We start from the raw sequence: 144,179 nt of genomic DNA on the forward strand, positions 1-144,179 counted from the left end.
TCAATCATTTTATCAATTTATTTTTCTCATACTCAACCATGGTTCCTGTAGGGTTGAAGGTTCCTTCTGCAAAATACCCACATTTTCTGAGTAATTTCGTTGATTTGTAGTTTCGAAATCTTACTAACGATGCATTCACAGTAAACTTGACATCCGTCGAATTTTCAAAATGTTTTTGAATATATCGTTTCATTAAACCAAAAATTACCTCGATGGGATTCAACATAGGACAATACGGTGGAAGAAAAACTATTAATATACCCAACGACCGAAAATATCGAACTATATTAGCGTCTAAATGAATTTTGGCGAATGTTTTCCTGGGAAAGTATTTACTTTTCCACTTAATGCAAATCTCCTACATGCTTCGAAGAAAATTTTCCGAGTAAGAGTTCCATCTGTGCAACTCGCTTCCAACATCCCATCTTGCCCATGAAAGCATAGTAATGAAACTCGTGGTCTTCTCCTGAATTCACCTTTCTCGTCAATCGGCTGTCCTTTAGGACCATACCCCATGTTTCGAAACAGTTCTCGGTTATCAATACTCACTTCATCGATAAACACCAGCGCCACGGAAGCAAGTCCCACGGAAATGATTTTAGTTCTTGTTCGAAATCAGCCACCGCACTCATTCGAATTTGGATTGCTCGTCGTTCTAGGACCTTACGTGTGAATCCTATGCTTTTCAAAATACGACTGATGGTTGCTATGCTGATATGTTGATTGAAAGTTTGTTTGTATATATTCTGAGCTTCATCCAAATATAGGGTGGGTTTATTATAATATAAATTTTTTATCCATTCCTTCGCCTCCTCGCCGAACTTTGTGACACCTTCCCTGGAAACTTCCGATAAACATCCATTCTCTTCATATTCATTGATCCAATTTGCAAATGTGCTGTGATGTTTTCCGTAAAGATTAGCAAGATTAATTTTAGATAATCCTTGATGATAGTATCCATAAAGACAATGATATTTGGAATTTATGGGTGCTTGTTTCTTCAAAACTTCGTGCTTTATTCGGAGCATTATCAGATGACTCGAAATGGACTCGTTGAAACTTAGCCTCGTTGTTTACATAAGAAAATAATTTAAATATGCCGCAAAAATATTTATTAAACTTTTATTAACACGAACACAACACAATTTGATCGGCTCTAAAAAAGTTAAAATATGTTCTACTTTCCATTCAGCAGGTCGCGAACGGGTTAAAAAATTTTTACACTGTCACTTCAAGACCATTTGATTTCTGACCAACAAAGTAAATTATTTGTCATGAAGTCAGTCCGAACTCTCACAGACGACATAGACAGGGTTATGTTTCCATTCTTTCGCTATTTTGCTTCGATTCCGTCGCGTGCTAATCTCCGGTGAAAAGCACAATATTGCGCATTAAACAAAACTACACGCCCCTCATTATGCATATGTGTAGCATACTTACTTAATTTTGACATTTCAATATTAATTCTTCAAAAGGGCTAATAAGATTTTTGTAAACAAACTTATTTCGCTCATTATTCCGCTTCCGAGTTGAATTTCATGAAAGATACATGACTTTTCACCCTTGGTCAGTGGCGGATCCAGGGGGAGGATCCTAGGGGTCTGGACCCCCTCCGAAATTTTTTAACTTGAGAAATTTTAAAATAGTTTCTATTTTAAATTCGTTTTAAATTCCAAATCATTCCAAACCAGATTCGACCACCAAAACTGATTTTAATTATTATTAAAATCATATTGAGGGTATTACATATTACGTATTGTAAAATGAACACTTGAAAATTAAAATTTCGAGCCCCCTCCGAAATTTTTTTCTGGATCCGCTCCTGTCCTTGGTAGAATCAATTTCAAATATTTTCTGTGTTGAAATTATAGCAAATTGTGAGAAATAAAAAAAACAAAAGTTTGTTTACAAATTTTATTAATCCTATTCAAAAGTTGAAATGAAGACGCGGCATTCGCTAAAAGCCAACGTGAGTAATTATTTTTTTTATCCTATATGAATTGAACTGGCAAAAGAAACATTTTGAATCTCTTGACAAGACGACCTTAGTTGATATTCTATCCGTACAGAGTTTGATATGGATAGAGTTCAACCAGATTCGATTAGATAAGATTTAATTCCTTCTCCGTCAAAAGCAGCTGCTGTTGGAGCTGGTAGAAAATAATATTCAATTGTTTTCCATTTCCCGGGACAAATCTATCGAATGCTATGTTTCCACCGGCTAGTATGCATTCTCCTGTAGCTAATTATTTCTTTCTCTCTTTCTCAAAACATGCTTTTTTATCCGTCTTGGAGCATGCGAAAACAACAAAATAGCAAACTTGAGCACCCTCTCGAACGATGCTCGCCACACCACCGCCCGGAGAAACAAACTAAGACCGACCGACTGAAACTCAGAGCGGCATGTTTTCGGTTGGGGTCTCCCCCAGACTGGTCTCCGAACTGGGAGGCCGGCAGACGGTGGCGCGTGGGGCTTATTAATCTATATAAGTAGGGTGGAAAGAACGGCTGGCTCGATTATTTACATGTCTCCGGTGAAAAGTGATAGACGTCTGTCTGTGGGCTAAGTGACTGACTGACTGATTTCAAACGATCGTGTTAAGCATTGTTTTTCACACCGTTTTTTTTCTTCGACACACCAAGATCAGCTAGATTACTTGCGAATGTGGTTCACTCCACAGGAGATCTTACAGTCAGTGCATTTGATGTGGTTTATTGGTTTTGCTGGAGGAAAACAGTGTTACTAGTGAAGGAAAATAGTGCGATAATAACGAAAGCGGTGGACGCAGTTACAAAATGAAGTTTTTATTTCTGGTAATTGATTGGTTTACTTTTCTACGTTGAATCGAAAACACTAATAAACGAAACAAGAACAGTGGCAGATTGGCAAATTTGCGTTGATGTAATAGCTAAGTGATGGACTGAAAATTGGTAATGTGCAACCGAAATGTGGGGTACACACGAAGAATGTTGAGTAATAAGTGATAATTAGAAATCGATGGTATCGAACCGATATATGTTGTGTTTTTGCATTCAAGTTATGGATGCAGCAGTTTTGTATTTAAATTCCACTTAGCTAAGTTTAATAATTAGGTATTAGAAGGCGCAGGTGGTTTAGTGGAAAGGGTTACTGATATACACCTCAGTGGCTCTTGGTTCTATACCAGCCAAGGTCATTGGGATTTTCTGAGGTAAACCATTTTTGGTTACGTCTTCCTTCGGAAGGGAAGTAATGCCGTTTATTGGCCTGTATCTAAGGTCCAGATGGTAGATTTCGTCGCTCTGGCATCGGTAAACATTCAGTGCGGACAGTGGCCGACGGAAAATAAATATGAATGAAAATCTCGATACTTGTAGCGGATTAGTGACTTATGTACGGTATGATGCTGTTACAATCGTACGAACAGTTTTTCAATAATTCACTCACTGTGTCAAATTCGCTTACAATTGTTTACAAACTGTCTGACTATGAATTTAATGCACGTTATCATGTCCAGACGCAATATATTTTGTATAACGAGTGGTTGTGTCATGTTCAAAATACACATATTTTGGATCCTTCTATCTCAGCCACGCGAAGTTCGATGATCAACAAATATTTATCAGATAACTTGAACTGAAATTTTTACTGGTACGTGGTTGTAGATTTTCTTAATGTACCAGCGATTTACTACCAAACTCATATAATACAACCATGTTATTAAATAAATGTTACATAAGCGGTCTCGCTATTGTGCACAATTGGGCCATTAAGTCATATGCTGTTTTTGGTCTTATCCGATACAGCTGACGTTGAAGATACGTAGTCAGTAACTAGTGCTAGTTTGGGTACTAGTTTAAATACATCATCTAACTGGGCACTTTTTTGGTGCTAGTTACTGAGGAGATGAATTTGAAACAAAAACACTAAACTTAATTTCAGTTAGGTCTTATCTAACTGTATGTGCCCTTAATGCGCAAATTGGTTTAATCTAATTTTCCCTTTTGGGAATTAATATTGCATAACACCAGGTGTTTGGTTCCCTGGCCAAAAGACAAGAATTCGTTTTCGCTTTCTCGTCAGGGATGCCATTATGCCAGATTTATCTGGCACAGTCAGAGTTTTTTGCAACTTCCAGACAAAAAGACAAACCTCTCATTCTGCCAGATTTTTAAATTATAGAAGTGTTTGCACACATATTTTGATAATTTGGGGCATACTTTCCCAAATTTATCAAAAATCTATAGATACATTTCGACGACTTTGAGGTCGCTGTTAAGTGACAGATTTTGCCAGACAATTTTGGTTGATCTGCCAGATATTCTTTAAAAAATAGTGGCAACCCTGTTTCTCGTCAGCAAACCAGAGCTTCTGCATTTGCTTCCCGGAGTATCACTCGGGACAAGCCAGTTGCTTTAGGCGTTCACATACATCATGTGAACTGGTTGGATTTTTTGTGTTTAACAGTACTGATTTGGGTACTAGTATAGATACATCGTTCAACTAGACACCCAGTTGCTGCTTGTTACTGACGAGATGTATTCGAAACACAAAAACCAAACTTAATTTGAAAATATGTGTAAACTAGCACATGCACAGCCGAAATATAGCCTTATCGCTTGCTCTGTATACGTATATAAAGCTGATATAAGGCATGCTTCAAGGATCTTTAAAGCATGTATGCTTTGCATGTGCATTTAGTGCCACTATATAGCAACTATAAATCCGATATAATGCTGTTATAATGCTATTGGTTTATTGTTTATGCAACTTCTCTTGAAGATTATATTCGGCATATTTCATTTCATTCGAACATATGTAATTTAGCCTAGGCCTTGCTGCTTCGAGACTTACTAAAGTTATGTTTAATTTTGCCGGTCGAGACTTACTACAGTTAATTTTCATAAACCATTATTCATATCGTGTGAGAACGAAATCCTGATAAGGATATCAATTACAATGCATTAGAAAGGAGTCACTTACTGTTCCCAGTAAATTTATATTTTTCCTTTTTGTTCATCATACCGAAAAGGAAACATAAAACATCGTTGCAAAACCATATTGCGGGAAATGACAGTCAATTCAAGCTTTCTAGTAGCATTCTAGTACATTTGTGCACTGCTGCTATATAATAGCATTAGTAATTCACAAACGAGCTGTCACTATATTTCGCCTTTTCTGGCATAATAATGGTATTATATTAGGATATATAGATTAGCGGCTCTTTAAGACAGCTTAATGTAATGCAGATATTAGTCTACGTTATAATGCTTATAGGTTACTTGGGTAATGTGTTTGAAAATCTTCACCACCTTTACGCTTCCAGTCGACGTATAATATTCCTGTCCAAAACGCTCTTTCAAGTCTGCCTCAACATGGGTTTCGCCATCCTGTACCACACAATCAAACTTCGTCAGGATCTTAATGTACAGCTTCCGTGATCGTTCCTCGACAAACTTGTTTTGCTTATCGCAGCAGATTGAGAGCCACCACCTTCTTGTAATTCAATACTCTGGCTAGTTTTTAGCTCAATGCATAGTTGTTGACGACAGCGACACTCCCAGCTTACTTGCGACACTCCGACTTTCGGTTTCTTTTGAATTCAGTCTTCCTGGCTGTCGAAAATCGCTTCCCGAACACTTTTGTAACATCAGTGACAATTAATTTAGCCACATTTGACAAGTTCGTCAAATTGGTGTGCGAGTAGTTCGGATTTTCGTGATGCGTGAGCACACGTTTGCTTTGTTTCTTCTCTTGCTCCGATGCGATTTTCACAACTGAAAAGCAAATAACAAAATCAAACAGTACACATATGTTTACAATGATGGATGTGCAGGTCTTTCTAATGAACGATGAAAAAAGTGCGTCAAGTTGAAGTTGACCGATTTTGACCGATTTCACCCCCATTTGCTAGTACACGTGGTGTCCCACAGGGAAGTAACTTAAGCCCACTACTGTTTGTTATGTTTTCAACGACTTGGCTGTTGACCTGAAGGGATATTGGTGGTCCATTCTGTGAAAGATTGCATTCAGTTGTAGGCGTTGCTCGAAATGTTTGCCGACTAGTGTCAACAGAATAGGTTAGTTGTCAGTATTTCTGCAATGGGCTCTTATCGTTCCAAGAAACTGATGAAATTCGACTACCTTATCAATAATGCTGTTCTGAATGGGAATCGGAATAGGGGACATAGTTGTCTAATCGTCATCTTGGCTTCTTCTCAAAAACTTGGTTATCTGGACGATATGTGACATTACATGAAACCTAAAAGTCTAGCAGATTCAAAAAAGGTTCATTCTACTTGACTTCAGGACTTCAGTAATATATCGTGGTGTGATCCTTTAAATCCTTCAGCGTATATCGATGGACGTCGGAACTCTTGAAACGAAGGCGTCAGACTCAGCAAACAACCTTTGTCATTATCGTAGTCTGATTTCCGTGTATCAAGCAGTACATTAAGCAGCTAACTTCCCTATAATCAAAATTTCATTGACCTCTTTACGTTTATCTAACAACGAATGAGCAGAATCTGATCCAAAACCTGTCTAACGGTTTGTATGGCGTGTAAGATTTGTCTTAACTTCTCTGATAGGATCAAAATATGTGTATTTAAAACGGTTAAAGAAAATTGAAATTCAGACGCCTTGTTAGCAACGAATAGAATATGCGTACAGATTACGCGAATAAACAATTTTATTGACAATGTGCAAAGTGCTCTAAACCGTCGATATTATTTGCAAATATGCACAATTCACACGAAGTTTGCTATAGGCACTGAACGGAACGACCCATAACAGTAAACAATCCAGCTTTGTCATGCATCGCAATGTTATCTTCTCAATACACTGGTCTCAATGTACTGTACTGATATTGCAGCGTTGTCAAATTCACATAGCTAGCTACGAATATTAGAACCTGCAAATATTCAGCCGACCTATATTAAAAATTGAAAAGATTTTGGATTTTGATTGGGGCTCGTTATTGACGGTTCTTCCAGAGATAAACATGGAAATTTGAATTTTCCAAGCATGTTGTTGAATAAAAAAATATTTCTCATAATGAGAGTACCCCCTTAAGAAAAGTTAAGGTGCGAACCGATTTATAGATGTAATCAAGTTAGAAACTTAGCTGAAGACAAGTAATCACAAAAATATCAACGAGATCCGGAAAATACTTTTTTTCGCCATTTTTGGGTTAACCCTCTGGAAGTCGTGCAAATGGCTAACTGAATGAGCAGCCGCTGGTGCGCTAAGACGATTTCGCTAGATTTTCAGAGCAGCGTGCACCCAGTGACTTCCGGAAGGTTAAGGACCACGGTGCGGCGTCTCACCCGAATTGACCTTCTATTTTACAATGTTCGTGGCAAATTAGAAATTTTTTGACGCAGGACTACGTCTTCGTTTTCGATATGAGGGGGGCACTTTCCTAATTCTACAAAAATGGTCTGTAATGAAAAGTCGTCCAATTTTAAATGCATATAATTCAGGCATGTCACGATAAATTTTAAATTTTTTTCGCATATTTCCCTGAAATACATACTTCCAAGAATAGATTCTAATAGATAAACCCAAAGATTTTTGATATCATGGCATTAAAAATTTAAATAATGTACAACTTAGTCCAAATATCGCGCATTTACACACAGAAGATAGCGCTTTCCAAGTCCGGCACAACAGATTTGTGTACCTAGCGCGCTACGCTTCTATGAATGACTTCGTCACCGACTATTTAAAGAACGGATTTGGCCGAACAAGCTCAGTTGCCTGTTGAAGGCGGAGCAGATCACGGCCAGCAGGGGCGGATCCAAAAAAAAATTTCGGAGGGGTCCGAAATTTTGATTTTGATATGTTCATTGTACAATACTTAATATAATAATAACCATCTTTAATTAAAGTCAGTTTTGGTGGTCGAATCTGGTTTGGAATAATTTTGAGTTCAGAATGAATTAAAATAGAAACTATTTTAAGATTTCTCAACCAGTTAAAATTTTTCGGGGGGTCCGGACCCCCAGGATCCGCCACTGACAGCCAGTGTAGCTGAGTTAGAAGTCCGTTACACTGGCATGAAGGTACGCTACCCAGTACCGTCCAAAACGCGACTGAGCTTGTCCGTTCAAACAGTATGTTTCTTTTGTGTTGTGCTCGTTTCCAGCACACGTTTATGTACAATCTCGAACACAATAATTCGTACACAAAATCGCTTGTACATCCGAATTCCATTTGCAAACCCGGTTAACATAGTGTCGTGACACTAGTCTCTTTCACTCTACGCTCAGCGTTGACTCATTGTGCTTTGTGCGCTTGGGTTCAATGTTTGAGCCGAATGGAGGAGAGTGAAGACAACTGTCATGATTATCTAAACGAACAGAGATATTCCAAACGAACAAACGACCTGTCAAAATGCATGAATTTGTCCCGTTTGGAATGATACTGACAAATAATAATTGTTCCAATTTTGACAGTGTCGTTACTCTCCTTACATGCACTCAGGGTATATCTAATTTGTTAGCAGGGTTACCATATTCATAGATTTTTCTGTAATATCATAGATTTTTTTTCACAATTTTTGATCACAGATTCTTTGGCAGATTTTTGACTTTTGATAAAAATTTCACAGATTTTCACAGATTTTTGGTAAGATTGTGATTTTTCACAGATTTTGCGGAAATTTATCACCGATTTTTTTCCTGTTTTAGTTATCACAGTTGGCAAAAGGATATTTTTGACTGAAACACATAAATTCATTGATTCGTTTCCACTCCACGTGGTTCATTTCCACTCAGCCTATCGTATTTTGATTCTGTTAATAGGTACATACTACAAAGCATATTTATGAATGAATACACTGCCACCCGAAAAACCGTTGCAAAAACGCATATATAAAATTGTTTTCGATTCTTGTATATTTACAGTTTCGATATATGATTAACCGTTATGTGTCCAACAATAAAACACCTTTAAGGTTGGACAGAGAATGCACAAAACTCGCAAACGAAAAAAGCAGTTTTTTTCCACACCGTATGTCAGATCTTCATAAAAATCAATCAGCGTATGTAGAATGCTGTTACAGTACTGCTGATTGATTTTTATGAAGATCTGACATACGGTGTGGAAAAAAACTGCTTTTTTCGTTTGCGAATTTTACAATTTCTCTGTCCAACCTTAACAGGCCGACAAGGGTACCCCCGGGTACCCACAAATTGAAATGCTTATAACTTTGGCTTTCTTTATCCGATTTGGACACTTTTACATGTTTTGAATTCAGGAGCTCGTCCACTTTTTGATTGAACGGGATGAATGGATCTGGTTCTTGGTAATCCGGATTTTTCGGAGTGATGTTCCAGTACTAGGGTATGCTTTGTAAATTATGTGCTAGCAATATTACTATAAAAACCCTTCAAATTGTCTCGGAAGTTTTTTTTGTTTCGATTATACAGGTTTTAACCTTAAGGTCATTCGCCTCCTCGGGTTACAAAAATCTTTTATGAAAAATTTCTAACCCTATGTGCGGGGTCGGGACTCGAACCCAGGTTGCGCTGCGTACAAGGCAATCGATTTACCAACTACGCTACACCCACCGCCACTCTCGGAAATCTGTTATTTATTGTTACGGGACCACAACAACAATTTAACCCACGGGAACCTGGTCCGGAATGTCCATTCCGGGGTCAAATCACCAAATGGTTCCAAAACCAAGAGATACAGCCTACTGAAGCAATTCCAAGAATTTTGATACACACATTGCCAGTATTCCATTTAAATTCACAAATAGTATACCAGCACTGGAACATGTTTCCGGAAATCCGGATTCCCGGGAACCGTTTGAAGTAACCCGATTCATTTTTACCTGGTTTAAAAGTGGATGAGTTTCTGAATCCAAAACCCGAAAAGTGTCAAAATCGGTTGGAAATCGCATTAGTTATGGGCATTTTAGTTTTTTGGGTACCCGGGTACCCTAGTCGGCCTGTTTCGTAGTAAAAAAAATAGGAACCCCTCCTCACTCCCCCTTACTATATTAGCAATAATATTTACCCAAAAGCTTGACTTAGTGAAGTTCTAAGATGTCACAAAGTTTCAATTTCCAGCTATGGATATAACATTGGAATTTCATGAATCGAAAGCTGAAAAGGTACCCAGGTACCGCGTCGGACACATAACGGTTAAACCCACTGCATTCGCTACATTTATATGCGTACTTCAGGAAAGTTACAATAATGGCAAAATTTTACTAGAAAGCTTGATCTATACATGCAATGTCAGTCTTCCCAAATGAACATCGAACACCATGTTCGCTCTAGTTCTGTGCTCATCCTACACCATCATTTCGTATGCAAACTCGAACGCGCTAATGCGTACCAAAACACGAGCACATGTTCGTCTGCACAACCGAACCTCATGTACGTACACGGTGTTCGTACACACAGGTTCTTGATACTAGTTTTCTCTTTCTCTCACCCATAATCACTAGCATTAACTCATTCTGTTTTGTGTGTGCCTTTCTGATGTACGCACACGGTGTTTAAACCTAAGTTTGCACATCGTTCGCTTGGGTTCGGCGTTCGATGCGAACCTGTACACAAACGCGTGCACGAAATTTTGTACGCGGGTGCAAACTTGTCGATGTTCATGGGAGTCTTGCAATGTGGTTATATTGTCTAAAATTTGATTTTTCTTCGCCGGTCCGGGATTTTTACCACACACAATCGAAAAGTTTTTACAATTTTTAAAAGCTAATCTTGTGCTATAAAGATTTAGTTCCAGATATTAGTTCGGTCACGGTTTTCTGTCTTCTTTCTTCAGATCTTCTTAAATAAGTTTGATCGGGTTCGATCACCTACTACAAATGAAATGACCTGATAACCATTAAGTTTGGTTCAATGTGTAACATTCGATGTTGATTGGTTGTGCTTAAACTATACGTAAGAAATATATTTGATTTATTATTACTCTAAATGTGCTAAGAAAATAAATATTTTACATTAAGTATGTAGTCCTATACTATACTATACTACGTATACGTCTACAGTTCGTGCAACCCCATAGGGCTGCCCCTTGTAGTTTTTTTTCTAGCAATAAGAAATAAATAAATTTGAATTATTATAAACTTCCTACAAACAGGGTTGCCACATTAAAATCTGTAATTTTTCGTGAAAAATTTGAAAATCTGCATCGCGGGAAAAAAAATTCTGTATCGAAAATCTGTATTCAAAAATTAACTAGAAACTTCCCACAAAATAATATTTGGCAATGAAAAATTAATTAATCTTTGTCTGGAGAACAAATGATATCAAAATTTGGCACTTTTGTTCCACGGCTTAGTGGTTTCTTAAGATATGAACTGTACTGCCTTTTAAGTGTTATTCGAAATTCTGATAGGCTGGGTATCAACACTGAAAATCTGTAAAATCTGTATTTAAGCCAAAAATCTGTAATCTGTATATACAGAATCTTGGTCGTAAAATATCTAGAAAAATCTGTATATGTGGTAACCCTGCCTACAAAGCTATACATTCAATACAGAGAGTTTCCATGATTTTTTCCAGTTATTCGGAACATTGGAGCATGTCCATATTTTCCGTGTTTACTGCATTCTAACTGTATTTTGTGATTCAAATTTAATTTTATAAAAATTAAAATGTTAATCGTAAATGACTGAGTATGCAATTTATCTTTTCCCAAAGGGAAAAATTACTGAGTGCCAATAAGAACGCAATTGATGATTGTCATAGACAAACAAAAGTTGCTACTTGCTCTGTTACGTTTATTTGACATGTCACAAGGCGTCAACATAACGTTGCTGTTGTGCTATCTTATGACAAATGCCATTTTGGAGTAAACTAAGTTAGATATGTCATGTTACAGAATTTTAAAATCTTTACTATGTGGCGTTTCAAAATGTTTGAATTCTGCTGGGTTACTGAGATATAGCGAAACACGATTATGACAAGCGCCATTTTCTCAAGTGATCGAGTTGTGCTATCTTGTGACAACAAAAAAACAGAAAACAATCCTAGTTTGTTGGCTTGCTATCCAGCTTTTTACGTGCCATAATGGCGGTCTAAATTGTTCAGTTCGCAGTACGTTTAATTGCCATTTTTTGACAATAATCGTTTACGCCAGCTTGACAGAAACGCCCAGTTGAAGATGTCGGGCGTTCATTGAATAAACATCCAACGCATTGGACTAACGTAAAATAACTTAATCTCACTGGGCGGTTGACGTAAACAATTATTGTCAAACAGGGCCATTAAACGTATTACGAACTGAACAATTTAGACCGCCATTATGACACGTAAAAAACTGGATAAGCCAAAACCTAACTTTGCAAAGTTTGCCGAAATATAATGACGGATTATGCAAGAATATTTTTTTTCATCTAGTCGCCTGTCAAGTATAACATTGTTTTAATTATATAGTCTCTAAATTGTTAATGAGACCAACTTTCTTTTCTTATTTTTCTCGGATGAAGGAGGAAAATTGTGAAAACTTTGTGTTTCAATACCATCATTTTGTAACCTAATATTGCTGATACCGCATGTAAAAGTATAGCATTGGGTATAGTGATCTATAACGCATAATTTTACGAATCAGCTATGATTCTTTTTTATATGAAATCTTTTGAGCACATTTGTGACACATCATACATCAATACACACTTATGAATTATGACATGTATACCAGCGACGTAGGTTTACATTTTAAGCAAAACTGTCAATATAGTCAACCGATCTTCGCATAAATCGAGAGATTACTATAGAAAAGATAGATGCATCGATTGCCTTCTCCGAAAAGCTTCTAGCATTCAAAAATTTCATGATAATCAATCTCAAACTTTAAAAATCGTTTTTCTCGAAAAGTGCTAGATGGCGCTTGTCATAAGATATCACAGAAAAAAATATTTTGTGATTTTAAGTTTATTTTCATGCACATGCACGTGAATATAAATGTAAAATTAAGTTCCACCACAAATACACACGACTTGTCGTGCTTTCTTCAACGAATTTTATTATAATTTTACAAGTGGATTGAAAATTACAGTTTCTTTAAACGGAAAACCAATGCACTTTAATAAGTTTTACACTAATACTGCTGTAAAATGAATGACATGTAATGTTTCACGAATGAAAATGTAAAATTGCATGCTGTTTGATGCTCCAATTGATTTTAACGTAATTTTCAATCAAATTTTTGATTCAGTCTTTGTATGTTTACGTTCGTATTGATTTACACGTCGTTTAAATTTCATTATTTTTTGGTGTGATGAGCACTATTGCTTGTGGCATTGAAATCTGGATTCTAACTGCTGTGCGCACAACATTCTGCTAATAAATTCTTCTCATAGACTGGTTAGTTCGACTGGTCCGTCTATGAAAGTACCATCTCTATCACTTATAGTACATCCCAGTTAAGCTCAGCCGGAAATGAACCGGAATTCTGGCTGGTTCCAGTTCGTACACGGGCTCCAGTGACACAACCGATTCTAGTTAGAATCGGTTGTGTCACTGGAGCCCGTGTACGAACTAGAACCAGCCAGAATTCCAATTCAATTCCGGCTGAGCTTTACTGGGATGTGTTTTGACCAGCGATGCCAGATGTGAAGACATGTCTTCATTTTGAAGACATTTGAAAGGCTGTGAAGGTTTTTTCATTTAGAAGACAAATTTGTTTCGGTTGTCTGACCGATTTCTGGCAGAATTCTGGCTCAAAATCTAAAACCGATTCAGAATCCTGGTTGGTGAAGACCAATGAATACATTTTTTTTCGTGAAATGTGAAGACATTTGAAAAATATGTCTAGTATCCCTGGTTTTGACAGCTCGCTGTTTATCGAGCTTCAACCCAGTCAAAAAGGGCAAGTTGCTGGCTAACGGGGGGCTATTATAGCACATTTGGCTATTCTGCAGAGTCCCTTATATCCGGCATTGCGAATCGTTTAGCTCTGGAGTAGGGAAGAGGAAATGTCTTCGGACTGGTTGGATGACCGACCTCATATGCTCTATTTACATGAACTTCAATATAGTTTAATGCGATGGAGTTAATGATTTTTTGTATGTTTTTTCGTTACTGGGGCCTACAGGGAAATTGTCGTTCTTGTGGAGAATCGTTGTTTTAACTTGCCATTTCTCTTCCGTTCATGGTCAGGAGAGTTTGAAAAACGCTAATTCCGAAACAATCTGTGAAACGTAATATTTGTATATATTTCATCTGTTTCTACAAGAATGCTCTGAACTGAATATTTTTATACGATGCCTTCAAAAAGTTACTTTAGTTCATTATTCCGTAATTAAAGGATTTGTAGTTTAGATGATTTCGCTCCTTAACTTTTTGTTTGTTGCACATTGTAATATTATTTCATGTCATAATTATTGTTCTCTTTCCGCCCCATCTTCTAGCTGGCGCTATGCCTGTTTAGTGCCATTCTGCGCTCCCACGCGCTACCGCTGACAGTCAGCAAACCGAAGGCACTGACCACGAGCCGGGAGGATCGTTCAATTGGGGCCGTCACAACCGCCACACCGCCGAAAGATGCCAACAAGGGCCAATACCTGATTCGTGTCGTTCCCCAGGAGCAGGATGAGTTCGAAAAGTTGCTGGATTTTTTCGCAGTTGGGGGGATCGATTCGCCCGCCGAGTCAGCAGAATCTCCCCAAAAGAACTCATACGGCTCCTATGAACCCCGACAAGATGATCTGACGGAACCGCTGTTGCCTCCGCCGGTGGAGCAGAACGAGCCGAACTACTACGCTGAGAAACCAAAGAAAACCAAAAGCAAAAAGTACCTTCCCAACCAGAAGTTGGTAAACATTAAAAACACGGAAAACATCGAAAAGATCGAGAACGAAAAATCCAGACTGAATAGCGCTCAGGGAGAGATCGATGAGGAATACTTTTTGGAAGGACTCGACCTGGATAAACTACTGGCGTCGGCATGGCTGACGCAAGCTGATGCTGACGCGGAAGCAAAGGGGACATCGAAGGAACTGAAGCAGGCAGATTTGAATCTTGGAGAATTCATCCCCAGCCAACAGCGACGAATGGACGAGAACACCAGGAGGTTGCCGAATGAAAATGAAGGTGCCCGAGTTGATTTTCAGCTGCACGGTCATAAAGGACCGGCTAGCTATGCGTATGGATATGACACGGGTAAAGGGTAATGGTGGATTGATTTGTGATTACTAATGGCACGTTTTTGGTACTTGGTAGCAAGGGAGTATTGTGTGTTATAGTTCAGTGAAATGATTTACGATAAATGAGATGTTCGTTTTTCTTTCTCTTCAATTTTTCCACAGGAAGAATCGGCAGTTTCACGTAGAAGAGCGCGATGAACATGGACGCGTGCAAGGGAGTTACGGATACGTTATGAAAAATGGAAAGTTCCGAACCGTCGCGTACAGTTCGTCGCCTGAGAAAGGCTTCCGGATCGAGAACTGAGAGTGTGCAATTTTCTAGTTATTTATTGTTATTGTATTGTACAAATTTTAATAAAAATACACATTTTAAAAGAACAAGTACGCGTTTCTACTTACATTTTACCGGAAGACTGCAGTACTGTTTTTCAACGTCATCTAACAGTCCAGAAGCTCCGAAACGAAACAGTTCTGGCTCCAACCAATCATCGCCCAAAGTTTCCTGAATCATGATCATCCACGCAACGGCGTCTTTCACTGTTCGCACGCCTCCGGCAGGCTTGAGCCCGATTTTCTTCCCGGTTAATCTGTAGAATTCTTGAATGGCACGAATCATTACCAGCCCTACTGGCAGGGTGGCGTTGACTGCCTCCTTTCCGGTGGAGGTTTTGATGAAATCTGATCCAGCCATCATTGCTACCATCGACGCTTTGAAGACCTATCGGATAAACGTTAAGATTATTAGAATTATATACTTTCGATTAGTGTTAAACCAAGCAAAGCGCTTACATTGACCATAGTACCACACTCGCCAATTCCCAGAATAGTCTTCAAGTGAGCCTTATCCCCGCAAGCATGCCGCATTTGGACGATCTCATTGTACAGCTGTTCCCAGTTATTATTCAGGACCAGACTTCGGTCGACCACGATGTCGATTTCGGTAGCACCCTGCTCAATGGCGTACTGGATTTCCTGCAGACGAGAATGCAGCGGATATTGACCAGAGGGAAATCCGGTGGCAACTAGGATATAGAATGAAAAGTATTAAATAATAGTCTAGAGGTATGTTGTTCTGATTTTTCAATAAGCTGTACTTGTCATATTGCGAGAACATCTGATGCAAATACAGGTATATAAAAGCTAGAGTTGGCGCGCTGTTAAGGGGAGATTCTCATTTAAATGATCAAAAAGTAAACAAAATTTGGAATTTTTTGTGGACCAATGAAACAATATAGAAGGAAACAGTTTGGGACCATCCATAAATGACGTAGCATTTTTTGAGTAATTTTTAACACCCCCCTCTCGCATCGTAGCATTTCGTCACAAACCTCTAAATACCACCCCTGGTAATTACGTATCTTGACCGTAACTCTCCCCCCTGTCACGGCAATTTTTTTTTAAATAAAAAACGATGTTATTCTCCTTTAAAAAAGCTACGTAGCCTGACATGACCCCCTACCCCCCCCCCCGTCGTCACACATCATCACAAAATGCAAAACTCCCCCTCTCTCCTATAATGCTACGTCATTTATGGATGATCCCTTTAACGATTCAATAAGCTTACGGCATTTTCGTTTTTGACAGTGCACTACACCGGTGTAGTCGGTGCTACACTCATTCAAACTTGGATGTAATCAGTCTATCTCTTTCTTTGCACTACACCGGTGTAGCACCAAGTAAAAACGAAAACGCTATTAGATTTTCGTCTTCATTTACGTGTTTTTAAAGACGAAGAAAAAAGGCGCCAGTGTTGACGTGCACGTGGAATTACAAAACTGCGTACAGCCTGCTGCCTCAGGATCGACCTGAAACACAAAACTAATAATAAGGCTCTTAAGTAAACTAAACTTATTGGAAGAATGGCCTTAGATCAAGTAAAAAACTTTAAAATTGACGTAATGGTAAGATCTGAAACGTTGAGATCGATTTTTGAGCCCTTTTTCCACTTTAAGGTTTCACTAAAAATAAGGAAAACAAGGAATTTGTAGATTTTAGAGGTCATTTCTCTAATGAAAAACGTTTTCTTTTGAGAGGTCAAAACATAAGTCCTTAAAATGAACCGTTTTCAAATGAGATTTCACGCAGTTTTGAAAAATCATGTTTTGAGATAAACGCGTTTAAATTATTGAGAACACTTTTGATGAATTATTCGTGGTAGAATGCAAATATTGTGTCAAGATTACATAGAATTATGGGTTTTGGACATCCACAGAAAAAAATATTTTGTAATTTTAAGTTTATTTTCATGCACATATTTGGAGCATGAATATAAATGTAAAATTAAGTTCCACCAAAAATCCACACGACTTGTCGTGCTTTCTTCAACGAATTTTATTATAATTCTACACGTGAATTGAAAATTACAGTTTCTTCAAACGGAAAACCAACGCACTTCAATGTATTTTTTACACGCTTATTGCTGTAAAATGAATGACATATAATATTACACGAATGAAAGTGAAAAATTGTATGCTTTTTAATGATCTAATTGAGTGCATTGATTTTAACGTAATTTTCAATCAAAGTTTTGATTCAATCTTTGTATGTTTACATTCGTATTGATTTACATGTCGTTTAAATTTCATTATTTTTGCGTGTGTCATTGATTACGAATTTGAAGTGAGTTTTTCGAAATTCAAAATGACCGATCCAATATGGCGGATCCCCACTACAAAAATGAGTGGTATTTCAGTCAAAATCGAGAAACAAAGGTTTTGTGGTTTATAAACACAAAATGAACCAAAAACAAAAAAAAAGTCAATTCCAATATGGCGGACTACAATGTGACTTTAACAATTTCAACTAAATTTTTTCGTTTTTCACCGTTTCTGTGGTTGTTTGATAACTCACTTTTTTATTTTAATTATAGAGGTTTTAACCTTAGGTTCATTCGCCTCTTTTCGGGTGCGGGTTTGGGAATCGAACCCAGGTGAGCAGGGTTTTGTCTCTGCCTGGCTCCCAACTATTAGCGAATTAGCTAAGAACTTAGCCGCCTTATGGCCCCTCTTGTCATCACTAATAAGTTTCGATGGCTAATATGTCGAACAGTCTTGAGAATACCGTCATTATACAATAGAACGGCAGGAGTCTTATCCCAAAATTAGACACATTCAAACAACTTCTGCACGGTCCGATTATATTTTTATGACTTCAACATAATTCGACTAGATAGGGACGACCATCATGGCGGAGTACTTTTGGGAACCCGAAAATGCTACTCCTTCTACGGGTTGAGACCGCAAGGCTGAAAATTATAAGGCTAATCTAAAAGGCTGAAAAAGGTAAAATTTCAAAAGGCAACTTTTCACGAAGCAGAATTTCATAAGGCAAACTTTTTGGAAGGCGAAATTTCAAAAGACAAACTGATATCAGCATTTCGAAGCGAAATTTGTCCACATCGATCGGATTCGAATTGTGGTTATGACGTCTTTGGTGTAGGACTGTATGGTTGTTGCTTCAAAAAACAGTAACCATCCTACCATGGCAATTGATTTCGTGCTCTCTATGCGCACACTCCCAATAATATTTTTTTTTTCAAAAAGAAACCCTGTAATTTATTTGCTGAAAATAACTCAAATAACAGGTGTTTTTAGAAGAACGCCTAACGGAGACTCTCAGTTATTTATAAATTATAGAATCCATTTACCATTAGTTTACCATAGTTGAGTATATATTGAATAGCAAAAATCCAATGAGAAGGTAGTTATAATTTTGGAGCGAAAAGTTTATAAAAGTGTCAAAAAATTGTTGTAGCAGATGTCTGAGAAATACCTACAGACATTGAAAATTGATTCAATTATCAATTAAATGATGTAACGCTGCTGAAGATCAGTGGTTGGATGGGGCGGCCTCTCGTAAGCAAACCTGTGATTTTCGCGTATATCCGGTTAACACAAGCATTGGCACGAGCTGGCAGAGAAGAGGTGTTAGATGTAACTCTCTGCTCTGACGGCATTCCGCATGAGTTGGCAAGCTGGCTCGTACCAAACGAGCTCGAACTGTCGTTATCTGATCATAAGTATATCGTCTTTGATCATTTAAACGTCTCACAAGATATCGTCACATATCGTAATCCCAAGTCTACGAACTGGGACCACTACCAAAAACGGCTTGGCGCCTAGGTTTCACGGGTATCTTTCGACGATTGAATCTTAAAGTGACTTGGATGAGGTCGTGGATAAAACAAGCTCACTCATAGTAGCAGCATAGCAAGAGACTTGTCCGCTTCGAGTTATGCGTGCTTCTAGAGGAACACCTTGGTGGAATACCGAACTTGGTGGACTCAAAAAATTATGTAGAAGAGCTTGGAACCGCAGACGCAGGGGCGGGTTGGAGGTATTTAAGTTGGCTCGCAAAGCAAAGTCCTCTGAGCGAAGTGGTTAGAAAAGCCTCTGCAGTAGATTGAATAAGTTACTTTCGAAATCGAAACACTTTCATGTCAGTTGAATTAGAACTGTTAATGGTGAATACTCGGCTGACGAAGATGTAATACTCAACTGTCTGTTTGACACACACTTTCCAAGCTGTACGGAGCCATCACTGACGAATGCCTCTGAGTTCTTTTTTTTTTTAAAGCAACACGAGGTCATAGAGTATCTTCATATATCACGAACTGGATACACGCAGTGCTTAGCAACCGACATCTGTGCTCATCGTTAAAACAAGTAGAGATAAGGAAACTGAGTGTATGCGGATGTCCTCAAGGTGGTGTGCTGTCACCACTTCTATCGAACCTTATAACTTGTTGAGGAAACTTGGGTTTCCGACGTATGGTTTCGCCGATGATTATCATATAATGGTCTTCGGTATTTGCATTAACATACTTTGGGTTGTGTCGCGGTTCGCTCTTGGTGCGATAAATTAGCAGTTGAGATATTCTAGGATATTCCAAAGTACCGAATGAACATAGGCACATAAGTCTCAGAAAAGTTTTACTAAACGCAGCTAAGTAAATTGATAAGCTAGATGTACCGAAATCCTTCTCTAAGGGATGCCAGTAATACTGACGTATATGCTGTTATCCGTAACGCGTATGGTAAGTACAATCCCGACGAAGAGATGACTGTGAGATTTCCCTGGGCGCCCAAAAGAAAGTTGGCGGTCTCTTATCCATTTTGTCGTCGAGCGAGAAAGTCCTGATTGGCAGAAGTAGTCGCCAAAGAAGTTGCGAAGTTGTGCGCGGTGTTACGGTGTGAAAGTTGATACAAGTGAAGTTTTCCTGCTTTGAATCTTGCGTATATAAGTGAAATAACGCGAATTTTCGATCGCGCTCCGCGAATGGCCAAGTGACTAGAGGCGATCTAGAGGGCAGAAAGGCTTACGGAACAGCCATTTGTCCAAACCGCGGAGAAGATTGATTGTGCGTCGTTTGCGAGACGGAGGATAGTGCATTTGGTAAGTCTTTTTACTTCTGCTGTTTTTTTGAGATTATCTCTGAGCTGTGCCTATTGGAAACGGTATTGCGAATTCCGGCGAATATTTCCACTGCGGTTCCGCCGCGTTTCTTTTAAAGTTGCTACACCGACACCATTTTGTGCGAGTCTCCATTGAACCTCCCCTGGGAAGCGAGTCCGGGTAAAAAACGCTATCGGCATATCCACTGCCATACAGTGGATGGCGCAAAAGTGTCGATAGTTTAAAGTCTGCATTTTGCAGCATAATTGGGTTGCTTCCGGAGGCTCAAATGTTGGTTGGTTGCGGCAATAATCATTTTCCGCTGTAGCTTTCATAACGCTGGGTATCCGTGAGAGACGCAAAAACGGTAGAGTTGTTGAGCAGTGGTGTCTATGATGTTGGACTATCGGTTCATCCAAATAAAACATCAATGGTGCTTCTAACACAACAAAAGATTGCAACCGGAGCTCGTCCGCTGCAGTTCTTTGACTCTGAAATTTTTATCACAGATCAAATTAAGGACGTTGGGGCAATTCTTGACTCGAAATTAAATTGGTCAGCTCATATCAATTTAGAATATAGAGAGCCTGTCTTAGCCCTCAAAAAGGGAAGCTAAAATTGTGACTTTGAGAAGAATAGCTCGTATGACCCAATGAAATCAAAAGCCTCTATTTTGTCGTTTTATCAGTGAGAGAATCGAAAGCCCAAAAACACTCGACCTTTCTATTTTAAATTACAAGTCCATTGAAACTAGAGACCTGTCACTAGCCGGGCCTATGAGACCTTTTGCCTTTTTGAGGGTTAAGGGTAAAAGAATCCATTTTTGCTTTGACAGCCAGGCTGCCCAGAAAGCAATTAGAAATCGAAATAAGCAATCGCATGTCGAACTAAAATTGAAGAACATTGCACTTAAAATGGGTTCCGGTCATTCCGGTATTACCGTAAATGAATGGGCGGACGAATTGGTTAGAACGTGCGCTGCGACTGACTTCGTTGGTTCAGAACCACTTCTACCACTGTCGATGAGTCGGATAAAGCACAAGATTCGTTTTTGGGATGCATCCGAACATGCCAAACATTGGCGTAGCTTACAAACTTACGTTGCGTTCAAACAAAAACTTTTCGGCCGGATGTAAGTCCGAGAATTTATTGTATTTTTCCAAGCACAATTGCACAGTTTTAGTTAGGGCATTGATTGCACATTCCTACTATTCAGCGTGCTGAGTAATATTCGTGCGATCTTTGTGGATCCGATAACGGAACTTCATGCCATTTGCCATGTAACTGCCCTGCAGTAATGCAATTGAGTACCCGGATTTTTGGTTCTCCATACATAAACGAACCTATGTACTGAGGGTTCTATCACATTCACCCGAATATCATTCGCCCGAATGTCATTTACCCGAATGACGAATTAATCATTTATTCCCCGAATGCCATAAACCCGAATAAACCACTTGCCCGAATACCGCATTCACTCAAACATAATGTAAAATCTAATCCATGCTGCAAGATTATTTTCTATTGTTTCAATTCCAACAAAGGGAAAAGAAAATAACAATACTATTGTTCAGCAAGCAAGCATGCTTCTATAGTCATTCTCTCAGCTTTTGTTTCTTTGATCAGTTCATAAAATGTCGGATATTGAATCGAATTGAATTTTGAGGGCTTTACAAACGAAAAATTGCATAAAAAACTGTTCCGGTGTCTTTGGAACAACATTCGTTCGTAGCATTAACAGCAATAGCCGCTTGCCAGAAACATAAGAGTTTATTTCTTCTACAGCCTCATAAATTCAATTTTCTCAATTTACATTTCGATGTTTTTCGGGTGTATGGAATTCGGGCGAATGTCTTTCGGGTGTACATGGCTTTCGGGCGAATGTCATTCAGGCAAATGCGATAAAATCGTACAGAGAGCTTAAATTCAAGGATATGCTATTGTCCCTAACCCGGTGTGATAAAGGGCTATGGAGTTTTTTTTAGGAAGTTCTGAGAACCATGTCGATTACAGAGAAAATACATAAGTATTTTCGCAGTATCGACGATCAATCGTTGGAATTTGTGGCGAATGAAAGGGTTCTTAACTCAACTATGGCTTCCGAAAAAGTCACGGCGAAGTTTACAAATCTCAATCGGTTTAAGCCATATTTGAAAGACCTGGATCTGGATATATCTGCTCATCGAGAAGTGACTCTTATTGTATATGTTTTCTTTGTCGTTATTTTCCTTATCCCTAACTTTACCATTTCCCCAATCCTTAGGGGAGACCGGGGCTGGTTGGCCGACTTTTGCTTTCGGAATTTCTGTACTCATTCTGGTTAGACTTTTAGAAAACCGGTTTGCGCTGTCATGAAGATACAACCCTTGAGCACATATGCAATTTTTTTCATTCATGAAAAAATAGGGAAAAAGTTATTAGCAAACAAATGCGGAAAAATAGGCCAACCAACCCCAGGGTAGGTTGGCCGAGTTTGGTAACATAATTTAAATACGTTAAATGTATCAGTGAAAAACTTTTAATTAAAAAGAACATAGTTTTATCGTATATAGGTGAGGAAAATAAAATCCACTTTTCATTTTTTAGTCTTTTTAACCTTTTTGGACTTAGTTTTGGCAGCTTTAGTGAACTCGCTGATTTTTTTTCTCCACCAGCGCACGCTTACGTTTGATTTCATTTTTCTGCTCCTCCAATACTGCTTTTATTGGGGAATCGGCCAAAATTTGAGGCGATCGGCGTTTACGACCTTGCCACTTCTTCGAATCAGATCGTGCACTCGCCTTGGGAAGAGGTCTGACGTCTTCAGAGAGGCTTACATCTGCAGCAGATTCTATGCTAATTGACGAGTTTTGTTCGGGGTTGGGTCGATCTGTGACAAATCCTGCCAGAAACTCCTCAAGGGGCTACGCCAAAGACTCTGAAACCAGCTTAGCATTTAATTCATTAAATATCGGAATCAACTTTTTTATAAACAATTGCCGACTTTTAATGATTCGAATCTCTTATTTGTATTTGATAATAATTTTAAAGCATTTTATTACTTATTTCTCGTGTATATTTTTCCTTATAATTATCAATATAAGCATAATATAAAATTTTGCTTTGGAAAAGGTTAGAATTTCACAAATATCAAAGTTCATATTACCCTACACTAAATTTACAACTCGGCCAACCAGCCCCTTACAGAACTCGGCCAAGTTACCCCAATGTATATTTTCGAGAACAATCACGATTTACACAAACAAATATAAGGTTACACTGGTAACCGTTATACCATTTTGTTGGGTTTTGAATACCCTTTTCAACAGTACCAAGTTATTGGAAATTGGATGTAAATTGATTCGCGTTACACATATTATTTATCAGAAACAGAAATTTACTCACCAGTGCCAAACGTGCTCCTGTACAAACGACACCACCAAAACACCTGAAATTACGTCGGTATATTGGCGACTTAATACCCCAACAAAATCACTATAGATGTCGCTATTGCGCCTAATAACCAAAATATGAGCCTTTTATGATTAATAATAAAATCCACTTGTTTTGAAGTCATGCTGCTTCTTTAGTTAATAACTTTTCTCAACGAATTTTCATAAACTTGCAATGTTCCTCGAATGTGTTCAGTAGATGAATATCTTTAGAAATAAATAATGTTCTGATCATTTGATTCATGAGGTGATTTTTTATGAATTTATTTTCAATGTTAACCAATTTTCCATACCAACTTCCATATAAACTTTGAATTTTTTGGAGGGTCCGTACACACAACCGATCAGTACCAAAATTTGCACAATTACTAAGGACCATAAAAAGAATCAGTAGAGCCTGGTGGAACTAAAAGTCAAAAATTGAACCAGTCTAATGTACACGCAGCATTAAAAGTAGGATTAAAATCTTCACACTTACAAGTCCCTATTTCTTTAGAAGTTTTTAATCTTCAAATTCTACTTAAACAATTCATATGGCGAAGGAGTTTCCGTGTTTTACAATTAACCTTTAAATGCATACGGTTACCATTTGGCATTGCGAATTCTGTGATCTCTCAACTCAACATGAGGTAAATATCGTATCCATAACGAAAAATAAGTACCAATAAAAATGAGTTTCATGCATTTAAGGGGTAAATATAATTCTAATAGATTTAAAGAAGTTTTGCAAAGCATGATCTGTCAATAATGTCACTGGTGTCGTACAGTCGTGATCCGTTGGTCGCCCAGTTTTAAACTGGGACGTTTTTTAGTTGCACCCGCGCTGATTGGACTATTGTCCAACTAAAAAGCATCATGTCAAATTAACTTTGACAATCAATCTGATAATAATTAGAGATGCGAATAGATGTAACTACTAACGTCTCCTTTGGAGAATTTTTGATATTTGTCAGTTGGTCCAACTACTTACACTACTTTTACAGTAAACGGCAAGTTACGGCGGGTAGCCTAGAACAAAGCTTCAATAGCCTACCGATCGCTAGCATCTAGTTTAACCCGTCTAGCTGCCTTTTCGTTTACTGCGTAGCGAATCGAATTCGCGAAACACGACTGTTTATGCAACCGTTATTGCTTGTATTGTGCTTTGCAGGATAATCGCTCGATATGCGATTATATGAAAGCTCAATATGAGATAGGCGCGTGACAGCCGCCTATATAAATTTATAGGCAGCTTTTTCCTTGTAGCTTTCGAAAAGCACACAGCTGGCAGAAAAATAAAGCTCCACTGAAATCTGCTTGCGGAGCAACTGCGGCTATATTTGATGCGCCTTTCAGACGCCCGCAATGTGAGATTTTATTATAAGCGCGACAATAGAACTAAAAACTGGATTCTAGCCGCACTGCGCACTTACCATTCTTGTTTTAGATTCTTCCCATAGATTTGTTAGTTCGACGGGTCTGTCTATGAAAGTGCCATCTCTATCACATGAAATACATGTTTTGATTTGACAGCTCGCAGTTTTTATATCACGCGCACTTTGAAGGTGCGCAGTACAGGTTAGTGGGAAGTGCGCAATATTTGGCCTGTGTTAAGGCAAACCGAACTGAGCACCATAATTTTTTTCTGGTATATTTCATCCCAAATTTCAATTTTTGATGAGTAATCGTAAATATAGAAAGTTCAGAGATACTCATTTGCTTTCGATTACTATTTGAGTTCTCAAAAATAAATTGACGTGGATGTTTGTAGAGCTACATTGCAAGAGATAGCATTTTTAGCCAGGTATCTCCAAATGGCGCTTAGTCCCCTTTGGCTTAACGCAGGTCATATATTCCTTTGATACATCAGCCGTTTTATGAAGAAAATCAATTCAGTTTCCTGCACGGAAAGATCATCAATGAGATTTTCAACCTGAATATCTGATGATTTTAGAATTCGGTAGTTTTTCGACTGTTAAAATTTAACAAAACCAATCAACTGTAATGCTCCACCTAAATTTTTGTTTTGCGTCAGCATCTTTCACTCACCAGCAGCAATTTGAATCTGGTCCAGCTTCCCTAGCGCTTTCAGTGACTCGTACGCATCTGCGACACGGCTGGGGTACACACAAACAGCGGCCGTATGTATCTTACCGTACAGTTTCGGGTTCGTCATACGCTCGGGAAAGGGATAAGCGGCACGAAAACACAACCGCTCAACATTTGCCCGGGTGTCATCGCCGCTGAGCGTCGTCAGATCGGTTAGGCTCAGTGCTTTCAGCGTCCAGCTTAGGAATTGGGCCGGCGTTTGCTGTTTGATAAGCGATGATGTTAGAAGGTCAACCGATTGCTCCACGCTGCGTAGATTGACGTAGACCTTTTCGAGCGGTGTGGAATCTGCGGAACGAGGCGGGATTGTTTGTTGTTGTAAACTATTGTATCATGACTGCCAATGTTACCGAACGGTATTTCCTTATTTACAATCATATTGTCAAACTGTTGAGGTAGATAGAAAATATTCGATGGAATGCTTCGTTATAAATCACTGTATCGCACGTTACTTTCACTTTTAGCTGTGCTGATAACAAATCCTGATAATCACTATATTCCAAGAGCGAGTTTTGTTGACAATCCAATGTCAAAATCGAAATGATTATAGATTTTGTTTTCGATGTTCGATACTACGAGTGCGATGTTTTCTGAAATGTTTCAATTATCGGAATATTTCAAACAGCCCCTTGTCAAGGATGGCATCTCTGTACAGCCAATAGCCATCATCACTGCCATTAACCTTTACAGTACCAAGCTAAATTTTTTCCGAAAATTTCACTTTAATTTTGCTCTAATTTTGTCAATTTTGGAGCGATTTCGATGAAACCGGTCTTAAAAGATCTGGAATTTACTCCAGTTTCTGCGTACCGACTAACGTTGAAATCCGTTGACCGATTCCGGAATTATTCCGAATTCCCGTGGGGTATATCCGGTATCCCAGTGGAGTGACGGACGAGTTTTGAAGAAACATCTCATAAATTTAAGCAAGATTTGTTTGAATAGTGCTTCATATGACTATGTTCCATTGATCCTTCACAAAGGACATGAATTAGACTAATCTTGGCCACCGAAATACTGTTCCGGATTAACCTAAGAAAATATATATACATCATTACGTGCGAAATGATCAAGGCACGTGAAATCGACCTTCACGGATTTGAACCAATTTTGGAGGAATTGTTCATCTAGGGCCAATATATCAAAATCCAAATTTTTGTGCCAATTGAACAACCCCTCGGGCCATGCACACACCCCCCGTTTGAACAAATTGGTAAAAAATTGATTTTCTTTTGATTATATCTTCGGTTCCTTTTATTCTAAAATCAAACCGCAAGTTGCTTTTTGAAGAAAATCGCTCAAGGAGTCTAGAAAAAATATTAGCTTTTAGCGGCAGTGCTGCCAACTATGCGATTTTTTCAGTTAAATGTTCTTTCTTAAATTTTAAATTTTTCTCGCAACATATATGTTTCCATTTTGAAAATTTCAATTTCATTGTGCTTGAAAATTTTAATTCTATTATGTGTTCCGTTTTGAAGCGAAACAACTTCAATTTCTAATATAAAATCGCAAGCGCACAACGACAAAAATCCAACTATTGTAAACTGAGCTCATAGATAATTTATCGTGAAGTGCACGAGAAATAACAACTACGTTTTTGTTTTGCCTCTAGCAGATCAGGGGCAGATAAAAATAGAATTTTATAGGGTAAAATTCGAGTTTTTTCCTTCAAATTATATTGAATGATTTCCTTCAAAAATCGGTATTGCAGTTTGATTTTAGAGTAATTAGATCCGGAGATATAATCAAAAGAAAATCAAGAGTTTTAGCGATTTGTCATGGACCGAGGGGTGATATATTGGCCTTAGATGAACAATTGCTCCAAAATTGGTTCAAATCTGTGAAGGTCGATTTCAAATTTTTATCTTTTTTTATCACTTCGCGCGGAATGGCCTATATTGATCATGCCACGTGAAGCAATAAAAAATGCAAAATTGTTTGACGGATTTGAACCAATATTGGTGAATATATGGCCAATATATAAAAACTTCAAATATTTGTGTCAATTGAACAACTCCTCGGTCCATGAGAGGACCCCCGTTTCGACAAATTGTCCAAAAACCTTGACCTTCTTTTGCTTATAATTGCGGTTTATTTACTTTAGAATCATCGCGGTTTTTTGAAGGAAATTGTTCTGTTCAAGGAATCTTTAATTTTTAGCGACAGTGTTGTCAATTATGCGATTTTTTCAGTTAGAAAAGAAAACTGTATTTTCCTCGCAATACATGTATTTTTATTTTGAAAATTAAAACTTATATATATGTATATATATATTATATATATATATATATATATATATATATATATATATATATATATATATATATATATATATATATATATATATATATATATATATATATATATATATATATATATATATATATATATATATATATATATATATATATATATATATATATATATATATATATATATATATATATATATATAAAAATATATATATATATATATATATATATATATATATATATATATATATATATATATATATATATATATATATATATATAGATAAATATATATATATGGAATCGGATGGATGTCAATCGGTGACATTTTATACAACAAAGTCTGTAGGGTATCAAAATTCGAGAATCATCATCACAAGGAATTTGGTTTTCGTAGTTTCTACATAATCATAAACTTCTAAAGTTCACTTAGGATCTATTTTTACCATTTTTGCCGACCTATTGAGTCAATTTGTCAACAGTTGTTACGGCATTTAATTAGACTGGAAGGTGAAGTATATTTTTCAATATTTAGAGCCATATTACTCAAGGGAGAGCAAGGAGTTGAAGGGAGAAAGTTTAGAAAAGCGTGGAAGGATCATATATGCAAGCTTAGAGCTCACCGGCGACTTAACTTTTTGTCTGCTACCGTAGGAGTCAGGGTCTTTTGGCATTAGAAAAGCGAATCACCTGAGTCTACGGCATGTCCGGACAAGCGTAAAGTAACTTGTTACTTCATGCTGTTGGAACCGAGGATCGTTCACTCAAACGTGGGTGGGATCCAAACAAGGTGACAAGGTCTTTTGTCAAACAAAAGATTTGAGGGTTTCAAAAATTGGTGGGTTTTCATAAAGAATTGTTATTTTCTAGTTTTAGATTACTACGGATCTGTCGGTTCCAGGAAGGCTCATATTAGGTCAAAAATGTACATATACATATGTACATTCCATATCGTAGCATGTTGGGTGGAAAAGTTCATGATATTTCGCGCGATGTGAAATTCTTGCATTCATAACTTCCTACTGTTCACTCAAGATCAGTATGGATACTCTGGCACTAGTACCGTATGGATCGATATGATATCTTCGTCAACTTTTTTCATACAATTGGTAGCAGAGTAGAATTCTTAGATATTCATATTACTACGTTGAATTTTCGTAGTTTTAGGCTAAATTTATGAATTTTAAAAGGATTGTTCTTTTAGCAATAGAACACAACAGTTGACTTATTTCCGGCATAGCAAATCCGTTTCCGAATAAATCGGAATAGTCCAGGTGTAGCGTAGAAAATCTTGAGATGATTTAGTTTATGTATGTACATAACCAATTTGTTTGCTGCTCTTGGGGCACTTCTAAATGTCAAACTATTACACATAAACCTCAAATAAAAAAGCACTATCATGTGCATACAGAGTGCAGGTTACTGAGCTTTGGAACAGTAACCATGTTGATCTTGCTACCAGTCATACACGACTGTGGTAACAAATGGTTACATGGGGTGAAGATATTCTTTTTCTTCTATTACACTTACATGTAGTTTTCCTTACAGGACATTCCATGTGAAGATTCCCTCTCGAGAGGAATGGTTGTCTGGCTTTATGGAAAGACAACAACAAACGCAAGTGGTCTGTTACACTGACGGTTCTCTGATGGAGGGACGTGCTGGTGCTGGTGTCTACTGTCGTGAAATGAAATTGGAACAATCTCACTCACTAGGTAGATACTGTACTATATTCTAAGCAGAAATTTTCGCGATTGTGTGCGGGGTACAATCGGCCCTTGTCGGGTAAAGTAATAAACTTCAGCTTCGATAGTCAGGCTGCAGTCAAGGCCCTTAGCTCACGGTTCAAGCTAGTGATCGCGTGCCGAACCCAAATCGAAGAACTGAGCATTGTCAACACTATCTACCATGGCTGGGTGCCCAGGCAATCCGGTATTACTGTAAATGAATGGGCTGACGAATTGGCCAGGGTAGGTTCAGCGAGTGACTTCGTTGGTCCTGCGTCCGTCTGCCAATTTCGACAAGTTGGATAAGAGAAAAAATATGGTTCTGGGCTTCGTCCGAGCACCGCAATTATAAGAGGAATCCACAAACGTGTCGCCAAACAAAAGCGTCATCTCCTACATGTTTCGAAGCTCCACTGCGGCATGCAGGGCTTTCACCGGCCACTGCGAACTCAATTATCACATGGCAACTACTCAGCGCGCTGAGTCTTTTTCTTATGATCTTTGTGAATCTGCGGATCCTCATATCATCTGATAAGCAACTTCCCAGCTGTAGCGCAATTGCCATTTCGAGTTTTCGACCGTCCTTACATATTTGGACGACTGAAACTCAGAGACATACTAAAGTTTCATATCCAAAGTGATAAAGAGCATTCGGCTTACTAGCAGGCGAGTTGAACTACTTGTGCGTTTAACTTACCTGCTGTTTGTATATATTCTGATTCCTGCAAATTTACAAACAATAGATTCTGGGATTTCATAAATTAGAAGTTAAAATTCATAGGTTTTTTTTGAATAAGTGACTGTCATAGTTATAGAATTCCATACAACGGCAAACATCTTTAGACCAACGTTTTGTAATTGTTACATGTAATTTATTTTGGAAGCATATAAGCTATGTCGAATGTATTCATGTTTTCCAGCAGTAACAGCATACGTTTATTGTAATGCGTTTTGTAGGGTGCTTGTGGCAAACACTTCTTCCACAAATATAACAGCTAACACTGGTTTTTGTGTCTGAAGATCTACGACAGAATGCACATCGTCTAATTTTCGTAGAGTCACTTATCTTAGTGGACGTTGGAGTATCTATGTCGCATTCCGCACAAATTACCAATTTTTTTTCTTGTCTGTGCTCTTCGCAAATCAATATTTTACACTCATGGCAGCTACTCAAGTGCAAATTGGTGCAGCAAACATCGCAGGCGGCTACTGGACTGTTTGTCGATCCGTACATCTTCTCATAGTTCTCGAGAAAAGTGTCCATTTTTCGTAGCACATCAGCATGCAGACTTTTTTCATTTCGCCTTTTCTTGACGTGCTCTAGAGCTAGCTGCTTAGATAACCAGTCCAAAAAAACTCGTTTTTTGCTTCTATCGTTACTGCGAAATGTTTGTTTAGCTTTACTGAAAACAATATACGCATCATGATTGGCGATGTCTAACAGATTATAAAAAATGGCAACTGTATAGCGGTTGCTCCGTCGCTTGCACGAATAACTTCCCGTGGATTTATCGAGCGTATCAACACCTCCCTTTAGTGAGTTGTATAAATGCACAACCTTTGGTTTTCCCTAAAAGCAACATCACCAAAAATTATAAATATTATTATTTTAAGCGTTTCAAAGGTAATACTTGTGGCTTCAGCAAATTCTCAATATTGTTCTTTATCATATCGCATGAGGGCATCGGTGAAGGGTCAGTCGATAAAAGAAGAACAGTTTTATTTCTTTTCTCTGTCCATGATACTAACATTTTCTTATCGTTGAACCCAAATTTCACCGTTCCGGGAGCGATTGATCTCTGCTTGAGAAATTCTTTGGGTATCTCTTTCTTGTTTGAACGTAATGTACCAATTGAGTAAAAACCATTCGCAAACAAATCATCTACCAACTGCACACTAGTAAAAAAGTTATCAAACGTAACTCGTCGTTTTGGTGGTCCGGTACTGTTAGCGAAAGGTTGAACCAACTGTGTTACTACCCGTTTGCCTTGATTTTTCTCTGGCTTTTTATCAATTTTACCTGAAAAACCAGCAACATTACACTTAGACAACTGTATCATAAATGATCAGATTTTCGGTCTAATTTATTTTCCGAGAAAACAATCAATAGTTATAATTTTTTATAGTGGGAAATATGTACACCAAAATATTGTAGAACTTGTACTACTCGATAAAATAAAGTTACCTGTGTAAATATCAAAGTTGCACAGCATTGAATTTTTTGGATCAACGGCGCACCACATTTTTATACCATATCGACATGGCTTGCCCTTCATATAGACTCGAAATCCACAACGGCCACGGAAAGCGATCATCCGTTCATCAACGGTAATATCTCGAGATGGTGTGTAAGCAGATAAAATATTGCTCCTGATTCGATCTGAAACTCTTCGAATGAGGCGTAATTTGTCAATCACCGGACTAGAACTCATGCCGCCAGTCGAAATCAAAGAGCCTTGCTGTGATGTACTCGCTATGGCGCTTGATGACGTAGCTTGCAGGATAGCCTTCGACTGGCTTTTCTCCAAAGAAGAATTCAAATCGCATGAATGTTTTTCAATTTTCATCGCACGACTGACAACAGATCGTTGTCGAACTTGAGAACCTCGGGCTGGTCGCCGCGACAAAGAATCGTCAAAACGTATATATTTATATATCTGCTCAAACCTTCACGCGTAAAATAAATTATAAGATGAAAAAATTATGTTGAAATTGGAATACGGAATGTTTCCTTAGTTATAATCTCACCTACGCCGTCCCATAACGGCAGAATAAAAAAGGCGTCTCGTGACTTCGTCCGTTGACCACATTTCCTTGATATGGGTCTTGCCATCATGATTCTTTCCCGCAGCAATCACAATAGCGATCCATGCAAGTAACTCATCATGGGTTATTGCAGCGAAACTCGGATCGTACGACCCTTCAGCATTTGTATACATGCAGATATCTGCCACAATTGAATCGTCGAAAAAAAGCCGAAACGCGTCCTTTGGAGTCTTGACAGCGGAAAAGTCGATACTGAAACTGCACTCAAAATCATCGTCACAAACAACCATATTCTTTGGTGGATACTTGTCCCATTTCACCGTACCACACTTCGACATGTACGTATCGGAATCTTCTCCAAAGTCTTCCATATCACTGGAAAAAAGCTCTTCTTCTGTTCCATCATACGGAATATCGTCCTCTAAGTACACTGTATCTGGATCCGGTATACTAGAGCAGTCAGAAACCTCACTTTCAGTTCCACTCATTTTCGTTTGAATGTTTCGACAAACTGTACTAACAAATAATCTATCTTATTTCCCTTTTTCCTATTTATGTACTCATCCTATGCGCAAACATGTCATCACATGATTTCAGCCATATAGCATTCGGCGTTTTTTACACACACACAAATGAAGCTTGTACACACCCCCTCATACATTTAGACGAACGTGCACCGCTGGTGGGAGGGCTGTTCTAAGCCTTCTGTTCGAAAGTGTCAAACAGTGCACACCATCGCACCGGTGCACATAAATCGAAAACCTAGTAATAGTTCAGATTTGTAATAGTAAATGTATAAACTATCTACTAAAAAATGACTTAAAAAACCACAAAAGCTTACGCGATCGAAAACTATCTTTCTATGAATTCTATTGATTTCTGGTTTTTTGTTTGGTCGCCCTCGTGTGCAATCATACAGCAATGCATAATAATTATTCGTAAACATTCATTAATTTTTCAGTTCTGGTTTATGAAAATCGAAAAAATGTTTTGGAAATGTTGGGGATCAAACAAGTTGTTATAGCAAGGAAATAAGGTATCAAAATCATTTGATACCACCCACAACCCAACTCTACAGCACCGTATCATAACGTCCGAAGGAAAGTGCAAAACAGTGCCCTAGGCATTATGATGCACAAGTATGTAGAAACCTACAACTACGATAAATCAATTACTCATAAAAATCCGAGAATTTTAGTTTGTAGGAAATCAAACTATGATTTGAAAAATGTCATCAAATGTCCACATTTGAGGACCGTATGAGTGAAAGAATCTCGTTTTTGTATAAATATATGAACCTGAAAAGATGATATAACAGAAAAGTATACAGATCATTCCGCGTGAAGTGGTCAAGGCACATGTAGTCGACATTCATGATTTGAACCAATTTCGTGATATTGTTCATCTAGGGCCAATAGATAAAAATCAATTTTTGTGTCGTTGAACCACCCCTCGGTCCAATGAAACAGGCCCCACCAAAAACCTGATTTTCTTCTAATTATATAAGAAATCAATCTGCGAGATGTTTCTTGAAGGAAATTGATAAAGGGATCTAGAAAAAATATTAGTTAGCGACAGTGCTGCCAATTATGCAATTTCTCCAGTTAAAAATTTAAATCGCATTTTTTCACAATGCGCATGTTTTGATTTTTTAAATTTTTATGCCATTTTGCTCCTCAGATATTTTTACATAAAAAATAAACATAACCTCAACATAATTTGATGTGATCCCGAGGTACACCATTTTCAAGCAAAACATTCCCAATTTCTCAATCAAAATTGCAGGCGAATAGCGACAAAAAACAACTTAAGTATACTAAGTTTACACAGTATTTACCGTGATGAAAAACTGCGTTTTTGGTTTACTTCCAGCAGAACAAGGTCCATTTTTATGACCATTTGCAGATTTTTTCAAAATTGACCAATAAATTTCACTCAAAATATTATATCTCGGGAACAAATCTAACTATATAGAAGTTATAAGTGCGTAAAAATATCTCAGTAAAAAGATGGCATTGTAATTTTCAAAATATAAATGCAAGAATCTATAGAAAATGCATTTTTTCATTTCTAACCTCATTGCATTGTTGCATAATTGGCAACACTGCCACTAACAACTTATATATTGTCTAAATTCCTTGAACAATTTCCTTCAAAAAACAGCTCGCGGTTTGATTCTAAAATAAATAGTATCGTAGTTATGAGCAAAAGAAAATCAAAGGTTTTGAGTAATTTGTTGAAACGGGGGGTTCTTCCGTGGACCGAGGGGTTGTTCAATTGACAAATTTTTTTGGATTTTTTATATGTTGGCCATATATTCATCAATATTGGTTCAAATCCGTGAAGGTCCATTTCAATTTTGTATTTTTTATTGCTTCACGCGGAATGATCAATATAAATTGTTTTAGGTTAACCCGGAACAGTGTTCCGGTGGCCAAGATTAGTCCAATTCATATCCTTTGTGAAGGATCAATGGAACATAGTCATATGAAGCACTATTCAAACAAATCATACTTAAATTTAAGAGATGTTTCTTCAAAACTCCTCCGTCACTCCACTGGGGTACCGGATATACCCCACGGGAATTCGGAATAATTCCGGAATCGACCAGCGGATTTCAACGATAATTGGTACACAGAAACTGGAATAAATTCCAGATCTTTTAAGACTGGTTCCATCGAAATCGGTCCAAAATTGACAAAATTAGAGCAAAATTAAAGTGAAATTTTCGGAAAAATTTTAGCTTGGTACTGTAAAGGTTAAAATCAAAACTATAATTTTGGATCGAATCATTAAAAGCTGTATATGGTTACTAATGGGGTTTTCGATTGATTGACACCGGTGTAGTGGAGTGCACTGAAACTGCACCGTTTTTGCACTTTCTAGCAGAAGTGCAGAAAACTGTTCAATTGACACTTCTGCTAGAAAGTGCAAAACCAGTACAATCCACTACACCGGTGTCAATCAAGCGTAAATCCTATAAGTGTCGATTTTCTGAATGATATGGTATCTAATCATCTCCTGAGATGCAAAATGTCGTGTGGTATGCTTGAATATTGTGCATAGCGCCGAACATAATTATTTGTTTGGGGCTTTATAGTTATAACCAGAGTTTGATTCGTCCACTTCGTGTGATAATCGGAGAAGGCTGAAAATTTGCATGGATGAATGGGTGATTTGTTCGTTTGACGTTTTCAGCTGCGTCACTGAATATAGAAAATGAATGCAGCTTAATATGATCAATTTTTATTCAATGAATTTGAATCTTTGTAACTCTGGCTATAACACCCCATATATATATAAGTCGCTGTCAAACTCCATATGTTGGTATAGGGTTGTCAGGCGGCTGGTTTCAAATCAATTGATATTCTATATACCTATGCGGTGGTACACGTTGATAATGAAATAAATATATTTACAGCATTTGATTTACACATTACTATGCAACATACATGTTTGACATGCGAAGCGTGAAACTTTTTAACTTCAACCTTAACAAATGTAACGAGTTTGTGCAACCTAGAAGGCTCAGCATAAGTACCACAGACGGACGTTCTTCTGCGACGCTACTCTTATCGATGTTTTTCCCACAGGGTCCAATACTCAGCGGATTGCATCTCTGCTAGGCGAGACACGGTTCGTTCGAAGGCAAACAATTCTTCTTCACCGGTGAAAATATTCGAACTTGCGTCCATCGAGTCTTTGGTGATTTTCAGGTCGTCCATCAGCATTCGATTCTCGTCGGAGGTGTGCATGTCATCCGGTGCTTCGTTGGAGAATAGTTGCTTGTACGGGACGTCCGAGGAGACCACTAGCTGAAAGCGGAAACGAAGAAAATGTTTAGCAAACATCTGCTCTATTTATTTGGGGGAAAAGGTTAATCTGATCCACTGAGCTATATTTTTCTTTGGTGGGAAACAATTTAGGTATTTTTTCTCCATTAAGGAGAACATTGCTAGAGAAAATTTTCAATAGGACGTAAGTAACAATGAGAGATTCTCTTTGGGGTCTTTCTCTTCTGTTCATTACTCGGCCATTTCAACATTTACTACTAAACTCTTTGCATAATATTCTAGTAAAAACCGTCGCCTTTCGATATGTACTGGAAAATTAGTGCAAAGTGTTGTAATGACGTCGTAATAAACGAAAGAGAAAGTAAACAAAGAGAGGCTCTCAATGTTACTTACCCTATTGAAAATTTTCTCTAGATTGTTTAAAGCTGTATTAGCGCGTGAAGAGCACAAAACGTATAACGAAATTAGTTACAAAATTTGCGTTTCGACTTCGTCTGAATCCGAGACCTAGTGAGAAAACTAAGCTAGCGCCGGATTGACGCTAAGCTGGTGTCGTATTCTGATGAGTTGGAACGCAAATTGCACAACTAATTTAGTTACTCTTGGGGTTTTCCATTGATTGACACCGGTGTAGTGGAGTGCACTGAAACTGCACCGTTTTTGCACTTTCTAGCAGAAGTGCAGAAAACTGGGTATGTTCCATTGACACTTCTGCTAGAAAGTACAAAACCAGTGCAATCCACTACACCGGTGTCAATCAATCGAAAATCCCATCTGATATTAAATCGCAGATTGATACAATAAAAACCCGATTTTCAGCCCTCGATTGCGTCATGTTTTTGGCCTGATTTTGTCAGCCTAGTGCATTCGATCAAATTTTAAATCTACAAGGTATTGAGACTTATTCAATCATATTGGAGTGATCATAGATTGAATGGTTCAACCATGAATTACGATAGTTTTTTTGAGAAGTTTGTTTGACAATTCAGCAGGTGTCAACAAATTTGTTTTGCTCTGATCCTACGAGTAGAAAAGCATGACCCACGAATATCTTTCCTTAGTCTGAATCGTTTGATGTTGGATAGAATCAACAATTTTTCCGAACATCGCCCACCAGAATAAAATCGGAAAAGATTAACAAGAAATTAGTTGAACAGAAGCGTTTCATGGAATGTCTAATTCTTGCGTATGGCAGCAAATGATAAAAAACCATGAGAATGTGACAAATCTTGCTGAGATCATCGCTTAATTGTTTACAAAACAGCACCCAGTTCGGTTATCTGAGATAGGTATATCATTCGAGTCTTTTGCTACTGCGTGCTTTTATTTGCTTCCCCGGTGTTAATTGAAACGAACGAAACAAACTGGAGTGCCTTATCAAAAACACGCTACCTCGATATGCTAATTCCCAATTAATTTGAAAACTCACCCGAACGCGACTGTCGTACAGCGTGTCGATAAGCGTGATGAATCGTCTAGTTTGCGATTTGAGCTTCAAATTTAGCTGCGGAATATCCCTTATCAGTACGGTGTGAAAAAATTGCGATATTTGGAGGTAATCCGATGCTCCGAGAGGCTGTCATTGCGAAAAGTTTCACGTTTTTTATTTGTTCTTGGAATTCTTAAAAATATAGTTTTAATTACCCTATCACAGAGTTCTTCAAACGTGCTGTCCAACACTTGCCCACACGTTTTGGCAAAGGATATGTTGCGTCCGAAGTGTGTAAACGTCTTGGGTCGTATCATGTCATTCTCCTGTGAGCACAATACCTTGAATATTTTGTTCATAGCACCATCAGCGTCTGTTTGTGTTTTCCTAAAACGAATAAATAGTGTGAGAATGGACTTTCTTATTTGAAAATTTTACGATAATCATACACAAAATAATGCGCTCCTTCGCCTTTCAGTGTCGCCGTTCGATAGTCAACCCCACTATCCAACGTGGCAATACTGCAATGATTTTTGAGCACCCCGATGAACGGCACAAAGTTACTTCGCTGCAGGCCATTTTTGTAGAGGTCGTCGGGGGCTCGATTACTCGTTGCTACCACGATAACGCCGCTATCAAATAAGTACGTGAACAGTCGCTTTAGGATCATCGCATCCGCAATGTCGGTGACCTGCCCACATTAAAAACAGAAGGTGAAATCAGTCGTAAACATTTGACCTTTGTTTACAAAAGCGACGAAACTACGCCGAATCAAAACATGCAGGGTCGATTGGCTTACCTGGAATTCGTCAAAACAAATCAACCAGGAATCTTCGCTGATAAGCTCGGCAACGGGCTTGATAGGATCGAATGGTTGCGGCTTGGTACTGCTGACATCACGGACCTGTTTCGATTTAATCTCGTGAATCTTCGAGTGGACATCTGTCATGAACGAATTGAAGTGGACTCGTCGCTTCCGATTTATCTGTTGAAGGAAATACCACCGTTCAAGTTCAAATCACACACTCGCACGCACACTCTCTATATCAGCTGATTATTTACATGCTCGTTTCACCATGCCACCCATTACCACCCACCACACTTACCGTACAGCAATCGTAGAACATATCCATCAGCATGGTTTTTCCGCCACCCACACTACCGTAGATGTACAAACCCTTGGGAGCTTTAACCTTTTTCGCGCTTTTCAAACCAAACCACTTTCCCAGCCCCGTGCTCGGTTTCGGAGGACTGTAACTCTGAATGCTATCGTACACAAGCTGCAAGGCCTCGGCAATTCTCCGCTGGTGTGGGTCAGGTTGAATTTCAGAGCGTGCAATTTTATCTTCCAAATGTTCGACTGGAGAACGGCCCGTCGCTACAGTGGCTGCTGCAAGTTGCTGCTGGCTGCAGTAGGACCGACCCTGGAGCACACTAGCCACTGCACAGGTGCACTGTTTTAGTCCACTCGCGGTGCCTCTCGTCAGGAACAGCATTTTCTGCGAACGGTGGGTGATCTTCGAAAGCCAGCAACACTAACTGGGTCAAGTTTGAGCATATTATGTAAGGAAAAAGGTTGGAAGCAAACTGGTACTCGCAAATGATGACGGAAGAAACTAACACACCAAATAGAAGGTAGTGGGCAGGCACGAGGATGAAACGTCAATGAAAACGCGTGAGTCAGGCAGTTTGCGACGAGGGGAAACTCAATGGTAGGAAGGGGTATTTGAAAACTTAGGTTAAATTTTACAAAATTACATTAATTACATGTATTTCAGGTCCCGGAAATTACGTATTATATTTAAAATTCTTGATTATTTCGTCAAACATTTTCACATTGGAGTACCCCTCGTAAACTACACGTTGGGTCTGGTTACAAAACCCACCACCAGAGCAGCGAACCACAGCGCACGTGAGTGCAGTGATACAAAGTAGTGTTAGTGAAATGTCTCGGTACTATTAGAATTTCATGCACGAGAGACAATGTGGTTCCATGCGCGATTTGCTAACTTTTTGTAATCAGTAATGTAAAAGCGGTAGTCTAATAGCAACGGTGAACTATTCTTGTGATGAGCCATACGATTTCAGCATTCAGTTAAGAATATTCTTCTTGAAAAACGCATTTTAACCATTTATTCGGAGCATTGAAGTTTACCATTCCGATACAAAGAAATCCAAAAAATATATTAAAATAAATTGTTAGCATAGTGCTTTACCTTTTACAAATTTTTTTTCTTGATTTATCGCACACAAAACTGTAGTGGTGAATTTGAACTTAATTCACTAGAGGCCAAGTAATCGAGTGTAATTAACAGGGTGTTTTGGATGAATTGTTCATAAGTTCATATTCCAAATTTAGCAAAGCTTATTATAATTGAAACCTAAGCATGTTTCCTGAAGAGGTAGAAAGTTGGTTGCCGCAGTACATAAATTTAAAGCGTTCTCGACTTCCAACTAAGCACAATAAGAGCATAAAGGTTTAGTTTGTGGCAGTCTAGCAGCCAAGCACGTACACAGAAAAATATTTCGGGAGGGGCTCAAGGGTTTTGAAGTAAAATACCGGTTTTCGAAACATCTACTAGAAACGATGTTTCGACATGCACTGGAACCTTTTTATGTGACCTTTTAATATATGGCACCATGTTTGTAGCTAGCTGTTTGATTGCGACAGAGCTTTTACTCCAGGGCTGTACAACAAGACTGAAAGGGGAATTGGTGGTAAAATGAACACGTTAGGCAAAGTCATTATTTTCTACGTAATTAGTGATTAAGATACAATAATCATCTTATATGGCTCTAGTTAGACATGATTTGTAAATAACACGGTGCTACAAAATTAAAAAAGTGGTGTGTTAAAAGCTGAAGATCTCGTCAAATACAACACAAAACCACGTTTGATCAATTTAAAATACCCTCAAAATCTTGATTTATAACAAAAAAATCTATTTTTCAGAATTTTCTGCGCGAAATTTTCTTCTAAGCGGTCATTTTTCAACCGATTTTAATTTCTCGAACGGCCAATTTTTTCACAGGATGAAAACCAGTTTTCGGATAGCTGGGGAGCAATTCGTCGAAAACCGGTTTTCAGCGAAAACTGATTTTCATCCAAGTGAAGAAATTTGCCGTAAGTGTTTTGGAAAGAAAAAAAATTGACCTTTCCAACGGTGTGCTATATTATGCTCTTTTGTTAAACGTACTATGCGGTTTTGGGACAACAATATGGAAGTAACGATTATTTTGCGATTTTTTTTTATTAAAATGTGAATATTTCTCTACATTTTTATTAGGAAGTCTTTGTTAGATTGGGAGAACATTTAATTCCGCATCCAATAACCTACTTATGGCCAAAATCAGTTGAAAAATGGCAGAGTTATTTTTGTTTTCCAAATTAAAATCTTGCTCGCATAAACTTTTAGGTGGACGGTCTCATATAAAATTAAAAAAAAATATTTTTTTAGCTCGATTACGTATACATTCAAGATTGTGTGTGTGAACTTTGAACTTAAAATTGGAAAAAATAACGAAAGATATGATTATAGCATCTTATAGTGCGAGACAATATTTCACTCACCCCTTAAGACTTCATGCGAGCAAGTTTCTAATTTGGAAAAAATAATAATACCGCCATTTTCTCCTGATTTTGATGATAAATAGGTCGTTGGATGCAAAATTGAATGTTCTCTCTAAAGTTTTATTAAAATAAAGACGCTTCCTTAGAAGAACGTTGAGTAATTTTCGTAATTTTCATGAAAAAATCGCTAAACGAAGCTAACATAGCATACCGCTTGAAAGGTTATTTCTTCTTCTTTCCAGCACACTAAAAAAAAATTAATCGGTTGAAAAATGACCGAGTAGAAATTTTTTAGCGCCGAAAGTCCCGCAAAATAGTTTTTTTTTGTCGCGAATCAAGATTTTGAGGGTATACAACATTTTTCAAACATCGTTTTGTGTTGCATTTGGCGAGATCTACAACCTACATTAGGTAACTTGAAAAGTACAAAACCACTGTAGCACCGTGTAATTGGGTAAAATTCTTCGGCACAAACATACTTTTCCAACCATTATTCTTGAGTTTAAAACGTTTCTAAAAATGAGACATTTTTATTGGGGTGACCAGCCGTCCTGGTTTCCCAGGACATGTCCTGGTTTTTGATAGACTGTGCTGGTGTCCTGGGACTTCCAGTGAAATGCTTGATTTGTCCTGATTTTTCTCTTCCAAGGCAAACATAATTCTTCGCTTGATTCATTCTAATCGCAACACAAACAAATCGACCTGGTTCTGGACGTGGACCAAAATCTGGGCACTATCGATGTTGATGAAATACATAGGTTAATAGCTGAACTTTTTCTTGGTTTAAATCGTCTTTCAATCCTGGTCCTGGCGGATTTCCTCCACAACTTTTAAAAAGTCATATCGACGATTGGAGGATTATGCTTATTTTCATCGTACTAGCATCTCTTGCCAGTGGCATATTTCCATCTTAAGGTGGAATTAAGCGAGAGGTGGAAATGGAACCTTGTAAGGCTCACTGACACAATACCTTGGTGAAGATCAACATGACTTGACATCTGGGCGTTTGACAGCGACTTCTGTTTAGAGTATGGAATGCCGAGAACAACCACTCTGCCACTTTTGATAAATCGAACCACGATATAACAATGCTAATATGCAGATATTTTTAATCAATAATAATTGTTTTGATCCTATTTCACGAGAGAGATTTCCAGGTTCCCAGATTTACTTCCACATCAACAAATACCTCATGGAAGGCAACTGATACTGTTGATGTTGCTGCTGTGCTTCAATGATGTACATTTAGTACTGAAGACTGCCCAGACTGACTGACTGTCCTTCGCGGATGATCTCTAGATATTTAGTCTGATTCGCTCAATTGAAGTTTTCTCCAACATCTGTATCCAGTTTTCGTTGATTGGTGGAGAAAGGTCCGCATATGTGTAAATCTGAAGTAATGTACGGTGAGCACTCGAAATTAAGACCCGGTTGGTTTCAACTATCCACAGAAATTGAACTCGAATTTTATTCACTACCGAGAACCGGGAAAAAATCTGCCAGGTATGTTCGAACAGGAAGTATCGCCAATTTTTCTTTGCATCAACGGGAAGGCGGGGTTCCCTTTTGACTGTCCTGTTTTTTTTACTCGTCTTATATGGTCAACCTATTTTCATAGAACATCGCATAAACATTTTTAACCTCACTTTTCTGATAGTTCAGAGAGTTAACCTATTCATATTACCCCCTTAAAACATTTCATTTTTAAATAGCCGTCCCGATAGATTCATGTTGTCATGACGCCTATTTATTAGGCCGTTCATATACCACGTGGACAAAAAATCTTCGTTTTTGATCCCCTCCTCCTCCTCCGTGGACAAGCGTGGAAAATTCCTGTACACTTACCCGCTCCCTAGGATGTCCATGTGGACTTTCATTTTTTTTGGGAAGTTCTATAAAAGTGGGTTTTTAGAAAATTTTCCAATGTGTTATGTTGATATACTACTATGATGCTGAAGGATTTAATGAAAATAGTTCAAACTTCAACCACGGAATGCCATACACTTATTTAGTCATTTGTAAAATTTCAATGGAAATATCTCATTTCTGAACGACATTATGATCTTTTATATTTAGGTTTTAAAGATTCATCTTAATAAAATCCAAAATTTGTGAGATTAGACCAAATTACAGCTATGATTGATGATAGTTGTCATCGATGTTTTCAATTTTCACAGATGCATGTACACTTACACATTTTTCTGTTATAAGCAATTTGACTACTTCGAAATCTTGAAAAAAATTGAAGATTCACACGAATGACAATACAAATTTGTTTTATTGTCTTATAAAAGACAACAATGTATTGAAAAATCCACGTGGACATTTGCCATCCTCCCACCCTCCTCCCCTAGGACAAGCGTGGACTTTATTGTTATAGACACTCATAGTCATACAAGCGAAGGTACTTTATCGAGCCAAACAAACCGTCAAAATCCGGAGCCAAACCAACATGACTTCATATAATGCAAACAAGCAGAACAAGTATTGCAATTTTATTTAAAAAAATGTATTTTGTTATTTACATTAGGCTTCATTTTGCATGTTCGTATAAGTATTTTACAATGTTATTTAGAGCGATTTTTATTGTGTTCACTATAACCGAAAAAAAAAAATTTACTAATGCTATTTTTCGTCAACTTTGTGTTTTTGGAGAAATTGGATTTTTTTCTTTTCTTTATTTCTCGTTGCTCAGTATCGAACGTATAACTTCTCTTTTGCTTCATATATTGAACGACTTGAAAAATTATTTTGATAAAAACAGATGATCGAATACAATCGAGCACGTTCGAGCTTGCGCATTTTTGGGTGATGCCAGTTCAACATGCTTGTTTTTCAAGTTGCCAGCTTTGCGGTCTTTATATCCGCGAGTCTTTTACTATGAGTATAAAGAAGTATTTGTAATGCATTGAAATACTATGATGTAACATCATTTTTAGAATAAAATTCTCGATAAACATATGATTACAGCTTAAATTCCAACTGTCAAAATTCTCTTTGAAAGGAAATTCCGGACAAACCGTTACTCGCCAATCACAGATGTTGGTAGTAAACAAAAGAGAAAAGTTTTCTCTTTCATTAACTGCTATGAACTGTGTTTAGCCGGTAATGGTTTGTCTGGAATTTCCTTTCAAAGAGAATTGTGACAGTTGGCTTTTAAGCCGTAATCATATGTTTGTCGAGAATTGAACTTTCACCTTAAAAAACCTTATATTCTACACGCCACCGAAAAAACTACCTAAAATTGAGTACTTTTGACTTTTGACTCAATTTCGTTAGTCCGATTCGATCAACGATATTGTCGGACATGACGCCCACCGGAGTAACGTCAGGAGAAATATGCAAGAAATAAGTACGATTCACACGATACATCAGGCTTCCGTCACCGGTACGGAACGTCAAGATTAGTTACATGAAGTTAAAGGAAACCATTCACACACAACATCAACGGCACGGAACGTTTTGACGTACGGCACGTGTAAACGAGCACAAGAGAAAAGTATTAAACTTATGCTGACGGAACGGTGACGTTCCGTTGACGTTGACGGAAGCTGATGTATCGTCTGAATCGTCCTATAGTCAGCTGATCAGAAACGTCTAAGGGATACCAATGGTTTGTCACTTCCTGTGCATTACAAAAGTTTGAGAAGTTCCGATCCGCTCACGTCCACCGAATCCATTATTTAAAGGGCCAATTTCAACAGCAGAACAATAGTTGGACGGCTTTGTTTCTGCTGCTATTTACGACCGAGGAAATAATTCGCACATCCCTGTATAAACTTGTTTATACCAGTTATTACGGTCGCTGGAAAGAAAAGAAATGGAGAGAAGTCAACTAAGATTATATTGAACAAACCTGTACAACATTTTACTTTGAGTTATACTCGATAACCACTGTTTGAAACACAAATTTGTTCATTAACGCACACGAAAGAAAATCGCAGAAGGAACAGCGAGGACTTCCAATTCCTCTGACCTACAAAAAAGAGATTGCCACTGATTTCACCTATTTGACGCACGTGTAAACAACTTTTTTATTCGTTAGATAAATCTTGTTTTTCTTATTGTATCCACATTACAAAGATTGTTAAAATTATGCAATGAGTCCTTTTGAATCAATTAGCCCAAGTTTTCGCTTCAATCACAGATTTCTTTGAAACAAACAATCTTTGAAAAGCACAGATAATAAAACTTGCAAGATTGATTCAATAGATATTTTGATTGATTTAACCCAAAATTTCCGCTTAGTTCAATGAATTCTGGGATTTAAAACAAACAAAATATTTAGATTAAAAATGAAGAAATCATTTGTTGAATCAAACATGGACAATTCTTTTGCGTGCGTGCAGGAAGGTAAAATTAGGTAAAACGTGTTGAAGGTAGTTTCCGGCAAAAATCATAACTCAACCTTGAGTTTAATTTACTTAAATTTAAGTTGAATTTACCTAATTTTGAGTATACCCCAAACAACTCAAAAGTACCTTACTGCACGGAAGACCTCGACTGAGTCGAATCTCTCGTTTTGTATTTGACAAGACTAATAAGTGCGAAAGCGATACACGTCTCAAAAGTACCTAATTTTAAGTTAAAAGAACATATTCTGTAGGTTGTTTTATGTTTGCGTGTACATGCCGAATTTAATACTAGCGATTGGCGATTCTACGTTGAAAACGTTCACAGATAGTGCTAGAATTTGTTCTGTCATAGTGCATATATTTTCTGTAAACTTTGGTAAGAAAATTACTTTTAAACAACATGTCACCTTTAAATTTGTTGAGAATTGCTTACGAAAATGAAAAAAACTATCATTTTTTAACATTACTCATCGTAAACATCTTGCGAAATGGGTATAAAACATAGTGGTTTCTAATATCATTCGCAGAGTTATTTGTGTGCAGTTCCGAAATGTAATTTGTTGAGCACCGTAACCGCCGCAACATCATTTCCCGTCCCTCCTAAGCCAAGCTAAACCTTCATGAGATGGTGTAAAGTCATGGAACTCTCCGGATTACGCGAGGGAAGAATATATCCGGGGGGTGGGTGTAGCGTAGTTGGTAAATCGATTGCCTTGTACGAAGTGTACCTGGGTTCAAGTCACGACCCCGCACATAGGGTTAGAAATTTTTCATAAGAGATTTTTCTAACTTGAAGAGGCGAATGACCTTAAGGTTGAAACCTCTATAATCTAAATAATAAAAAAGAATATATCCGGCTAATTGGAAAGTGTGAGCTTAGCATCATACACAGTAGGGTGTCCCAAAATGACATCATGTTAAAAAAGTCATCACGCTCACTTCTTAAATGAAAGGTTAGGGTATTGGGACCACTTTCTTCTTCAGAGTGAGTTTGCTAAAACGCTTCTTACTGGTGGCGACTTTTAATTTTTTAAAAAATGGACCGATTTGGATAAAATTTCAAATTTATGCCTGTTGAAGTGGTCCTGAACTGTCTTAGGTTTTTTTTCAGAATTTTTTATTTTTTTGGAGATCCAAACGGAGAAGTTTGGTTAGTTAGTTTGTACCAATTTTGAATTATAAGAGCGGCAGAGCCATTAAAACTTAGTAAAAAGGGAAATTTTTGGTGTTTTTCAGTATTTTTTCTTCAAAACTGGGTATCTACACAATTTTAAAAGTACAGAAAACACTTTATATAGTTGAGCCGAAGTCAGGGGCGTAATTTTGCTGAAGAAAATGTCGCGTACAATATCCAGGCAGTTATTGTTCGGGTAGAGCAACGCTGTGTCATCGCGAAAAGACGAGGAGTCCCTTTTAACCCGAGTCTACCTAGGTCATTGATGTACAATAAAAATAACAGTGGCCCAATATTACTGCCTTGGGGCACTCCTATTTCTATTGGTCTATAAGAGCTACACGAGTCTCCAATAGATACGAATTGGTTCCTATACGACAGATAGCTACGAATAATATGATTTGCCAATCCCCTGATACCATAGCATTCTAACTTCTTAAGCAGGATTGAGTGATCCAGAGTATCGAATGCTTTTTTTAGGTCCAGAAAAAGGGCACCAACAATTCTTTTGCTATCAATTTGATCAATGATGGAGTCAATTAGTTCGGTCATTGCAATTAAAGTGCTGCAGCCCTGTCTGAACCCATACTGGTAGTTGTAAATTATGTTGTGTTTGTTAAAAAACTCGAGTAGTTGAGTGATGAGAAATTTCTCAAGAATTTTATTGAAAACGCACAATGTTGAAATTGGTCTATAGTTGCAGGGTTGGTTTGGATCACCAGCTTTAAAAATTGGAATTACTCGGGCTATTTTTAAACAGTCTGGGTACCTACCGGTTTGAATTATTAAATTAAAGGCTTTGGTTAGGATGTTCGCAAAAGTGGTACAGTTACTCTTAAGAACATTAGCGGGGATCTTATCAGGACCACAGCTGTTATTTTTTTCGAGGCCTTTAATCAAAAGGATCTCTTCGTTTATGGTTGCAGGACGCAAGAAGATTGTTTCTTGGACGTGTTGTATATTTGTAATAGGAATTAAGTTGGGACTCGTGGGAATATTGTCAGCCAAATTTTTGCCAATACTAGAGAAATATTCGTTGAAAACATTACATATTTCTTTAGTCTCAGTGACTGATATCATTGCAAATTAGGCTGATGGGAACATCCGACTTTGAACGACCAAAAATGGTATTGATATTTTTCCAAAGTTTTGAATGAGTTGTGTTGGATAGAAGGTTTTCAAAGTACGCCTTTTTGTACTGCTTTTTCAGTAGATTAACTTTTTTAGTTATGTGTTGCAGAAGAGCTTTGAGGTTTTCATCATTGGGGTTATTTTTTACTCGTTTCAGATAATTGCTTTTGATTTTAATCAGTGTTCACAAATCGAAATTGATCCAGGGGCAAAAAACGCCTTTACATTTAAAAGTTTTGGAGACCGTTGTTTGTTTTCCGCAAGTAAAGAATTGTAGGTTGTGATGACATTTGTAAGACATACATCTACATCATCAATCAACTCGATGTGCCCCACAACAAAAGACTAATCGGTGAGTATGCCCTACAACAATAGAGTTATATGCCCTAACTGAATTATTCAAATTTTCATCATGCTAAAAAAGCCATACATTGTATGAAACCTTGATTTATCTAAACAAAATCTCATAGTTGGCCGTTACATTAGTTACATTGCCGTTATGCTAATAATGGGGCATACCATCCAGAATCTAGTGGGACGTTTCGTTCGGTGATGAGCTGTTGTGAAGACATGAGTAATTCTACGCGCACACATAGTTTCAAACCATTTCAAAAACATAGATATGAAATTATATTTTTTAATAAGTTGCTCGAAACAGTTCTACCAAATCTGATTCCTCCCAATTGGTTGAAATGCTTTTAAAAAATTGGGGGAACATACATCGAAATAGCTCTTTTGAAACTTTAATGTATGTTGTTGTTTTGTGGAATATTAAAAATATCGAACTAACTTAGTACGTTGATTTCATGAAATTTCATTTTTAAATTTCAAATTAATCTGGGGTCTTGGGAATAGAAATGGAGCGTTTTGCCCCGGTGGGGCGTTTAATACCCTCTTACCCTACATCACAGTAGGCCAAGAAGGAATTTTAGCCCGGCACTTGTTATTATTAGAGTCAGTATATACTACTGCGCACTGTATTGGTATAACAGGAGTCAGTGGCGTAGCCAGACATTCGGTTTGGTGGGGGTTTTGATCAAAATCGGTTGTTTTTGAAAATGTTAGAATTTGATGTAACTTTGTGTTTTTGTCAAAGTTATTGAGAGCTAGGTAATACCCGCCGCGCGTTGCTGCGACTTTAAACGACTTAGAAGTAAAACATAATTTGTTTCGAAGCGCCATCTGGCGGGCAGATAATCCCCAACCAATTGCACACAAACACACTCCATAACAAATGTCTACCACGTATAAATTTTTACGGCAATCCGATAGTCGTTTGGAAATCCATAAATCTCATACATACAAATATTATATACAGATAGATAGATATATGTCATATGAAGCAACTTTGTTGAATGCTACATGTACGGAGCATATCGAGCTATAAAACGATAATCTCGAAATTATCCTAAATCCAGTTTTCTTCAAAGTAACCCTGTTGTAAACTTCAGGAACTTATGCTTCAAGCCAACTGTCAAAAATCTCTTTGAAAGGAAATTCCGGATAAACCGTTACTCGGAAATCACAGATGTTGATAGTAAACAAAAGAGAAAAGGGCCTGTTGTTACGGAATTGACTGCATCCTTTGAATAGGATAAGCTAACATTTACTTGGCTGTAAAAATACTACACTAAAAAGGTGTGTAAATTTTTAACTGACAAGAAATATTATAAATATTTCGAATAACGACAAAATATTTCACGAAGATGTTTACGGGTACATAAACAATAAAATTGAAACATGTATTGAAAAATTCACCACTTTGTGAAAATGAAATTTTTACTCATGTTTTAGTGCAACTTGTTCACAGAAACTATACTTTTCCAATGGTGAAGAAAGATTTGCAGTCGGTTAGGTAACAACTGAGATATTTCCGGTCAATACGCCATTTCGAAATCAAAGACTACTAAAAAATTCTGAAAGTCATCCATCATATCATGTACTTAACCCCTTACAAATGACGATTTAATGTGCTTTGTAGTAACCGGAAGCCACCATATTGGAATTCAAAACGGCCTCAATCATCAATGGCCGTGATCTTATCATACTGATGATAGTTTGTACTGTTTTATGGAAACTGAAAGCAGCCATTAGAACAGGCTAAACATTTTACCGAGTCATCTTTTGTCTTCTGCTGGCAGGAGTCGAGTTTAGGCAGTGTAACTACGAATAACTCAAGTCCACCAACATAGTTTAAGGCAAAGACAGGCTCTTTAACATGCTTCTCATGGTAAAGGAAGACAAATTTATTCAATTTACGTGTACATTACTGACCTTCGGAGTTTAACTCAATTTAATTCCATACGTTCAGCCGTCGTTCGTTGATACAAAAAATCAAATGATTAATTAGTCACAATTTTAGAATATTCTATGCAATACTTAACGATGAACAAATTTATACTAGTAGTTTGTGTATTTGCTGAAACGGAAGTTCAATGGCATATGCAATTGTGTGCAGGCTGAAATAAAGGTTAAAAGTTGGTTACTCAGGTAAGCTTTTCAAGTTTTGTGCCTAGGCTGAAACGTTCGTGTCCAGACTGGGATTGACAGCATCAAAACAACAGCGCTAGATTATTGTTTTGAACTAAAACGCCGTTCGGCCAAATATCAACTAGATGAAATAAAAAAAATCAATTACTTTTTTGGTTGAAATTGCGATGTATCTGTTTTCCGTGTAGTTATTCAATAATATGAATTTAGAGAATATTGATTGTGTTAAGATTTCCTAAAAAGATTTTTGGGTAAGGATATTTGGGGCATCTAGAAATTTCTAAAAATTTGTGACAATTATTATAGTAGCACGAAATTCGATACAGTGAAGACCCGTTTTTATCAGCCCCTTGGTGAATTTAAAGCTGATAAAACGGGGACATTGATAAAATCAGGACAAATATTTATCTTTCTTTTAAAGAAACCGAAGCTCTTAAGATATTCTTCTGTAGTCCTTAGATGTAACCTCATAATCTTTCCTGATTATTTAGCTTAAATTTCCCTTAAGGGAAACTCACAGTGCAAAATAAAAAAACTTTTTTTTGCGTATTTCGGATCTCTAGGATAAGGAAAATATTCTCAAGAAAGGATTTACTCGAATTCAACTTTGATCGTCTGCTAGAGCCCATCAAACTACCAACTATCAATTTTTATATGAGGCTGATGAAATCAAAAGTCAAAAAGCTAATGAAATCGGGGGTATATAAAATCAGGGGCTGATAAAATCGGGTCTTCACTATAGAGAAATTTGAAAATATTGTTGAAAGCTGCGGATATCTGGAAGTAAGTTTGGGAAGCTTGGGCTCTCTGTTTGAGGAAGTACATCCAAAGCAAAAGTTACCTCCCATCTGGATTGGAAAGACTCGCAAAAGAGGCAGGGTTCACTGCTGTCACCAACAATACAACTAATTAATTATTAGTAGAAACATTATATTTTTGTTCACATGATGATGCCAAATGATTATTCAACAGGATGAAGTAAAATCACAGTCTTCTTTCTACACAATCCCTTCTTGCTATCTTGGTGGGCCCTCGAGACAAGCGGAAACAAAAGATTCTATATTCCAATTAAGTTAGAATACGCTTACGATTAAAATCACTATAAATATACAAAATGCACTTAAGCGAAGAAATAGTGCTGGACACGTTTAATTAGCCAATTGCCGCCAATCGCTACTGTTGATAGTACTGCCCGTTGTAATCCAGCTCGGCCCGCTGAGCTGCCGTTTCCGCATACTTTGGATTGTTCTTATTCTCCTGCTCCCGACGCTTGATGCCGGCGTAGATCTCCTCGAGTCCCTTGCGAATTCCTTCCGGTATTGGCGGTTCGGTCGGCAAGTGGTCTCCGGTCACCCGGAAGCCTCTCTCGTCCGCAGTGTACTGAACGTGAATGATCTGCCCGTCGGGGGCTTCATAGGAGTATGCACCCTGCTGCACCAGGACACCGTTGGGATGAGCATCGGAGAAATCCTTCAGGTAGCCGGATTCCTCGTGGACGATGTTGTTTCCGGTTTGATATCTGTTTGTGGGAAGAAGGTAACGGATATTTTATAAAGTTTTTGGACTAGGCTTTGAAGGGGAGTATCTTACTCCGTTTTGTAGCTTCCATCTTCTCCTTGTTCTTTGTTGTACTTCAGGATAGGAATCCATGTGGTTGTTTCATGCGGTCCGATTCGTTTTTCGATGTGTTGCTGGTGTTGTTGGTGCTGTTGGTGCTGCTGGTGTTGTTCGTAGTCATTGTTGTGCTGAGGGTATGCGTAGGCAGAGGCTAGTAGTAACGAAAAGATCTGTAATGATGATGGGAGGGTTAAAATTTTACTTTAAGAAGTTATGTATGTTATATATGTTGCGGATTAAGAATTTTCTTTATTTTCTCAGATTAAAATGGAGACGTTTTACTAAACCAGTTTTCCATAATAAAATAAACACTTTTAAAATGAGTCCGTCGAACAAACTTCACAATTAATGGAGATATGACTATAGGATTAGAAAAATCGTTAGAGTACGATGAATATATTCTTATTTATTTAAGTTTAAAATATCGTTTTCAGTGGTGCACTGGCAGTGCTGGAAGAAATCATGATTCTCTGCAATTTGTTTGAACAATATGTTTAAAAATCGTCATGACTGTTTTTTTTTTGAAAACTCGTAGCTAGTTACCGTCTTCGACAAGGTTGTTAACCAAGTTATGTGCTATAGTTTTATAAAGCTGAGTGAAAAGGCGATTTTTATTAATATAAATGCAAAATAAATGATTTTCCCATATTAAGACCCACACAAAGTTTGAACGCAATGCGCAAAACCGGAGAGCAACCGACCGCTCCCAAATTTTGCACAGACATTTGGGACACCACAAAGGTAACTCAAAAAGTTCGCTAATAAAATTATTTTAAAGTTTTCCCATACAACCGCGATTCATTCTAGCGGGCATTAGCATGCACATTAGTTACCAGAATCAGTTAAGGGGGCAGCTGACAGCTTTGCTCCATACAAAGCACCTGGAAAAGATGGAATCTTTCCCGTGCTGCTGCAAAAGGAATTTGACCGCATTCTTTGCTCATCACTTAGCCAGACAGAGATAAGGAAGTTGAACATTTGCCGCTATCATCAAGGTGGCGTACTATCACCTTTGCTATGGAACCTAGTCGCCGACGGCTTATTGAAGAAACTTAAGGGGTTACATTCCTTTGTGCGAAAAATGTCAAGAAAGTTTGAATTTATGTAAAGGCATAAAGCAATGATTTCATTACAGCAAACTTATAGAGTTATGGTAGCACATTTTTCAGTGAAATATGTAAACAAGCATACGTTCATAAAAATACATTGACAATCGGCGGCCGTATGGTTTTTTTTCCCCGAAACCCTTTTTTATTTGAAAGGTTTGCTGTGCTCACGATTGAAGACCATATGACTAAAATTCCAGAGCTTAGCAAATTCCATCAGTATATGAGTATTCCTCGTACCTCAATGATTAGTTGAATAAATAATAATATTTTCCTGCACTCGGGAAAGTTTTTCCTAAAAAATTGCTGTTTTAATCTCTAAAAATTGTATTAAAAAATTCTCATCTTTAAAACAAAAATTTATGCATAAAAAAGGAATCATTAAGGTACGAGAAAAACTAATTACGATCAATTGAAAAAAATTGAATGGTTTTAGGCAATCGTGATCACGGAAAATCCATATAAAGAAAAACGATATTTCGAGATTAAACTTTCAAGTTACCACTGCCCTTGGTAGACAAAGTGCGCTTGGAAGCGCTGTAACTTTCGATCTATTTGTTGGATATCAATAAAAATTTGGGAAAATATTGTATTTTCGGATAAAGTAATAAAAAAATCCTTTTTTTAAATTAAAAGGTCGCTGTCGAATAGTGGTGTCGATAAGTTAACTAATCAGTTAATACAAACCAAACTTCAATAGTTCTTTTCAGCAACAACCGGGGTTCGTCCTTTGCAGTTCTTTGATTCTGAGCTATTGTGTGCAGGTCAAGTCAAATACGTTGGAGTTATAGTGAATTCTAAGCTGAACTGGTCTGCTTACATTGAGTTCAGAGTCAAAAAAGCGTACATGGCCTTAGGCAGTGCAGACGAACTTTTGGAAAGACCTGGGGTCCCAAACCCAAATACATCTGTTGGATTTACACGACAATTATAGTCCAATACTGTCTTACGGATGCCGTAATTGGTGGCAGAGGGGAAAGCTCCTGGCGGTCCAATTAAAGCCAAACCATCGGTGCTCATGGTATTAAGTGGTGCCTACATCATGCTGCCCGATTATGTGCGGGGTTCAATCGGCCCTTTAACGGAGCTTGTCCGGCAAAGTTATAGGCTTCTACTCCGATAGTCAGGCTGCAATCAGGGCCCTTGGCTTAGACAATTAACGGTCGAAACTAGTGATCGCGTGCCTTGTCTGGTTGCCCGGACATTTCAGTATCACTGGCAATGAATGGTCCGACGAATTATCCATGACTGGTGCAGCGGTTGGTTTCGTTGGTCCTGAACTCGCTCTGCCAATTTCGTCAAGTTGGATAAGAGAAAAAATCCAGTCCTGGGTTTCGTACGAGCATCGCAATTATTGGAGAAATCTACAAACGTTCTGCCAAACAAAGGCGTTTCTAGAACAACTGTGGCGTGAAATTTCGAAAAATTTACAACGGCGCGCTGACCGAGGCTTTAACTGCAAACTTTAGTATCACATGGCAACTATTCAGCGCTCCGAGTCACTTTCATGTGATCTTTGTGAATCCGACTACGGAGTCTCGTGTCATCTGATATGTAATTACGCAGCAGTAGCGCAATAACGATTTCAAGTTTTCGGCTTAATGACACGACGCCGTTTTTTGAATGACTAAGGTTCCTTGTCCAAAGCGGTAAAGAGCTTTAGGATTTCTCGCAGGCGATTTGAACCACTTGTGAGTTCAACTAACCAGCTGTTTGTTGTTGTACTGCTATTTTTCGCAATGCTACTTCCTCCCTCCTTCTTCTCCTTTCCTTCCGCCAAGAAAATGATGAGAAGACGCGACAAGGTTCAAATCCTCGACTACATACGGGGAACGTGCTATTCGAGCTAATATAGTCTGATCTGACCTGATCTGATGGCAATAGATCAGGAAGAAATATATTTAATGCTATAAGTTTTGAAGTAGCAACATTACAACTTTTTTAAAGGAAACAATCTTAGTATTTGAATGGAGATATTTCCGTTTCTTGAAAATACGAGAAATCGGGGTTTTGCGTCATTTTGTCTTCGAAATCCACCATTTTTAATATCTTTCCTGCTCTATGCTGTAAATCATACATATTTTGTCGTTTTTCTAAAGTGAAAAAATGCCACATTCGAACGAAACCTTTGTGATCTTCATACAAATACGAGAAGCTGGGGTTCCAGAGCATTTTGTTATTCATAATAAATTTTCTCGTGCATATATCTGTGATTTTTTTCATAAAATGTATACCTTTATAAAATATTATTTATTTTATAAAATGTAATTGTAAAATAAAATGTATAAAATGAAATGAATTCAAAAATAAATGTTTTTGTAATGCCCAACACCGCATATGTGGACGATGATAGCTCAGTTGAAGTTCACCTGCAGGTCCTGTCCCTTCTTCCTCTCCCTTTATAATGTGACAAATGTCAAAGTATGCTAGATACCAAATTACAGCTCATTTTTGGCAATTTTTGACCCCTGCCCACTTCTATTGAATTTTTTTCTATTACCGAGTCGCTTTAATGCGAAAAATCTGCAATATATTGCAATATATATATTTACAGCTAAATCTCTAAATTTGGGATAATGACGTCTTCGGAGCAATATGTGGACATTATAAACTCTATCATATAGTGTGACATTATCGATGTATCTCCATGAAAGTGAGATATGTTTATCTACTCTCTTGCAAGTACATATATAATGATTATATCTTCGGCAAAGTTGAAGAATACACGTTTGTCAACAACTTTGCTGAAGACATAAGGTCTTTGGCTTTAATTACGTTAACACTATTGTGTTTTTGTTGATGACCCCATAATATTTTTTATGCAGTAGGGCACAACATCTAACTTCAAATTAGTTTTCAGTGTTTTGGATTCTCCTCATCAGTAACTAGCACCATCTTTGCATCAGTTATAGATGAGAAGGAGGTGAATCCGAAACAAAACCAAATTTAAGAGATTTTTAGTCTTCAGTAAAAATGTTAGCAAAAACGAGCTCTTTGACATTAATTAACAATTTATCCGGTTTTAATATGAAACATAAATTTATTCGCTATAACTATATGAAAGACTTAGATCATAATAAAACATCTCAGAAGACATCATTGTTATACACGTTATCGTTTTCGTATGAATCATTTATCGATTTTTGGTGAAAAATCACTATGGATTGGAACTATGGGAAACAAGCCTATAGCCAGGATATTGTTTCGGTAGGTGCTTTGAAATTATTGCATAAATCTTTAATTCTAATCTGATGAAATTTTGAGTAGTTCCTTATGAAAACAATTCCAAATGTAAGACAATAGAAACTAAAATCATAAAACTAAAAAATATATTTCAATGATTTAATCAACTGAAGGAAACTGCCCAGTATTTTGACGGCGCCGGTGGTTGAGTGGTAAGCGTGACCGCCACTCATTCCAGTTGTCCTGGGTTTAATTCTAGCCGAGTCGTTGAGATTCTGAGGTGAAAAAATCTGTGGTCACGTCTTCCTTCGGAAGGAAAGTAAAGCCGTTGGTCCCCGGTCCATGAGTTGATGGATCGATATCTAGTCCAGATAGTGGAGTCACCTCTCTGGCATCGGTAAAGAAGAACTAAAATCCAACTTCTATACTTACTAACTAAATATTCTCCTCCCGTGATACTTGTGGAGTGCGCAGTAGTATATACGGCCTCTAGCAAAAGCAAGTATCGGACTAACCATTCCTTCCTTCCGCGATCTACGTTCGGGCCTGGCCGGCGCCGGTATTGATCAATAAACGCTTTAGGATTACGTTACTAAGAGGTGCACATTGAAAAATGTTTTCGCTATTCCCAAGCATAATTATCTACTGATTCCCTGTGCAACTTGAGCTAGTCCAGATCGATAACGGAGTAGCAGCCAGGGGTGGTCGCACAAGCTCAAGCTCAAGGAAACTGCCCAATATTTAATCTGTTAAAGAAAATTGTCCTCAATTCGAAAGAAAATCATTTAACACTGATTACTACTATCTTATAATTTACGTAAAATTTGTTAAATGTATCGTTGATGACACCATCGAAATAAGTATCAACTACAAATATGAATAATCTCAATAATTCCAGCATCTCTTGCTTCCGACACATGAAAGGAAATACATCGCATTTACTTCCCTTTCCGAAAGAGTAAGTAAGGTGTAAGGCCGTGTCTATGACGATTTCGTTTACACTTGCGAATTATATTCGTCACTTCGTTTAACAAATATATTGACACCAATCTGCTCAGTAATTGGTTGTATTTTGAATAAAAGTAATTTGCTCTATTTTTCCACAAGATGTTCGACTACTAGAACAAAACTGTAGTGTCTGTTTGATCACAGGTTCGTTTTACCACAATCTGTGAAAGAGTTTCTATTAAAACTGTTGCACCTAACACATCAATGTGCTACGGATAACGAAGACGTAAGCGTCTTTCGAAAAAGAGCGCAATTCCAAAAGCACTCGAGTACTGACTGTATAGAAAAGATAGTAGAAGTGCTCTTGAGTCGATTTCAATTGATTGATTCTTTTTCTCTCTTTTCTCCGTCATTTTTGATCATCTCTCTCATTTTATTCTTTAGTGAACAAAAATAAAACGAAAGACTTTCACGTACTGATAGCATGAAATCGAAACAATAATCCCAACTTGTTTACTTATAAATTCAACCAGTTTCAACATTTTAGTCGCTCTCCGTTATAACCATCTGAGGTCTGTTCACTGTATATTTTTTTGGTATTGGGGACTATACATAAACTACCTTGATTGATTGTTAACCGTTCCAAACCTTGTTATGTTATTTTTCTCAAAGCAAAAAGAAGTATTTTTTAAGGAATATATAGAATATTACAGCTTGGTATGCTTGCATGCAATATTACTCTCACAATAATGCTGTTCATCATTGTATGTGTATGTTTTGTTTAAAGATTGAAAAGGCGGAAAACAATATTTGTTACAACGTAGAAGGAACTTACTAGTGGAATCTCATTCTTTTGGTAAATAGGGGAGCCCTGGGCTAGTTGGCGGTTGGGGTAATTTGGTGGAATCCCTTTTTCATCGTTTCTATTAGACATATAGCACTGCTTCTCGTTGTGTATATCAAGTAATGTGAAACAGATTATTCAATGTGTTTTTGTTGCAAAATATTATGTTTTGTAGATATTGTGGGAGATAATGTGTTTTCGAGCATACTAAGTAAATTTTCTTAATTTTGAACATTTAATGTTGCTTAAGGTGATTTTTAATCAATTTCACGAATGATTATATTTTTCGATAGTGCGTGAAAAGAGCTTTCTGTATCCGTTATAGATATTACACATATCCACAAACTAAAGTTATATCTATATAGTTTTTTTAAATATGCGGTTGGGGCAAGTGGGAGGTACTATTTAAAGTGTAAAAATTATAATCCAATATTTTAATTTCTGGAATTCACTCCAAAATTAAAAAAGTCTTTTTTTTGTATCTTGTCAATGCAGGAGACATTTGCTTTAGCCTCAATCGCCTGATGAATTTCGCAAATTTGCTCATGAATATGGAGTACGCGTCGAAGTCAAAATGCCAGGGTATTGACATATTCTTGTCAATAAAACAAAGACAATGTACCAAAAACTTTAATAAAATTCAAGGATGTAGTTAACAGTCTGCTCTTTTATTCAACTTGTTCTGTTTTACAAGATCTACCTAAATCAAAGCGGTAAAAAATAAAAATGAAAACACCGCCAACTAGCCCTGGTTTCCCCTAAATTTGAAAAAAGAACACTCTTTCAGTTTGCCAACTACGAATAAAAGAATTAAAAAACTTTTTTCGGATGTTCTACTGTATACTCAAGAAAACTGTAACATTCCTCGATGAGGACTCAAACCACTCGTTTATATTTTCGCGTGTTATTCAGCGACAAAGCATTGTCTTTCATCCTCAGTACAGCAAATTTAATCAATGTTAAAAATGTCAAGCGGTTTTTTTCTTACGTAAAAATTAATACTGAACACGAGAATTCTGTTAGTTTTCCGATAATTTTGTTTAAAAAAAAACGGACATCAACATGAAACATATGCTTGGAGGCACGCGAGGACAGCCGTTTCGGGGCACTATAGGTCACCAGTGAAGCAAATTTTCATTTTCAAATGCCAACTTTTAGTTCAATTCAACCACAACGTGATTCAAATTCACTTTCAAGTTGACGGGATTTTCATAACTAAACCGTACGTCTTCATTTCAAATTGATGCTTTTTCATTCACCAACCAAAGTTGTCATCTGCTCTGTAGAGGCCAGTTTAGGTTAAATGTTGACATGTTTTACGTTTTCAAGGTTACATGAACCCTAAAAAGTATGTTTAGTGTAGTTTTGCTTGAAAAAAACCAATCAATACCCCAGTAGAGAGATATTCACAGGGCCAATTAAATTGAAAATGAATGGAAAATGATTGAGCAGCTCTGCTGTTTGAATGAAGGATGCAAAACGAACAACTGCGAATTGAACATAGTAGTACATTGTTTGGAATTTGTTCCTCCTTCAAGCTTAAAACAACCTGGTAAAAAATTGCAGCTTTGTAGGTCACTAATGATCGTCTCACAGCTAAACAACCACGTGAGCCGGAATTAACAACTTCAATTACACACTCTGGCGACGACGTGGGCACCGAAGAAGTCATTCACAAGTACAAAGCCAGACGCAGCTGCCGAAAGAACAAGCTTTTTCAACATTTTCTCTAGCGGTTTCATGATTTTTCACTTCATTTGCCACATCTCATTTTCTTACCTATATGACCTATATATGACGTCAATTTGATTTTAAAATATTCAAATTCAAATAAAAGCTGAACTGGTGATTTCCTAGACGTGTACATTGTTTAATTTAACCTTGAATATAGTGACCTACCGTTCCCACAGATTTTAAAAACATCGAAAAAGTACCTTCGCCTTATTAGATTTTGCTTGAAAAATATTTAGCCAGTCAATAAAACCATTATTGCTAAAACGTTGCCAGATGTATAACCTTTCCAAAGAATGGTAGTTTGTCAAAATCCTACTTACCTACTTACTTGTGACCTACTTGACTCCGCTCTAGTCTACTGTTCTAGAAACACTTTTGAATTTTTAACCACCATATGTATTTCTAAATCAAGTACTACTTTCTCTTAAGTTTGCTGAGTTCTGGAACAGTAGCTCAATATACCGAGCAACTACCTGCACGATAGTTTTCCTAGTTTCCCTTTTAAAACTTTCAATGTGAGAATTCCTTCTCGCGAAATATGGCTGTCTGGCTTTATGCAGCGGTAACTTGAAGAATACGTATAGTGATAGTTCTTTGTTGTAGGGCCGAGTCGGTGTATGTTTTACTAAGATTAGACCAATCCCATTCGCTTGGTAGATACTGCACAGTATTCCAAACGGAAATCTCAGTAATTTAGTATGTGGTACAATCGGTACCTCAAACTGATTTTGCAGTAAAAAATTATTTTCGCTCCGACAGTCAAGCTTTCCTAATAGTATTTAGTTCGGTAGATTCGAGATCGAAACTAGTTATCGCATGTCGAACTCAAATGAAAGAATTCAACGTTTCAAATGCTCTTTAATTTTTATAAATACCCGATCATTCCGATATTACTGGAAACGAACTGCCGGACGAATTGGCCAGAGTTGACCTGACCTCGTTGGTTCAGAACCTGTTTTACCACTGTCGATAAATTGGATAAAGCACAAGATTCGCTTTTGGGCTGTATCCGATCATGCCAACAATTGAAGTAGCTGGCAAACTTGCATTCAATTTTGTTTTTTTTTTGCCAGATGTGAATCCGAAAAGGCCAATGTTCCATTTTTTTCAAGCGCAATTGCAACATTTTTGACTGGGAATTGCAACCTCAATTATCACATGGCTACGTGTATGCTGAGTATTATTCGAGTAATCTTTGTGAATCCGATTACGGAATTTTATATCATTTGATATGAAACTGCCCGCAGTAATACAATTACGTATCGGGATTTTCTGTTCCCCAAACATAAACGAACTTATGTACAGGGAGCTAAAACTCAAAGAAATGTTATTGTTTTAACCAAATGTGGTACAAAGCTATAGGTTTTATCAGTAGGGTTATTCACCATTCTCTCATTCATTTATTCCTTCGGAAGTGAATATCATTTTCCATTTCCCTACCATTTTTTTTTCACCTCAATTTCCCTTTCCACCAGGAAAGGTGTCGTGGCGACACGACATGGCAGGACATGGGGCACGTACCAATCGAGCCAGTTTATTCTGAATCCTTTTTCCATAGCAACTAAAATGTAATACAGTAAATTCCGACTGCATTGATTTCCTGCAGGTGCATAAAAAGCGCTATTATATTCGAAATAGGATCGCAGTGGCACAGCATGCAAATATTAGTATGGAATGCCCAACTTCCTGTATCAGCATGGCTTCCATATAAGTTTTATTTTTGTTTGGATTGTGAGCATTCCGTCTGTCTTGCAATATTATTGCATCCTGATCTCGAAACCCAAAAATATATCACCTTCCTGGATGGCATCATTGACATTTCCACCAAGGTTCACTCTAATTTTGAAGTGTTGCATCATCACCACCACCATTCAGCATTGGAGTCGCTAATGTTCAAAATTAATCTTTTGATTTAAAGAACGGAATCTAATTTGCATTCAATTACCATTCTTTTGCCGCATCAATAATCACCAGCATATAAAATGCTAATTCCAAACACTCCTTTCACATCCCCCTATGTATAGAAGATGACCCGATCACCCGAGCCTTGAGCACGACCATGTTTCCATTCGATTTCCAGCACGTAAAAAAGCGAAAGTTAGCCCCGCCATTCACTGCTCCGTCATTTTTTCGTATGCCCTATATATTACCGCACACAAATAAGCCGTTAGATTACATCCATTCTATGCAGATTGCCGTGAGCTCTCGCACACATCATCCGTTTATTGTCGAGAGCGAATGAAGCTGCACAGACTGGAAAGGTGAAACCAGTATTGGCTCGAGGCTTAAATTACCATCCCCAGCCAGCGGTGCACTTCTTCAACCGACATTTGATATTTTCTGAACAGACCATCTAGAAGTCATCCACGCGCGCGCGCCCGCCATTCGCCGCCTTCGGTCCGGTTGGTGTGTTAGGTAATCGTGGTCGGGGATCACGTTGCTACATCGTCAATGAATCACGAGGTTTCTCGGAGGGCCAAACCCTTTGATGCAAGAAGAAAGATATTTGCCGAGGAACTTGAACAGCGAAAACAACAATAACAACAGCAGTTGCAGAAGTGACGAACCCCTTGCTGGTACGCCACGGCAAGCTGTTTGACATCTTTTGTGTATTGAGACTGGGCACGAAAACATTACCATTGTTGGCCGGGTAACAGAAGAGCACCCCCAGAAGGCGCTGACTTTATTCGTGCTCGGCATTCAGGTCACGCTTGAAAGTTCATTCACTTTGTTGGGCTAGTCACAGATCACTGATTTCGCAGAAGGCTTACGTAACAGCACTTACCAGAAACTTCATGGTCGACTTTTTTTCTTCTTCTTATTCGAAATCACGCACTTTTGGCCCGTAATAGGTAATTGTTAAATGTCACTTCCAGCAAAAAACAGTCCCGAATACAAAAACTGCTATGTATACAAGGAAAGAAAGTAAGATCCAAACTGCGGCCAGAGATCCCCGATGATGGGTCTTTATATAGCAGGCGTCTAAAACTGATGCAGTTTTTGGTTTTTTCACCTCTCTCTGGGTCGGTCGGACCGAGTAGGCACCCAAGCCAGCACGGTACGGTGGAGGTACCATAGAGCTTCCTTTCCCTCACTCCGAACCGCAGCGCGGCCACAGTACCGAGCCAAGGAGGAGCCATTTCCCGGCACAGCTCGAGCCGGTTGGATGCTTTTTCGCGTTGGATGGGTATTCTGCGGAGATGATGCTTTGTGCTGTTTGGGCTTTGCCCTTAGTCAGTGGGCCGCTGGTAGGCCTCAGACCGCCCGCGAGTCAGCTGTGCAGTGCTGTTATGTTATTATGGTGGCGGCACGATGTTTTTCGTTAGGAATTTTTTGAGAAATTTTTGTTTACATGCATGTTACGCTTGGTTCGGAGGTTCGCTCAATCCTAGTGTTTTTAAACTTGTTCCAATTGGTGGTAATCAAGAATCACTACCAGCCGGTATGGAATTTTGTCTGGAGAAATTGCCACTCCTTGAGTAGGTTTGTTTACTTGTTAGGGGTTTAACAGACATCGTTGTAACTGATACAGCGGCAGACACCATTTCAAAATTCTCACCTGTGTAAAGCAACCGATGCATGGATTTCTGAAACCGGGGCTAGACGTTACGTCTATCCCGGCGAAGCTGTCTGAGTAAACGTTAATTGTTTCATCTACGGTTATTCACACTCTTCACACTTCGATTTATTTCTATTATTAATTAAATTTAGTTGCATTTTTGGAGTTACTTTGGGCACCGAAAGAAACGCAAGAGACCGGCATAAATGTTCACATATTCTTGCATGCCTCCTAGGATTGTCTTATCCCATTATTACCCAACTTATTTTTCATGCGCATCACAAATTGAGTTTTCCGATCGGAAAAAATGATGTTATTCCAACTGATATAAAAAGGAACAACTTGTGGAAGTTTCAGATTATTCGATTAATTAGTTCCTGAGATATCGTGATCAATTTCAACGCATTCGTTTTTGCAGCAGGATGTCTAGCTTTCCTCTCTTTCGCGGGCAAACCGCTAGGATGCCCAGGTTGGTCCGGCGATTCCGGATGGAGTGTTTTCGTACTTCTGCTCACCCCACTCATCTAGTCCCAAGCGATGGACTTGGAGCTCACTGACGATGAGTTTCTCGGTAGTGATAGTTCTCCCGAAACCGATTCTTCTGTTGCTTTCACTGTTTCTTCCGCTGGCCAACCGGTACGGTGCCGAGGTCGGTCCAGAGATTCTGGCGTCCGGTCCACTAGTGTCCCGACGATCCGAGCCCGGTGTTAAGTCGTATACTGCTCAATAATTCCTTGACATCTAGTCCGACTCCGATGAAGAGTTCCCCTGCAATTTTTTTTTTCTCGGACCCGATATGTTGTTTCTCCGCGCTTTCCTTGCGGCTCAAATTTATTGATATCTAAGCCATTTTCTCTGGAGTTTTGAGGGTATCCGCGTCACTACTCTGTTGACAGCGTCCCAGGTATGATCGTCTTAGCACATCTCTTTGTCGATTTTATCAACTGCCACGCCGGGTATATTTCTTCAAACTTCCTCGAAAACCTCGTGTTCTAGGGTTTCTTGTACATCAAACAATCCGGGAAAATGGATGACGAAACATGTCCAAACCGATGCAGGTACTTTCGGAAACATCCGTATGCGGACAAAAACAACGCCAGCTGGAAGCTTACCACTCCATATTTGGGATGAGCCGGTGCGTGTCCCTTCCTTTTACCGCATTGTTGCACTCTTGCTACCACATAGCCAACGAATCCGCTGTGACTAGTCATCTAACATTCCCTATATTCCTCCACTGGGACTATTCCACATCCTCAGCCAGAGTGATGCAGATGGGGATCATCCTGGCAATGACGCATAATATATCATAACATAAGCCATTAGACGAAATATGCTCGTCAGCTTCTTCAGTCCCGCCAGTGCGATTCCAAAGGTTTATCCATAAAATCTCAGTAATGCTAGTGGTCTTTTGTTCTACGTACAAACAGGTTACCGTATTTCGACGCTTGGATTTACTATCACGCGAGTCACCTAACATCGGGGATACCCATATCAACCCAACTCGAAATCCTACACTCTGAACTTCAGGACAGTTATAAGCATCGCACATCTGACGCCCTGGTGCTCGGAAAGTTACAAATTAGAACAATTTTACCACTTTAGAAGGTCTCTTCCATTATTTTCTACTGATCACAACACTCTCTGTGGGAGGGCACATTTAATTCGAGGGGATTCTTTGTTTATTATACAAGGCTTGATTCATGAGCCACCAGGTAATTTAATTAGGTACTTTACTGACACAACTAACCTCACTTTTCTTGAAAGTTCACTTGTACTGTTTACATGGACTTAGAAAAATTTTGCGGATACCTAGAGTCGCTCGAAGCAAGTCGCAGAGAATTTTTCTAAGTCCATGTAAACAGTACAAGCGAACTGTCAAAAATGAACACTCGAGTTCATTTGTGACGTCACCGTAAAGTATTCAATACTTTATGGTGAAGTCACAAATGAACTCGAGTGTTCATTTTTGACAGTTCGCTTATACTGTTTATATGAACTTAGAAAAATTCTCTGCGACTTGCTTCGAGCGACTCTAGGTGTCCGCAAAATTTTTCTAAGTCCATGTAAACAGTACAAGTGAACTGTCAAGAAAAGTGAGGTTAGTTGTGTTAGTAAAGAACCAAAAATAGAAGACCACCGCGATACCGTTCTCACTCGAATTCACAAATCGTCGCTGTTGTGCTATCTTATGACAAGCGCCATTTAACACATTTCGAGAAAAACGATTTTTAAAGTTTGAGATTGAATATCTTGAAACTTATAAATTATAAACAATCCAAAGAAGACAATTGATGCTTCTATCTATTGTGTATTAATCTCTCAAATATTACGAAGATCGGTTGACTATGTTGCGAGTTTTTATTATGAATGTAAACAAAAGTCGCACTCACACGTGTCATAGACGTGTATTGATGACAAAATTTGTATGACGTGTCATAATCGTGCATGGAAAATTTTCCATAGAAAAAATCTTCAATTTTTAATATTTATTCATATCTTTGGCTTCATTTCGTCTATAAACAGTTGGTGAGATGCATTTTGAAGGAAATGAGTCAGGGAAACTAGAAAAAAAATATTATTGGTGCAGTGTTGCCAAATATGCTTTATTTCCAGTTTAAAACTTAAACTGTGTTTTTATCACAACTCGTGTATTTTTATATTGACAATTTTTATGCCATTGTGTTCCTCAGACATTTTTACACATAAAAACATGTAAAACTTTAATATAACTTGAGCAAATTCCTAGATACAGTGATTTGCAGCAAAAAAAACTCATAATTTCTCATCAAGTTTCTCGCTATATCTATGTAACCAAGTAGAATTTCAAAATTTTGAAAACGCCACTTTGTAGAGATTTTTCCGACAAGTAATGTAGCATATCTAACTCAGTTTACCCCAAAATGTCGTTTGTCATAAGATAGCACAACAGCGACGAAATGTGTGCATTTCCACCTCCTTCTTAGCGGTCGTTGACGTTCGGTATCTCGTTACTTACACAGTTCGTACCTTCCGAAAATCGGTCAGCCACGTCAACCATTTCTCGAACTGCGTGTCTTCTATGGGAGCATTCCAGCCCAGTGATATTCTCCATATTTCTTGCAGAAGAACCTCCAAAAAGATCAACAGATCAATCAACTCGACTAATCACACATGTTGCCCAATGGATCGTACACCATCATCAATGTGCGGAGAACTTCGCGTTTGGTCGGCCGCGCCCGCCGGAGAGCAGATTTTCATCGTAGCGGCAAGATATTTTGAAAGTGAATCGATCTGTCGTGCTTCGTATTCCACCACATTCCGAGCACCATTTCTGTAGTAGCTTCGTCATCGATGCTTAGGTTCTTCTTTTCAAGCGTTGTCTGGTTCAAGTTGGCTATAACCGTAGCGGAGTTTGAAATCCAGTTTCGAATTTTAAACCCAGCTTGCTCGAAAATCTTTTTGACTTCCTGTGTGAGCTTCCCTGCGTTTTTCTCTTTCTCAATGCCAACAAGCATATCATCAACGTGGTGTTGCTTGAGGATTGCATCGATCGCCTCTTTATGGTCCTGCTCGATGTCTTGCGTTTAGGTTCTTGACGTATTGTGCAGTGCTCGGTGAACAGTATGCGCCGGTCAGGTCAGCGACGTAAATACTGGGCTTCGACTCGTTGGTACCATTTCAGAAGAAGCGCTAGCATTATTGGTCTTCGTCTCTCATCCGCACTTAGTGAAACATCCTCCTGATGTCCCCGCATACTGCCGCTCGGAACTTACGGAAACGGATCAGCGGTAACAAGAACGATCTTAGCTGATCTGGACCTTTCAGGAGGACTGAATTAAAAGAAACATCATAGACGGTCTGCGTCTTACACTAAGCGAAACTTGCCTGGCTTCTTTGGGTTCACCACAACGAATATAGGTAGGTACCAAATACCCGTACGCTTTTTTTGAAGTTTTTCTGAAGGCTGCTTTCTAACGTAACCCTTCTTGACATATTCTTGGATCTTATGCTCAAGATCCTCGGCTACTACTGGATCATTGCTCACACGTTTTTCGAGACATTGCCATCGGTTGAAAGCTATCGATTCACTATCCGTAAGTCGAATGTGATCGTGTCTTCAGAGCAGGCCGGATTCAAAGTGGTTAAGCAGTGGCCGGATTAGGAACTCTAACAACAACTTAGCCCGTTGTTCGTCCTGATAGAGAAGCAACTTGTTTGGTTTGATGGCTCCCATGCTGTCCAGCGTGAAGTAAAATTTCATCCCTTTGTAAGATCATTATCATTATCCAGCTTACACTTACCGGGGTACAATTGCAGTAAATCCCAAGCGAATATTGACGGCGATCGGTTCGCTTCACCTACCTTCATGACTTTTGATTCCGTGCCCGAGATTGGCGTAATCCAGGTCAATTAGTCTTGGACTGATCGCGGTAAACTTCGAGTGGTGGTCCACCCAGGTACGTATACTTCTCCTGCAAACTGGAAACCAGTAACGTCTGCGGTTGTATCTGCAACGAAGAGACAATACCTCTAATGACTACTAGTATTCGTTTTATTCATCAATGGTATTGATCCAATAAGCTTAGCTGCGCACGGCACATTATAATGATTCACGAAAGATTTGCATATACATGCATTTCCACTAAATAACTTTCCGGTTGAATAGAGGGCGCACGCGCCCGTCAGTGGGGAGGACTTATCCGCCAGGTTATGCCAATCGGGCTGACATTAGGCTGAGCAGACTAATTTCTATATTTATTTGGTGTTTGTTGACCAACTAGGGAATTAATCCACTAGGCATTAGGTATGCATGGGGACGCCGCATGGTCTTGTCTGAGTGGATTAATGACTTCAATTATGTAGGGACCGAAGGCCAGTGATTGATTTTCCTCAGTCACATAGAGCACGAAGAAATCTTTTCATATCCCTGTCGCGTAAACGATCGAAGGTGCTTTGTCGTCGTCCTCAGGGCTCATTTCCACTATTGTTTTTTTCTTCTCGAGATTTTATGTTGTTTCACCTTGTAACGTATTTATGATGCTTAGAGCAGTTTTGTTTTTTCGGACATCACGCTGAACCTTAGCAAATGTATAACGATGTTCGGGCTCCTAATTTTTCTTATATCTGCTCCTCGAAACTACGACTGGCCACTAGCAGCTCGGCAAAACTATATTGGGACTTGGCATTCTATTTATATAGGATGGCGCCATTGCTGAGTACTTTGGTTAAAGACTATTAGGCGTTTTAATGTGTTAGGTACCTATTGTGTTGTTATTGTCCTGTTTGAGTGTGAAAGAAAATTATAAATTAAATTGACCCCCTCCGGAGCATGTTACAACCTTTTGCTGGTTTGTCTTCTGTAGGAATAATGTCAGAATTAAATGTATTCTATATCCTCATTCAGAACTATAGTACTGTCAACTGTCTCATGTTTTTATACTTCTTCAGTATTTACTTGACATAACCAGAAGTGATCATAACAATAAATAAATCGCGCACAGGAATGATTGCTTAGAATCGGCATTCTTTTGTTTACTTAGAATCGGCATTCTGTTATACTAATGCAATGGAAATAACTCAGCTTCCATTTCTGTTTTCATATTTTTTATAGTTTAATAATAATAAAAGCCCCCCTTACTACGAAACCACTATACAGGTGCAATTCCAACTATCTTCAAGACTAGTACCTGACACAAAAAAAATAAGACGCACATAAATACCTCTTATATAAGATGCCGCCTTTTATTCAAACGATCGCCGTGTAAAATCAGAACCGACACTTGCTTATTTGGTCTATCGTATGAATACGACAAATGATAAATTTCCCAAATTCTCGGCAGCCGGCTGCCCAGAGCAATTATTACATGATAACGCTACTTGCACGATTAGTAATAACTCTTCCCTTCCCGTGATATGTGTGGAGATGCAGAGGATTGCCAGCAGTGACATGTATCGGATTAACATTTCTTCCTTTCCCAGAATATCTACATTCGGACGAGGCATGCAGGTATCAATATAGATTGCACAATGTGGCTCATCGTGTTTTTCCTAAGCATGTTCTTCCAATCAGGCCCGCGCGCAAGGGAGGCGGGGGTTGGGGCTTCAAACCCCCCCCCCCCTCTCCATGAAGGTTTTGAATTACTATTAACTTCCTGTTCAGGAAAAAAAATATACTGCAAACCGTTTTGACAAATAAAATGTCACTTGAGTTCGGTCACTCTAGAAACAAGTCAATGAAGAAACCAAGGACGAAGCTTTACGAGGGTGGCTGGAAAGGGATGTATGTAAAGTTGGACGGCTTCTCTGAAGGATCGGTTCGACAAGCTTCGATATTAGCAGCAGTAGTGAGTAGACAGCAGATGTCGGTCAGCGGGCTGGCAACGGCAGCTAAGGAGGGAAAAACACGAAGTTGGAGAAAATCGGGATATTGTTGTCTAGAGAAATTTTACCACCGATGATTATTCCGTTGGAATGGCAGCGAAATGGATCGCTAAACTGGGCATCGGTATAGGGTGAAATACCGCCACCGAGAAGTTCTCAGCACCAGCTAGCAGATAAATAGGAACGACTAGCACCAAGAAGGATAAGAAGCCCGGCGAAGGTGGCTGTAAACAGATGTAAATCCTTTTGGTCGACATCTCCGGATCGGTTCATGTATCAACAGGTGACAATATTTGCAGCAGACCTGAGCAGGTTAGATGTATCGCGAAGGTTGGACAGCAAGTAAGGAAAAGTAGCTATGGGTAAAAACATGGCGATTAACACAAAACAAAATAAGTAAGAACACAAAGCAATACTTAACGGTTGCCCCGGATGGATGAGGTTTGCGAGATACAAGAGGTTTAGGTGTAGTCGGTTGACTTAACAACTACTACAAACCAATCCAAATCCACCACGAGCCAGCAGGCAGCGCATAGCGGTCGGAAATACCAAAAACGTTCACTAGAGGCCAAACCATCGAATATTTTCACATGGTGTCTTTGGAGGAATTATTCGTATGAATTTGCCTCTTAATCTGAGAAAAATTATACTGAGGCATGGCTTACTATGATTGAACTAGAAAAAATAACTTTTTATACTTCCGAGGTAGAAGGTTGGTGTCTTAGACAATGTTTTAGAAAAGCTCATAATGAAGAATTTTATTGAACAACTTGAACTTGTAGGACTTAATGTTATCGATTTATAAAGCGTTTTATAAGGCCCTCCACATTTGTTTGGAACATGGTTTGCACGAAAAGTCACAGTAAAAAAAAGTAATATTAAACAAACTAAATTTAAGGGTGTTGCTATAGAAAACGCTTTATAAATCGATAACTTTAAGTCCTACAAGTTCGAGTTGTTCAACAAAATTCTTCATTACGAGTATTTCTAAAACTTTGTCGAAGACACCAACTTTCTACTCCGTCAATATAAAAAGTTTTTTTTAGTTTGATCGTAGTATTAGGCATGGCTAATTTTAATTTTTATCAGGTTGCACAGTGGTCAAAATGAGCAAATGCATGCTATTAATTATTTTGTGGCTAAACTATAGGGTTTTGAGTTTTGGTGATTTCAGACAAGTTTTTGGAGTTATTAAGGCGGATTTTTTGAAGAAGACGATCATGTTCCAAAATGAAGTGTAAAGGCATTTCTGAAATATAACTTTTTACTGAAAGGAGTTGGGTGGTTTGAGTCTTCAGCAAAGTTGTAGAAAATGTTATTTTAAGTAATTTAACTGAGGATCTACAGTCGATTCGTTGTTATGAGAAGTTTTCGTAAGCACCCTTTAAAAATCTGTTTTTTGGAAATAACTTTTGTCGTATTCATTTCTTTATAACAATGTTCTCTGCAATGTGTAGATATTGTAAAACGCCACAACTTTGTTGAACATTTTAAGACGCTCCGATGCTTATATAAAGAGTTAGAGATGTTTATTTTATTAAAAAAGATTGAATAGTACGCCGTTAGAACTCAAATACTCGCCGTTTCATTTGTACGAAACATTCTTGGATACCAACGGATACTAACTATTCCTTCATGACTTTCCAGTAGATTGATACTACTTTCAAGATAATACAGTTTTCTAAAAAAGTTGCAAAAATATGCTGGTAATTTTTGCAACTTTTTTAGAAAACTGGCTAAGAAATATGACATTTTTAATCAAAGAAACATCTCTAACTCTTTCTATAAACATCGGATCACAACTTTGCTGAAGACTTCAACTGTCTATCTCCTTCCAGTAAAAAGTTACATTTCAAAAATGCCTTTACATTTCATTTTAGAACATGATCGTCTACTTTTGAAGATCTGTCTTAATAACTCCAAAAACTTGTCCTAAGTCAACAAAACTCAAAACCTTATGGTATGGCCGCAAAATAATTAAAAGCATGGAATTGCTCATTTTGATCACTGTGGGTTGTGGGGAATATTCTATTTAACAAACAGTTCGTCCAAAGATACCCTGTGAAAATATTCGATGGTTTGACCTCTAGTGAATTAAGTTCATGTTTTTGGGGCTTCTGACCACTATGCAGCGGTGTCTTTTGATGACTCCTTCTCAATAACAAATATTTACCCAATTTGTTGAACTGAGTCGTTTGTTTCACAAGACTAGGTCCATGCCTCTGAAAAATCTTCAAAATTTGAGGGTTTCTGTACGTTTCTTTTAAAATAAACGTTCAAAAATCAAAACCACGAACAATCTCTTATGCTTTTGCATGCTTATACTCAGTATCAGGCAGCACCGATTTGGCCACTAGATTTCTTTTGTTGGGGAGTAATGTCGTAAAGTAGTTTTGCTTGCCAGTGATTTATTTCTATTAAATTGTGGTAAACAAGCAACGCTTCATTCCGTTGGATGTGCTTCTCTTCGATTTGGAGATAATGACTGGTTAATACAGCTTCATTGCCTAGAATTCAGAAGGGAAGGTGAAGACGACAGAGACATCCTTGCGATTGCCATCTCTACCGCCGTTGCACACACGTATAACGTATACTACCGCTATTTGTTACTGTGTACTTCGACCTGTGCATGCTGCAGCGAGAGATGTGTACAAGATTTGATTAGCATCGAACATCGAACGGCTCGATGGTTTTGACCTTCATTTTTTGTTAGATTGTATAGTGTACATCTAGTAAAAACTACAACCTTAGACAGCCCCACTACTCAGTGGGTGGTTCCAGCATAATCCGAATAGCAATTATTGTGGAAGCTGTACCCTCTTTGTTGAAACGAAATTACACTGGTTTTCCGCGCAGTGGATAATTTCTGAAGAGAATAGGCATTGCAGTCTCCAGCTCAGTGCAAAATGTTGTACTTTAAATGCGGCCTAGTAAACAAATGCCCTAAAGTTATACGTTTTAACATTCGAAAACCGCATCAACGATTTCCATTCCCGTTGACATTTACGTTTTCCCAGACCGTTTTTCCCCTGAGTGACAAATTGCTTCGCCATCAGCCGGTTATGCTTTCGGTTCTACCCGCCAGCCGCTGCTGTCCAGTTGATGGGAAAACAGGTTCGTCGCCCACACCGCACGCCTGTTGTTGTACCACCGATTTTGGATTGATGTCTATAGTGTTGAACCACTGGGGCTAGGACCGACTGGTGCAGCTTGCTTGCTGGTTTGGTTGACTCCGATGACTGATTACTAGTGGCTGGGAAAGTGGAACAAATGTTTTCGTTTTCTTGCATTTCGGTTCAGTTGCACCAGTTTTAAACTGCACAAGTCACCCGCCAGCCGACAGTAATTTGTTCATGATGAATGGGAAATATATGGGAAATGATGAAAAATAAAATTGTACCCCGACGAATACAGTTGCCATTCAAAGGGGGTGAGGAAGATTGTGAAAAAGATAAACTTCGTGATTCAACTTGCCGAAAAACTTTGCCATTCTGCTGGGAACTGATTTTAAAGATGATTTTAGAGTGGCAAACTAGCTGTTAGTCGAAATTATTTTTTTACAGCTCTTTCTAGTGCGGAGGAAAAAAAAAAACAACCAACAACAGCAACGTAATTGTGTTCGACTCAAACAATCAACCTTTCAGAGGCAGAGGAAACAGCTAACGTTTTGTTAAAAGTGAATGTGCTAGAGTGTACATCGAGTGCACACTTTTGGGTCTTGTTTCATCGCTGCAATGATGCTGCGGGTTGGAACAAAGCAATGAACTTGAACGTTTTGCTAGTTTGGCATGTTACTCTATTCGCTTGTTTTTTTTTCGCGAATTTGATGAGCTTGTAATTAATGTTTGGACATAAACAAAAACTTGCATAATCGAAGTATATGTTATCGAGCTTGTTTTTTTGTGGCACACATAAAAACAAACTCATTTGGATATCTCTAATGCTATACGAATCTAAACTGTCGGCGGTAAATTTCAAACAAATGAATAATAAATATAGGTTGATTTACGATTTGCTTTGAATGTAGAATACATCCTGGAGGGCGTTTGCTACGAAGTTACATTTACCTTGGCTCTGCCAGTGATAAAGGACTCTGTCACAATTTTTAGAAGAAAAAAACAAATGTACGCTACGTTGGGTATTCAGTTTATTTTGTCATTTTATTTATTGTTGGATTTCTCAGAATACATATAACTTTACACGGGGTTTCAAGTATTATAGTGGTGAGATGAGGCACTGAACTGCACGATTATCCACGTAAATGTTCCCGTTTCCGTCAAGGTTGAACAATTGTAGGTATCAAAATCAATCGACCGGTTACCGCAGCGACTAGGATGCACAATGCTATTAGTAATATTACTAAAATTCATTATACTTCCAATTGATCGATTTTTATATGATGTGAATCATTATATAAATTTGACTGATCATTTCCCAGCCGCAACCCAACCGAAAGAGAGAGAGAGAAAGGTGGACACGAACGAGAGGTGGTGACGACCAGAAGGAAATGCTTGTCGATGCGCTATGGTGCTGTTTGCTGCTTCCCAAGGTTATAATTTCTCGTGATGCAGTTGCGTGAAATATTGTGCGGCTTTTTGTCCGGTTTTCAGTCGGTCGGTTAGTATAAGTAAACGGTGTGTGCAACGGTCAGTGAATGAGGGCTATGGCTGTTGTCGTAATAATGAGATTGAGCAACGATTTCACAATGTACCGCATGGGGCAGATGTAATAAGGTATACCAAATAACATATGAGGAAGCTGGCTAGCAGCACTAAGGAAACTGAGAGCATATCGCGATGAGCGTAGTTTTGTAAGTATAGGAGATTAGATCGTTTTGTTGATTATTCGGGATGTTATCAGCGTTGCCAAGTATATTGAACCTAAAACGATGGCGTCGATAACGAAGAAGTAGAATACAACTTCTATACTTACTAACAAATATCCTCCTCCCGTGATACTTGCGGAGTGCGCAGTAGTATAAACGGCCTCTAGTAAAAGCAAGTATCGGACTAATATCCCTTCCCTTTCCTTTCGCGTTTCGCTACTCCCAGGCATTAATTATATACTGATTCCCTGTGCAACTTCAGCTAGTCCAGATCGATAACGGAGTAACAGCCAGGGGTGGTAGCACAAGCTCAAGCTATTGGAACGCATACGTATATTTGTTATTGTTCGATATCTCAAAGCACTATGAAAAGATTCTCTATTAGCACTTAGAGTTTTCTATAAATGCTTCATAGTATTTATTTTCAAAAGCTTTTTAGCACGATGTTTGTGTTCTGTATGTCGATCTAGTGCTAGATTTAAAGCTTTACATTTTAGATGCATTGAAGCATTACAAATACTTCTATACGGCTAACTTATAGCTTATCTAGAGTTTTATATTAGAGCTTAAGGTTACTTGGGTAACAATTAAAATAGAGCATACTGCACCCCGGAAGAATACTGAACGATCTGCAGGTGATACAATAGCTAGTATAATACTTCCAACCCCCGAAAGGATTTGGAATTTTTATTTTAACAGTGAGCGGATGTATTCCGTTTTCTGCTTGATTGATGGTCTGGAACATAATCAGCACGCCAAGTCTAACATGGTGAAATTTTAGGGTGTAAACATTGGCCATCTTTAGCTACTTTTAACAATAGATCTTAAGGAACGTCTCGAAAAGTAAACAGGAATACAGTTTGACTACAATAGGCCACTTTCTGCAGCCGCTGTACAAATAGCAGGGGTCAAGCGCTAATGGAAGCGTTTGCGAAACTCGATACTGTGCTAGCTAATGATGGCTCCGCTAGTACATTCCGTAGAAACGGAGTGGAGGCGTGGATTGATTTGACCTTTGCCAGCCCGAGTCTGGCTCCAGGCATGGAATGGAGGGTAGACGAAGGCTACACCCATAGTGATCATTTAGCAATCCGCTTTAAGATCAACTATGGTGTGCAGCATCCGAGGGCGGGAGATCCCTGTCAGGTAAGCGGGTGGAAGTCCAATCACTTCGACAGCGAAGCTTTCACCGCGGCCCTGGGACTGGAGGCCAACACCGACAGTCTAAGCGGGGATGCGCTGGTAGCTGTTCTATCACGCGCGTGCGACGCCACTATGCCGAGAAAAACACTGCCAAGAAACGGCAGATGCCCGGTATACTGGTGGAGTGCCGAGATTGCAGCTCTACGGTCAGCCTGCCTCAGAGCTAGACGTAGGATGCAAAGAGCTCGCACCGAGGATGCAAGAGAGAACCGCCGTGAAGTGTTTCGAGCTGCGAAATTAGCCCTTAACAAGGCTATTAAAAGCAGCAAGAGAGCGTGTTTCGACAACCTGTGTGAGAGTGCCAACGCGAATCCGTGGGGCGACGCCTACCGGATTGTGATGGCCAAGACCAAAGGGGGCTCCTCACCCCCTGAACGGTCTCCGGACCGGTTGGCAACGATTATCGAAGTACTCTTCCCGTCTCGAGCCACAAGCCCCTGGCCACCTGCACTACGAGACAGTGCGGGCACGGTCGAAATGGTGGCTCCAGTGACGAACGAAGAACTACTCGCAGTGGCTAAATCCCTAGCAATGAACAAAGCTCCAGGGCCGGATGGAGTCCCGAACAACGCTCTCAAGGCAGCGATCATAGCGAACCCGAACATGTTCAGGCTAGCTATGCAGAGATGCCTTGACGAGTGCCGTTTCCCCGATAGATGGAAAAGGCAGAAACTGGTGCTGTTGCCGAAGCCCGGGAAGCCGCCAGGCGACCCATCGGCGTACAGACCAATCTGTCTGATAGACACGACTGGCAAACTGCTTGAGAGGATCATCCTCAACAGGCTCACCCCGTACGCGGAAGGTACGGACGGTCTGTCAAGCAACCAGTTTGGCTTTCGGAAGGGTAAGTCCACAGTGGACGCTCTCAACTCAGTGATAAATACTGCCGAGATAGCGATCCAACGAAAAAGGCGAGGTATTCGATACTGTGCGTTAGTGACACTTGACGTGAAGAATGCATTCAACAGCGCAAGCTGGGATGCCATCGCGCTCTCGTTACACCGGCTTAGCCTACCGGTGGGTCTGTACCGGATCCTGGAAAGTTACTTCCAAAACCGCGTACTGCTATACGAGACCGATGCCGGTCAGAAAAGGGTTCCGATTACCGCCGGAGTCCCGCAGGGCTCGATCCTAGGCCCGGTGCTATGGAACCTCATGTATGACGGGGTTCTGAGACTGAAGTTCCCTCCTGGGGTCAAGATCGTCGGCTTTGCCGACGACGTAACCTTGGAGGTCTACGGGGAGTCAATTCCTGAGGTAGAACTAACCGCAGAACACGCGATTAGCACGGTGGAGGAATGGATGAGCGCGAGAGGCCTGGAGCTCGCTCATCATAAGACGGAGGTAGTTATCGTCAACAACCGCAAGTCGGCACAACATGCAGTTATCCATGTGGGAGAAGTCGCGATCACTTCACAGCGAAGTCTGAAGTCTCTCGGAGTCATTATAGACGACAAGCTGACCTTCGGCAGCCATGTCGACTATACGTGCAAGAGAGCGTCGACTGCTGTTGCGGCACTATCGAGAATGATGTCCAACAGCTCAAAGGTGTGCGCCAGTAGACGTAGGTTACTGGCAGGCGTTGCCGTATCTATCCTCAGGTACGGCGGCCCGTCATGGTCAAGAGCACTGAGGGTAACCAGTTACCTACAGAAACTGGAGAGCACCTACCGCGTGATGTGCCTCAGAGTGATATCTGCCTACCGCACGGTATCACACGATGCATCCTGCGTGATAGCGAGCATGATGCCAGTCGGGCTGGTCATTCGGGAAGATGAGGAGTGCTTTGAGCTACGTGGAAATAGGGGAGCCCGCGAGCGCACCAGGGTGACCTCGGTCGCCAGATGGCAGCGTGAGTGGGACAACTCCTCGAAAGGTAGGTGGACCCACCGGCTGATACCTAGCATATCGAGCTGGGTGGGAAGACCCCATGGGGAAGTTCACTTCCACCTGACACAATTCCTGTCAGGCCATGGCTGTTTCCGTCAGTACCTCCACAGGTTCGGGCACGCGGAGGTCCCAGTCTGCCCGGACTGCCCAGGTGTAGATGAAACTGCCGAACACATACTGTTCGTATGTCATCGGTTCGACGTCGAAAGAAGAGCAATGCTTGACGTCTGTGGCTGGGACACAACCCCGGATACCCTTATCCAGCGGATGTGTCAAACGGTGGAGAAGTGGAACGCAGTCTCGGCTGCTACCATCCAGATTGCCAGTAGGCTACAGGTAATCTGGCGAACCGAGCAACAGACGGCGGGCACGGCTAACTAGTGATTGGTTAGCTGGAGCGAAAAAGGCCAAGCGCAAAATAAGAAAGTGAATGGTCTGTTCATGCCGAGGTAGGTTGGCGCAGCGAATGGCAACCGCGTAAGGGGTAAACCCAGCCACCCCGAAGCAAGACAGAAGAGTGAGTGTATAGGCGTATAAGTGGACTGCCTCATGCCAAGACGGGAGGGTCGTAGCGTAGTATGTTGGAACTAAGCTATCGATGCCTCATGGCGTGGCAGAGGAGTGAAAGGGTGAGCATCCAAGTCAGTCTCACACTGCATGTTAAGGGTGAGCATAAAAGTCAGCCTCACAGGTTGGTAGCAAGCAAGGAATGAAAAAGGTGAGCACAAAAGTCAGCCTCGCATGGTATGTCAGAAGTGGGGCCTAAGAAAAATGTCCCACATGGGATGCCAGAGGGAGTGACAAAGGTACAATAGAGTGGCACGATTGAGAGTGAATCAGGTGATAGGGTGAGCACCCAAGTCAGCCTCACATGTATGGGTAGGGCGAGCACAAAAGTAAGCCTAGCAAGGAATGAGTAAGGTGAGCACACAAGTCAGCCTCGCATGGAACGTAAAAGGTGAGCACAAAAGTCAGCCTCATGTGGGAGTGTTTGAGAGCGAATCAAAGTGTGATTGAGAGAGCACCCAAGTAAGCCTCATACAGGATGTATGATCGCGTGAGTGAGAGTGAATGAGTACACTTAGTACAGCCATCCCCCCAGAAGTAATACCGAGAGGTAGTTCCTGGGAGGAATGATGGCGGAGCCCAATGGAGTTTAGTCGGTATTAATGGCTGGTCACCATTCGAGTCCGACACGCCCCCAGTGCACCCCGTGTGGTAGATTGGACCCTACCGTTAGCACGTGTACTGGGCTAGGACATAAAGGTCTTCTCCATTGTAAAAAAAAAAAAAAAAAAAAGGCCACTTTCTGCTTGTAATCGTCACTCATTTTTTTCGACATAGTGGGTTGGAACACGATATTTTGCTTCTACTTGTCTGCACACGACACACGGTTTGATTTATTTGCTGGTAGCAATGGAACAGTTTTTAGCTTTTGTTGTAAGCAAATTGAGAAGGTAGCAGATGCTGTTGGAAATTCTCATTTAAAATTGTGAAATCAAAAAGGTTTTCATTTTACATAAGTTTATCTCATATTGAATCCAAAAAAAAATCGTTTCTAATCGTAGATTTGATACAGGTTTATTTAATAAACAATGTGATATGTCTAACGTACGATCCGGTTTTGATATGCTGTGAGAATATGTAGGACCCGACAGCAATATAGACACAGAACGCAATAATAAGACGCAACAACTTAAACAACTGCGAGCACAGTGAGCAACCGAGTACTGCTGCTGTTGGATGAACTGAACTGATTTGATTTCTTTATTTCGCACATTATAATTAGGTTCTTATAGACACGCATCTTTGGCGAGGCCCAAAATCACCGTTCTATCTCAACACAATGCACTTTTATAAGAAAAATTCTTTAAACGTGCTCTAAAACTACAAAAATACAAAAAATATCCATTTCAATCACCGGTTAATTAAGGTCAGTTTATCTTCTCATCTCGCCCAGAGTAGAAACTAAAATTCGTTCGGCTATAGACACACGGCAAAAACGGATGCAGACGAATTGTGTTGCTATTGGTTTTTGGAAATGTCCTGTAAAACTAGCTACTCGGGAAGTGGAACAATTACGAAATGTGCAGATTGGGCTCAATCTGGGAGAAGTTAACGCCTTCCAAATGCACCACATCAAACATTAAGAAGCACAGTCGTTTGTTTTGCGGAACAACGTGCAGAACACCAACAAAAGCTGCTACGTTAACAACATCATCTCCGCAGGGCTGTAGAGAGATGTGCTTACAAGAATTTTCTCCACACGCCCCTGACATCGTGATTAACAAATTTATGTCAAGATACGGAGAAGTGGCGTCCATAAGAGCTGTAACTTCGCATTTTCCCGGTTTTCCCTAACGTTGTTATTGTGGTGAGAATGCTTTCATACAAACCAACTTTTTCAAACGCAACCATTTTATGCGGATCAACCGAAAATGGGACGTTTCATCAGACAATACTGGTTATGCAACCATGGTAGATTCCTATGCGCGAATTCTACCAAAAGACACTGAACAATGGAAAACTTTGAACAAAAGCAGCTTAGAAAAGCCCACCTACTATAACCGTAAACAGCATACCGTTATCTTATACCAAACCACAAACGGCTTCAAAATCAATATCTACGGATCATGAACAAATATTCACTCAGCAGCAATCACGCCCAGTGTCTCCAAGTACCATCGTCAAAGAAGCGAACATAGAAGATGACGGATGCGTTTGTCCGTGCCCTCGCATTTCTGTTTGACGCTTTCTTCGAAAATACTTTGCATTGGCTTATCAATTTTTTTGCAGTGTATTCCGTCGGTTCAAGCAATAAAACTCGTTTTATAAACTAGTACACAAAGTAGACAACTCCTTTGAGAATGTTTGTTTTAACAAATGTCAACTATCAAACAAAGTTTTAATTTTTTTACGCTTTCATCATATAACAATTTAATAAGGTTAATGATTACAAAGAAATTACTATTGCTATTTTTATTGCTCTTCTATGAATACCGGAAGTGTTCGCCTATCTTCCGGGTAAAAACGCGGGCCCCCAACTACGACCCGGGCCCCAGGGCAATTGCCTTTGCTGCCTCCCCCTCTCATCGGGCCTGTTGGGGTGTCGTTACATCCAAGGGACAGTAACATCACCGGGGACATTAAAATAGCTATCACTACCACGTGTTTAACCCTAGAACGTTGCACTTGCGTTTTCCATCCTAGAACGTTGCACTGGGGTACAAATGTACCCCACGCGTTTGATCGCAATATTCGCAGGTAAAAAGGCAAACAAAAGAAATGTATAATACATCATTTTCTTCGTTTTTAAATTGCAAAAACAGATGTGTGAGTGAAAGTACGGAATTTATTGAATTGTATAAAATAAAAGTTATAGTAATTTTTGTGAAAAATGTGAAAACGACGATTTTTTTCAATTTTTTTTTTGTTCAAACCAATTTATGTATCATTCATAACTTGGTTTGAACAAAAAAGAAATTGAAAAAAATCGTCGTTTTCACATTTTTCACAAAAATTACTATAACTTTGCGAATTTTCATTCGATTTGAAAAAAATCAAATGATTCTAAAAGTTGAAAGAATGGTCTAGACCACCTGGGGCCCCTGGGCACATCTGAGCTGAGGGGCCCCTATTATTGAACAGGTATAAACTGCTGTAGAGTAGGATGATCAAAAGATGATTCCTAGCATCAGGGAGCCATCTATCTCACCTTGAGATTTATTTTTCAAATTGAGGCCAAGTCATTCAACCATGTGAAAGTATTAAAAATACTGTAGGAATCAAACTATATGGAGAAAAAAAATAGATTTCCCTTACTATGGGTGGCATTGTAAATGTCCAGGTACCATCGAAAAACGGAATATGATTTTGATAGATCTTAAAAAGATATTAGCATTTCTGACCAATCTGACCGAAAGTGGCAAAGGACCTAACACTCTATATGTGGTTGTGGGAGTTCTAACTCAGGTGAGCTGCGCACAATGTAATGGACTTATCAGCATCTCTATTCCCCCCCCTATATTATTTAATCTGACCTTCATAGTTGTATGACGTTGTTTGAGGCTGAAGAGTGCCTCCGTCAATGATGAGGGATGATGGAGTAAGGTGGGTTAAACGTCGACACAACAATAAATTCAACTTGTCAATAGATGACGACTTCGTGATTTACAAAAGCTACATTGATTTGTACAATGTTGTTCTTACTGCTCCTGATATGATTCAGCTGGAAAAGTCAATTGACAGCTTTAAAACGGATTTAATCCACCTATCAGTGAGATGAGACATTTCTTACACATATCACTGTTGCATCATTCCTTAGTTTACTGAACTCACGCGAAGTTGGCAAGCAACTAGATATGGAATAAGCACAGTTTCGTGTCCTGCACGAATAACACTTCGAATAAACTGAATAAATTATAAAAAAATTAAAATAATTATTAAGCAAAAACAAAAGTTATTCATAAAATCAAATTAGCTCAAATGAAAATTAGAAAATATTATAAAAGTTGTAAAATTAAGAGAGTAAATTAAATTGTAACATACAGTTATCCTATAATAATAAGAACTGACTAAACTGAATTAAAAAAATGAAAAAAACTGAGTAAAATATATGAACTGGGAAAAATCAACAATTTAATAAGATGATTAAAATAAATGAAATAAATAATATGAATAAGACCAAAAAAAAAATAGTTGAATTATTAAGACAAATAGTATTACGGATAAAATTAACCCTTTCATACCTAATATTTTTCTAGCACATATAGGGTTCCATAACCGTTCTTCTTAAAAGTATTGGAGTAAAAGAACACGAAAAATCTGTTTTGATCAAGATAGGCGCTTCTCTAGCAGTGTTAGAAGCTGCTCAATTTGTACATACCGATCCTTAATACACATATCCTGCAAAGTTTTCAATAGTTCAATTGGGAAGAAAAGGTAGCTGAAAGCAGTCAAAATTGATAAGATTTGTCAGTTTTCAAAAAAAAAAATTGAAGACAACGAAGATATATCAACATATAATTTTTCACCGATAACTGAAAATGTCTCTGACAGCACTGCTCCAGTAACATCCAATCAGAACAATTGCAGTAACTTCAGTTTTACGGATATTTCTTGTAACTATTAGCGCTCAAATAAACGGTAATTACACCCAGGTTTTTTTACGCGGTTTTTTACGAGGTTTTTTCGCGGATTTTCCAATTAACGCGGTTTTTTTATGCGGATTTTCCAATTACCGCGGTTTTTCACGCGGTTTTTTTTACGCGGTACGTATCCCCCGCGTAAAAAAACCTGGGTGTATTAAAGTTAATAGTGTTACTTCTTTTTGTGAGGAAATCTTGTCTAACTCTAAAGTTATAGCTGTTTGATAACGTAATAAATAACAGGGCAAGCAGGGGGTTAATAATAAAATAAACAAAATCAAAAAATTGATAACACGAATAAAAATCCATTCTATCCATTTTATCATTTTATTCATTTTGTTTATTTTTTAAACAACGAAATAGAATTAATAGAATAAGTTAAATTGTGTCTAATTAATGTTCTGGATGAATTGAATAAAATGAATGACTGAACAAAATTAGTCAGATTTTCTATTGGAATGTTTTCAGGCAGGAATTTGATATTGATGCTATTAGACAACTGTGAAATCAAAACTAAGAGATCAGTTACATATCAGGACCCCATTCCGACAATTTATCAAAAGTTCTCATGATGTTTACAACAGGTTATCAATCTACGGATCAGATAATTGTTATTGTAATATTGAATTAAATCAGTCTGCATCAATAAATTTTCAACTTCAATCCAATTTTTTTTGGGTGTTGTGGGGGGAGGGGGGTTGTATGGTGTTAAACCCCAAAACCTTCTCTTGGTTACGCCGTTGCTTGGAGTTATTTATTTCGCTTTTCATTTTCCGCTATGTTTCAGATCGATCCGATGGTTATAAGTTAGAAAAATTGCAGTCAGAAAGTTCGCACAAATGAACATTTTTGTATTGATAAGTTCCAGACAACTTGGAAGTGTTCGGTGATTATTTCTAGCGGATAGTAAAATGAAATACAAAATTCGTTTTATCGAAATAATGTTTGGCTTATTTCAATGGATTATTACTATATTGAACAATAAATAGGCGACAAAGAGTAATCAACAAACAACAAGCCATAACTTTTAAAGTATTCCAAATAGATATTTGAAGTCTTCAGTAAAGTTATTCGCAAAAGTAAGAGCTACAAATTTGTAGAAGGCATCATTTCGATATAATCACTTCCAAGAAAATTTGTGAAAATATCTCACTCATAGGGGGATTAATCAGCAAAAGCACAATACCAAAAGAAAAGGGCTTATTGCCTCCATTGAATTCTCCGATAATACTATTGACCTAAAATAATCCGTTTTGGCGTTAATAATAGATTACATGTTTTTGGTCATATTTCTGGCAATGGGAAATGATAAAAATCTTTCGTCCGCATTTAATGTTAAATATCTCTTTTGATAATAGTCCGATTTCAACAATCTATAGCTTGTACGAAAGGTATTCGTTAAAGCTGCCTAAAAACATACAAATTGTTAATCTATATTGTCAATTTCGGCAGATAATTTAAAAATCCATTTTTGCGCATTCAAACATTCATATCTTGGAAACTAAACATCAGAATCAAAAACAAATTAATAGCGTTCATACTGTTTTTTAGTTCTTTCATTTAAAATTCTTGAAAGTTTGACCGAATTCTATACATTTCTTTTATAAGAAATGTAAAAAGAGCCACATTTTTCAATCAAAGTTCATTTACTACATTTACAGGTGACAATATTGAATATTGCAGCATTGAAATCAATCAATATTATATTAAATCTAAGTGTGCGATTCGAGATTCATTCATTGAATAGGGTGAAGACCTAATTTTGGTCCCAGGGTGCCGAAGTATTCTTTTAATTACGCAGCCTACAATGGACGAAATGCACATAAATTGGCATCAGTATCCTTGCTTCGTTCCCAAGAATCAAAAGAATAACAAAAATGTCCTGAGAAAGATGAAATATTTCTGTTTGAGCGCTACGAAAAATCGAATCGAATGCTCTAATTATCGCACTACCATTTGAGCCAATGCACTATGGTCACAAGGGCGGTTTTTCGGTACAAAAATCAATAACTCCCAAACCATTATTTTAGAGAAATTTTGTCTGAGAAAATATTTTTGGAAATTAAATTGGCTTTCTTTTAAAGTAAAATGTAACTAGGGTGGTCCTCTCGAACATTCTTTTCGAAAAAATATTTTTCGAACTTAATGGTGTAGCAAGGTACTTACCTCAGCAAAGTTGTAGAAAAATGTTTTCCAAGTAACATTTTCAAATGCATCAAAGTTATAGCACTATCGGTTTTCATGCTATAATGATTTGTATTCTTTAACCTAGGGTGTTTCTGAAAAAGTCAGTTTTTTAACTATAACTTTTTAAGTAGTTAGTTTATCTTAATACTCTCTATGAAGCAATTTTAGTACTTTTCATTGCACATATTTTTGCTGAAGAATGTGAATCGATATCATTTTTCGTTATCGAGTTACGATCATTTTTTTAAATAAAAATGATAGTTTTCAATGACCTCTAACTCAGAAGGTTGCAAAAAGTAGCAGCTAAATTTGTACTTTTTCGAAAGTGCATCAAAAATACTATAAAGTCTCTCAAAATCCACTTTTGCTTTTTTATCCTTCAGCGAAAAATGTTGACATCAACATTATGATCAAATGACATCAGCTTACGGCTGTTTTTAACCCTTTCATGCCCAACTTTTTTCTAGTGCATGTAGGGTTTCAAAACTATTTTTCCTTGAAAACGGTTGGGTCAAGAAACACGAAAAGCCTATTTTCATAAAGATAGGTGCTTCCATGGCAGTGCTAGAAGCTGGTCAATTTTTACCTTGTAATACTCAATGCAATTCTCCTAGAATAATTACAATAGTCCAATTACGTAGAAAACGTAGCAACGACATTCTAAATTGATAAGTTTTATCAGTTTTCAATAATAGTGCACTATAACGAAGAATCATTTTCCGTCGTCAACGTAAACTATCTCTGGCAGCACTGCTCCATCGGAATCCAATCAGACTAATTGCAATAACTTCAGTTCTAGAGCTGATCCTTGTAACTGTTAATACTCAAATGAAAGGCGATAATCACATTAATGAGCCTTACTTGTTTTTGTGAGCAAATCTCGCCTCAATCAAAAGTTATAGCTGTATAAAAACGTTGTTGTCCACAAACAACATGGGCCTGGTCATCGCCATTTAGCACCTGCTTTACTAGATCAAAAAGTCGAGTTTTTAAATGATTTTTTGAGCTTGTCATATATATGTACACAAATATTGAAAACGTTAGGCTCAGGCAGATATTTATTTTACTATTCTACATAACTATTTTATTATAATCGACATCATCATAATTATTATAATCACAATCATCAACATCATCAGCATCGTCGTCGCTATAGTTATCTGAATCGTATTTTTTCCCCAAAGATTAAGTTTCCTTTTCCTTTTCAAGCACAATTCATGCACTCGGTTTTTTGGACGGCCTATAATTTTTAACATTATATGAACAGTATAAAATGTAGAGCATGTTACTTTAAAAAGCGAATGAATTAAGGATTGTCCTTCATTCTGTTCTGAGTAAGCGATGAATTTCTGTGAATGCTGGTTTGGGAGGAAGTGCATTTTGTTTGGAACTGTTAACAGCTTCCCAAAATATTTCGAATTTTTATCGAGCACTTTCGTCTCAATTTGATGACTGTCTTTCCAAAATTGATCAAACCTTTTACATGTTTTAATTGCTACAGCTTTTGCATTCCGAGCGAAATTCTTTTTTTCATTTTCTCCCACATCAAATAATCTCATAATTCTCTCAAACCCAGCCTTTATTTTACTTCTATTTTCACCTTGGGTCACTTTCCAGAGATCGAATGATTTTCTTTTATCCATTTTAACGGAACTAATAATACAAAGGACTACACGCGTTCATCAAAGCAGTCGTCGGCTACTGCGATTCGATACATGAATGGGATTGATACCAATTAAACTGTCACGACTCGTGGTGTTGTTGTTTATATATGACATCGAAGAACAAAAAAGCAAAAGTTGATTTCGAGATATTTGATAGTATGTTTTATGCATTTTCGAAAGAGTACAAATTTAGCTGCTACTTTTTGCAACCTTCTGAGTTAGAGGTCATTGAAAACTATCATTTTCATTTAAAAAAATGATCGTAACTCGATAACGAAAAATGATATCGATTCACATTCTTCAGCAAAAATATGCGCAATGAAAAGTACTAAAATTGCTTTATAGAGAGTATTAAGATAGACTACTTAAAAAGTTATAGTTAAAAAACTGACTTTTTCAGAAACACCCTACGTTAAAGAATAAAAATAATTATAACATGAAAACCGATAGTGCTATAACTTTGATGCATTTGAAAATGTTTCTGAAAAACATTTTTCCACAACTTTGCTGAGGTAAGTACCTTGCTATACCATTTCGTTCGAAAAATAATTTTTCGAAAAGAATGTTCGAGAGGACCACCCTAGTTACATTTTACTTTAAAAGAAAGCCAATTTAATTCCCAAAAATATTCTCTCAGACATAATTTCTCTAAAATGAACGGTTTGGAAGATATTGATTTTTGTACCAAAAAACCGCCCCTGTGACCCATAGTGCAGTGGCCGGACTCCGAATAAAACCTAACAAGTCAAGTAAACTGTTCACGAGACGAGAGGCCACACGCCACAAAAAATATTCACGGTATTTTTCGAACCATTTCTCTAAGATATACACATAATAATGTGTAGTTTTTTCACTTTTTAATAATGAGACGATAATCTTCGAATTTTTTTCGACGGTTACGATTTTTAATATAAAAATCTCTATTTATTTTTTAATGAAGAAATATATTAAAAAAAACTATTTGGAATACATAGATGACTCGTTTTTATCAGCCCCCGATTTTATGAGTTTTTCTACCTAATTTTGTTAACCAGTCAGGGTTATCAGGTTATGTCTTGGGATTGAAGAAGAACATTATTACAAATTCGGTTTATTGAAAAGAAATAAACAAATATGTTTTGTTATTGTTCCCATTTTGTTAGCCCAAAATTAGCCAAGGGGGCTGATAAAAACGGGTCTTCGCTGTATAATTTTTGGAGTGAGCTCTCGCAGCACTAAGATGTTACACGTATTATGTACTCGACGCATCGAAAGAATACAACCTGTAAAAACTAGTTTATTTGTGATCTGCGCGTCATCCAAAGGCATCAAACCCCCTCCTACACTCTCTGACCAGTAGCGTGTAGCAACATGATATAATCAAGGCGCACGTACTTGACAAAGTCTACTGAGAAACCCACTCAATTATGTAAAATTCAAAAAAAAGCAAGTGAACTTAAACTTTTGACCGGTAGTGTATTTACTAGCCCTTGGATGAAGCGTTGCGTTCAGCCATAAAGTAAATGTTGGATTTTATATTAATACACAGACCACCAAGTAATCCACTTAGTAGTGAGATAGTAGATTTCTCCTATAGGTCATATTTATATTATACCCGTTGCATCATCGAGAGCAACTGTATGTTTGAATCCCAAAATTTTAGTGAAGATTTGACTGTAGTTCTAGGTTATATTAGTCATGGCGCAAAAAATTATCAGTTGCATTATTTATAATGAGGATGTATGAAGGAATCAAAACATCGCATCGCATACTATATAACAATATAACAATAAGTTCACGGAACTAACCACCTTTTACCATTCATCGTACGTCTTCCCGACACCTTATCTCTCCCTCTCTCTCTTCATGTTCTTGGCAACTGTAACGACTCACATCAATGTGTCTATTTCTTCATCCATTTCTAAGTTGTGCCATAGTATGCTCTACTAATCTGAGATATTTGTTACTGTCCAAGCTAATTTGATGTGTGGGCGTAATCATGTAGGGTGAAGTGCCTATTTTCACCATACTAAGGAGGGCGCCTCACTGATTCATTAATTACTCGGCCTACAAACAATAGAATGCGTACAAATTGGCAGCTTTGCTTCGTTGTTAAGTACCAAGATAATAACATACATGCGCTGAAAACAGTGAAATTCCCGTGTTTGAGCGCAACGAAAACACGAATCGAGTGCCCCTATTGTTGCGCTACCATTTGACTCAATGCGTTAAACAAAGATGGCAGACACTGCTCTAACCAACGGCTTTAAATGGGTAGCGTGATAATAGAAACATAGCGATAATGGGCTCATCACCCTAGGTTTAGGAAGACAAACTTTTTTTCTGCTGTGTTCTTAGTTTTTGCATTTTAATGTAGAGCAGAGCCATTCGCGAAAATAAATTTAATATTACATTCTACTTGGCAATGAAAATATTTGCAGACCTGTGTAAATTCGCAAAATGTTTGTACTATGAGAAAACAATAACTAATTTATGTTCAAACCTTGCTTTCTCATGAAGATCACGCCGAAACGTTGCACTATGGGGAGGCATGCGACTGAAAATCGAAAACTACATCAACTCTAACTATAATTTAAGTATATACTGTGTGTATATACACTACAATTAAGAAAATCTTTGGGTATTTTAGAAAGTATTTAATTTAGCTGGGTAATATGAATATTTAAAGATGGAAATTTTGAAAAGCGACGTTCCTTGCTCGATTGGCTATGCAAGTATAATGTTTCTTCTAACCTATAGCAAAGTTTTCAGTTGCCACAAAGCAGAAGCAAAAAAATCGCTACGCTGTAGCAGGCTATAGGCACCAGTGAATCAAACCAGCTTTTGTTCTATATCAGTGCATAAACAAATTGTATCGTTGCCTCCGGCTGCGGAGTGAAATGAGTTTGCCAAATGAAACAAAAGTGCCCGTACTACGGGATAACACGATTTCGAACAGTTAGTTAAGGTTAAAATTAAAAGGTCGCTGAAGTTACGTACATTCAGCTACACCACGTAAAAAACTGTGTTTCGATCACGTTTAGAAGCTTAGCACAGGCAGAAAGCTTCATTGCAAAAAAACAACATGCAACACGAGGTCGAATTTAATAACACCAGATTCAAGATACCCGTGCATATGGTAAACGACATGGTGGACGTGCGTATCCATGATTTGGCCCCGCGCACTAGGGATGATTACATCTAACGAATCATGTCGCAATATGGAGAAGTAGAATCTATTACGAATGACACCTGGAGAATTTTTTTCACCGGCATTCCCAACGGCGTTCGTATTGTGAGGATGCGAGTGACTAAACCAATACCTTCTTACATGACTATCGAAAGCAAATCACCGAAGAAAGGCGTAATCTTTAAACAAACAACGCTGATCACATATTCCGGGGAGAATTCAACACGCGTTTTTCGCCGCACCATTTATTTGTGATGGGCCATTCGTTCGCGAACTTGAACTGGTTTTTCAAATGGAATCAGGGAACGGAAGTTCTTTTTAAAAGAGCGGTAGTTCTCAATTCTCTTCAAGGCGAATTACCTACAGCCGTTTTACTAATTTCTCGGGCCGAATTTTAGGCGAATTAATGAAAATGAACTGACTTGCGATCGCACAAACCGCTCTCGGTGCTCTTTCGGTATGGAATCGGGCGAAGAACGACACACAAACAAAACAAAGATATTCATCTTATTCTCTATTTCTGCCATTACACATCATAAAGAACTCGCCACTCTTGGTGAACCCGTTCAGCATTCAGAGATAAAACAGATTAGGCAGCAAACTTCTCCTAAAAAGTTGAATTGAGTCTTCAACAAAGTTTTAGTCAATGTAACTATATTTCTTATTTTCAGTGGGTTTTCTCAATGTAAATTGTTGAAAAATCCCATGCAAATTTCGAATGTTGTGGTCCAGTAGCTAGACTTGCCTGATATGATTAGCTAATTTGGAGTAAAGACTCCTGCTGGGACTCGACTCAGAAGTGGGCGGATCGAGTTTCAATTTTTTTCTTGACAGTTTAATGACCTCTGACTCATGTATACAGTTTAAAATGCACAATAACAGCAGGGTTATTAAAAGATTAAAATATATAGAAAGAAATGAAATTCCCAGAATTTTCAGGCCTAGATTATTGATGATCAAAAATGGATTTTTGCAACACTTTTTCAAACTAAAATATTGTTTTGTGGCTTGGTGTCAAGTGAATCAACAATAGAATAGACATTTTCATATTCATAGTGAACCTAATCAATCATGGATGCCTAGTGTTCGTCGAAGAGATGGACGCCGTCGCATCTCTAAGTAGACGGAACACGTTGTTCAGAATCGGTTTCACGCTAACGGCCTTATCTCGAATGTTTGTTGATCAAGGGGTGATATCAATCAATTCGGAAAAGATTCCACTTTGTACTATATATAAAACTAGCAAATACCCATCGCGCGTTGCTGCGACTTTCAACGAGATAGGAGTAATACACAATTTGTCTCGAAGCGCCATCAGGCGGGCAGATAATCCTCAACCAATAGCGCACAAACACACTCCATAACAAATGCCTACTGTGCATAAATTTTTACGACAATCGATTAAGCCATTTAGGAGTCCATAAATCATATACATACAAACATTGACTTTTATATAGAAAAGAAGAAGATAGATAGATAGGACATTTTTTGTCGGTGTAAAAAAACAACCGCTTAACACAAATAACACACTATGTATATACAAAAATCGAAAACGACTCCGATGACGATAAACTGATTGATAGCCAGTAATTAAATTTGAATTTTGCCGAACGTTACCGTTCCTGATCCTGACCATTTTATTCATTCCCATGTATATGGATGAAACTGACTCATTGTTTTGATACTTGGATTCGTTTGAAATTTCACAGACAGTCTGTACAAAAATGACTCAAAGTAGAATGCGGAACACAAAAAGATGATCTGTATTGATGATAACGTTGGTATACAAATCTATATTGGGAGGGATTACGTATAAAGTAGAAAATCAATTATTCAAATTTTACTCAGCAAACAGATATAAATTCGTTCTACCTTAGCGCTCAATACGATTAGGTTAATCCATTAACTGAGTAGAGTTGGTTGACACTAATGAATTACTTCTCGTGTGCTCTGGAATGTTCGGGAGACCGGTTCTAGCTGAAGGTGCTGCCGGATTATAGCGGAGAGTGGGTACACTTGATCCCACTTTTGTTTTTTACTTATAACTTTTCAATGAAGTAAAAATTTCAATTGCAAAATTCGCCATTTTGTAGTTAATTCGAATTGTAAGAGCTGTGAATAATGTGTAGATCGGAAAACTATGTCCTGTCAGTAATATGAACAGTTTTGAAAATCATGCCAAAACGAGGTTTTTATAAAATCGTGTGATAACTTGATCCCCGCCTAGTAGGGCTAAAGAAACAAAGCCCACTATGACCTATAGATACGAAAGTTCAGCTAACCACTAGTGTGTCCCAAAATGACATCATGTTAAAAAAGTCATCGGGCTCACTTCTTAAATGAAAGGTTAGGGTATCAGGACAACTTTCTTCTTCGGAGTGAATTCGCTAAAACGCTCTCTACTGGTGGCGAATTTTGATTTTTCGAAAAATGGGCCGATTTTAGGTAAAATTTCAAATTGATGGTTGTTAAAGTGCTTCTGGACTGTCTTAGATTTTTATCAGCATTTTTTTATTTTTCTGGAGATCAAAATGGAGAAGTTTGGTTAGTTAGTTAGTACAAATTTTGAAGTATAAGAGCGGCTGAGCCAATAAAACTTACTAAAAAGTGTAATTTTAGGTGTTTTTCATAAGTTTTTCTTCAAAACTGGGTATCTAAAAATTTTTAAAAGTATAGAGAACACTTCAAATAGTTGAGCCGAATAAAGGGGCGTAATTTTGTTGAAGAAAGTGTATAGCCACGGTAAAAGGGGTATGAGTTATATAAGTTTTTGTTATATAACCTTCGACATTTTTAGCAATTCATCAATAATAATAATGTTCCAAAAAATAAAACAATTCAAATGTGTTTAGACCACATATTGTTTTTTGGAAAATAGAAGGAAAATGATTTAAAACGGCGTTTTCTGTTTGTCTTTAGTTCGTCAGGATCGGATTTAATGAGAATTTGATGATTTTTCGTACCATCAATTGTAAAAATAATGATAACTTTACTAATCATGCCAAGTCTCTAATTATTTTTAGAATAGTTTATTCTCTATTACTTTTTGGAGGCTTATTTACCAAAATAGTTGTACTAGAAGATGCTTTGCATTCTGTCGTAAAACTTACAAGCCTTCAAAATTGACTATTTCGGAAATGTGTGATCTAAAGGTGTTATATTAGATTCAAAGTTAAATTTTATTGATCATTATAACACAATTATACACAAAGCTAACAACATGCTCAGTTTTATAAAACGCTTTAGCTATCATTTTGAAGATCCTTATACAATAAAAATATTATATATTGCATATGTTAGGTCGATATTGGAATATTGCAGTATTATTTGGTGTCCTTTTTCAAGCAGACATGAAGAACGAATAGAATCGGTACAAAAACAGTTTTTATTATTTGCCCTTCGTAAATTAGGATGGACAGCATTCCCTCTACCATCTTATGAAGCACGCTGCTTGCTTATCAATATTCAAACATTAAAGGAGCGTCGCGAATTTGCAATGCTCTCATTCATTAATAATATCGTTTCGCATCGTATCGATTCAGCTGAAATTTTATCCAAATTGAACTTTTATGCACCTTCACGACAGCTACGAAATCGAAGTATATTTTCAATAACTCCTTTTCGCACAAACTATGCAAAATATAGCCCCATAAATCGAATGATGTCTATTTATAATCACTATTGCGACTCAATTGATTTTACAATGTCTAAACTGAAACTAAAGCAATATTTTATACACAAAAGAAATTCTAACGCGTAAGAGGATGATTCAGTAAAAGCCAAAATTGCTTCATTTATACTAAATTCACGAAATATACACATTAGTAATTAAGGAAATCTGTAGTCTACATCGATTGACGAAATAAATAAATAAATAAATAAATAAATAAATAAAACGTAAGGATCAGTTTTTCAACATTCCATCTTGCGAGAGACTGCACGCAGAGGTCGAAGTGCTTGCTTTGCACTCCAGCGGATGGAAACGACCATCGGACGGATGGCTTCAAATGCCCTGTCTACAAGAGGGCGACTGCAGACCAACGGTAATGGAGATAACCCAGATAAATCTGAAGCACTGTGATACCGCACAGCAACTGTTGTGACAGTCTACGACAGAAACTATGTGTGATGTCGCTTTGATTTCAGAGCCTTATCAAGCTCCCCTCATAACTAAAACTGGCTGTCGGATAGATCGGGAACGGCAGTGATACAAGTTATGGGCAGATTCTTCACTCAAGAAGTGGAAGAACACTCCTACGAAGGCTTCGTGATCAACAGCGTCTTCATGTCCAGCTGTTACGCTCCCCCAAGGTGGACAGTAAAGCAGTTCAGCCTAATGGTGGAGCATTTAACCGAACAGTTGATCAACCGAAAACCGGTAGTCTTTGGTGGTGACTTCAATGCCTGGACTGTGAAGTGGGGCAGTAGAGTAACCAGCACAAGAGGGTGCATGCTGCAGAAAGCTCTAGCGAAGATAGACGTACGATTGTGTAGTGAAGGTTCTGTTAGCACATTCCGTAGTGACTGGAGAACATGGGTTGAAGAGTATGCGAAACGTATACGCATAGCGACCACCGAATTTTTCTTCACTCTAAGGTACCTAACATGGGAATGAGACTTTATACACAAAATCTGAATGCGTTAATCAATTCGGCATACAAATATACGCCATAACTTGCCACTAACTCGACATATTCGTTTAATTTTCATCCCCACTAGGTGGTAATTAATATACTAAATAATTTAAAAAAAATCATCAAATGCTCATAAAAACCGATTCTGATGTACTAGAGACAAGAAGAAAACGCCATTTTTCATAATTTTCCTCTTATTTTACGAAAAACAAAATGCGGACTAAGCACACTGAAATTGTTTTATTTTGTAGAATAGTGTTATTTTTTATGAATAGCATAAAATGTCAAAATGTTATCTAGCAAAAACTTAAATAACTCATACCCCACTAGCCGTAGCTATACACTTTCTTCATCCAAAATACACCCCTATATTTGGCCAACTATTTGAAGTGTTTTCTATGCTTTTAAAATTTTCTAGATACCCAGTTTTGAAGAAAAACTAATGAAAAACACCAAAAATTACACTTTTTACTAAGTTTTAAAGGCTCTGTCGCTCTTATAATCCACAGTTTGTACAAACTAACTAATCAAACTTCTCCATTTTGATCCCTAGCAAAATAAAAAAATGCTGAAAAAAATCTAAGGCAGTTCAGGAGCACTTCAACAAGCATAATTTGAAATTTTACCCAAAATCGGCCCATTTTTCAAAAAATCAAAATTCGCCACCAGTATGAAGCGTTTTAGCAAATTTACTCCGAAGAAGAAAGTATCCTGATTCCCTAACCTTTCATTTAAGAAGTGAGCCCGATGACTTTTTTAACATGATGTCATTTTAGGACACCCTACTAACCACTTATCGTGACAAATAAAATAATAAGATTACCTTTTTAGATGCACGACAAACTTTAACCACAGTAGAAAGTAGAGACAAGTATTTGCGGTAAATCAATGCTGTTTACCTGGCTTTTTAAACCTTCAAAAACTTATGGGGCCATGCATAAATGACGTAGCATTTTAGGGGGTAGGGAGAGTATACCTAATTTGTGACGAAGTTTGACGTGGGGGAGGGTAGGGTCAGAAGTTGTGCGACGTAGCATTTAGTTTAAATTTTTTAAGAGTAGAGAAAACAATTTAATGATCCTCCAATCCCAACAGAAATAAATATAAATTCACACAAGTTACTTTCCACGCGGTTTTTAATGTGGTGAATTTTACGATTCCCGAAATTACATGCTCGCAAAAAAAACAACGAAACATTTTGTATGCGGAATTAATTTACTACATTAGTTAGCTTATGTTACTAAGTAGTAGACTTAGTTTGGTAGCTAAATTAAATTTTCTCTTCGTATTCAACCAAACAAAATTTAGTAATTTAGGTGAACGAATGCTTCTTAGAATCATTGGCAGCTGCGGGATTTTCAACTGAAAAACCTTCTCATCATGCTCCATGACATATAAAATTCAAAACAAAACTATAAAAACTATATTTGCTGTTATAATGAAAATGTTGATCAAAGCCGTCAAACATTTTGTAAGGACATGTATTTAAAAGAATTGAAAAACATAGGGTGATGAGCTCATTTGCGCCATGTTTCTATTATCACCCTATCCATTTGAAGCCGTTAGGTAGAGCGGTGTCTGCCATCTTTGTTCAACGCATTGAGTTAAATGGTATCGTAACAATAGGGGCATTCGATTCGAGTTTTCGTTGCGCTCAAATACGAGAATATTACTGTTTTCAGTGCATTTGTTTTTTATATTGGTTCTTAACAACGAAGCAAAGCTGTTGATGTCAATTTTTACGTATTCCGTAGGGCGAGAAATTACCGAATTAGTGAGGCACCTTGCTTAGTATGGTGAAAATAGGCACTTTACCATATGTATTTTTTTTATCCCCCGGCAGCGTTGTGCAAGGAGGAGGGGTTTAGGGAAATGCTACGTTATTTACAAGGGAGAGTTTTGTGACCAAATGCTACGAGGGGGGAGGGAGGGGTCGAAAATCGTCGAAAAAAGATACGTCATTTGTGTACGGCCCTTTATACTATCATTTGTTCACTGAAAAAACATTTTAGATCAATTAATATTGTCAGGTACGTTATGAAAATGATGTTTTGCTATTTCTATACATTTTGGAAGTGTTTGAGAGAACTAATGATAATCACGAACACCCAGTGTTACAGGGATCAAATATACCTGTTGTATAAGGCGAACGAATTATAATTTTTTGAATGTGTAGTGAAACTTTGTATCCGAAAAACGTGTTTTTCTATGGCAAAAGCCCGTAGAAAGTAATCGCACTTGAAAATATTCATAAATATTTAGTTCGACGATCTCATACAACCGTTCAAAAAATTTGTGAAAAGATCTTCGAGATGGATTTAAACACATATTTTCTAAAATATTATACAACTTTTCCAAACTAAATGTAATACATCAGATTTGTTTTTTAAACATCATAAACGACCAACTACTTCATTTTCTTTTTATATTGTTATAACTTTATGCGTATATATTAGGAGATATGGCCAGAGAATCAAATATCCCCAAGGATCAAGTGTCCTCACTCTCCCCTAATGTTTATCTTTTTATTTAGGCAGGTCATGTAGAAGAAAACATATTACCTAATTTGTAAATTATTAATGCAATTTTGGTATTTATCAAAAAATTCGATAAATTGCTTTTAAATTTATAGATATAAAAATATATAAAATAAAAATAAAAATATCATGAAGCCGAAATTTTTTGGCTATTTTGGTGGCATGTCAAGAAAAAAGAAATCAATTAGAAATAAAGCTGATTCAGGAGTTCTGATAAAAAGTGCTTCATGTCTCTTCAAAAATGCTCTAAAATGGTTGATTCTTGTCACAGTTTTTTGACTTCGAGACGAATTCTATTTTCAAAACACGTGTGATCGATAAAATAATAAATCAAGCAAATAATTTTATTGCTTTGGAGTGAATACCAGGATGGAATATAGTAGGTGCATTCGATGATCAGTAGTAGTCATCACATGTTTTGTACAATAGTAATATTAATTATCTTTTGCTAGTGGTTAGGTCTAAAACTGTGCGAATACTTAAAAGCCATGCATAATCGCAAAATATGTTCAATTTCATAACAATTTGAAACTTACCATGAATATCACGAATCTCATGTTATAATACTTTTTACAACGTTCGAAAAACTAATATCGCTACCCGTGACTCATACATACAAAAAAAATCGCGACTTAAACACATTATAGAATGAATTTGACACCATTGTAAGTACACAACAGCGCTGGAGTCAAAGCCAACTATTTTCACCAATCAACCTCGGTCCGCATTAGTCCAAGAATCAACATCAGCACCGATTCGACACGTTGTTGAAACTTTACTACGAGCTAAAAAGTTCCTCGAAAAAGTAAGGGGATCCATCTGGAAATGTGATAACACAAAGGAATTGACAATTGTGGGGCGTTATTTGTTTTGGGATGTTGTAAAAACATATTTATTTACAGACATAAATATCTACACTTGTGGAGACACATTCGTGGTTTCATTCATCATGCGAGTAAATTAAGTGACTAGACAGATGGCGCCACTGGAAGATGATCAGCCTGTGGTTGGAAACCGTTCTCGTCAGCAATGTACCTGGAAGTGCGGGAGATAAGAAAAAGAAAGATTCAGGTTTTTTTTTAACCGATGGAACCTGATACTCGTTAGAAGATTCACGTGACGACGTACCTCAGCGTGTAGATCTGTCCATCCGGAGCGGTAAACTGGAACGATCCAGTCTGTACGGAAACTTGAACAACTTCCTCGCCAATCGAGCGTCCGTTTTCGTCGGCCTTGGGGACACGAATCTGCTTGATGGTGCCCTGATCTTCAACTTTGATTCCGTTATTAGTCTCGTAGCTACAGAATAGAATCACACATAAATTTTTCGTGTTCACCTATGATAAGTGTTGGCTCACTTACGCATAGTTAAAGCTTCCATCCGGTTGAATATCCGACGATTGGTTCACGATCACCGAATCGGCTTCCGCTGTGCGACCCTGTGGCGCCGCGTAAGCCACAGCAACAACGAGAACTAAAACTCCGATGATCATCTTCATGGTTACTGCGGACAGTTCTAGACTATGTTTATGGCACGAATGTTTCTTTGATAACACGGATGGTACACTGTGGCTTAGGAATGGGTTTGGTTAGCTTTATATATGACAGGCTCGCATGTGCCGTAATTTATGCGACTGCGGCAGAAGCCACAAAAAATACTCCACTGTTTAGCCGCGACAGAGGATCCACCCGGTTTTCAGCCCCGATGCGATAATAGTGAATATCTAGTATTTGTTTAATTTTCGTCATTTAGTTCACACATATTTAGCAAGCTTTTTTTCTGTTTGCCTCCCAGCTAACCAGCAGAGCTCAATCAAGAGGAGCAAATTTTGTCCGGCTATACTCGGCAAAAGCTGTGATGCCGTGATTGTCAACAACGCGTGGCGGTGGCCGTCTTTGGCTGGCTGCTGACGATGAGGGGGGGTCGGGATGAGTGAGTCATATCGATCATAGGGGACAGTTAGGCGAAGTTATGGTAGGGTGGTTATATGTCTGGTATAATTTTCAATGCATTATCTGTTTGATTTTTTTACCTGTACTACATCGAGACAGTTCAGTTTAAATATTTTGGATGGGTTTATAGTTCAGAAACGTTGGATTGTGTCGAAATTTTGTTCGAATGGTTCTTTCCAAAGACAATGAAGTTGAACTATTTTATTTCAAATGAGTAAAATTTTATTAAAAATTACTTCCTTTTTGTATACAACGTTCAACCTGTGCTCTATCAGATCAATTAAAAAATCCACTTTAACCCATTTACATTTTTTACAGCACTATGTTGAATTTAAAACAGGTGGCATGTATTTTTGCATGATATATTCAACAAGTGATGTATTAGAACCAAAATTCTTAGAACTAAAATAATTTTATTTTATTTTGTTTACATTTTTAGATCCTTGGATCTTTGGATTTTCAGATATTTTTATTCTTAGATCTTTGGATATTCAAGTCTTTAACTTTTCGATCTTCGAATACCTTTATCTTAGGATTTTAGGTTCTTCTGACTTTTTGATCTTCAGATTTTTGTATCACTGGAATCAGGGATCTCAAATTTTTTAATCTTTGTAATCAGGTTTTAGAAATATGGACAGTGGGAAAAAAATCAAAAAAACCGACGTTACTCAATAGCATGATAGAAGGCCAGATACGGCTCTTCAATATGTGTTCATCAGGCCCGTAACCAGAATTCTGTTTCGGTATTGCCTTAAAAACTTTTTGCATCATGCATTCTGACTGCGTTAGATGGCCGACAAAATAGTCACTGAAAAATGAATGAAAAAATATTATTATGCATTGTTGAAATAGTTAAAATCATTTTTGTACTGGACAAACAACGTTTGCATCAAAGCGGATTTTCAAAAAATTTAAGAAATACAACCACCAACGGTATATTTATCGAGGATGTCGATAGCAATTCCAAGGTGTCCAATATGGTTTATCCAGAAAATCTTGCAATGACCAAAACTATATATTTGAAAGGTGTAGATGGAAGGCGTAGATGTAAAATGTCATCGTAAAAATCCGTGCTTGAAACTTTGCACACAACAGCCCAACAAGAAGCATGGCGACGTTATACACCAAGTGCCGAGGTTGGTCCGGCGATTCCGGTAGACGAAGGCGTCTGGTTCGCCAGTGCCCTGACGACTCATGACTGGTGATGTCTCGTCGCGATCTACTCAGTCCAGTTCCCGGCGGTGAATCTAGCTTACGCCGACCTAGAACTTCCCAGCGAAAGAAGTTTTCCCAATACTGATTCTTCTTTTGTTTACACTATACTTTTCACGGGCCAACCGGTGAGGGGCCATGGTCAGTTCGGCGATTCCAGGTAGAGCGTGGTATCCGGTTCCCTAGCGCCCGAACGACCCATACCCGGTGCTCCATCGCAGTTTACTCGACTAGTATCCAACGGCGAATCTAGCCTACTCCGGCAGAGAATTTTCCGGCGATGATTGCTCTCCCGAAATCATTGCTCGCTGTTCATTCCGATGTAAAGCGGTGAAAATCTGCGTCACCACACTCTGTTGACCGCGTTCCATGTGCTTTAGTTGCTTATCGACGTTCTCAAACTCCGGGCACAGCGGTGACTTTGCGTGCCCGAACCGACGAAGATGCTTCCTGAAGCTGCCATGGCCCAACAGGAGCTGTGTCTGGTGGAAGTTCACCTCTCTGTGCTCACCATTAACCCACGTCGACAGGTTTCGGATTAGTTGCTTGGTCCACCTTCTTTGTTCCATACCTGCTACTACCTCGCCATCGAATCGATTCTCAGCATCTTCCTCACGTTTCTGGTGTTTCTCAGAATATAGCACTCGATATCTTCCACCAGGGTGATGCAGATGGGGATTATCCAGGCGATAACGCATACTGTCCTCAACGACATTGTTCTGCACAAGCTTGCGACTCTTACGGTCATCAGCGGGAACGTTCTGTTCAACTTTTCGCGGTTCCGCTTGGACTTCAGCCGCACGTCTCGTGCTGCTTCTCGGACCGTCGATTTTTGGCATGGTCGACGTGGTTGTTGGAGCTAAACCGGTCGTCAATTATTACTCCCAATTGCTACAGTGCGCACTTTGGTGCAATCATGTGTCCTCTGGCGTCGATCTTCATCAGCTGAACCGCTTTGCAGTTGCTGAACACCTCCGTCTTGTAGCGAGCTATCTGCAGCGTGACTTCGTTCATCCAGTTCTCGATCGCGTCTATTGTTTCCGTCACCGACACCTCCAATTCTTCAAGTGTCTCACCCATCATTGTTAGAGCCACGTCGTCCGCCAAACCCACTATGTTCACTTTCCTGGACAGCCGCAGTGTTAAGACCCTTTCGTAAATCCCGTTCCAAAGAGTTGGATGGAGAATGGAGATCTGAGGAACGCCCGTTCTGACTCGCATTGAATTCTGCCTTTCGTTCGTCTCGTACAGCAGCACTTTGTTCTGGAAGTAGCTCTTCAGAATCTGGCATAGATAGTCGGGGACTCTCATTCTGTGCAGCACTGCGGCGATGGCTCCCAAGGTTGCGCTGTTAAATGCATTCTTCACATCTATGGTGACCACAGCACAGTATCGATCTACTCTTCGCTTCTGTTTAGCTGCCTTCTGGAGCACTGTTCGAATTGCATCCACTGTCGATGTTTCTTTTGCGGAATTCGAACTGCATCTTGGACAGTCCGCGCTCGGCCTCCGCGCATTATGTCAGCCTGTTAAGGATGATCCTTTCCAGCAGTTTTCCGAGTGTATCTTGCAAACATTTCACTTCATTTTAACACTTCTGCAGCACCATTCTGAAGATTTCCGGGTATGCCAGGATCGCAGCTTTCAACATCAAGTTTGGTTTTCCATTCGAACCGGGGGCTTTCTATGATTTCAATCGCGCCGATACTTCTGCCTGTTCATAATTAGTCACTTGCCGATCGTCCGTGTTTGCTTCTTCGCCGTACGGTGTCTGTGGCGAGATAGTTGGATCGTTCTTCGAGAAGAGGCCCTCAACGATATGGCGTCGACGGGCCCTTCATTTTCGCCATCACGACTCGGAGCGCGTCTCCTCAAAAATTTGCGTCTACTTCTCAGCCTAGCTTTTCGTGGACTTTTTAAGCTTGATCTTCCGTTTTAAAGTGCTCAGGCCTAGCTTCTCGAAATACTGCCTTGCGCTCCTTTCTATCTGGCTTCGATACTGCTCTCTGAACCCGCCTTCTGGTCCTGAACGCCGTCTTTTGGGTAATTCCAGTTTTCGCGGCGTCCCAACCCCTCACAATCCTTTTTGCTTGATCAGCCGCATCTGCGTTCTCGGCCAAAGGGCCTCAACGAAGAAGTCTTTATTGAACGCTTTCGTCTTCCACTTTCGCTCGCCGGTCATCGTTATTCGTGCTGCAACGGGGTTCTGTTAGTCGATACGGTAGTTAACTGCCTGGTGGTCGCTGTGGGTATGCTTCCACGTTCGCCGTCATCGAAAGACTGCTGAATGTGACGTCGATGATGGACTCCCTTCCGTCTTTGCAAAATGTGCTAACGGAACCTTCATTGCATATTCGTACGTCTAACTTCGCTAGAGCTTCTTGCAGGGTACACCCTGTTATCTTGGTTTCCCCACTGCTCCACTCCACAGTCCAGGCGTTGAAGTCACCAGCAATGACAAACGACTTTCAACCGATCAACTGCGCTGCGCTGTTAACTGCGTTAGCATTGGGCTGAACAGCTCCACTGTCCACTTTGGAGGAGTGTAACAGATTCACACGAAGACGCCGTTGATTTTGGCGATCACGAAGCGTTCTATCCTTTCTTGAATGAGACATCTGCCCATAACTAGTATCGTAGTCGCTCCCGTTCTTCGATGGCTGGCCGATTTGATTAGACTTAATTTAACGTTCTCACAAGCTACTATTGATTTTCATCCCGAACCAATTTTCGGTTCCGGAGTATCGTTTTGAAGAGTGCGGTCATACAGTACATTTCCGTATAAATTGATGCAACCACTATTGTATCTTATTAAAGTACATTCAAAGCTTCTAAGACTTGCAGAACTAGATTACTCATGACTAACCAACGTCGTTTTGACCACATTGGTCGCCTATGACGGTTCTTGATCTCATATAAGCAGAAACTGAACAAAGTTCACAGGAGGAGAGGTGGAGTGAAAGAAATTTCAAGAATTGAGTTTGTTTTTTGATGTAAAATTCATGAAACTGTCAACCTAATCCTTGAGTTTTTTGGTTGTGATAAATTACCTGGGATTTTAACAGGGTCGTAGCTAGAGTGAGGAGTCATTTGGTGTTTTAACCCGCCTACAGTTTACCTCCACCGCATACCAAAATAAGCAAAAGGTGCTGTTGGCTGTACTTTCCTTCTCCCCCCTTGCACACCGGCACTATCATCATTGCTTTTAAAGACTTAATATGCTTTCGGTAAATTTATGCTCTTTCAAAAATAACAAGAGTGGAAAGAATGGAATACAGAACGAAATGACCATAGGAATAATGTTTTTTGAAATTACTCGGAACAAATTTCCAGACACACTTATAATGAGTAAAGAGCAACTTTAAGGATACCACAAGTTCTAACGTTTTTGCTGCTTTTCAAGATTGAATATTAAAATGCTCCTGTTTTTCATGGACATCAACATGTAACGATGGAGAGCGACTAAAATGTTGGTGTTGGTTGCAACTGGAAGTTCATCGTGAGAATATAGCCCATGAGAGAAAAATGGTAGCTAAAATCTTTTCCTATTTCAAGTAGTTGTGCTTGGAATTCGTTTCCTCGCTAAACTCAGCTTTTAAAGTTACCAAAATGGTTTGAAAAACAGACATCTGTGGTCCAGGTATAGAAAATAACTTCAAAATTAACTGGAAAGTAGTTTCTTCATGTATCCTCCGAAATGGACCCAGCTTCACTGTGCTGCTACATGAATTCTTCTGGTTTTATCACAGGTATGCAGTGTTAGATCAAGTAGTCAATAGACACCTTCGTTTTAAAGCTGTCTCACGTAATTTTTTGCCCGAGCCAATCCGTTGAACTTCATCAGTGTTAAGTCTCTGATGAGATGGTTCTGGAGGAAGGTTACTTGCATATGTTTAAGCTCAATTTTCGCTTTCAGTAATTTTCCAACTCACGTTTACTTATGAAAAGATCTAAAGTCAATGCACAGTGGAACCAATCCAAAAAAGCTGGGACAAAACCTATTTGAGACCGTAGATGTCATTTTAGAGCCAGCATTTCTTTGTAGGAATCACCTTTCACTTAAACTTTACTGAACTTCTGATTAAGTAGTAAATTCCTTGTAAAGTTTTGTCGCTCAGTGTTCTGGTAAATTTCGTTTATGGCGTTGGCATTAAAAGAGAGACAATTTTCGGATGGATGAAAAAATGAAAAAGATATCAAAACAAATTTTCAATGATTCCTGCATTAATTCGTGATTTCACAAAAATATATTCAGGTCCGATCGGGCGGCCTTACGGATTATTTCCTCCAGCGACTGCTTTGCGTAATGTGCCATGTGGACAGAACAGAACATTGTTTTTCGAGTGATGTCTGAATAAAGGCTGCAAACCAGTTGAGATGATAAACAAAATACAACGGCTAAAGCAAGATCGCGTAAGCTGTACAAAATACTGTTGACCAATGGATGATTAAATATCAACATTGATTTCTAGCAACTCCCAGATCAAGAATTTTAAATAACTACCGGAAAAGGCTAATTTAGACTCAAATCGGAGACGACCCCGTTAATTTCAACCCGATTAGCTGGTGCATGTACTCTGTACTCCTTCGTAAATACCTTGTAGTCTGCTACATCATTCGCCGGCTTCAAACTATTTATCACCACCCGTAGCTTATTTGGGCAAATTTTCGATACAGGGCGAACACAAAATTATTGCGACACATTCAACAGAGCATATCTTTTTTACCGTTGGGTAAAAATCAACCAAATTTTGCACACTTTCTCATTGATGTATTGTTTACATGCTGTCAAACTCGAAATCGTGTTTTTCGATTCAACGAAAATGGAGGTGAACCAACGCGAGTCGAGAGAACAAATTCTTTCCAAACACCTGGAATTTCCTGACCTGTCGCACCGGCAGTTGGGAAAAATGTTGAACATTCACGATTCAACCGTCTCCAGAGTGTTGAAGCGGTTCCAGGAGCGGTTGACGTTGGACCACGGCAAAGGAGCTAGAAGAAAACCGGGACCGGAGAACAAAAAGACGAAGGGAAAGGTGCAGCGGATGATTAAAGCAAATCCTAACGTCTCAAGCCGTGATTTGGCTAAAAAGACCGGCATGTCGCAGAGCTACGTCCAGAATGCAAAGAAGAGAGCTAGACTACATACATACAAGGTACAGAACTTCCCAAACCGCGATAAGCGGCAACAATCGACGGCTAAAACTCGAGCACGGAAGCTCTACGAGAAGATGCTGACAAAATATGGTTGCTGTGTGATGGACGACGAAACGTATATGAAAGCCGATTTTAAGCAAATTCCGGGGTTGGAGTTTTTCACCGGCAAGAGCAAGTTCTGTGTGGACGTCAAATTTAAGAAGAAGAAAATGTCGAAGTTCGCCTCCAAATATCTCATTTGGCAGGCCATCTGCTCTTGCGGACTGAGGAGTGAGCCTTTCGTGACAAAGTACACAGTAAATGGCGAGATCTACTAATCTGAGTGCCTCAAGAAGCGCCTTTTGCCGTTCTTGCAGCAGCACGACGAAGCTCCGCTATTTTGGCCACATTTGGCATTATGCCACTATTCTAAAAGTGTCCTGGAGTGGTATGAGGCCAATTCTGTCCATTTTGTTCCAAAGGATTTGAATTGTCCGGAGCTACGCCCGGTGGAGCAGTACTGGGCAATGATGAAGCGGGAACTTCGGAAGAGCAAGAAGACAGTCAAAGACGAGAAGGACATGTTAAGAAAATGGAAAAAAAACTGAGAAACTGGTACCGGATGACACTGTAAAGACTTTGGCATCAAGCGAAAATGCGATCAATTTTACACTCAAGGCTCCATCGATTAACTATTCTTTTGATTTTTGAAGTAAATATATATATATATATATATATATATATATATATATATATATATATATATATATATATATATATATATATATATATATATATATATATATATATATATATATATATATATATATATATATATATATATATATATATATATATATATATATATATATATATATATATATATATATAAAATTACCCTGAAATTTTGGTTTGATTTTAAACTTTATAAGAAAATTGGCATGACATTTTCGGTGTCGCAATAATTTCGTGTTCGCCCTTTTGTTTCGGTCACGGTTGAATGTCGTTCCCTTAGAACTCGAGACATCTGCACTAAATTCAAACACTATTTGTCTCTGGCTCCAACGACGATCACGAAGGATGGATATAATTTTAGTCGCGGAGTCGATTCGTGGCAAAGCATTGTCAGGAAAAGTTGTTTTTGCACGGGCCTATTGGTCACTGCAGGACGGTATGCGAGACAAGAATAGGGAATGTAATATAATAGCGGTACTTAATTTGTATAACGGTATCCAAGCAGTTCACATGAAAGGAAAACTCCTACTGTTCTGCTGGTTGAATGACGGTTAACGCGCACACACAAACTGAAGAAAAAAATTGCAAAGACTCAAAAAGGGGGAGGGGAATGAGCTATCTAATCCACTCGAAATTATCTTGAAAGCGGATTAGCTAGCTTTGCTTTATAGCGCTACACTGCACAGTTGTTTACTCGCGCCGAGTGTTCCCGAACAAATCCATATCAACTTTTGAATGGGGCTAATAAGATATGTAAACAAACTTTTGTTTTGCTGATTTCTCTTAATTTGTTATACTTTCAACACAGAAAACATTTGAAATAGATTATACCAAGGGTAATGATGTTGATTCATGTGTATTTTTCATGAAGTTCAACTCGGCAGCGGAATAATGAGCGAAATAAGTTTGTTTACAAAAATCTCACTAGCCCTTTTGAAGAATTAATATTGTAATGAATGTTTTATATTTTTGTTCTAGGGTTTAGAAATTTGTCTTCTTCCTGAATTAGTCTGTAAGACAATTGATTTGGTCTTAAGTCCCAGTAAAATTGAAGTCGGCTTTATACATTCGCACAAACCTGGAAGCTAACTCTCAAGCATAACACATAATATTATTAACATAACACATGTTATTAGGGACCATTCATGAATTACGAAATGCAAAAATTGTCCAAAATTAACCCTTCCCTACCCCTAGGTAACAAATTGTCACAAATTTTGTGGGGTAGCGAATGAGTTGTCCTTCCCGTGGACTATCATTCTGTTTCCTACCTCTTGAGCTATAAGATCACTTTGACAGATACGAGCCAACACGCAAGCCGAATACGAGCTCCGTTCTGAAAAACGACCGTTGGTAGGTACCTCACGTATCTCACCCATTGACTGGGCCTTTGTCGTGTTCTAGCTGTTATAGAGAAAGGATGTGTACTCGAGCGCGTTTCCGTTGATATAGCCTAGGCAACGCTCCACAAATTTCTCAATTCTCTTTTGCCCCATTACGTAACAAATTCTTCGGTGAAAACATGTTACGTTACGTTTTAACTGATTTTCCTTCCCCATAGGTCACAACATGTCACATTTTGTCGTATCCCCTAGGTTCAAGATAAGCTTAAACAGAAAAAGTTCTAAAAGTTTCCGAAAAATACTCGGTTTGGCAGGCAGTTTGCACATGTGGGGTATCATATCGAAATTTTTGTGACAACTGGAACTGTCAGTAAAGATATTTATGTAATTGAATGTGTGTTTTTTGAAGAATCACAACCGTTTCGTACTGTTTTTGGTTAGACCTAATTTTGTTCTCTACTCTAATAAAGTGCAAGCTGTTCACCACACATAGATACACATGGCATGACTTACTGTGATGAAACTAATTTCTATTTCTATGTGGAAAAAGTTTTTGTCTTTTTATCATAGTGAGCAATGTTTAATTTTTAATAAGATTGTAGGAAATATTGTAAATATTTTATTCAATGACACCTTGTGAATATAATCGATAGTTTGGCCTTTAATCACTAGTTCGCGTTTTTGGCGTTTCGACTTCTTTCTTCATCAAAAACCAAATATGGAATCGCTCATTTTTGTGAATTTCTTATGTAATGCAAATATGATTTTACGCTTAAGCCGTCATGACATATGTACAGTAGAAAGAATATTCGATTGAAAATGACAAATTGATCTGAACTTCCATAAAAAATTAATGAAAGAACCTGTAACTAACTTAGTTATAAAATTCGTGTTTCGACTTCGTCTCATTAGAATCTGACGCTACCTAAGTGCCAGGGCAGACCCGAATTAAGGCAAGCATAAAAAACGTAGCTAATCCGAACTAAGCATCGAAATCATTAGCTCTCATCACCTTTAGAAAACTCCTTTTATTGCGGTACATCTTGTTTGACTAGGGATTAGCTATGAGCATGAGCATGATGACCGTACATTTCGTAGTTGCTATTCCGTGATTGACCAGAACAAGCGAAATTGCACAGAGAATAAACGAATGGGGCCTGGGAGTAGCTATCCATCCTCAATCTGCACGTTTCGAGAGTTCTGTACTACGAAATGCCAATAACGGCGCCGGCCACGTCCTTACAGTCATCGGGGAAGGGAAGAAATGTTAGTGTAACAAACGTTGTTCACGGGTATACAATAAAAATAAGGATTTTTTTAGTCATGTAGTTTGACAAACTACAATAAAAAAATTCAACGAATTCAGTATTTTGTATTAAAAATATACCTAATGTTTATTCTTCAAAAAACGTCAATGAATATTGGAGAAAGGGCGCTGATCAGCCGTACGACGCAACTTAGCTCTCACAAGAGCGCTGGACGGCACTGATGTCCATCTTCCGGATACAATTCCGGATCCTGGTGATCAACTGCTTCGTATCATTGGCCCGCCAATTATTTTTATACACTAGGGCACTGAGGGAGCCGAAAACATTCTCAATGGGATGGCACTGGGGAAAGTTTGTCTGGTTCTTTTCTTTCGGCACGTATGGTATCTTTTTCTGCTCAAGATACTCCAGCGTCTTCTTAGCGTAATGGAAATGCTCCTTTAAGAACGGCAGAAGAATTTTCTCAAGACACTCCTCCTGGTACATTTGATGGCCAGACCGCTCGGCTTGAACCACGGCTATGAAATCTCTCTGTCCGGTATGGCGATGTTCAGCATAACTTTTTTTTTAAATTTATGTTTAAACTTATACTTTGCTTCGGGGGGTGTGGTTGACTTATCGCTGGAATAGTATCTGTCATTTCCTGTAACGTGGATCTTCGAGAGCGGAAAGTAACTTTCGTCGTCCAGCATGAACGACGTCCCGCGGTAGTTCGTCATCATACACCGGTTCTACGATTTCACGATCGCTATCGGCTTGTTCGTGTACTTGGGGGACGGAGTCTTCTTCCGACAGGTGATGTCCTCCATCTAGAGGGTTCAGTTTATCAAGGAATGGGAGCAGTGATCTTTTCGGCCGGCGTCACGCAAACTCGATCCGTCCTTGTTGTCGAACAGCTTTTTCAACGCTTCCTTGTTCTTTTTAGTCATTATCTTCGCCGGACGGCCGCTGCTGGTCTTCCGTTCCACGCTCAGGGATGCCAGGATCCGGTAAACTGTACTCACGGGCACGTTTACGTCTCGACAGTGGTCTACCGTAAACTTTTTTCCACGATGGCCAATGGTCATTGACCATGCGTTTCGTAAAACCGTACAACACGCTCGCGGAGTATTTGCTGTTTCGACGCCGTCTTCTATTGAACTGATAGCACCTGAGCGAAATGAAACATGCCACCCCTTTCTAAGGAGTCCAGAGAGGAAGACTCTTGGAGAAAAAAAAAATCGCTCTTTACTTTAATTACAGAAAGGTATTGAAATCATTCTCATTTTTTATTGAACACAGGTGCATCTCTACGTTTGCCACGGGAAGGAGTTTTTGTTAGTAGGATGGGGTAAAGAATTACACAAATCTGGATTCACCTTGATGAGTGATACGGTCTTTACAACTCTCAGTAGTGTTATCATGTGTTTATTGCTCTGGGCAGCCGGCTGCCGAGAATTTATGGCAGATTTATCGTTTAGGACCATCCATAAATGAATGCTACGTCATTGGGGGAGTTTTGTATTTTGTGATGATGTGTGACGACAGGGGGGTAGAGGGTCATGTCATGCTACGTAGCTTTTTTAAGGGGAATAGGGGTTGATCTAATGTCACGACAACCTTACCCGTTTCATCTAACTAACATCGTTTTTTATTTTTTATTTTAATTTTTACGATAAGAAGGGGGAGGGTTACCGTCAAGCTACGTAATTACCAGGGGATTATTTAGAGTTTTGTGACCAAATGCTACGATGGAGGAGGGAGGGGGGGTGGCTGAAAAAATCACTCAAAAAATGCTACGTCATTTATGGATGATCCCTTTATTGAAAGATTTGCATATGTTTAATTGAATCAAACGGCAGGTGAACGATTTTATTATTCTTTGTTCCTTCATTCCTGCGAAAAACGGCATTCCAATAACAATACACTATATTGAAAAGCGATTACTTTTAGTGTATCAAGACATTTGTCGATAAATCTATGTAATTGAAGGTTTCGCAATACACGCATTATTTATCGTGTATAAATTTTGATATTATTATTGCCAAATTTGTACACTCAGGTTTTTTACGCGGGGGATACAGGCCGCGTAAATGAAAACCGCGTAAATTTCAAAACCCGCGTAAATGAAAACTGCGTAAATTTCAAAATCCGCGTAAAAAAACCGTGTAAAAATACTGCACAAAAAACCACGTAAAAAACCTGAGTGTACTTGTCACCTTTTGCCTCAAAAATCAAGCTACAATATTTTTATACAAACACATTTAGCAAAATTGAAAATTACGTTGGATCTAAACCACATTGCGACATATTTTGCTGCCTAATATTACAATTTTACATATTTTAACATGTAAAATTAAATATTGTGTCTCTTTTGATGAAAAACTTAACTGAAGAACATGGCAAAATTCGATTCGAAAGTCATCATTTACTCAGACAAGACCATGCGTATTCCCCACGCGCATTAAATACCCAGTGGATTAGTTTCTTAGTTGGTCAAATAAACACAAAACAAAGAAAGAAATAAATTAGTTTGCTCAGTCTACAGAAATGTCAGCTCGATTGGCATCAACAGGCGGATACATATTCTCTTACCATGACATCAAATCAAAGAACATTTAAAATTTCATACGGCAAAATATGTGCAATTCAGAACTATAATATAAAAGTGTTTCAAAGGACAAAATTTTGCTCGTTATTTATTTCGCTAAGTGTATAATATACAAATTATACAAGCATTGTAGGTGCTAATTTCAAAAAGTACTAGGATCATTCTTTTTGAACAGTACTCCCCCTCTTAGGCTACCTTTAGAACATAGAATCTGTGTAAGTGATCATTTACATGCCTGCAGACCTTCCGTCGAAAAAGTTGGCCTGTTACCCTTCAAATCGTTAGAGGGCTATTTTACATCTATAGATTTTTGGATTTAACTCTACGCGTAGGCTCCAAAAAACATATAACACGCAGGTGTTTAGAGGACCCCCCTTACCATCGTATATGCAGATATGTTAACGAATAATCACAAACTCGACGACCTTCACTTTTTACCTCTTTTTGAGCTCCAGCAACGCACACTCGCGCAAGCTAGCGAGGAGATTCCATACAAAATAAGCTGACGGCTTTATTTCGCTACGTGCATCTCGATTGGGTGCATCCAAGCATAGTGTGTGAACAAGGCGTGGATCTTCGAATAGGATCATTAGCATAAATGAATTTGGCGAAACGATTCGTTTGGAGGTCGTCTAATCGCGGAAATCTGGACGGATTAAATACGTTGAAACACGTACCGGCGTTGGGTTGTTGCCTGCTCTCCCAGCACACTATGTAGTACCGAGTCCCGATACTGATCATTGCAGCACGACTAACACTGCGACTAGGGCAAGTCTTCAGTTTATGATTGCGCAAAATCGTTCGACAGCATGGGCGTTGTTGAGCTACAGGCAATCGTTCATGTTTGCAGAAGGGAAAGCAAACAAAACATAACGAAATTCGCGACTAATTGGGTGGGTTAGTTTCCAGAGCAATATAGGGGGGACTTCTTGCTGTGTGCTGGCCTCGTGAACCTACGACGATGATGACGAAAAGCCGGTGCGGTTCGGGTAATCATAGAACTCACGAGCAAGCTACCCTGTGTCTGGAACCCTAAAGAACCATTATTTTCTGGGCAGTACCCTAAGAACACCCTTTTCGGTTGCTTGTTCGTTAGGGCCACTATATAAATAAGAAAAAATGCCATTTAAGGGGTACAGTTTACAGTTAGCTTTGTGCGGTTCAGCACCGAATTCCTATCGGTAAAAGTTATTGCAGCTGATCTATTTCAAACAGCCGGAGTGGTTCCTGGAAAAATGTTGAAAGCATTAGTTTTAGTGAGTGCCATAATAGTTGTAAGTGGACAAACCAAACCAACAGCAAAGTTCAAAGACATACCAATTGTTTCCCACGAAAACGTCTTGGAAGTGGATGGAAAGTTCAGATACAGGTAACCAATGTGACACAATATGACCCACTGATCTGTGATTCGGTTTGCAGTTACGAGGGTGGTGACGGAACACGGGCAGCCCAGGATGGTCAGCAGATCTTTGTGAACAATCAAGCGGGAACGGCATCCCAGGGACAATACACTTATCAGGTCTAACCGATCAAATAGCATTCGTCATGATTTGTTTGAACTTTGATTAGTTCCACAGGGGGACGATGGAAGAACGTACAGTGTATCTTACACGGCCGATGAAAATGGATATCGTCCGTCAGCGGAACACCTGCCGACACCGCCACCGGTACCAGCACCGATTGCAAGAGCGTTGGCGTATCTTGCGACGCTTCCACCGCAGAAGGATAATAAACAAAGGAAGTTCTAGTTGTAAGAGCAGATTGTGTATCGTGTTTGGAAAGTGATAGAAGGGGGGACTGTTTACAAAATAAAGGAATCAATGGTATTTACACTATTTGAACATCTATTGTTGTAGTCTGGAAAACACCACTGAAGAAATTTTTCTATTGAGCGGCCCGAATAGAATTTTACAATAGCATTTACCCTACAAACAATCAGGGCCGTCGGGAGCTGCTCCGGGCCCCGGGGTTTGAAGTACTGACGTGTTCTACCATATATGACTTCTTATTTCAATATCGATTAGAGAAACTATACGGATGCAACCGTTTCAATTAAACTATTTTTTATGAAAATTATTTTTTAACACGATTCAATGCGTTAGCTTAACAGAGCCGTCAGTATTTTAAACATGTAATAGATGGAAAAATTAATAAAGGAATATTTGTGGCTGACCATTAGAATGACTTGCGTCCGACTTGCCATTGCAATCGGAAACCCTTTTTGCGGGGTTGCCATACAGTCTATATTGCCATCGTTCCTGCTCCCTTGACGCACGTTAATACTACCATCGTTAATGCTGCCCAGAATCAGAGCTTAGAAAAATTGACATCGCTTCTTGAGCTTGAAAGAGAAACAAAATTTAATTCATGCCCACCGCGATGAATCGAATGTTTGGTTTGTTTCCCTCGTCCTTAACTTTTTCGGTACAATGTTCGCATATGGAGCAAACTGAATCTTGTTTCTATGCTAGCTCTGAGAGGGATTATCAAGCAAAAGTGCACCAGATATAGATTACGCAAGTCAGTTATGCTCGAAAATGTAAAAGAACTTCTGCCTTCAAACTCTTCACATAATAACAAATGAATGCTTTGGTTGGTGAATGAATTTAGATTTCCTCTGCACTCAACCATTCGATTATGCATATAATTTTAGTAAGTTTGGAAGTGAATGAATGAGAGAAGCGTTGAAACTGAATATTGGTTTCAGCAAATTAATCAGAAATAGGCAACTGAATGTAAAATTTCGCACCACTGATGCTGCCTTGTTTCTTGTTGTTGGTACATGTTGTTGATTTTGAGGTGCTGGATGCAGCTATTGCAGAATTTTCTTAATCGGTTTCTGAACATGGTAAAATCGGTTTTGGAATCAATTGTTACATTTGCGCATTCAGAGAAAACATTCCGAATGCGATGACTGGGATCCAACAGCGAAGTCTGCTGTTAAAAAGACTGAGACAGAGAGTTGTGAGAGAAAGAGTTTCAACTTTTGGTGGAAACTAATGGGTAGAAGAAGTATCTAGTTAAATTCCCATATTTTTCTGCATCAAATGTGTACACTGAAACCTCCATTTACAAACCAAGCCGTAGTTCGTTTTTTGGGATTTAGATGGTAAAAAAAGATCGCTTCACATTCTTATTAAAATTCGTTTGTTGAGCAACATTATCGATAACCCTAACAAAATGGGTATTTCCGGAACGGGCTTGACAAGTACATGATGAAAATGGATATTTGGTACCTTTTTGAAATCCTGGATGGAGACTTCCGATTGAACAATAATCTCGATAACCCTAACAATTTGGGAATTTTTGAAACGGGCTTGACGAGTAGATGATAAAAAAATGGAGCTATTTCGAACAATATCTGTATAAACTATGAGGGTATTTTTATGCGGGTTGACGAGTAGATGAGCGATGCCCTTTTGAAGGCCGATATTGCGTCTTCTGGTTGAGAAAAGTTTTCTATAATCCTATCATTCGCATCACAAATCACTACACCTATATCTATTCTATGATTATCTTATTTCGAAAACGTCAATATTTTAGGTTATAATGATGTCTTAACTGGAATTCGCCATCTTGGTTTTCAAAATGGCTTCATACATCGATTTTCGTCATCTACTCGTCAACCCCATTCCGAAAATATCCAACTTTTATTAGTAACAGTTAGCTAGGAATATGATTAATTGTATACCACTTCATACTACATACTTTGAAAAACACTTGCGATAAATGAAACCAGAATGTTTCAATTGCACTGTTAAATGAATCTAATTGGGTTACGTTCACGTACTTCAGAAAAACATTGGAACGACTGGAACGTAGTTGATTGTAATATATTTGCAGTGTCAACAGAAACAATAAACTTCAACAATTAAATTAAAATAAATTTAAATCAGTTTAAAACAGACCCGGGCCCCAAGGTAGTTGCCCCCCCTGACCCCCCCCCCTCTCGTCGGGCCTGCAAACAATCATAAAACAATAAATATTATAATTATTACTGTTTCAACATTGTTCGTCGCAGAGTTCTCGCAATAGATTTACAATAAAATTTCATGTAACAATCAAATTTACTGTTCATGGAAACTGATGCAGTAAATTCACATTAAATTTTATTGTCTTCGAGAAAAAATGTATGGAGAAAAATCGATTTTTTTAATGTTAAGATACATATCGATTTTACATTGAAATTTACTGTAGAAACATTAAAGTTTATTGTTTTTGTATTATAGCATAACACTAGAGCTTGCTGTAAATTATTGTAAAATTACTGTAATGTCACAGTGAAAAGAATGGTTTTGTTACTGTACATTTCTATTCGGGGTGTGATCGAATTGGAGTACATAATTTACCTGTATGCTTTGATTTGCATAAGGTTGAATATTGAACTTGTACATATTATTGTGGCACTTTCGGAAGTGAATGATTGGACACGACTAACTTTCTTAACAATAAATAAATAATATTTTTACTCACACGAAATCTTCGGCTCGACTTACTTGGAAACTCCACACAATTGCATGCGTACATATGTGGCAATAAGCGACGAGTGGGTGCTCAACGAATGATTTAATGAGCTACTTCCATCGAGTTATCCATAAATTCAGTGCGTTAGTCCGTCTCAAGATGAAAAGAAAAAACCTATTTTAATCCACCTAGCGGTGCAATTGCGCCTTTCTCAATTATGAATCACGAGAATGTGTGCGTTGTTTATATTCATTAAAAGAGTTCGAGTTCTAAAATTTTGAAAAAAAAACAGCCACGGTAATATTGAACTGAAAAACCTGTTTTAATCCACCTAGCGGTGCAATTGTGCCTTTCTCAATCATGAACACGTGAATGTTTGCGTTGTTTATATTCATTAAAAGCTTTCAAATGAATATATTACATTTTATTATTATACATGACATGACAAATATACAAGAAAAAATCACTATTCGAGTTCTAAAATTTTGTAAAAGAAAAAAACAGCTACATTAATATTAAATTGAAAAAGTCGATTTTTACAGTGATTGCATAGCCTTTCTTTATATGAGAAAGGCAAAAAGGTGCGAAATCGGCAGTCCCAAAAAGTCGATTTTCATAAAAAAAATTTTTTCGAGATAACATAAAATCTCGACGTTTCAAGCATTTTAAAGATGTTTGGCATCAAAAACGAATTTGATTTCTGAAATTTCATGGGGTCCCCTCTTTGAAAAAAAATTTAGTTCCGGCTTATATGGGACAGTGTTTGTGAAAATCGGCCCAACCATTTCCGGGAAACTGATGTGAGTACGTCAATTTTGAAAGATGGCCGCTTTTCCCGGGCACTTCCGGAACCGTCTATGGTGGTCAATGTAGTCAACGAAAGTTTGGTTGGCCGTCGGTGACCTAGAACAGCAAATTTAAGTTGTTTGAGAGACATTTTAGCGAAATTTTTACCTTTTTTGCTTTCATCGGAGTATCGGTTTGAATCACAATTTGCTATGTGATCGCACGCCACAACCTGTAACTCCGGAACCGGAAGTCAGATCGGGATGAAATTAAATAACCATTTACAAAGGCGAAACACCTTTCATTTGAGACTAAGTTTGGTTGAATCGGTCTAGCCATCTCCGAGAAACCGATGTGACTGTTATTCTGAATTTGGATACTTCCGCCGAGGCTTCCAAAACCGATGATGGTGGCCAATGTGGCCAAAAGACTTTGAATGGATGTTAGTGACCTAATACTACAAATCGAAGCAGTTGTGGTCATATTTTGGAAAAATTTTCACCTTTATACATTCATTGCAGAATTTATTAAAATCGATATTTTCTGCGTGATCGTGCTCACCACCCTGTAATTCCGGAACCGGAAGTCGGATCCATCAGAAATTCAATAGCAGCCTATGGGAACGTTGTATCTTTTATTTGAGACTAAGTTTGTCAAAATCAGTTCAGCCAGCTCTGAGAAAAATGAGTGACATTTTTGGTCACATATACACACACAGACGTACATACACACACAGACGTACATACACACACATACATACATACACACATACATACACACGCTCAGACATTTGCCGAACTCGACGAACTGAATCGAATGGTATATGCCACTCGGCCCTCCGGGCCTCCGTTAAAAAGTCGGTTTTCAGAGCAATTGCAATACCTTTCTATTGAGAAAGGCAAAAATTTTACCTTTTTACATTCATCGCAGAATTCGTTAGAATCGAGATTTGCTGCGTGATCGTACGTATCACCCTGTAATTCAGGAACCATAACTCGGATCCACACAAAATTCAACAGCAGCTGATGGACCTTCCATTTAAAATCAAGTTTGTCAAAATCGGTTCAGAAAATTCCGAGAAACCGATGTGGACAAATCAACAAATTTTGTTTTGTAACCATACTCTTCAACTCGTAATCCGGAACAAGATGTCGGTTGTAAATGAAATTCAATAGCAACCTATGAGAATAGTATACCTTTCATTTGAATCTTAGTTTCTAAAAATCGGTTCAACCATCTCCGAGAAACCGATGTGGACATTTTGTTAACAAATCCGCACATACACACACACATACATACATACATGCACACATACATACGCACATACAAACACACATACATACACACAGATATTTTGCGATCTCGGCGAACTTAGTCGAATGTTACATGAGACTCGGCCCTCCGGGCTTCGGTTAGGAAGTCGGTTTTTGGAGCAATTGCATAACCTTTCTATATGAGAAAGGCAAAAGAATAGTATTTAATTACCTTAATCAGCATGAGTTCAATGTTATCTTCATGTAATTAAATTTTGAAATGTTCGTGGAATGGGGTTGAAAGTGGAGGGAATGGGGGGTTAGTAGAGTGAGAGTGGAGGATGCGTCAGAAATCCTTCATCTTATTTCGGTATACGGGGTGGATGAAGGAAATGCGGGCGTGAGGGTGGTCCAAGGGGAGGGGAGTGATGAAGGAGGGTGGTGTAAGGGCAAGGCGGGGGAGGGGCGGCGACGCAATACTCAACTGCATATTTTGCCTTCCATTTGAGACTTGGTTTGAGAAAATCGGTTCAGTCATCACCGAAGAACCGATGTGACTTTAATTGTGGAATATGCCAGGAATTCCGGACTTCCGGAATCGTCGATAGTGGACAATATATTCAAAGAATGTTTGATTGGCAATCAGTGATCTAGATCTGCGATTAGAAGTAATTTGGTGACCATTTCAATAGTTTTTAGCCTCTGAGGTATTACGATTGTACCGATTTATATGGGAAATTCCAGTGTATCCTTACTAACACCCCTGTAACTCCGGAAGCAAGAGTCAGAACCGAATGAAATTCAGCAGCAGTCAATGGCATTACTGTATCTTTCATTTGAAATCAAGTTTGTAGAAATCGGTAGAGAATTCGTTGGGGAATGGGTGTGATATTAGCTTAGGAACTTGGCGGGTTCCCCGGGGGCGTCATGAACCGTCATAGGTGGCCAATGTGGTCTAAGCTGCTTTGATTGATCATTAGTGATCCAGACCCGCAAACTAGAGTAATGTTACATCAATTTTAATATGTTTTACATCATTTGAACATCATGGTGGTACCAGTTTATATGGGAATTTGCTGTGTGACCGCACTCTTCAACCCGTAACTCCGGAACCGGAAGTCGGATCAACTAAAAATTCAATAGCAGCTTATGGGAGCGTTATACCTTTCAGATGAAACTAAGTTTGCGAAAATCGGTTCAGCCATCTCTGAGAAAATTGTGTGAGTTTAAATGACACACACACATACACACACATACACACACATACATACACACACACAGACATTTGCCGATCTCGACGAACTGAATCGAATGGTGTATGACACTCGGCCCTCCGGGCCTCGGTTAAAAAGTCGATTTTTACAGTGATTGCATAGCCTTTCTTTATATGAGAAAGGCAAAAAGGTGCGAAATCGGCAAAGTCCCAAAAAGTCGATTTTTACAAAAAAAAATTTTTTCGAGATAACATAAAATCTCGACATTTCATGCATTTTAAAGATGTATGGCATCAAAAATACGAATTCGATTTCTGAAATTTTATGGGGTCCCCCTTTGAAAAAAAATTGAGTTCTGGCTTATATGGGAATTTCATATGTGACCGGACGATTTAGTCTATATTTCCGGACCCATATAAGCGATCCGTACGAAATTTTATAGACATCTGTGGGGATATTATAGCTATCATTTGGAACTAAGTTTGTGAAAATCGGCCCAACCATTTCAGGGAAACTGATGTGAGTTCGTAAATTTTGAAAGATGGCCGCTTTTCCCGGGCACTTCCGGAACCGTCTATGGTGGTCAATGTAGTCAACGAAAGTTTGGTTGGCCGTCGGTGACCTAGAACAGCAAATTTAAGTTGTTTGAGAGACATTTTAGCGAAATTTTTACCTTTTTTGCTTTCATCGGAGTATCGGTTTGAATCACAATTTGCTATGTGATCGCACGCCACAACCTGTAACTCCGGAACCGGAAGTCGGATCGGGATGAAATTAAATAGCCATTTACGGGGACGCAATACCTTTCATTTGAGGCCAAGTTTAGTCGAATCGGTCTAGCCATCTCCGAGAAACCGATGTGACTGTTATTCTGAATTTAGATACTTCCGCCGGGGCTTCCGGAACCGAGGATGGTGGCCAATGTGGCCAAATAGACTTTGAATGGATGTTAGTGACCTAATACTACAAATCGAAGCAGTTGTGGTCATATTTTGGAAAATTTTTCACCTTTATACATTCATTGCAGAATTTATTAAAATCGACATTTTCTGCGTGTTCGTACTTATCACCCTGTAATTCCGGAACCGGAAGTCGGATCCATTAGAAATTCAATAGCAGCCTATGGGAACGTTGCACCTTTCATTTGAGACTAAGTTTGTCAAAATCGGTTCAGCCATCTCTGAGAAAAATGAGTGACATTTTTGGTCACATACACACACACATACACACACACATACATACATACACACATACATACACACACAGACATTTGCCGAACTCGACGAACTGAATCGAATGGTATATGTCACTCGGCCCTCCGGGCCTCCGTTAAAAAGTCGGTTTTCAGAGCAATTGCAATACCTTTCTATTGAGAAAGGCAAAAAGGTGAGAACATTTTACACTTTTGTTAGTTTTATACTTGCAAAATTAAGAATGGGATCCGGGGTCCTTGAAATAAACATAAACATCCGAACGAGCACCCTGATTCTTTGGCGATGAAAAGTGAGAAAACGGCCGAGCTTCACCTCGGATCTACCGATTCGAACACTTAGGGACACTTTTTACCTCGAAACTACCGATTAAAATAATTATTACCGAACCGAAACAAAGCTTATGGCAATTGGCAACAGAAAGGCACACTACGTCATTTGTTTTGTGCTTTTCTTCTTCATGTCCTCTTGTTTTTCGGCTTCATCGAAGAAAAATGACAACCGCATTTACACATAGAAACACCTGTATCCGTCAGGAGTCCGTCCAATAGTTGAGAGAGAGGAGCCACGCTTTATGTCAAATGTTGACATGAAAAGAAAACCAATAATCTGAAAACATATGGAGGCCTAATACCGAATCCTGAGTTATTCATGAAATATAATTTTAAAGAGGGACTGATTGGCGATCACTTTCCATATGAAACCGTCATGCAGTTATTTTTGAAATTGGACAATCTGCCTCGTTACTTTGTCACGATTTCCAGTCGTCGTATAAATATAGCACAATGTAGAGCTAAAATAATGATCAATGAGCAAAATAAATGCAAATGGACAGACATGCGATCATGAGCAGTATAGCACTCTCCGATTGCAGATCACATCTCTTGACACCCATCTCTCTTTCCCACAGCTGTATTGTTTGGCGTACGATTGATCACCGATTTCTAACTGCTAACTTTTGCCGCATAAGTTTGCACTTCGTTGAAAGATATTGACTGAACCGAATTCAGTAGAAGAAAGGACGAGCATTTCGATCCCCAAAAGACTTTGCACGATCGGAACAGATGATCCTGAAAAAAACCAAATGACAATCGATTGTTGTACAACAACAGATCTGACAACAAAACAAAAATTATCGAATCCTTCAAATGGTCCCAAATGAACCGAAACGTCGGATGAAGACAATGTAGTTTGTTTTTGCTCAAAAATTGGGCTGCAAAGCCATTCATCTAACCTGATGGCATAAATAGGAAATACGTCTATTGTTCGACATATCTGCCACACAGTGGCGTAGCCAGGAGGACCAGGGATTAGGAGTTATTAATGGTGTATACTTGAATGGAGTAATAAAATTTTATGTACTAGGTACTAGGACTCATTGTCAAGTTGTGAGCTTGAATAGTGAAGAAAAGCAAAATAATTGCCAGATAATTTTTTTCGATCACGATCACTTTCATTCGAAACTGTCCGAAATTTTCGATGTTAAGTATCATTAAAGAATTTAACAACATAGAACAGCACGTTTTCTGATACAATAATTTTGGTGGTTCATCCTTCTAGAAGTAATTATAGAGAATTTAATATTCAAGAAAATTTAGCTCGAGACTTAATGTCTTCAGCAAAGTTTTCGAAAATGCTATTTCAAACAACTTTGTTGAAGATATGAATACGTTCTATATTCAGAGTGTCGAAATATAATGGTCTATATGTGAAAGAAAACCTTTTAAACAAGCTATTCTGATATTGCTGTATTTGATAATCTCTTCAGTTAACATTGTTTTATATCTCGATATGCTGCATTCATGTAGTCTTCATATTTTCAACAAAATTGTTTAAAATGATATCATCAACAACTTTGCTGAAGGCTCCAAGTCACTAATAATTTGCGAAGAATTCATTTTTCATAATTACTTCTAGCAGAATTAATCACTAGAATTTGTATATCAAAAGATGCGCTGTTTTATGTTTGAAAACTTCTTCAAAGTTGTTAAATCTTCAAAGTTGATGATTTCGAAATGATGCAATCCTGACTGTTGAGTATGTTTTCGAAATTTTCTCCCACATTAGAAGGTCACGTTCTTTGACTTCATTGACATATTGTACAAGAAAATAATCTATAGAAGTTTGAACCTTGTTCCATATTGGTTCTTCTTGTTTGTAGACTGGAATGTTAGACTACTTATGTTTCTGAATTTTCAATAATTGACGAAACTCTTATTAAATTTTAGCATTTTCAAAAAATCAAAAATTTTCATCAAATTCCCCCTCAAACCAAATTTCCGTTACCTTCTAATGATCGCAAAAGGGTTGTAACAAATTTTGGCAGAAATAGGCTTGCACTCATAATCGGCACTGATGTAAAAGACCATCAAACAATTTGGGGCAACTCAATACAGAAAAGTTTTTTAGTATTTCGGATTCTGCTCGTCAGTAACTAACACCAACTTAATGCTAGTTAGATAAGTTCAAACGAGCACCAAATTGGCGCTATTTACACACTAAAATACAAAAAGTCACGTCTTGAGTGAACGCTGAACATGTGGCTGGTATCGAGTGATGTCTCGATTGTAAGTAGAGACGTTCTGTTTGCCGACAAAGAATGTGAGCCGAAAGCGCCTTTTGGTATAAGAACCGCCTTTTGATATAAGAAAGCCTGGTATTATGCAAAACTCAGATATCACTTTGAAAGGCACTGAATTGATGAAATATTTAAGCAATACAAATCTGCATATACTCAATGGAGGCAATTGCCCAACAGTTGCAAAATCTGCCAGGGAAGGGGGTGTTAGATGTAACCCTCAGCTCCGACAGTATTACATATGAGTAAGAAAACTCCTATTCAACGAGATACTACTGACGTTATCGGATGATAAATACATCGTCTTGGTTCTTTTAAACGAAATCTTATAGTCATATATTATAATTCCAAAACAACGAAGCGGACTTGACGCCAAGGTTTCTTGATAACCCTGAAAATTTGGTCCAGCTTGTTTTAATCTAAAAAAAGTTATGCTGAAACAATAGAGTGAACGTGTAAATGTGGGACACACTATAATGGACAAATTTCGCGCTAAATCGTATTCATAGTTGGCCAGATTTTAATGAAACTTTCTGTACATGAAGACTTTGTCACAAAAACCACTTTGCATACTTTGTTTATCCATAAATAATCTAGACTGTCTTTTGAAAAGGGTCAAACATTTTTACCAATATTTTTTTCAATTTGCTATAGTCTAAAAATGAGAAATCCAACAAAAAATGTTGTAGGAGTGATTTTTACAAAATTAGTCAAATTTTTGAATGAAAATATTGAAAAAATTCTACACTGAAAAAATCGATTTTAAAAATTTAAAGCCGATTTACAAAAAAACCCATCTTTGATTTGGGTGAAATTTTGTTCCAAGATAGGTAATTATGTTCCCTACCTACCGTCAAAAATTCAAGTTGGGAACTTTCAAGGAAAAAAAGTTTTTTGAAAAAAACTTTTCCTTGTCCAAACTGAATTTTTTTTCAGTGCATTTTTATCGAAAACTAAATTAATGAAAATCATCATATCAGAATACAATCCAACTCAGTTTGAGAGAAGATATTTTCTAATTTAGCAACTAAGCATACTTTTATTATTCAAGAATCCCATTGAAAAGAGTTGGTCACAAAACGAATATATCAGTATTTCTTTATTTTCTTGTTTAGTTCTGAGGAAGGATCAAGTGACAAAACTATTAACGTACAAATGCTTGAGCCCATCACGTTCATCCACGGCACCGACATCTCGCAAACATGATAATATCCCGGTGATCAGGTTAACGTCTCAGCGTTTATAAATGTTCAAACGCGGTCTCAAGCGTGAATCTAACAACTTTCGCGCTCGCACGATCATGAATCGGTTACTTCCGAAAGTTTTATTTTTGGTATCAGCCTTCAATTAAATCAATTTAAAAAAGAAAGCTCTTATATCCACTGAACAACACGTTCCATGGCGACATGACCGGAAACTCCAGTGATATGGGGTAACTCACTCCCTGTCGGAATGTGAATTGTACACCGTAAACTAAATTTCAGAATGACGGTCCGCGTGACCATCCAAGAACGCACACGAATATGTGAATGGCCACACGGTTACAAAATCGAGTTTTGTACACTTGAAGTCATATGCACGCGAATACACGCCACAAACACGTTAACATACGAACGCTGAAGTCCTTCGCGATCAACCACGCACACCTACACCCGTAATCGTGCAAACTTGATAACACTCCGGTGATAAGATAAACGTTTGAGGACTTACGAAGTTTCAAACGCAATCTTAAACATAAACTCACAAACGTCCGTGTTCGCGCTATCATGAATCGGTCACGTTCGGGAATTATTTCAACCAGGATCTCACCGACCGGGCTTGCTTGAGCGGAAATTCGTTGACTCAGTGTGTGCATCTGGGAAATGGAACCCCACAGAGAAAAAGTGCGTAGCCAGCCAGTTTGATTCACACCCACACCTGCTCGACACAGACCCTTGAAATATTCTCAATCAGTTGCGCTTTCAATCGACGATGGACAGCCAAAGTACACCCAGTTTTTTTTACGCGGGGGATACGTACCGCGTAAAAAAACGCGTAAAAACCGCGTTCATTGGAAATTCCGCGTAAAAAAACCGCGTTAGTTCGAAAATCCGCGTAAAAAACTCTCAACAAAAGACTTAGAATATTTTGTGTATGTATGTATGTGTGTATGTGTGTGTGTGTATGTGTGTGTGTCATTTAAACTCACACAATTTTCTCAGAGATGGTTGAACCGATTTTCGCAAACTTAGTTTCATCTTAAAGGTATAGCGCTCCCATAAACTGCTATTGAATTTTTAGTTGATCCGACTTCCGGTTCCGGAGTTACGGGTTGAAGAGTGCAGTCACACAGCAAATTCCCATATAAACTGGTACCACTATGATGCTAAAATGATGTAAAACATATTAAAATTGATGTAACATTACTCTAGTTTGCGGGTCTGGATCACTAATGATCAATCAAAGCAGCATAGACCACATTGGCCACCTATGACGGTTCATGACGCTCCCGGGGAACCCGCCAAGTTCCTAAGCTAATATCACACCCATTCCCCAACGAATTCTCTACCGATTTTTACAAACTTGATTTCAAATGAAAGACACAGTAATGCCATTGACTGTACTGCTGAATTTCATTCGGTTCTGACTCTTGCTTCCGGAGTTACAGGGGTGTTAGTAAGGATACACTGGAATTTCCCATATAAATCGGTACAATCGTAATACCTCAGAGGCTAAAAACTATTGAAATGGTCACCAAATTACTTCTAATCGCAGATCTAGATCACTGATTGCCAATCAAACATTCTTTGAATATATTGTCCACTATCGACGATTCCGGAAGTCCGGAATTCCTGGCATATTCCACAATTAAAGTCACATCGGTTCTTCGGTGATGACTGAACCGATTTTCTCAAACCAAGTCTCAAATGGAAGGCAAAATATGCAGTTGAGTATTGCGTCGCCGCCCCTCCCCCGCCTTGCCCTTACACCACCCTCCTTCATCACTCCCCTCCCCTTGGACCACCCTCACACCCGCGTTTCCTTCATCCACCACGTATACCGAAATAAGATGAAGGATTTCTGACGCATCCTCCACTCCCACTCTACTAACGCCCCATTCCCTCCACTTTCAAACCCATTCCACCAACATTTCAAAATATAATCACATGAATATAACATTGAACTCATGCTGATTAAGCTAATTAAATATTATTCTTTTGCCTTTCTCATATAGAAAGGTTATGCAATTGCTCCAAAAACCGACTTTCTAACCGAGGCCCGGAGGGCCGAGTCTCATATAACATTCGATTCAGGTCGCCGAGATCGCAAAATATCTGTGTGTATGTATGTGCGTATGTATGTATGTATGTGCGTATGTATGTATGTATGTGCGTATGTATGTATGTATGTGCGTATGTATGTATGTATGTGCGAATGTATGTATGTATGTGCGTATGTATGTATGTATGTATGTATGTATGTATGTATGTATGTATGTATGTATGTATGTATGTATGTATGTATGCATGTTTTTTTTTTTTACAATGGAGAAGACCGTTATGTCCTAGCCCAGTACACGTGCTATTGGTAGGGTCCAATCTACCGCACGGGGTGCACTGGGGGCGTGTCGGACTCAAATGGTGACCAGCCATTAATACCGACTAAACTTCATTGGGCTCCGCCATCATTCCTCCCAGGAACTACCTCTCGGTATTACTTCTGGGGGGATGGCTGTACAAAGTGTACTCATTCACTTTCACTCACGCGTTCATACATCCTGTATGAGGCTTACTTGGGTGCTCTCTCAATCGCACTTTGATTCACTCTCAAACACTCCCACATGAGACTGACTTTTGTGCTCACCTTACTCATTCCTTGCTAGGCTTACTTTTGTGCTCGCCCTACCCATACCATGTGAGGCTGACTTGGGTGCTCACCCTATCACCTGATTCACTCTCAATCGTGCCACTCTATTGTACCTTTGTCACTCCCTCTGGCATCCCATGTGGGACATTTTTCTTAGGCCTCACTTCTGACATACCATGCGAGGCTGACTTTTGTGCTCACCTTTTTCATTCCTTGCTAGGCTGACTTTTGTGCTAGCCTCTACCAACCTGTGAGGCTGACTTTTATGCTCACCCTTAACATGCAATGTGAGACTGACTTGGATGCTCACCCTTTCACTCCTCTGCCACGCCATGAGGCATCGATAGCTTAGTTCCAACATACTACGCTACGACCCTCCCGTCTTGGCATGAGGCAGTCCACTTATACGCCTATACACTCACTCTTCTGTCTTGCTTCGGGGTGGCTGGGTTTACCCCTTACGCGGTTACCATTCGCTGCGCCAACCTACCTCGGCATGAACAGACCATTCACTCTCTTATTTTGCGCTTGGCCTTTTTCGCTCCAGCTAACCAATCACTAGTTAGCCGTGCCCGCCGTCTGTTGCTCGGTCCGCCAGATTACCTGTAGCCTACTGGCAATCTGGATGGTAGCAGCCGAGACTGCGTTCCACTTCTCCACCGTTTGACACATCCGCTGGATAAGGGTATCCGGGGTTGTGTCCCAGCCACAGACGTCAAGCATTGCTCTTCTTTCGACGTCAAACCGATGACATACGAACAGTATGTGTTCGGCAGTTTCATCTACACCTGGGCAGTCCGGGCAGACTGGGACCTCCGCGTGTCCGAACCTGTGGAGGTACTGACGGAAACAGCCATGGCCTGACAGGAATTGTGTCAGGTGGAAGTGAACTTCCCCATGGGGTCTTCCCACCCAGCTCGATATGCTAGGTATCAGCCGGTGGGTCCACCTACCTTTCGAGGAGTTGTCCCACTCACGCTGCCATCTGGCGACCGAGGTCACCCTGGTGCGCTCGCGGGCTCCCCTATTTCCACGTAGCTCAAAGCACTCCTCATCTTCCCGAATGACCAGCCCGACTGGCATCATGCTCGCTATCACGCAGGATGCATCGTGTGATACCGTGCGGTAGGCAGATATCACTCTGAGGCACATCACGCGGTAGGTGCTCTCCAGTTTCTGTAGGTAACTGGTTACCCTCAGTGCTCTTGACCATGACGGGCCGCCGTACCTGAGGATAGATACGGCAACGCCTGCCAGTAACCTACGTCTACTGGCGCACACCTTTGAGCTGTTGGACATCATTCTCGATAGTGCCGCAACAGCAGTCGACGCTCTCTTGCACGTATAGTCGACATGGCTGCCGAAGGTCAGCTTGTCGTCTATAATGACTCCGAGAGACTTCAGACTTCGCTGTGAAGTGATCGCGACTTCTCCCACATGGATAACTGCATGTTGTGCCGACTTGCGGTTATTGACGATAACTACCTCCATCTTATGATGAGCGAGCTCCAGGCCTCTCGCGCTCATCCATTCCTCCACCGTGCTAATCGCGTGTTCTGCGGTTAGTTCTACCTCATGAATTGACTCCCCGTAGACCTCCAAGGTTACGTCGTCGGCAAAGCCGACGATCTTGACCCCAGGAGGGAACTTCAGTCTCAGAACCCCGTCATACATGAGGTTCCATAGCACCGGGCCTAGGATCGAGCCCTGCGGGACTCCGGCGGTAATCGGAACCCTTTTCTGATCGGCATCGGTCTCGTATAGCAGTACGCGGTTTTGGAAGTAACTTTCCAGGATCCGGTACAGACCCACCGGTAGGCTGAGTCGGTGTAACGAGAGCGCGATGGCATCCCAGCTTGCGCTGTTGAATGCATTCTTCACGTCAAGTGTCACTAACGCACAGTATCGAATACCTCGCCTTTTTCGTTGGATCGCTATCTCGGCAGTATTTATCACTGAGTTGAGAGCGTCCACTGTGGACTTACCCTTCCGAAAGCCAAACTGGTTGCTTGACAGACCGTCCGTACCTTCCGCGTACGGGGTGAGCCTGTTGAGGATGATCCTCTCAAGCAGTTTGCCAGTCGTGTCTATCAGACAGATTGGTCTGTACGCCGATGGGTCGCCTGGCGGCTTCCCGGGCTTCGGCAACAGCACCAGTTTCTGCCTTTTCCATCTATCGGGGAAACGGCACTCGTCAAGGCATCTCTGCATAGCTAGCCTGAACATGTTCGGGTTCGCTATGATCGCTGCCTTGAGAGCGTTGTTCGGGACTCCATCCGGCCCTGGAGCTTTGTTCATTGCTAGGGATTTAGCCACTGCGAGTAGTTCTTCGTTCGTCACTGGAGCCACCATTTCGACCGTGCCCGCACTGTCTCGTAGTGCAGGTGGCCAGGGGCTTGTGGCTCGAGACGGGAAGAGTACTTCGATAATCGTTGCCAACCGGTCCGGAGACCGTTCAGGGGGTGAGGAGCCCCCTTTGGTCTTGGCCATCACAATCCGGTAGGCGTCACCCCACGGATTCGCGTTGGCACTCTCACACAGGTTGTCGAAACACGCTCTCTTGCTGCTTTTAATAGCCTTGTTAAGGGCTAATTTCGCAGCTCGAAACGCTTCACGGCGGTTCTCTCTTGCATCCTCGGTGCGAGCTCTTTGCATCCTACGTCTAGCTCTGAGACAGGCTGACCGTAGAGCTGCAATCTCGGCACTCCACCAGTATACCGGGCATCTACCGTTTCTTGGCAGTGTTTTTCTCGGCATAGTGGCGTCGCACGCGCGTGATAGAACAGCTACCAGCGCATCCCCGCTTAGACTGTCGGTGTTGGCCTCCAGTCCCAGGGCCGCGGTGAAAGCTTCGCTGTCGAAGTGATTGGACTTCCACCCGCGTACCTGACAGGGATCTCCCGCCCTCGGATGCTGCACACCATAGTTGATCTTAAAGCGGATTGCTAAATGATCGCTATGGGTGTAGCCTTCGTCTACCCTCCATTCCATGCCTGGAGCCAGACTCGGGCTGGCAAAGGTCAAATCAATCCACGCCTCCACTCCGTTTCTACGGAATGTACTAGCGGAGCCATCATTAGCTAGCACAGTATCGAGTTTCGCAAACGCTTCCATTAGCGCTTGACCCCTGCTATTTGTACAGCGGCTGCCCCACTCCACTGCCCAAGCGTTGAAGTCTCCCGCTATTACTACCGGTTTCCGGCCCACGAGGTCCGACGAGAGCCTGTCGATCATCTGGTAGAACTGTTCTATTGGCCACCTTGGTGGGGCGTAGCAGCTGCAATAGAACACACCATTGATCTTGGCAATCGCCACACCCTCGGCGGAGGGGTGTATTACCTCTTGAACCGGGAACCTTCCCGTTGTACAGATTGCCACCATTCCAGACCCGTCCGACACCCAATTGCCGTTGCCGGCAGGGATGCTGTACGGGTCTGATAAGAGGGCGACATCTGTCCTCGACTCCGAGACCGACTGCCACAGCAGCTGTTGGGCTGCTGCACAATGGTTAAGATTTAGCTGTGTGACTCTCACGGCTTCTTCTTATTTAACTCGCCGAAGGGACACGAAGGTCCGCCCATAGCATGTTTATGGGCTTGCTTCTTAGCGGTGCAGATAAGGCACTTATATGCCTTAGTGCACCCCCGCTCTTTATACCCCTCCTCGCCGCATCGACGACATAGCTTGCTCCTGTCTAGGCCTTTGCATTCGTAAGCTTTATGGCCGGATTCTAGGCACCGATAGCACCTGTCCACTGAAGGCGGCTGGGGTATACTAATAGGGCATACCGACCAGCCGATCTTCAGCTTCCCTTTCTCGGTTACCTTTTTGGCATCCGCATTCAGTAGCCTGAGGTAGGCTACCTGGGTGCCAGAGGGTCCGTCCCTCAATCGCACAGAGGCCCGCTCGATTGTGACGCCGCATTGCTCCTTGACGGCTGCGACGACGTCTTCTGCGGTCGCGAACTCGTCCAAGTGCTTGCACTGGAGAGTTGTTTCCGCACCTAGCGACCTGATTTGGGCGCCCTCACCAAGGACCTCTTGGGCCAAGGCCTTATATACTGCACTTGATTGTGCGCCTCGCTTCAGCACCAGGAGCATCTCTCCCGTATTGGTGCGTCTTACGCTACGCACATCCTGCCCAAGGGCCGAGAGACTTTCGGCCGCCTTCATCGATTTAAGGACATCGGCGTATTTGTCCTTGTCGGTTTTTAACCACAAGGCTTCGCCTCTGTCCTTGGCCTTCCTCGCAGGCCGCGGTACCTCCGGTTTCGGTGCCGGCTTTTTCTTGGTAACCAGCGTCCAGGGGTTTGAGCCCCCCTGCCCCGGTCGTGTCGGGTTGCTGGTACCATCGCTCTCCACAGCGAGGTCACTCTCGCCCTGGCTTACCTCACCCAGGCGGCGTTTGACCTTGACGGTTGCACGCCGAGTGGTGTCGGTTTTGGCACCCTCTCCTGGCGACTTCCTAGGGCGCTTCGCATTCGATGCCGTCTTGCGATTGCCCTTTCCTTTTCCCTTCGAGGGGAACTCGGTCGTCGCTCCGGTCGACGTGGCTGCTCCGTAGAAGGTAAAGGCCACTGTCTGTGAACCTCTATTGACCTTCTCTCTTTCCTCCCTATTGGAGGCCACTGTCTGGGTTTCTCTGTCGGGCCTCTCCCGACATTCCACCCTCTCAACATATGCCTGCTGTTCCTGTCTTGCGACACGAACAGCTTTCCGGAGCTCCAGAAGGCTCAACTTCAACTCCTTGGCTATGTTCTGCTTTGCGCTAGCGAAGTCGATTATAGCATCGAGTTGCTTCGCTACTTTGCGCATCGCAGCTATTGGCCCCTCCGATGCATTGGTAGGGGTATTGCCTACCACTGCTGGGGGGTCACTGGTGCTTTCGGGTGCAGCACTCATCGCTCCACTACTCTCCCCACGGGGGGGAGACCTCGCCAAACCACCTCTTGCGAAGGGGTTTGGCACCTCCGTCTGTTTATTTTTATTTTTATTTGCCTCCATGTATAGTCCCACGAGTAGCGCGAGAAATATATGTCCGCCACGCCAGAGCTCCGCATTAGCGTGGTAAGGGACGCTTACTGTGGGGGTTGCCCAGGTACCCCACAGGCTCCGTTAACGATCGAGCATCTTTTTCACCCCCTCGATCACTCATCCCTCGGCACGGGTCGCTTCACGCCTTGTAATTGGGGTTATGCCCTACCTTGCTTTACGTGGTGATCTCGGCCCGGATCATCACAACCATCCTCCTTTACCAGGGCTTTGGACCTGTAGCTCTGGATCTCAATAGTTCCATGTACGTATGTTATTAGACATGCTACTATTGGGATCCGTCATTCGCTAGCGGAGTTAGCGGAGTGTATGTATGCATGTATGTATGTATGTATGTATGTATGTATGTATGTATGTATGTATGTATGTATGTATGTATGTATGTATGTATGTATGTATGTATGTATGTATGTATGTATGTATGTATGTATGTATGTATGTATGTATGTATGTATGTATGTATGTATGTATGTATGTATGTATGTATGTATGTATGTATGTATGTATGTATGTATGTATGTATGTATGTATGTATGTATGTATGTATGTATGTATGTATGTATGTATGTATGTATGTATGTATGTATGTATGTATGTATGTATGTATGCATGTATGTATGTATGTATGTATGTATGTATGTTTTTTTTTTTTTGAGAGCAGTAAAAAAAGTGAGTGAGGAAAAATGTACAAAAACCCCATTGTCAGGGAACGGGTTTGGGCTGCCATCACCCGACCCGCTAAAAACCACTGCTCTTGCCCAGAACCTGATTCCTCCCCGGCACTACCTTACGGCATTACTTCGGGGAGGGGTTTTTATGTGCATAGCACGCACTCTAATTCAACTACTTACTAGTTCGTTTCTTCCGTAGGGTGACAGCCCCACTCCTCTACACACCACCAATTCTCTACCATCCACACAGACTGGCAAGCTCTGCATGGCAGTCGGAAAGCTGGCTGTGAGTCGAGGTTTAGTACTCCTCCCCTACGAGTACAGTCTGAGCGGCAAACTTCTGACTGTCTAATTCACCGAGCCCTGCGGCTCGCTTGTGCCGGTTAGCACCGCAACTCCCTTCTCGCACCATTCAACGCCGTTTACTCTTTGAGCACCAGACTTGTTCGCGAACTACTCGGTCTAGTCCCCGACGATGGACCTAGCCTACTCCGACGGAGAATTCCCCGGCGAGAAAAGTTCTCCCGAAACCGAGCCAACCAACCAGATGTCGAGGTCAGTTCGGCGATTCCGGTGGAGCAGAGCGTCCGGTTCGCTGATGCCCCGTCGACCTGCGACTGGTGGTATTTCGTCGCGGTCTACTCAGTCTAGTCCCCGGCGGTGGATCTAGCTTACGCCGACGGAGAGTTCCCCGGCGAAGGAGGCTCCCCCGGTACCGATTCTTCTTTTGTTTTAGCACCACAATTTCATGAGCTCTTTGGCTTCCTCTCGTTCCGTTTCGCCCGATCTACTCGATCTAGTCCCCGGCGGTGGATCTAGCCTACTCAACGGGCCATACAGTAGGTGCTGAGGTCTATCCGGCGATTCCGGTTGGAGCGTAACTTCCGGTTCACCGGCGCCCCAACGACCCACTGCTAGCTCTGCGACGCGGTCTACTCGGTCCAATCCCCGGCGGTGGATATAGCCTACTCACGAGCTACCCGGAAGGATGTCGAGGTCGGTTCAGCGATTCCGGTGAAGCTTGACATCCGGTTCCCAGGCGCCCCGACGACCCAACTCGGTGCTACATCACGCACTACTCAACTGGTCCCCGGCGGTGGACCTAGTCTACACAGTTGGAGAGTTCCCCGGCGGCGGAATTTCTCTCGAAACCCGATTTGCGGTTTCTTGTTGGTCTCTACGCCACTTCCTCTGCAACTCGGAGAGTATGCTCGAGACCACTCTGTTGACAGCGTCCCAGGTATGTTCGTCACGGCACATCTCTTAGACGATATTGTCCGCTGTCATACCAGGTATACCCCTACGAACTTCTTCGAATCTAGGGCATTCGAAGACCACGTGTTCCGGTGTCTCCTGCACGGTCGCACAACCCGGGCAAAGGGGTGACGAAGCATGTCCAAACCGATGCAAGTACTTCCGGAAGCATCCGTGCCCGGACAAAAACTGCGTCAAATGGAAGTTCACCTCTCCATGCTTCCTATGTACCCAGGCCGATACATTTGGGATGAGTCGGTGGGTCCACCTTCCTTTCTCCGCGTTGTCCCACTCCTGTTGCCATTTAGCCAACGAGTCCGCTCGAACCTGTCTCCTAGCGTTACGTGCATTTCTCCGCTGATAGCATTCCACGTCCTCCGCCAGGGTAATGCAGATGGGCATCATCCCGGCGATAACGCATACTGCCTCCGACGATATTGTTCTGTAGGCACTCGCGACTCGTACGGCCATCAGTCGGAATGTCCTGTTTAGCTTTTCACGGTTCCGCTTGGTTTTCAGCGCAGCACTCCAGGCAGGAACCCCATATCGGAGTATCGATGACGAAACAGTAGATAGCAGACGTCTCGTGCTGCTTCTCGGACCGCCGACGTTTGGCATGATTCTCGCTATTGCGTTCGTTGCCTTCGCCGACTTTTCACAGGCGTAATCAACGTGGTTGTTGAAGCTCAACCGGTCGTCGATTATAACTCCCAATTGCTTCAATGCACGTTTCGATGCAATCACGTGCCCTCCGACGTCGATCTGCATCCGTTGGACCGATCTGCAGTTACTGACCAACAACACCTCCGTCTTGTGGTGAGCTATTTGCAGTTTGACCCCGTTCATCCAGCTCTCGATCGCGTCTATTGTCTCCGTCACCGACACCTCCACTTCTTCAAGTGTCTCACCCATCACCGTTAGTGACACGTCGTCCGCGAAACCTACGATTATCACTTTCCTAGGCAGCTGCAGCGTTAACACCCCATCGTACATCCCGTTCCAAAGGGTTGGACCGAGAATGGAGCCCTGAGGAACGCCCGCTGTGACACGCAATGACTTCTGTCCTTCGCTCGTCTCGTACAGTAGCACTCTGCTCTGAAAGTAGCTCTTCAGGATCTGGCACAGATAGTCGGGAACCCTCATTCTATGCAGCGCTGCAGCGATGGCTTCCCAGCTGGCACTGTTGAACGCGTTCTTCACATCTATCGTGACCACAGCGCAGTATCGATCTCCTCTTCGCTTCTGTTTAGATGACTTCTCGGCACTCTCGAGCACTATCCGAATTGCATCCACTGTCGATGCTCCTTTGCGGAAACCAAACTGCATCTTGGACAGTCCGCGCTCACCTTCCGTGAATTTCGTCAACCTGTTAAGAATGATCCTTTCCAGGAGTTTTCCGAGTGTATCCAGCAGGCATATGGGTCTGTACGAGGTCGGGTCGCCAGGTGGCTTCCCTGGCTTCGGCAGCAACACCAGCTTCTGAACCTTCCACATTTCGGGGAAGTTGCCTTCATTTAGGCACTTCTGCATCACTATCCTGAACATGTCCGGATATGCCAGGATCGCAGCTTTCAGTACCACGTTTGGAATTCCATCCGGACCAGGGGCTTTCTTTGGTTTTAGGCGCTTCGATGCATCTACTAGCTCGTCGTTAGTCACTTGCCGATCCATGTTTGTTCCTTCTTCCTCGCCGTGCGGTGACGGTGGCCATATAGTTGGATCGTGCTTCGGGAAAAGACCCTCGACGATTATCTTCAGCTTGCTCGGACACATTTCGGCTGGCGTCGTCGGACCCTTCATTTTCGCCATCACGACTCGGTATGCGTCACCCCAGGGATTGGCGTCTACTTCTCGGCATAGCTCCTTGTGGCACTCTGACTTGCTAAGTCTGATCTCCCGTTTTAGAGCGGCCCTAGCTTCCCGAAACGATGCCTTATGCTCTTCTCTATCTGGTTCCGACCTTGCTCTTTGGGCCCGCCTTCTGGCTCTGAGACAAGCAGCGCGTAACGTACTAAGCGTCTCGTTCCACCAGTAAGCTGGACGCCGTTTGTTGCGTGGTTCCAGTTTTCGCGGCATTGTGGCGTCACAAGCCGCCACAATCCTTCTTGTTAGGTCAGCCGCATCCACGTTCTCGGTCCCGCCGTTCGGCCGAAGTGCCTCAACAAAGAGGTCTTTGTTGAAGGCTTTCGTCTTCCACTTTCGTTCGCCGGTCACCCTTCTCTGTACTGCCGCGGGGTTCCGTTGGCCGATACGGTAGCGAATCTCCTGGTGGTCACTATGCGTATACGTTTCGCATACTCTCCAATCCATGTTCGCCGTCAATGAGGGACTACAGAATGTGACGTCTATGATGGACTCCCTCCCGTCTCTCCGAAATGTACTAACAGAGCCTTCATTGCACAATCGTACGTCTAACTTCGCTAGAGCTTCCTGCAGGATACACCCTCTTGTGTTGGTTACTCTACTGCCCCATTCCACAGCCCAGGCGTTGAAGTCACCACCAATGACTACCGGCTTCCGATCGATCAACTGCTCGGTTAACTGCTCCAGCATTAGGCTGAACTGCTCTACTGTCCACCTTGGGGGAGCGTAACAGCTACATACGAAGATGCCGTTGATTTTGGCTATCACGAAACCCTCATAGGAACGTTCTACCACTTCTTGGATAGGGAATCTTCCCATTACTTGTATCGCTGCGGTTCCTGATCTATCCGCCACCCAGTTACCGTTATTAGGGGGGACTTGATAAGGCTCTGCGATCAAAGCGACATCGCACATAGTTTCTGTCGTAGACTGCCACAACAGTTGCTGTGCGGTATCACAATGATTCAGGTTTATCTGGGTTATCTCCATCACCGTTGGCCTGCAGTCGCCTTCTTGTACGCTGGGCATTTAAAGCCACCCGTCTGATGGTCGTTTCCTTCCGCTGGGGTGCAAAGCAAGCACTTCGGCCTCTGCGTGCAGTCTCTCGCAAGATGGCCCGTCTCTCCGCATTTCCAGCACATCCCGGATCTGTCCGGGCCTTTGCAAGCCCCTGCTAAATGTCCAAAGCCTAAACATTTGAAGCATTTCTCTGCTTGTTTGTTTACTCGTGGGGCGGCTCTCAGTAGGCATCTCGACCATCCAACTGTAACCTTACCTACCTCCAGTGCCTTGTCTGCAGCGGTTACCGGTAAACGTATCATCGCTATCTGCGTTCCTCCGTATCCCTTCCTTAACCGGATCGTCATGTGCACCTCGCCCAGTTTGCACTGCTGCTTCATAGCACCTCTCAGCTCGTCTTCCGTCGTTATTTCGTCGAGGTCTTTGCACACGATTACCATCTCCGGGCTTAAGGCTTTAACTTCTGCCTTTCCACCCATTGATTTAGTTATAGTCTCCTGCAAGGCAGAGCTACTAGTCGTAGTATTCTTCTTAAGCTCGAGGAGCATCTCATTTTTTTGGGTACGCCTGACTCTTAACACGTTTTCCCCCAAATCTTTCAGCTCCGGGTCCTCTCTGACCTTTTTGAGCAGTGCTGCGTACGTAGTCTCGTCATTTGCTTTGACGAGCACGGCTTCTCCCTTAGGCGCCTTCTGACGAGCCGAGGGTTCTGATTTCCTCTTCTGCTCCCCTTTTCGCTCCTCCTTCTTTTTTTGCTGTTTCCCGCGTTTCTCCTTCCGACCTACAACGGTGCTCCAGCTTTCACCCTGTAAGGTGGCGTCCTTTTCTTCGGCAGCAACAGCATCTTCGAGCGTCTGCCTCTTTGACCCGCCTGGTCTTTCTTCTCCTGGTGAGGATCTTGTCCTCTTTGGAGTTATGGGAACTGGCGTGTTCTCCACTCCAATCTGTCTCTCCTTACCCTGTTTCGGAGGGGCTAGGAAGATAGTGGCCTTAGCCGACGCGGATGCTCGCTCAGCTGAATCTGCCCTCTGCGTTGCCGTATCGTACTCTTTCACGGCAGACAGTAGCGCCTTCCGGATTTTGATGACCATCTCCTTAATGTCTTTGTGGACATTGTTTCTCATGTCCACGAACTTGTGGAGCTCCTCCACCAAGTGCCTCGCTACCACTATCTTTGGCGTTTGTGGGGTGTAGCTCCTTCCGCTATGCTCCGGCTGTTTTTGTTGCTGCTGTTGCTGTTGCTTCGGCTTCCCCTCCTCCTGCTCTTGCTGGGTGACTTCAGCTACTATTGGTGGTGGTGACCTCACCAACCCACCTCTGGCAAACGGATTTGCCGTGCCTGCTCCATTTATATCGGTTGCTTGTTGTTTCTCCATTTTATTTTATTGGGTCCCAACTCCGGGCCGCTATCTCCACTCGCTGCACATAGTCGCCTCTCGCGATCCCATGATTATCTATGCTGCCGAAAAGCAGCAGTGAGGTCATGCAAGGGTTGACACCATCTCTCATGGGGAGTAGTGTTCAGAGCCGGATCGGCGTAAATCGGGAATGCTTCAACCGAACCTAGTACCACCAACCAAATGATGGCGAGTTTCGAACGTACCCGGAGACCTGCCAGGGTTTTGTTGGAACGGAGGCAGCCATGCTGTTAGCCCACTCGCCATTTCAAGTCGGTGTCATCCTTCCTTACTCAGGGAGTAGAACAGCACGCCTGTCAGCCCTAAGTCGCCATCCTTTTCGTCATCCGTGTCCTGTCCGTTGCCGTTCGCCATGGCCAGTATACCATAATCAAGATGTTACTGGCGTCGATCCTGATGTGCCGGTTGGCACTCCGGTTGGGCTAGAGTGCTTTTATTGCCCAGATCTTAGATTATTGGAATCTTAGGATCTTAGCAGAAGCGGCACAGACTCGCTTCGTCGGAGCTGCTTTCGGAGTTATGGCTTTTTTTTAGAGGTTCAGAAGAGCCCAATCTTAGCCCCACCATATCCTAGCAAAACTCCCCAACTCGCAGTAGGGCTGTGGGGGGGGGGGGGGGTTCGTTAGGCCCCTAGACTCCTGTCCTTCCTGTCCGTGCTGCCCCCATGTATGTATGTATGTATGTATGTATGTATGTATGTATGTATGTATGTATGTATGTATGTATGTATGTATGTATGTATGTATGTATGTATGTATGTATGTATGTATGTATGTATGTATGTATGTATGTATGTATGTATGTATGTATGTATGTATGTATGTATGTATGTATGTATGTATGTATGTATGTATGTATGTATGTATGTATGTATGTATGTATGTATGTATGTATGTATGTTTTTTTTTTTTTTTTTTTTTTTTTTTTTTTTTTTTTTTTTTTTTTTGAGAGCAGTAAAAAAATTTTCAGAAAAACCCTGAGTGAGGAAAAATGTACAAAAACCCCATTGTCAGGGAACGGGTTTGGGCTGCCATCACCCGTATGTATGTATGTATGTATGTATGTATGTATGTATGTATGTATGTATGTATGTATGTATGTATGTATGTATGCATGCATGTATGTATGTATGCATGTATGTATGTATGTATGTATGTATGTATGTATGTATGTATGTATGTATGTATGTATGTATGCATGTATGTATGTATGTATGTATGTATGTATGTATGTATGTATGTATGTATGTATGTATGTATGTATGTATGTTTTTTTTTTTTTTTTTTTTTTTTTTTTGAGAGCAGTAAAAAAAAATTTCAGAAAAACCCTGAGTGAGGAAAAATGTACAAAAACCCCATTGTCAGGGAACGGGTTTGGGCTGCCATCACCCGACCCGCTAAAAACCACTGCTCTTGCCCAGAACCTGATTCCTCCCCGGCACTACCTTACGGCATTACTTCGGGGAGGGGTTTTTATGTGCATAGCACGCACTCTAATTCAACTACTTACTAGTTCGTTTCTTCCGTAGGGTGACAGCCCCACTCCTCTACACACCACCAATTCTCTACTATCCACACAGACTGGCAAGCTCTGCATGGCAGTCGGAAAGCTGGCTGTGAGTCGAGGCTTAGTACTCCTCCCCTACGAGTACAGTCTGAGCGGCAAACTTCTGACTGTCTATTTCACCGAGCCCTGCGGCTCGCTTGTGCCGGTTAGCACCGCAACTCCCTTCTCGCACCATTCAACGCCGTTTACTCTTTGAGCACCAGACTTGTTCGCGAACTACTCGGTCTAGTCCCCGACGATGGACCTAGCCTACTCCGACGGAGAATTCCCCGGCGAGAGAAGTTCTCCCGAAACCGAGCCAACCAACCAGATGTCGAGGTCAGTTCGGCGATTCCGGTGGAGCAGAGCGTCCGGTTCGCTGATGCCCCGACGACCTGCGACTGGTGGTATTTCGTCGCGGTCTACTCAGTCTAGTCCCCGGCGGTGGATCTAGCTTACGCCGACGGAGAGTTCCCCGGCGAAGGAGGCTCCCCCGGTACCGATTCTTCTTTTGTTTTAGCACCACAAATTTCATGAGGTCTTTGGCTTCCTCTCGTTCCGTTTCGTCCGATCTACTCGATCTAGTCCCCGGCGGTGGATCTAGCCTACTCAACGGGCCATACAGTAGGTGCTGAGGTCTATCCGGCGATTCCGGTTGGAGCGTAACTTCCGGTTCACCGGCGCCCCAACGACTCACTGCTAGCTCTGCGACGCGGTCTACTCGGTCCAATCCCCGGCGGTGGATATAGCCTACTCACGAGCTACCCGGAAGGATGTCGAGGTCGGTTCAGCGATTCCGGTGAAGCTTGACGTCCGGTTCTCAGGCGCCCCGACGACCCAACTCGGTGCTACATCACGCACTACTCAACTGGTCCCCGGCGGTGGACCTAGTCTACACAGTTGGAGAGTTCCCCGGCGGCGGAATTTCTCTCGAAACCCGATTTGCGGTTTCTTGTTGGTCTCTACGCCACTTCCTCAGCAACTCGGAGAGTATGCTCGAGACCACTCTGTTGACAGCGTCCCAGGTATGTTCGTCACGGCACATCTCTTCGACGATATTGTCCGCTGTCATACCAGGTATACCCCTACGAACTTCTTCGAATCTAGGGCATTCGAAGACCACGTGTTCCGGTGTCTCCTGCACGGTCGCGCAACCCGGGCAAAGGGGTGACGAAGCATGTCCAAACCGATGCAAGTACTTCCGGAAGCATCCGTGCCCGGACAAAAACTGCGTCAAATGGAAGTTCACCTCTCCATGCTTCCTATGTACCCAGGCCGATACATTTGGGATGAGTCGGTGGGTCCACCTTCCTTTCTCCGCGTTGTCCCACTCCTGTTGCCATTTAGCCAACGAGTCCGCTCGAACCTGTCTCCTAGCTTTACGTGCATTTCTCCGCTGATAGCATTCCACGTCCTCCGCCAGGGTAATGCAGATGGGGATCATCCCGGCGATAACGCATACTGCCTCCGACGATATTGTTCTGTAGGCACTCGCGACTCGTACGGCCATCAGTCGGAATGTCCTGTTTAGCTTTTCACGGTTCCGCTTGGTTTTCAGCGCAGCACTCCAAGCAGGAACCCCATATCGGAGTATCGATGACGAAACAGTAGATAGCAGACGTCTCGTGTTGCTTCTCGGACCGCCGACGTTTGGCATGATTCTCGCTATTGCGTTCGTTGCCTTCGCCGACTTTTCACAGGCGTAATCAACGTGGTTGTTGAAGCTCAACCGGTCGTCGATTATAACTCCCAATTGCTTCAATGCACGTTTCGATGCAATCACGTGCCCTCCGACGTCGATCTGCATCCGTTGGACCGATCTGCAGTTACTGACCAACAACACCTCCGTCTTGTGGTGAGCTATTTGCAGCTTAACCCCGTTCATCCAGCTCTCGATCGCGTCTATTGTCTCCGTCACCGACACCTCCACTTCTTCAAGTGTCTCACCCATCACCGTTAGTGACACGTCGTCCGCGAAGCCTACGATTTTCACTTTCCTAGGCAGCTGCAGCGTTAACACCCCATCGTACATCCCGTTCCAAAGGGTTGGACCGAGAATGGAGCCCTGAGGAACGCCCGCTGTGACACGCAATGACTTCTGTCCTTCGCTCGTCTCGTACAGTAGCACTCTGCTCTCAAAGTAGCTCTTCAGGATCTGGCACAGATAGTCGGGAACCCTCATTCTATGCAGCGCTGTAGCGATGGCTTCCCAGCTGGCACTGTTGAACGCGTTCTTCACATCTATCGTGACCACAGCGCAGTATCGATCTCCTCTTCGCTTCTGTTTAGATGACTTCTCGGCACTCTCGAGCACTATCCGAATTGCATCCACTGTCGATGCTCCTTTGCGGAAACCAAACTGCATCTTGGACAGTCCGCGCTCACCTTCCGTGAATTTCGTCAACCTGTTAAGAATGATCCTTTCCAGGAGTTTTCCGAGTGTATCCAGCAGGCATATGGGTCTGTACGAGGTCGGGTCGCCAGGTGGCTTCCCTGGCTTCGGCAGCAACACCAGCTTCTGAACCTTCCACATTTCGGGGAAGTTGCCTTCATTTAGGCACTTCTGCATCACTATCCTGAACATGTCCGGATATGCCAGGATCGCAGCTTTCAGTACCACGTTTGGAATTCCATCCGGACCAGGGGCTTTCTTTGGTTTTAGGCGCTTCGATGCATCTACTAGCTCGTCGTTAGTCACTTGCCGATCCATGTTTGTTCCTTCTTCCTCGCCGTGCGGTGACGGTGGCCATATAGTTGGATCGTGCTTCGGGAAAAGACCCTCGACGATTATCTTCAGCTTGCTCGGACACATTTCGGCTGGCGTCGTCGGACCCTTCATTTTCGCCATCACGACTCGGTATGCGTCACCCCAGGGATTGGCGTCTACTTCTCGGCATAGCTCCTTGTGGCACTCTGACTTGCTAAGTCTGATCTCCCGTTTTAGAGCGGCCCTAGCTTCCCGAAACGATGCCTTATGCTCTTCTCTATCTGGTTCCGACCTTGCTCTTTGGGCCCGCCTTCTGGCTCTGAGACAAGCAGCGCGTAACGTACTAAGCGTCTTGTTCCACCAGTAAGCTGGACGCCGTTTGTTGCGTGGTTCCAGTTTTCGCGGCATTGTGGCGTCACAAGCCGCCACAATCCTTCTTGTTAGGTCAGCCGCATCCACGTTCTCGATCCCGCCGTTCGGCCGAAGTGCCTCAACAAAGAGGTCTTTGTTGAAGGCTTTCGTCTTCCACTTTCGTTCGCCGGTCACCCTTCTCTGTACTGCCGCGGGGTTCCGTTGGCCGATACGGTAGCGAATCTCCTGGTGGTCACTATGCGTATACGTTTCGCATACTCTCCAATCCATGTTCGCCGTCAATGAGGGACTACAGAATGTGACGTCTATGATGGACTCCCTCCCGTCTCTCCAAAATGTACTAACAGAGCCTTCATTGCACAATCGTACGTCTAACTTCGCTAGAGCTTCCTGCAGGATACACCCTCTTGTGTTGGTTACTCTACTGCCCCATTCCACAGCCCAGGCGTTGAAGTCACCACCAATGACTACCGGCTTCCGATCGATCAACTGCTCGGTTAACTGCTCCAGCATTAGGCTGAACTGCTCTACTGTCCACCTTGGGGGAGCGTAACAGCTACATACGAAGATGCCGTTGATTTTGGCTATCACGAAACCCTCATAGGAACGTTCTACCACTTCTTGGATAGGGAATCTTCCCATTACTTGTATCGCTGCGGTTCCTGATCTATCCGCCACCCAGTTACCGTTATTAGGGGGGACTTGATAAGGCTCTGCGATCAAAGCGACATCGCACATAGTTTCTGTCGTAGACTGCCACAACAGTTGCTGTGCGGTATCACAGTGATTCAGGTTTATCTGGGTCATCTCCATCACCGTTGGCCTGCAGTCGCCTTCTTGTACGCTGGGCATTTAAAGCCACCCGTCTGATGGTCGTTTCCTTCCGCTGGGGTGCAAAGCAAGCACTTCGGCCTCTGCGTGCAGTCTCTCGCAAGATGGCCCGTCTCTCCGCATTTCCAGCACATCCCGGATCTGTCCGGGCCTTTGCAAGCCCCTGCTAAATGTCCAAAGCCTAAACATTTGAAGCATTTCTCTGCTTGTTTGTTTACTCGTGGGGCGGCTCTCAGTAGGCATCTCGACCATCCAACTGTAACCTTACCTACCTCCAGTGCCTTGTCTGCAGCGGTTACCGGTAAACGTATCATCGCTATCTGCGTTCCTCCGTATCCCTTCCTTAACCGGATCGTCATGTGCACCTCGCCCAGTTTGCACTGCTGCTTCATAGCACCTCTCAGCTCGTCTTCCGTCGTTATTTCGTCGAGGTCTTTGCACACGATTACCATCTCCGGGCTTAAGGCTTTAACTTCTGCCTTTCCACCCATTGATTTAGTTATAGTCAGGGCTGGAAACGTGACTTTTTTTTATGAACGTCATAA

At 40.2% G+C, this 144,179-nt stretch overlaps 6 protein-coding genes across 10 annotated transcripts; 2 read left to right on the forward strand and 4 right to left on the reverse strand.

The window, feature by feature from the left end:
* The first annotated feature begins 2,508 nt into the window (after positions 1 to 2,508).
* On the forward strand, positions 2,509 to 15,485 carry LOC131678532 (uncharacterized). Of its 2 annotated transcripts, none has more exons than XM_058958741.1 (3): positions 2,509 to 2,814; positions 14,370 to 15,127; positions 15,267 to 15,485. In XM_058958741.1, exons 1-3 carry the CDS (start codon positions 2,797 to 2,799, stop codon positions 15,406 to 15,408), a joined length of 918 nt encoding a protein of 305 aa, XP_058814724.1. In that variant the 5' UTR covers positions 2,509 to 2,796; the 3' UTR covers positions 15,409 to 15,485. The 2 variants fall into 2 exon arrangements, with proteins under 2 accessions (XP_058814724.1, XP_058814725.1); XM_058958742.1 differs by having other exon boundaries at positions 2,510 to 2,814; positions 14,370 to 15,120.
* Positions 15,414 to 26,539, reverse strand: LOC131678531 (deoxyribose-phosphate aldolase). The gene is made up of 4 exons (XM_058958739.1): positions 26,368 to 26,539; positions 25,958 to 26,305; positions 15,894 to 16,126; positions 15,414 to 15,822 (listed from the first exon to the last, which is right to left on the reverse strand). Exons 1-4 carry the CDS (start codon positions 26,393 to 26,395, stop codon positions 15,496 to 15,498), a joined length of 936 nt encoding a protein of 311 aa, XP_058814722.1. The 5' UTR covers positions 26,396 to 26,539; the 3' UTR covers positions 15,414 to 15,495.
* Positions 26,540 to 36,142: 9,603 nt separating this feature from the next.
* On the reverse strand, positions 36,143 to 39,671 carry LOC131678529 (putative ATPase N2B). Its single transcript, XM_058958736.1, has 6 exons — positions 39,092 to 39,671; positions 38,785 to 38,970; positions 38,435 to 38,676; positions 38,201 to 38,372; positions 37,986 to 38,132; positions 36,143 to 36,577 (listed from the first exon to the last, which is right to left on the reverse strand). Exons 1-6 carry the CDS (start codon positions 39,479 to 39,481, stop codon positions 36,335 to 36,337), a joined length of 1,380 nt encoding a protein of 459 aa, XP_058814719.1. The 5' UTR covers positions 39,482 to 39,671; the 3' UTR covers positions 36,143 to 36,334.
* Positions 39,672 to 51,619: 11,948 nt separating this feature from the next.
* On the reverse strand, positions 51,620 to 98,076 carry LOC131678536 (endocuticle structural glycoprotein ABD-4). Of its 4 annotated transcripts, XM_058958748.1 has the most exons (4): positions 97,850 to 98,076; positions 68,039 to 68,184; positions 52,297 to 52,493; positions 51,620 to 52,225 (listed from the first exon to the last, which is right to left on the reverse strand). In XM_058958748.1, exons 2-4 carry the CDS (start codon positions 68,042 to 68,044, stop codon positions 51,880 to 51,882), a joined length of 549 nt encoding a protein of 182 aa, XP_058814731.1. In that variant the 5' UTR covers positions 68,045 to 68,184; positions 97,850 to 98,076; the 3' UTR covers positions 51,620 to 51,879. The 4 variants fall into 4 exon arrangements, with proteins under 4 accessions (XP_058814731.1, XP_058814729.1, XP_058814730.1 ...); XM_058958746.1 differs by lacking the exon at positions 68,039 to 68,184; XM_058958747.1 differs by lacking the exons at positions 68,039 to 68,184; positions 97,850 to 98,076 and adding an exon at positions 62,924 to 63,093.
* A 98-nt stretch (positions 98,077 to 98,174) lies between these two features.
* On the reverse strand, positions 98,175 to 98,895 carry LOC131678542 (larval cuticle protein 65Ag1-like). Its single transcript, XM_058958756.1, has 3 exons — positions 98,676 to 98,895; positions 98,442 to 98,612; positions 98,175 to 98,348 (listed from the first exon to the last, which is right to left on the reverse strand). Exons 1-3 carry the CDS (start codon positions 98,810 to 98,812, stop codon positions 98,282 to 98,284), a joined length of 375 nt encoding a protein of 124 aa, XP_058814739.1. The 5' UTR covers positions 98,813 to 98,895; the 3' UTR covers positions 98,175 to 98,281.
* Positions 98,896 to 112,785: 13,890 nt separating this feature from the next.
* Positions 112,786 to 113,298, forward strand: LOC131679544 (endocuticle structural glycoprotein SgAbd-3). The gene is made up of 3 exons (XM_058960285.1): positions 112,786 to 112,919; positions 112,970 to 113,069; positions 113,128 to 113,298. The coding sequence occupies exons 1-3, from the start codon at positions 112,786 to 112,788 to the stop codon at positions 113,296 to 113,298; spliced, it is 405 nt and encodes a 134-aa protein (XP_058816268.1).
* Positions 113,299 to 144,179: the final 30,881 nt, after the last annotated feature.

This window comes from Topomyia yanbarensis, chromosome 2 (assembly GCF_030247195.1).
Source record: "Topomyia yanbarensis strain Yona2022 chromosome 2, ASM3024719v1, whole genome shotgun sequence".
NCBI lineage: Eukaryota > Metazoa > Arthropoda > Insecta > Diptera > Culicidae > Topomyia > Topomyia yanbarensis.

What these genes read in the sequence shown, in the direction of transcription:
- LOC131678532 (XM_058958741.1), top strand. An exon ending in GGATATGACACGGGTAAAGG is followed by an intron (nt 15,128 to 15,266) that starts GTAATGGTGGAT and finishes ATTTTTCCACAG; the next exon opens with GAAGAATCGGCAGTTTCACG.
- LOC131678531 (XM_058958739.1), bottom strand. Translation starts at nt 26,395, where the DNA reads ATGATTGTAAATAAGGAAATACCGTTCG. An exon ending in AAATAAGGAAATACCGTTCG is followed by an intron (nt 26,306 to 26,367) that starts GTAACATTGGCA and finishes CTCGTTCCGCAG; the next exon opens with ATTCCACACCGCTCGAAAAG. An exon ending in AGTGTGGTACTATGGTCAAT is followed by an intron (nt 15,823 to 15,893) that starts GTAAGCGCTTTG and finishes TTTATCCGATAG; the next exon opens with GTCTTCAAAGCGTCGATGGT.
- LOC131678529 (XM_058958736.1), bottom strand. Translation starts at nt 39,481, where the DNA reads ATGCTGTTCCTGACGAGAGGCACCGCGAGTGGACTAAAACAGTGCACC. An exon ending in TTGAAGAACTCTGTGATAGG is followed by an intron (nt 38,133 to 38,200) that starts GTAATTAAAACT and finishes TCGCAATGACAG; the next exon opens with CCTCTCGGAGCATCGGATTA. An exon ending in TGTACGACAGTCGCGTTCGG is followed by an intron (nt 36,578 to 37,985) that starts GTGAGTTTTCAA and finishes TTCCGCTTTCAG; the next exon opens with CTAGTGGTCTCCTCGGACGT.
- LOC131678536 (XM_058958746.1), bottom strand. Translation starts at nt 97,870, where the DNA reads ATGAGATTCGTGATATTCATG. An exon ending in TGAGATTCGTGATATTCATG is followed by an intron (nt 52,494 to 97,849) that starts GTAAGTTTCAAA and finishes TCATCATTACAG; the next exon opens with ATCTTTTCGTTACTACTAGC. An exon ending in GATGGAAGCTACAAAACGGA is followed by an intron (nt 52,226 to 52,296) that starts GTAAGATACTCC and finishes TCCCACAAACAG; the next exon opens with ATATCAAACCGGAAACAACA.
- LOC131678542 (XM_058958756.1), bottom strand. Translation starts at nt 98,812, where the DNA reads ATGAAGATGATCATCGGAGTTTTAGTTCTCGTTGTTGCTGTGGCTTAC. An exon ending in GATGGAAGCTTTAACTATGC is followed by an intron (nt 98,613 to 98,675) that starts GTAAGTGAGCCA and finishes TCTATTCTGTAG; the next exon opens with CTACGAGACTAATAACGGAA. An exon ending in GGACAGATCTACACGCTGAG is followed by an intron (nt 98,349 to 98,441) that starts GTACGTCGTCAC and finishes CCGCACTTCCAG; the next exon opens with GTACATTGCTGACGAGAACG.
- LOC131679544 (XM_058960285.1), top strand. Translation starts at nt 112,786, where the DNA reads ATGTTGAAAGCATTAGTTTTAGTGAGTGCCATAATAGTTGTAAGTGGA. An exon ending in GATGGAAAGTTCAGATACAG is followed by an intron (nt 112,920 to 112,969) that starts GTAACCAATGTG and finishes TTCGGTTTGCAG; the next exon opens with TTACGAGGGTGGTGACGGAA. An exon ending in AGGGACAATACACTTATCAG is followed by an intron (nt 113,070 to 113,127) that starts GTCTAACCGATC and finishes TTAGTTCCACAG; the next exon opens with GGGGACGATGGAAGAACGTA.